Source organism: Colias croceus, chromosome 2, assembly GCF_905220415.1.
Source record: "Colias croceus chromosome 2, ilColCroc2.1".
NCBI lineage: Eukaryota > Metazoa > Arthropoda > Insecta > Lepidoptera > Pieridae > Colias > Colias croceus.
The window spans coordinates 9,422,177-9,551,456 of NC_059538.1; the positions used below are offsets into that span (position 1 = coordinate 9,422,177).

General features: G+C 35.6%; 4 protein-coding genes across 7 annotated transcripts; 3 read left to right on the forward strand and 1 right to left on the reverse strand.

The window, feature by feature from the left end:
• Nucleotides 1-6,929: 6,929 nt before the first annotated feature.
• Nucleotides 6,930-14,481, forward strand: LOC123703386. Its single transcript, XM_045651316.1, has 5 exons — nucleotides 6,930-7,466; nucleotides 8,188-9,072; nucleotides 9,151-9,429; nucleotides 11,473-11,608; nucleotides 14,333-14,481. The coding sequence occupies exons 1-5, from the start codon at nucleotides 6,990-6,992 to the stop codon at nucleotides 14,464-14,466; spliced, it is 1,911 nt and encodes a 636-aa protein (XP_045507272.1). The 5' UTR covers nucleotides 6,930-6,989; the 3' UTR covers nucleotides 14,467-14,481.
• A 1,234-nt stretch (nucleotides 14,482-15,715) lies between these two features.
• On the reverse strand, nucleotides 15,716-17,902 carry LOC123704622 (40S ribosomal protein S8). The gene is made up of 6 exons (XM_045653021.1): nucleotides 17,790-17,902; nucleotides 17,457-17,563; nucleotides 17,273-17,372; nucleotides 16,978-17,153; nucleotides 16,133-16,262; nucleotides 15,716-15,853 (listed from the first exon to the last, which is right to left on the reverse strand). Exons 1-6 carry the CDS (start codon nucleotides 17,791-17,793, stop codon nucleotides 15,744-15,746), a joined length of 627 nt encoding a protein of 208 aa, XP_045508977.1. The 5' UTR covers nucleotides 17,794-17,902; the 3' UTR covers nucleotides 15,716-15,743.
• A 556-nt stretch (nucleotides 17,903-18,458) lies between these two features.
• Nucleotides 18,459-24,801, forward strand: LOC123704457 (protein mago nashi). Its single transcript, XM_045652850.1, has 2 exons — nucleotides 18,459-18,948; nucleotides 24,574-24,801. The coding sequence occupies exons 1-2, from the start codon at nucleotides 18,691-18,693 to the stop codon at nucleotides 24,754-24,756; spliced, it is 441 nt and encodes a 146-aa protein (XP_045508806.1). The 5' UTR covers nucleotides 18,459-18,690; the 3' UTR covers nucleotides 24,757-24,801.
• Nucleotides 24,802-28,325: 3,524 nt separating this feature from the next.
• On the forward strand, nucleotides 28,326-119,317 carry LOC123698483 (maternal protein pumilio). Of its 4 annotated transcripts, none has more exons than XM_045645130.1 (18): nucleotides 28,326-29,174; nucleotides 29,811-30,305; nucleotides 45,430-45,562; nucleotides 46,062-46,208; nucleotides 46,857-47,052; nucleotides 49,419-49,626; nucleotides 49,976-50,048; nucleotides 50,166-50,266; nucleotides 51,520-51,657; nucleotides 108,661-109,180; nucleotides 111,723-111,900; nucleotides 113,604-113,704; nucleotides 115,733-115,922; nucleotides 116,836-117,004; nucleotides 117,373-117,531; nucleotides 117,880-118,074; nucleotides 118,508-118,713; nucleotides 118,955-119,317. In XM_045645130.1, exons 1-18 carry the CDS (start codon nucleotides 28,959-28,961, stop codon nucleotides 119,184-119,186), a joined length of 3,657 nt encoding a protein of 1,218 aa, XP_045501086.1. In that variant the 5' UTR covers nucleotides 28,326-28,958; the 3' UTR covers nucleotides 119,187-119,317. The 4 variants fall into 4 exon arrangements, with proteins under 4 accessions (XP_045501086.1, XP_045501101.1, XP_045501094.1 ...); XM_045645145.1 differs by having other exon boundaries at nucleotides 49,419-49,614; nucleotides 49,973-50,048; XM_045645138.1 differs by having other exon boundaries at nucleotides 46,860-47,052.
• Nucleotides 119,318-129,280: the final 9,963 nt, after the last annotated feature.

Here is a 129,280-nt window from a genome sequence, read left to right on the forward strand (position 1 = left end):
AGAAAATATTGCCCACTAAGAGCAATTAACCTATAGAGTACTTGTATCGAGCGTATACAATTTACATATATTTGTTTCTCTCTATCTAAAGAAAACGTCGTATGAAAGAATGAGACAGCTATAGACAACAAGCTACGTTTCAACATAGTCATGGCACCATTTTTACTATAGGTACGTATTTAGATAGATAGAAGGTGATAGTGATGGGATGTGCTTCAATCGATAAAATCGTGAATGTATTTTGCATTTACGGTTTCGTGAAATAATAAATAATAAAAAAACAAAACTTATAATTAATTTCAGTTGAATACATTATTTGTTTAATCCTACGTATATTATAAATCCGAAATTATGTGAGAAGGGATGTTACTCTTTCACTGCGGAACCGATTACAATGAAATTTTGTACATACACACATAGGTTAGGTTTTATCCCGGAAATCCCACGTGAACGGGAACTGTGCAGGATTTTCTTTAAAAACGCGGGCGGAAAGTTAGTACATTATAAAAGAAATTTTAAAACTTGAAATGTAATTTAAAATAAAGAAGGAAATGATGATAAAGTTAAAGTAATGAGGAGAAAGGCACAGTCAGCATGAAGGAATCATGCAGCATTTTAACAAGTTAATAAAAGGACAGTCTTAATGAAAACATTTTCCTAACATCCTACTAATAAATCGAAAGTTTGTGAGGATGGATGTTTGTTACTCTTTCACGCGAATACTACTAAACCGATTACAATGAAATTTGGAAAAATTACTTTTGATCCCGTAAATCCAACAGGAATGGGAACTATGCGGGTTTTTCTTTGAAAACGCATGTATATTAAGTATGTATTTCAATAGTAGTTTCTCATCTATGAGAACTATCATTTAATCAACCGTTTAATTTTCACATAGTTACACATTTAAAGTAGGTAACTTATGTGTAAAAAATTTCAAAATAAAAATTCACTCTCTTTAATCAAATGTATTTATTATCTACAGGAACAAAAAAAAAACGTAAGCGTAAGATTGCACAATTCTTCTAGAGTATCCATCTTGATAACACGTAGGCTCGAAATGCAGTGAACACAATATTGCAAATTGTGGCGGCGTCCAATCAACTCATGTCTCACGTTTTATACCCATTTTTTATTTAGCTCTGGAAATCTAAAACAAAATGAATTTATTAATAATCTGAAAGAGAAATTAATAAACAACAAACGAAAACTAAAACACATAGGGCAAATAAAACAACCACGTGGTATGTTTTATTTTCCTGCGGTAAAAAATTTACATCTATTATTTGCAACAACAACTACATATAAATCTGATTTATGAAACAAAATAAATAAATCAACGTTAATATGAAATAGATTTTTTGTCATAAATCGATAATATACGCTAGATGTGTTACAACACTACGGTGGTAAACAAAATGCCAAACGTGATATTATTGTGACGTTTTTTAAAAATTATTTCATTATTTTATATTCCACAACCCCATAAAGTGGGTAAATGTTACAGTTACAACATAAAATTACGAAAAAGCGCTTGATAAAACCTTCAAATAGGTTTAAAACATAAATATTTATCAATTTGCTGAAAATCACTTACCGATGGAAAGATATTTTTACATTGTTTTTATCCAAAACTCCCATTCGACTAGTGATAGCCGGTTGCTAAACATACAATAGTTATTTTAGCACACTGACAAATAAAAAGAAACACTGTACACTTTATATTTTCTAAATATTTCGTTAAAAACACTTGACGCACTGAGCCCACCAGCTGGTTGGAAAACAAACTGACTGCCGGCGCGCTACGTTTGAAGACAGTGCAGATACTCTATCGCTATCTCAATCTGGCTTATGCTGTTATTGACTAAGAGTAAGTAGATTAGAAAATATGTATTTTGTTCTGTCTTAATATAAGAACTCTATAGGTTAATTGCTCTTAGATTGCCCAGTTCATGTTTTTTATCACTTTCACACCTAACTTGGTATTGCCACTGTTAATACGAAGTTTTCCCAAGGCTACTATGTATGCTGTAATATTCTGTGCAAAAGGTTAGTTTTTGTACATGAGTTTGTTGATAAATTGCCAACAACGTCATTCAGAAGCATTGTTGGATGAGACAATTATTATTTATGCTAAATAAACTAAGTATCTGAACCAATTATTAAAAAGCGATACTCCCTGATTATGGGTAGTCACCATAATAAAATTGTAGCAATTCTCACTTTGTCAATACGGCATGTGTGTCAAAAAAATTGCGTCGCTTAGAATATTTAAGTTAATATTGTTGCTTATTTAATGAATATTTTCCGAATATAAAGAATGCATTGTATTGTGCAAAATTGCAGAAGTGTTTGGACACCAAATTCTGGCATAGAATTTCACAGGCAAGTGTATATTTACGTTATTTACAATATTCCTCAATACTCCTGCATTTTTACCTGTTTAGAATCATTTCAATGGCAAAAATTGTAAAATTTTGCATCATTTTAGAAAGCATTCATGTTAAATTTGTTATTTTCCTAATACTTTATCATTTTTCAACAAGTTTTCAATAAACAAAATTAACAAGTAAGGTAACCATGATGACGAGTTTTTATGGATAGTGAAGAGAATATATTGTAATAACAATATTATGATGAAATTTAGAACACCATTTTCAAGATTTTTACTAGTAATGAAACAACACTCGACATCGGTATTGCACTCACATGTAGTTATAAGATTGTTCGTTTTTACATTGAAATTTATACTTTTTTAACTTACCTCATATTTTTTGTTTTAGGTATTTCAGCTTTCCAAAAAGTAAAATAAAAAGAAATATATGTGCCCATCAAGGGTAAAATTACTGAGGATTACGACCCAGAAAAAAATACCTTTTGAAAAATAAACTTTGTAAAGAAAATTTGTGCAAGGCTGCTATAAACAGTTTTTCTTTGATGATTCTGGCTTGAAATTGACCCGTCGAAGCAACGCGTTTCAAAAGAAGATCTGAGTAGCTAACAATTTGGTAAACAGCATCTGATGCAAAACACAACTTTCCTCTATTTACAAAGAATGTTAATGCCACAGACATGTATAATAAGTAGACAACGCAAGTACCGCGATCTGTATGAAAACCAAGCGTGTCATATTTTTTGTACTGACCTTGACGCGTTATGACGTCACGAGTGCTTTTTAGTGATGGGAATTTCATTTTACGCTAAATCGATTAGGGACGACACTCGCGCGGCGATTCTAGTATATATCGTTTTCAGTATATCAATTGTCGGATAGGCTGTTTTTGTCAATAGTCGAAGCTTTTTTCCTTCAACAAAGCTGGCTTCATTAAAATGTTTAGAGCAAATTGTGCTATATTTTGTTGGAAACCAATCTTTATGTCCCGTTGCATCGATCCATTTTTCTTTTATGTTCGGGTTACTTGGAAAACTGAAAAAACAAACATAGTCTAAGCAATAAGGAGTTTTCTTAAAAAACTCCCAAGATGACACTTTAACTAATGGCGTCCATGTCCATATTTATTTTTAGTACCTTTGTATTAAAATACTTAAAAGTTCTAGGTCAAGTCGTATTAAATGACAAAAAAAATCTATGCCTTTTTTTCTGAAAAATTGCTCCTTCAAATTATCATTTTTCTGTCCGATTATAAAATCGATTAGAATCGAGAACTGTTGCATCAAATGAACATCACTAACCACAAAATTGGACAGAAAAATGAGAACAGAAAAATGAGAAAACGCTATTCATTGCTTGTTATCATACGACGCGATCTTTACCGTGCCAAGTAAAAGCCGCAATGTATTCCGAATCATTTCGTATGATTTGGTATCCGTGTTTGTCACGATCGTTTTCCACAGATATTCTTTATTTGATTTTAAAATAAATAGTGCATATTCTGATTAGAACATTACTTACCGGTGGAAGGAAACATCTCTGCTAACTCGGCAACTCACAGCTGTGGAGTTTCTACAGTTTATAACGGCGCAATTCGGCATTTTACTTTATTCAGCTTCACGTCTTTCCTTGGCGAACTGCAAGCGCGGACTGAGTGTAGGCCAGCGTCAAGTAAGATTCATAAGCTTAGTTTGGACACGGGAAGTACATACACTCGCTTAGTCTATCTTGATACATGTCTGTGGTTAATGCTATATATCGGTTCATATCCAAGCTTTGTAGCCAAAAGTTATTTATAACTATCATTCTATACCAATTAAAATTGTATGTACCTACCTATAAAGTATGACCATAATATTATAATATAAATACTGTTAAAAATATATGTCGTTATTATTTATAGACCATGATTTTTAGTTTTTTCTATTTTGAAAAATCCTGAATTTACAAACCAGCGTGGTCACTCGACAGAAAGAGACAAAAAACATGACTGACGTCATTGAATGTCATAGTTTCTTGTTTCAAGTTAATGGTCATAGTGCAATCTCCAGTGTATTAGAGGATATAAGCTTCTTGTTGCCTTCATATGCTTCAAGAGGGCTCTCTATGCCCTATATATACATTATACTCTTTGCAATAACCTTTTGAAATTTAAATAGTACTCTATGGTCTATGCACAGACTAGACTCTATGTTTCATACTCTATGCCTTATGGCAAAGTGGCACTTTTTAAAAATTAAAAAATATAATATATATACATATAACTATTTATGAATAAGAATTAACAAACTGTGTAACAAACAAAAACACTTTATTGTGAACCAAGAAATAAAAATTACAAAAGTTATTTACTTTTAGAAATCATAAAAGAAAGAGACACACACAGTTGAGCACAACAGGCGGTCTTATCGCTAAGACAGCGATCTCTTCCAGACAAACTGGTGGTCAAGGAAAAACAGTAGAAGTATAAGTTTATGGGCAAGAGATGCGTGTATAAAGTTTAAAATACGTAAATAAAATTAAGTAGACAGAACCTCCATAATTTATGTGGGTGTGGTGTAGGCATATAGAAAAGTGATTAACTGATTAGTATGGCAGAATAAATAAGAACAATACATGGTTGATCCACAGATATATAAACATTACTTATATTTGGATGTCTGTGGGTTGATCATAGTATTGTGCTCTTGTGCTTAGTAATTTTCAATTAACGCTGGCCTTCTTCAATCTTCAGTCTTCACCCACTTTGTCTAATACCTAATAAATTATACTATAATTAAACTATAACTGTAGTATTATAAAAAAACCGCATAAAAATCCGTTGCATAGTTTTAATATATATAAATACTAGGTTTCCGCTCGCGGCTTCGCCCGCACAGTCAAAGAAAACCCGTGGAATTTCCGGGATTGCGTCATTTTTCCGGGATAAAAAGTAGCCTATGTCCTTTCTCGGGTATCAAAATATCTTCATACTAAATTTCATGAAAATTGGTTCAGTACTTTAGGCGTGATTGAGTAACAGACAGACAGACAGAGTTACTTTCGCATTTATAATATATTTTTTTATAGTATGAAGCGATGTACCTACGATTTGGCGGCCTTATCGCTTAGAATAGATTTTTCCAGGCAACTTTGGGATATAGGGAAAAAATAACGAATTTGAGTTCTCATGAAAAAGTCAAACAGAACTCTCTTAATCTCTATCTACTTTATATAATATTAAGTTTATTGATTGGGCAAATAAACTTCGCACCGTCCTATACAGAGGCCTCAGGTATTTTGCTGACTTTAAAATCTTTTATACTCATTTGCAATATATATTAGATTTATTTTTATGCATAGAGTTATTGTTTCGTAAATTCTTTAACCAAGCTTTCACCAATAGAAAGCTTATAAATTTTTCCTTTTTCACAAGAATTAATGCAGGTGAATTATTTTGCTATAAGTAGTAGTTACCTTATTATATACTAGCGGTTCGCCCCGACTTCGCCCGTGGTACCTTTTATTATGTTTTTTTTTTCATAAAAACTATCCTATCTCTCAAGTTGGATCGGACTGCACATGGTGTGCGAATTTTATTATAAACGGTTAAGTGGTTTAGGAGTCCATTGAGGACAAACATTGTGACACGAGATTTATATATATTAAGATAATGAAAGTGTTTTTTTTTTGGCAAATAAGTTAGGTAGGTAGAGCAGAACAGTGTTGGGGTCGTGGGCTCGGGGGTACTCCGATGATAGAGCGGGAAAAAATCCAACATCAGCGCGTTGGCGTGGGCGGCGTAAGCCCTCGTTCTAGGGTTCTAGTGGTGGGCCTAGAAACGTTTATATCTGCTGGGGCGGGCGGTACACGCGGTCGAGTCGTCTGTTCCCGCAGTTCCGTTCAAAGCAGCGCGATGGAACAGGGGGGGGTTTTAGTCGGTAGGCCGTAGGAAAACGACATAACCACAGTTCTATTCCCGGGAGCCAGTTGTATCTATGTAAGATTTCAATATAAAAAAAGGAAGAGCACAACTACGAAAGCCATCGAGGAAAGAATAGGTCTACGTCTGATTAAACGCAGGCTAGAAAGTTGAGAAAGAATACTTTTATTTTATATACCTATGCTTATTAGTTATTATGTTTGTGTACTTAATTCATTATAATTATACGGGTTCACTGTAACTTTATTATCGTGCCTAATATTAATTGTTTTACTAAAAAAATACACAATACATATATAGTTAAGTCAGCGTCGTTAACGTTTATATAACATACTAGCGGTCCGCCCCGGCTTCGCCCGTGGTACATATTAACGTTTTCTCTACATAAGAACCATCCTCGTACTTCAAGGAATATAATAAAAAAAGAATTATCGAAATCGGTTCAGCCGTTCTCGAGTTATGGAATTACAACGAAAAGTGGCATTGATTTTTATATATTAGATTGTAAAAACGAAGTACCTATTTAGTGTGATATAACTACCTACTACTATGTTGAATACATATTATTATCTTGTTGTTTTAATCGTAAATTTTGCAAAATAGCATTGACCCTCCCTGACGAAAAAGCTTTTACGTAAACCTATATATGACTTACACCTAGAGGGCATTCACCGTATGGCCGCGGAGTTGCTAATTACAGGCAAAGAAGCCTCCAAGTATAGCAGCCTTATTCATCGAAGCGCGGACAGATTTGCGCTCACAATGAACTGGAGCGGACGCATTAGCGTCGCCGCCACTTTTGGCATAATACCGCGATTGTTTTGTGTTTACGCTTATATCGACACTTTCTCTCCCATTGCGGTTTCGGAACATGGAGTACCTATAGAAGTAAAGTTTTGGGACACTAAAAGAACTCCCCTTGCACATATGGTGGACGTTACCAATGAGTTTGGATTAAAAGTTTTAGCTGAACATAATTTTTTAAATGATAATAACATTGCATTTTCGCCCTACGGTCTTATGGGCATTTTAGTAGCTTTATACGAAGGTGTTGATGGTGAATCTTCGTACCAAATTCAACGCAGCATGCAATTACCATGGAATAGAAATATTATGAGGATAGGCTTCAGGGATATACATCGTACTTTGAAGGTTAGTATGTACTAAATACAATTAGAAACTCAAAAATTTTTAGTGTGCAACCCATTTTGATATAAATAAAGGCCTGTCCATTTTTTATAACTTACTAACTGTCTCAGCCACAGAGCAAGTACCTAATATAGCAATATGGTCTCGGCAAACGTTGTTCTGCTGTAGGTACTCTTGTCACTTAGGAGTATGAAAAATGTGGGCCGATTCTCAGAACTATCCAATTGCCATGCAAAATTTCATGAGAATCGGTCCAGCCGTTTCGGAGGAGTAACTATGGTAACTTACATTGTGACACGAGAATTATATAATACTAGTGGTCCGCCCCGGCTTCGCCCGTGGTACATATTTCGCAATAAAAGGTAGCCTATGTCCTTTCTCGGGTATCAAAATATCTCCATACCAAATTTCATGCAAATTGGTTCAGTAGTTTAGGCGTGATTGAGTAACAGACAGACAGACAGACAGAGTTACTTTCGCATTTATAATATTAGTATGGATGTATATTGTATACATCAGATATAGAGAAAGATAGAGAAGAGATAGATTATCTAGGTAGGTATTTAGTCGAAACAATTGAACAGAACTAGCTTAGTACCTTTAAATTGTTTGAGAGCCAAATAACTAATAATTATATTGTTTTGTAACAAAAAATGTACAGATAAGTAGTTATTTGAAAGATAAATATAATTAATTTTTAAAAGCTGTTTGCTAAAATTTTCAGACTTATTTCGTTCCAGAAGAAGGATTTTTAGCTGGTTTAGCACTTAATAACGAGAATGTGACTTTCAGCGACAGCTATCGAAAAATTTTAAGGTTTTATGGTTTTGATTTGCAAAGCGACCCATTGCCAACACCACCAGAAGTTAATACCACGGATAATTTAAACGCAACTACTAGTGCCACAGATTCTCTTGCTTCAAATGGTGTTACTGAAAACGATCCGGAAATAACATCGGAGCAAACTTCTACAGCTCAGCCTACTTTATCTGCCAAGGAAAAAACAACAATAGCCACGAACTTTGAAACAATAAATGGAACAGATGATTCTCAATCGCCTACCACGGCATCAGCAGCAAACTCAGAATCAACTTCGGAAATAACAAGTACTCTGCAAATGGAAACTACTGAAACAACAACACAAGTTTCTTCTTCTGAATTAAATATGAGTACCGTAACGACATCTGCACCGACGACGGATCCTTTAACTACAATGCCAACTATATCTACAACGGACGAAATGTTATTGAATAAGGATGTTGAAATTCTGTCTACTCAAACAACCATCATGTCATCGGATTCAACGACAAGTTTAGATACGAGTTCGACGCTAACAACAGATATGGAAAGCACAGCATCAACCATGACTGAAATACAATCAATGGACGAGATGACGACGCTTGAATCCACCACAGCCACACTCAACAATTCAACATTAGAAACACTTGAGCGTCGGAAAAAATCAATCGTAGACTTCATCTTTACCAGTCCGCCAAACATCGATGACTATGTGGTTTATAGATCCTTTAATATAGGTCCTGATCTCCCTGATACGGAAGGTTATAATACTGATTCTATGTTTATGGTGAACGGGCTTCGAAATATTCAGGTAATAATAGACTGCATTATTAGATCTTAGTTAGTTATTCTTTCAAAATCCATTCATTTTTAAATTATTTTGTCACAGGTTTCATACATGCATTATGATACAGTTTTGGAGCATGCGTATCTACCTCATTTAGAAGCATCTGCACTTCGGTTACCTCTGGACAGTGAAAGATATTATTTATTGGTCGTATTACCAGTTAGAGCAGGCAAAGGGGAGTTGGAAAGACTGTTAGCACGAATGGCTCGAGAATCAGACCTCTCTGATGTGTATGCGGCGCTGAGACCTCGCCGTGTGAGGGCCGTAGTACCTAGCTTTACGGTGAAGGGTCATGTTACCTTAACCACAGATTTGCAAAAAGTAAGAATACACTACATCGTGTTATTATTATATCTTATGCATTTATCAAATTAGGACAAATTATGAAATATGGTCTATTGAACATCTTTAAAAGCATCTCTGAATATTATGAGCGTATTCTTTTTCGCAACTTGTTTAGTACTTATGTCTTTCATTTAAAATTAATTGGAGTTACTTGATTATACGTGTGTCTAAATTCTAAATATCATCATGGCTCTTCAAACTAGTTTGCTTTAATCGTTTCGCCCCGTATACTTAATACTTCCACCTATAAAAAAATCAATCTATAAAGGTTATGCAAAAGAGGATATTGAAGCTACATTATTACCTATATTCGAGCATTCACTTTTTTATTTGGCTACGATGATGATTCATCGCAACCAAATAAATTTCTTGATGTTTGATAGGTAGTTAAGTTATACCTTATTTAATATGGTGTTAGACGTAACTTTTGATTTAATATTTTTGTGGATAAATAGTTGTCAATATAGTTGTCACTGTTTCCTGTCCGAACATGCTTAGCTGTCGAATACTATAAATTGCCGCTTTCCTTTGACTCGTGGCGCATTCGTACGAATCGTGCCTAGGGGCTTGGACGTTGTTTATACGACGTTCGACCCAACTACCTTCACTTTGCTAATAGTCGTTGACTTGCTGCGTTTCGTTATCAACTACCTACATCAATTAGGTAGCTGTGTAGAATCGCAGTACATTCTTATTACATTCAAACCAATATTTAACCCGGCCTCTCGTGTTATTTCTTACATCAGAAGCGGGATAGAATTCAAGCCCATACTTTTTAAATGTGTTTTGAGTTTACGTAGTTTTGTAACGGCATACTGGCGTTTGTGTTTTTTCGTGCGTTGTGTGAAGTAAAAGTTTGTTGCGTGGATTATTGTAACGGGAATGTAGTTCATCGAAGGAATTGTGTGTGCTATCCGGACTGCGCCCTGCGGTCCGGGGTAGTTAAGCCTTCATTTGTGTTATGCGAACGTCGTGCCTATGTCACAAATGAGTAGGCGTTGTTCCCATGATACGCGAACGTAGTGCCTATGTCATGTGGATGTGATTGTTGTTCTGTAAGGTCAGTGTGGCCGAGGCAGGATGGTTGTGTAATCCCGAGATGAACTACCGTTGCGTTGTAATGTAATACGAGAAAAGGCGTACGAGGACGTACGATTGTCAGTATGGCCGTGTTAGACGTAACTTTTGATTTAATATTTTTGTGGATAAATAGTTGTCAATATAGTTGTCACTGTTTCCTGTCCGAACATGCTTAGCTGTCGAATACTATAAATTGCCGCTTTCCTTTGACTCGTGGCGCATTCGTACGAATCGTGCCTAGGGGCTTGGACGTTGTTTATACGACGTTCGACCCAACTACCTTCACTTTGCTAATAGTCGTTGACTTGCTGCGTTTCGTTATCAACTACCTACATCAATTAGGTAGCTGTGTAGAATCGCAGTACATTCTTATTACATTCAAACCAATATTTAACCCGGCCTCTCGTGTTATTTCTTACAATGGATTCTTAAATATGGACTTACATTTGAACCTAGGTTTCTAATTAAAAAATGCAGTTTGAAAATATTTGACCCAATTGTAACTGATGAGGCAATAAAATAATTTATAATCATTCTCCGTGACACTTCCACAAAATCGTAACAAATTGTATGTAATTACCATACAATTAAACGAGATTTATATCTCTACAATGAATGAAATGAGTATTGTAATTTAAGTTATTCGCTCTAATTTGCGTTGATTTATTTAGGGCACGAGTTTATTGTCTCAATACTAGTTAAGTTACTAAGATAAGAAAAAACCCTAAAAATTATGCAGAAAATCAAAAAACCTTAAAAAATTATGCAGAAAATCTTAGGTATAATGTGCTCACGTTAAAATTTAAAGTAGGCATAGAATGAGTTTTAGAAGACAAAACATCATCTTCACGGTTCACCTCACATCATCAATGACTTTTTTATCCAAATTTTAAATATGTGAAAGGCTTTGTTGTAATGCTTTCCTACCGTTCTTTGCAGCTAGGGGTCCGAGATGTGTTCGAGCCACGACAAAGAGACTTCACGCCAATGACGTCCCAGCCGGGTGTGTATGTGCGCAGCATAGAGCAGGCGGTGTCCGTTACCATACGAAAATATCAACCAGATGATGCTAAGAGTAAGCATTCCAATTGTATTAAAGGTATCCTCGACGTAAAATTTGGTTATTTATAACGCTAGATTCTTCTGTTTTAAAATATGCAGAAATTGTTTAGAAAAACCAGTGATGAGTGTTTTGCTGTCAATAATTTAAATCAGACACTGGTAATTTTTCGGCATTTTTTTGCATCGAAATTGTGTAATTCTTATTGTTAACTACTTCGAAACAACTTTTCGTTATTTTGATGTAACTACCTATGTTTGAAAAATAATAAAATAGGTACCTATAGGGCTGAGAATGCACTGTGGTCACGGTGTTGATCCATTTAATTGTAACAGGTGTGGTTGTGGCGAGCTTTGAACAAGACGAAGTCATGCGCTAACGACCGCACATCCTTGAAACCGTACACAGTTCACACGCTCAGCCCTGTGGCGAATCACATATCGATAAAAAACATGATTATACATTGCTAAACAGGAAAATCTAAACCAATATTTAAAAGAGGAAAGGTTTGATTTTTGGTTTGATACGGTTTCACTCAGAAAATGATGCATCTATTAAAAAAGAAAGCTCTTTGTTTACCAAATAACAGGTTATTTTTTATCCCGGGTCAATCAGGGCCGCATAATATTTAATAGTACATTTTTATCCATTTATGTGAATAATCATTTATCATTATTTATTTTTTATAATCGTAATCGAAACAGCCACTTTCGATACATAAATAAAAATATACTAGATAGGGAGGCGAGGTAGCTAAATGGCGTAATTCAACGGCGTCGTCGAGACTTATCAAAATCGAAAGAGAAAATAATTTCTAAAAGAAAAGCTTCTATGGTAAAAACCATTTTAGCGGTGGGTTTGGCGTGTACGGATTTTCAAAAATGTAAAAAAAAACAGTTACTTGGGCATTCTCGAGCGCGTCAGATATTCATACTACGTATGCCCCAAGTGCCTCTGATAACAACGGTATACTAATCTGCCGGTTTGCGTGGTGGGGCTAGGCATATAAATTCGTCAAAAATGCACAAAAAAAAAATTTACTCGAGCGCGTCAGATTTTCGGAAGGGGTGTTAATTAGGCCCCAAGAAAGCTCCCCTTAAAAAAACTGACGATTACGGCATGAGCATGACGATAAGTTACGATGAATTTTTGAAAATGCAGAAAAAAAAAGTCCTTTTGAAATACTCGAGCGCGTCAGATTTTCATAGGGGAGGTTTATCTAGGTATCCTGAAAGCATATTTTCTTAATCTGATAAAAATGTTGGTGGGCTCTCTTAATCTGACCGAAAAAGGTTTGTGGGTTTCTTTTTTTTAATCATCGTTAATTGATATCAATTTTTCTTACCACCCTCAGTTTTCGAGATATACTCAAAAAACCGGGAGTTTGAGTTTTTAGTAAGTTTTAGATTATATTCTTCAAAATAAAAATAAAAAAAATCGCGCTCGAGAATGCCGGGTTAACGTTTTTTTTTTACAAGTTCCCGACCCTATAACTCGGCGGCGTCAAAGACTTATGGTCAGATTAATTAAATTTAGTCTTAAAACACTAAAATCAACCCCCAATATCTTAATCTGACGCGCTCGAGTATTTCAGACTATCGATTTTTTTTTACTAATCTGATCGTCTATCCTAGGCGCGCGTCACTACATATAGAGCTAAATAGTGAAAAAGTTTGTTCTATTAGGTCTAAGGTATCTCTCATATCTTAAACTGCCACGCTCGAGTATTGCAGAAAATTCCCCTCTTCGCCTCCCTATCTATACTACACAAGAATGTGAGTGATATTATCATCACCTACGAGAACGTGCCAATGTCGCAAGTACGGCAATTAGTTCTGTCATATGCATACGCATTACACAGATGAAAATTTTTGCTTCGACCTTATTTTCCGGTGTAGGATTAACTTAATGATTATTATTACCAAAAGAGTGCGAATTTGTGGTGCTAAAGCATGAGAGGACAATTTCCATTGTCTATGAGTAGCGATTTCGCAACACGGCGACACGCGCATTTGAATCTATTGATGCGCCCGCGCCGCGGCCGAGCTGATCTGCGTAGGCATCGACAATTAGGAAAATTGCCTGTTGCACAAACGCCATTACCGGAATTGAATATCTAATCGAGATTGGAATAATGATTCCTCGACACAGCAACTTTTCAATTACATAAATGAGCTAATTGGGGAAAAATTACGATTAATTGTTTCCTGTCACCACAAATAATTCTGCTATTTTGTTTTAATTTTAACGGTCCGGCGCATTTGCATATCAAGGACGCAGTTTTGCTACATAACGTCAATTTAGATTAAAAATGAATTAGTCGCGTAGTTACCTACCTATACATAATTAATTATTTGCTACTTTCATTTTTTATACACAATACATATAATTATTATCTTTCTATAGGTATATAAATATGAATCCCTATTTACGATTTACCTTGCTCACGACATCACGCGTGAACAGCTGGACCGATTTCGATAAATCTTATTTTGTTTCTTATGAAAAAAAATCATAGGAAACTTTCGCCAAAAATTAAGAAAATTTGAAACAAACGGCCATATAAACTTCACGGGTTTGACAATTTGCGCGAAGACGAGTCAACGCTGGTCAACGTCTGTCGGGTCAGCTAGTAATAAATGCTTTTAAGGATTTTTAAGGGTCCAGAGGGCTTTTAACTTTTTTATAGGTTCTCACCATGTATTTAACAATTGTTTTGTAACATATAACTTTTTTCAGGATACGTGTCCAAGAGGAATCCAGTGCTATTCTCGGCTACATATCCCTTTTTATATTTTGTTATGGATTCCAGTATACAAGTGTCCTTGATGGCTGGCAAAATGGTAGATCCACTAAATACTAGAATATTATAAATCGTTTAAGAAAAATTCGGTGGTTTTATTTTATACTCCTGTAATCATAGTTACATAGTAAAGATATACAGGGTGTCCCACTATCGGTATACTAAGCGCGAAGGGACTTGTAGTTTTGCATACACTGATCACGTAAAAAATACAAATAACGTCAAAAATTTTTTGCTAAATTTTTCCTTTTATTCCATGTTTTCTTCTCTAGCTTCGCGCAGCTGGCATATACCGCTTCGCTAATGTGAGCCTCTTGTCTATGAAAACATAATCTCAAACGATAGCTCACGTGCGGGTGGCAAAATTGGGCGGGTTGCTTGTTAGGTGTACACATAGTTTTAAGAATTCATCTATTAAAAAAATGCGTCTGGAATTTTATAAGTATTTTTTCGTACTCGGCGTATGCGAAACTATAACCTCCTTTGAACTTAGTATATACCGACGGCGGGACATCCTATATATCAAAGTTTAGTAAGGATGCCTGCCACTATCTTATAGATATTACTAGCGTAGCCTATGTTCTTTCTCAGTGTCTTAAGATTGTTTGTGTCAAATTTCATCAAAATACGGTTGAGAGGTTTAAGCGAAAAAGCGTTACAGACAGACAGTAATTACTTTCGCATTTATAATATTAGTAGGGATGTCGATTTAGATAAAATATTGTTGTTATACCTACGTAAAATAAGCATAGTTCTTTGTGAATTCAAATCAATCATTTTATTCATTCCTTTTGGTTGTGTGCCTATGTGTACATTACTGCAGATCAGAAAGGACAAATAATTTTATTTACATCCTCTTCTGTATGATTTTTAAAGTTAGTAGTAATGAGAAACTAAGTGTTTCTATAAAAAAAATAATAATATGGATGCATTCACTATTTGCTTATGTCCCTGAAAGCTTTTACACTTTATATATTTTCATTTATTGTTTGTAAATGTATTTATTTATTTCACCGACACATGACATTACAGAACATATCCAGATAAGCGCTGCAACAAATTATAATACATGGGTACTAACATGTGCAATATTTTATTACACATTATTTTCAAAATAAACTACCTCATTTCAATTGCATTATTTGTATGTATAAACTGTGGAATAGTTTATTTTAGCAGCGTATTTACACTACCAATCATCTATCTAAAAAATTTGGCAACATGAAAATTATAGTGTTATGGAAATCAACAATATTTGATTCCAGCCTTATTAAAATAACTAACTACACTATGTATAGAGTTAAATGAAACAAAATAAATTGTTTTTACATTATTTAATTACACTTCTCACTTAGCTCTCTTAGATTTGATCTTTCTCAAGTAGAACTCAAGTTCCTTGCCCTCAAGCACGTAACCATCAGCCCGTCCGCATTGGCCTGGCCGACTCGCTACACACGCTGCAAAACAAACATAACATTTGAGTAAACAGTCAAAACTGCTACATAAAAAAATGTTTGAACAAATTTATCAGAGTAACTATGACAGTAAAAATCATTCAATTGCTGGACAGTTCCCAAAACGGTACCCATCCGTGACGCAATTTCAAAACTTCTCGATTTCATCACTTAATAGAACCTTTATTTTTACTTTTCAGAAGTTAATTTATATTTTTTTCTTAACTTATCAAATATACGACACAGATATTTCTAAATAATTGATTAGCTATATGATCTTACCTAATAAACGTCCAGTGTGGAATTGCTCTTCTAAAGCAGCTTCAACTTTGGAAAGGCGCTGCCTTGACAAGTACTTCTTTGCTGTCTTTTTACTTCTCTTCTTGTTGATGATGGCTTCTTCAGCTTCAGTCTGGAATTTTGTTAAATACAATAAGTTACTAAATTGTATTTATTAAACTTGAATTCACAATAGTAATTGTTAAAAAATGCATGTGTTTCAGGTACCTTTAGTCAAATCACTGAACATCATTTGACACGCAAAATGTTATCATCATGATCATAAATGTTTTTTTAAATGGATTTATTTTTGCTTTTGTAAATTAGACTTTAAACATGTCTAACAAAATTATTATGATATTTAGTTATATTTCATTATTCCAATTGCATAGCCTTAGGAAATGTTCACATCTACATTTTGAATTTTACTTTTTAAAATTATTAAGTAGAAGATGTGAGGACAAATTAAAATATGATTGATGATTATGGTATGTTTAGTACTTTGCAAATAAAGTATGGTTAAAATCAATAGTTATTAGATCTATGCAAAAAGTAAAATGTCCAATAATAAAAAAAAAAAATGTATGAAATAAGATCCAGATAATTCCTAATCTGTAGAAACCATAATAATTTAAAAATAAGTTTTATAGGAAGTGGTCCTAAGTTTTCTACACCCCAAAATTAACTACCCAAATGAATTTCTGTTGTATTTCTTCAAGTCTAAATATATTCACAAAAATGTGTATGTGACAAATTGAAGAATGAAAAACAATTTACAATAAGTTATAAATCCAATAGATTTTAATATTATTAACTTGTTACAAATGACAAATAGAAACACTACTTACCAACTTGGCACCCTTCTTTCTACCAAGAGGGAGAAGGTAGTGGGATTCATACCACTGCCTGAAGGGTGTTGCATCAACCACCACAATTGCGTTCTTGACCAGGGTCTTTGTACGCACCAACTCATTGTTAGATGCATTGTATACTACATCAATGATACGGGTCTTGCGAGTGGCACCTGAAATATACAAAACAACAATCATTATTTGAAAATAAGAAATCCTGATAAATAGTTGTTATTCCTTTCATTTAAAATTTTTATATAAATAAACAAACCCACTTCTAGATATTACTTACATTCGGAACCCCAAGCGAAGTTTCCAGTGTCAAGACGTAAAGCACGATACTTGGTATTTCCACCACGAGAACGCACCAAATGGATACGTTGAGGTCCAAGCTGGAAGTTGAAAATAGATCATAAATTAAACAGAAATAAACAAAGTCAAGTCAATATAAAGAGGTTATAAGTACACGTTCTTACTTTGGTGTTTGCAGCCGGGCGACCTAACTCGTACTTCCTCTTCTTGCGGATTGGGGCGCGTTTACCGCCCGTAGCTCGCCTTTTATGCCAGTGATCGCGGCTGATACCTACACAGTAACAATAATTAAGATCCGATTTCAGCGGTGTCCTAAGTTATGATATACAAATAGACCGAATCACTTCACAATTATGTTTCAATCCTAACACAGAAAATAATAACAAATACAATTTAACCCAAGGGTAATGCACACAATATTCAGTACGATTAAGTAAATGAAATTATCACTGAGAAGATATTATTCGATAAAATTTCACAATAAACATACTACTCACCCATCTTGTCTGGGTCAGAAAGAAAAGGTTGTCAAAAAGAACTTTGAAGTTTAATGTATTGCTGTCTATGGTCACCTCATTGACCCTAGATGAACTAATGCCCCATCCACACACTTTTTGTATTTCTTGACGTTTTGTATGAATTCAAATTTCAATGAGAATGAGAGAAATAAAAGAAATTAGTATTTTTTATACCGTAATTATTCACCAAAAAAATTGTAAACAAACATTTTTTCTTACTAGCTTTATGGCGACAACTATGGAGCACTCAAGCACTCCCAGAGGCGAGAGGTCAATTTAACAATATGTATTACTAGCAGTTCGCCCCGGCTTTGTTCGTGGTATATATTTCGCAATATGTTCTTTCTCAGGGTCTTAAGATTGTCTGTACCAAATTTCATCAAAATCGATTGAGAGGTTTATGCGGGAAAGCGTAACAGACAGACAGACAGAGTTACTTTCGCATTTATAATATTATATAGTAGCGAAGTAGGGATTCTGAACTTGAAACAAAAATAAATGTTCTTACTGTTCTGTGAAAAATAACTACCTGTGTTATTTTTTTTTTTTTTTAATTATGTTTGCCCAAAAAACACTGTATGACTCTGTACCTTTGCCTTCTTTATATGAAGAAAAAAAAATAATGTCATACTGACAGGGTTTTCGTTGTTTAATGTTTACCCGAGTCTCGACTTTTATCTATGGTTTTTCGCTTCGCTTTCCATAATTTGTGCAGTTTATTGGTTACCGCCAAGTATAATATTATTGTAATTGAATTAATGGTATTTTAAATAAATAAGAATATTATTGTAAAGCTTCTTCTAGATTATCAAATTAATATACTTTAGGAACTAGACAAAGAAGAGAGTGAAGGAAACCTCTTGTGCATAGGTTATTGAGAATGTCTACTGATTTTTACATACGTTATTACGTGGGCCACAAAGGCAAGTTTGGTCATGAGTTTTTGGAGTTTGAATTCAGACCTGATGGTAAACTCAGATATGCAAATAATTCTAATTATAAGAATGATACCATGATTCGGAAAGAAGCGTACGTACATCCTTGTGTCATGGAGGAATTGAAACGTATAATAGTGGATTCCGAAATAATGCATGAAGATGATCGACTATGGCCACAACCAGACCGTGTCGGCAGACAGGTAATTAAACCTTTCAGCATTATAAAACTTGTTCTGGAAGACTTATCTTACAATTTATTTTTTTCCTATTACCTTTCTTATATGGACGGTGTACATTATCTAAAAATTACATTAAGAATAAATGAAAAGTTACTGAACTTAATAATAATTAGTTAAGGAAGGACATAAGTTCTTCTATAATGTTTTAGTACCTATGTTGTAATTGGAATATGTAACAAAGTTTAAATTCAAATGCTGTGTTGATGATGAGAGATATTATTCATTCTACAGTGAAAAACTTTCATTGATATAACTTATTATCAAATCACACTATCTAATTATACTCCTTCGACTAATTTTTTTAATGTATAGTATAATAGATGACTACTGAAATTGTATAAGATACCAATGAAAAAGTTCTCAATACTGTTGTGGGGTGCGTGATAATGGATAGGTATTAATTACACTAGGTACAGTACCTTTTGTGATGCACAAATAACCACACACTCACAGTTTTAACGTTTATTACTCCACATAGAAGGAGAGGGACAATTATCATATACAAGCAACACTTTGGACATGAAAATACAAGAACAAAAAGAAACTGACAATGAGCGTATTCAATAGCTAAGATCGAACTGTTAGTTTTAAATTGTTAAGAAACTTGAATGCAAAGTATTACGATCTACCCGCTGGATCCGTGATAATTTAGTCGCGGCACGCATACTACGCAAATACCGCGACTATGTCATGAAATAATAAATATTATAATTATTTTGTATAAGTGTAATGTATGTCTGTATTTCTTGTGTTTTTGTGTAATGAATGTTTGTGTTATACTTAAATACGAATATAAATATGAAATAAAATATTTAAATACTTGTTGTGTGTAATAAATACGTATAATAAAATACATACACTAAAATATTGTGTGTTAGCCACATCACTCCCCTCCAGAGACCGGGTTAAGGGCGATAAAAATCTGGGAAGTGAACTCTCCTCCCAGAGCGAGTGGTATATGCCACAGGAGCACTGGGAAGAGGTAGGGGAGGACTGGGAGGTGGAAGAGCGGGAGAAGGAAGGTTTTCAGGAGAAGACGACAGTAAATAGGCTGGCTTCAGGCGGTCTATGCTTACCGTCGTTGACTTTCCTTTTAATTTAATTTTGAAAAATTTTTGATCTCTTGAAATGACCTCATGTGGTCCTGTATATGCGGGTTGTAAGGAGCCACGCAGTGCGTCTTCCCTAAGGAATACGTGACTACATGTGACTAAATCTTTGTAGATAAATATTTTTTTCTTGCCATGATGCTGAGTTGGTACAGGACGAATATTCCTGGCGAAATTCGTCAACCGAGCTGATAAGTCGGTGATATCGGTAGTGTAAGACGAAGTGTCGTGACCAAAAAATTCACCTGGTAGGCGAAGTGGTTCACCGAAAACCAGCTCAGCTGAGGAAGAGTGCAGATCCTCTTTCACAGCACTTCTTATGCCGAGAAGCACGAGAGGTAGTGTTTCTACCCAGTTTGCGTCAGCGTGACAGGTAATTGCAGCTTTCAATTGTCTGTGGAAGCGCTCCACTAAGCCGTTGCACTGCGGGTGATATGCCGTTGTCTTACGGTGATCGAAGCCGATAGACTTAGCGAGCTGCTGGAATAGGGCCGATTGAAATTGTGCACCGCGGTCAGTAACGACGACGGTTGGACAACCATAGCGGGCTACCCAGCAGGACACAAAAGCTTTTGCGACAGTTTCTGCGGTGATGTCGGTAAGTGGTACAGCTTCCGGCCATCGCGTGAAGCGATCGACGGCTGTAAGGCAATACCGATAATCACCGCAAGGTGGTAAAGGTCCGATTAGGTCTATATGGACATGTTTGAATCGCGCTGAAGGTAAAGCGAGCGTACCAATAGGTGACGCGACATGCCTGTTTACCTTCGAGCGCTGACAGGTCAAACATGCCTTAGACCATTCGCGGCAGTCCTTCCGCATTAAAGGCCAGACAAACCTCTGTGCAACAAGCTTGGCTGAAGAATTTGCGCCTGGGTGGCTTAATGAGTGCAGACAATTGAAAACCTGCTGACGCAGTTGTGTAGGGACGAAAGGTCTGGGAGTCGGTGTACTGACGTCGCAGTACAGTGGAGTACGACTTCCAGGTAAGTTCATCTTTTTAAGGCGAAGAGATGATTCACCTGTGAGATGCGCAGTGAGCTCAGGATCTGAAGCTTGCAACCTTGCCATCTCTTCTAGATCGACCGGCCTCTGCAGTTCACATACGCGCGATAAAGTATCAGCGACGACATTATTTGCACCTGATATGTGCTGTATGTCGGTTGTGAACTGCGAGATGTAGTCGAGGTGTCTATACTGACGCGGCGTGCAGTTACTTTTCCTCTCGTGGAAAGCGTAACATAACGGCTTGTGGTCAGTATAGATCGTGAAGTGATTAGCCTCCAGCATGTGTCGGAAGTACCGTATACTCTCGTAGATGGCAAGGAGCTCTCGATCGTATGGTGAGTATTTTACCTGTGACGGGCTCAGCTTGCGCGAGAAGAATGCGAGCGGCTGCCAATCATCATCCTTAAGCTGTTGTAGGACTCCACCTATCGCTGTATCAGAAGCGTCAGTGACGAGTCCTAATTTAGCTTCACTGGCAGGATGAGCAAGGAGTGCAGCTTCGCAGAGGCTTTTCTTGCAGTCTTGGAATGACTGCAGCGAATTTCCTTCTATGACCACGGGATGAGAACCTTTGACGGAACCTACAAGCAAAGCGTTTAAAGGTGCTTGTATTTGGGCAGCATTAGGCAAGAAACGTCGATAAAAATTGACCATGCCCAAGAATCTTCGAAGCTCTCGAACAGTTCTTGGGACAGGAAAATCGGCGATGGCTTGCACCTTGCTGTCCAAAGGTTTGGTTCCCTTTTCAGAGATTTCGTAGCCTAGAAATGTTACCTTAGGAGCGCCAAAGACACACTTGGCTGTGTTTATAAGAACACCATAATCTCTCATACGGGTAAAGAGTTGGCGCAGGTGGTCTTCGTGCTCTTGTGCTGATCTGCTGAATATCAGGAAGTCGTCGAGATACGGATAACAGAAATCTAGGCCTCGCGTCAATTCATCGACAAATCTCTGAAAAGTTTGACCTGCGTTGCGAAGTCCGAAGGTCATAAAAGGAAATTCGTACAAACCGAAGGGTGTGGTGATCGCTGTTTTCGGGATATCGCTTTCAGAAACAGGAATCTGATTGTACGCCTTAACTAAATCGATGACAGAAAATATAGTACAACCAGACAGACAGTGTGAAAAGTCCTGTATGTGCCTGATTGGATACTTATCTGGTATCGTTCTTGCATTGAGAAGTCTGTAGTCACCGCATGGACGCCATCCATTGTCCTTCTTCGATGCGAGGTGAAGCGGAGACGACCACGGGCTGTCAGATGGACGGGCTGTTCCGTTAGCTATCATAGCCTCGAATTCCTGCTTTGCTATTTTCAGTTTATCAGGAGCCAAACGCCTAGGGGAACAGGAAACAGGAGGGCCAGGGGTTGTGCGAATGTGGTGTGTAGTGTTGTGTTTGACAATACCTGGAGTACCAGCGGGGCGTGTTAGTTCTGGGTATTGTGCTAAAATTTTATGATAGTTAGTATCACCACCAGTTACAACCTTAACACTAGAAATATTACAATTAATCATATTACAATTTATTGCTGAGCTGCTGACATTGGTTAAGCCATCGATCAATTGTTTCTTACTTACGTCAACAATAATTCGGTAGTGTGAGAGAAAATCTACACCAATAATTGCTTTAGTGACGTCAGCTACAACAAAACGCCATGGAAATACGCGACGTAGGCCTAAGTTGAGATTTAACTGAATGTAACCGTAAGTATCGATGACGGAACCATTGGCAGCACACAGTTGGTAATTAGTTTTACATCTTTTTTCAGACACAGCAGTTATAGGGAAAACACAAATATCACTACCGGTATCTATTAAATATTCAATATTTAGAGTGGGGTCTGTTATGAAAAGACGACCAGGGGAAATGGGACAGGCGTTAGTCGCCATCACTGACTGTCGTACGCGTTTCGTGTCGTGCGATGCCTTGAAGTCGCATGGCTTAATGCATCTGTTAGCCTTTGTGCCATGTTTGTTATGATACCAGCAGATAGGATAACGCCGGTAATTAGAGTGGGACCGTCGAGAAGAAGACTGTTGACGACGATGGGGAGAGGGGTCTCTGCGCACACGGGGGCCGGGTCGGGAACTGCTTACTTGGGTGGATAGCGCGCTCGCCTGGCGCGTCAGCTCCACCACTTGGCGTGCCAAGTCGTCTATTGCTGAAGATGATGAAGAAGTCGCCGCATCATGAGTAGTGGGAGCCGCGATTTCATACACGCGGTCAGCCAGCTCAGCCAGGGCGTCCAGGGACAGCGTGGGTTGTGACGCAACGATCGGCTGCAACCCAGCAGGAAGTCGGCTGGTCCAGATCGTTTTCAAAAAATCTTCTGGGATTTCGGGACCAGCCAGGTGCTGCAAATGCCGTAGAAATTGGGACGGCTTGCGTAGTCCCAGCTGCTCGTGCATCAACAGCTGTTTCACTTTATTTTTTCTGGATACGGACAATCTTTTAATTAATTCTGATTTTAATTTATTATAATCAGCGGGGCCGGTAAGGATGTCTCCGACCTCGGCCGCATACTGCCGGTCCAATGTGGCCGATATGTGATAAAATTTTGTAGTGTTGTCAGTTATGTTCATTATAGCGAATTGTCCTTCAACTTGTGCAAACCATATTGCAGGTTTTTCAGGCCAGAAAGGTGGGATCCTTAAATTAACGGATGGTTGCTGGGCGGGCGACACGTGCGACGGTCGTTCCGCCATTTTGACGCACCTTCGCGCTTGAGTATTTACTCGATCAGCGTCGTCGGAATCGCTTGCACTAGACATAGTTTATATAGGTATATAATTATAGTGTTCATCGGGGTCACCAGTTTGTGGGGTGCGTGATAATGGATAGGTATTAATTACACTAGGTACAGTACCTTTTGTGATGCACAAATAACCACACACTCACAGTTTTAACGTTTATTACTCCACATAGAAGGAGAGGGACAATTATCATATACAAGCAACACTTTGGACATGAAAATACAAGAACAAAAAGAAACTGACAATGAGCGTATTCAATAGCTAAGATGGAACTGTTAGTTTTAAATTGTTAAGAAACTTGAATGCAAAGTATTACGATCTACCCGCTGGATCCGTGATAATTTAGTCGCGGCACGCATACTACGCAAATACCGCGACTATGTCATGAAATAATAAATATTATAATTATTTTGTATAAGTGTAATGTATGTCTGTATTTCTTGTGTTTTTGTGTAATGAATGTTTGTGTTATACTTAAATACGAATATAAATATGAAATAAAATATTTAAATACTTGTTGTGTGTAATAAATACGTATAATAAAATACATACACTAAAATATTGTGTGTTAGCCACACTGTCTTGTAAGGGTGATAATATATAACATCTTTGCCAGGCAATCTGGCGTACTATAGCAGTCAATTCAATTTATTGTTATGGCTACATATGTCATAAAGCAGTTAGTATAAATAATATGTTTAAATTATCTTTTCAGGAACTAGAGATAGTGATTGGAGAAGAACACATTTCATTCACAACATCAAAAACAGGATCCTTAGTGGATGTAAATCAATCTCGAGACCCCGAAGGTCTCAGATGCTTCTATTATTTGGTCCAGGATCTAAAGTGTCTTGTATTTTCTTTAATTGGTCTGCACTTCAAGATCAAACCCATATAGAGATGTATTTTTGTATTAAGTTGAATTAAATAATATTTGTACTCATTTGCTTTTTTATTTAAAAATTATTAGAATAAGCATTTACCTAGTTTGTTCTTATTTCCTGATAATTCAGAGTGAATAAAATTTTTTGCTAAATTTTACTGCCAATTCAACAAGTTGTGAAATTATTAATTAGCTGTTGATGTTGTGTAGTAATATAAATATACACATCACTCAGAAATTGGTAACCTATATAATACTAGTGGTTCGCCCCGGCTTCGCCCGTGGTACTTACATGTTTAAACTATCCTATCTCTTAAGTTGGATCGAACTGCACATTGTGTGCGAATTTTATTATAATCGGTTAAGTGGTTTAGGAGTCCATTGAGGACAAACATTGTGACACGAGATTTATATACAGGGTTACAGGAAAAGTCGATGTAGATCCGTTAAGGGCATGTAGTACACATCATTTCTGAATGATTTCACTATGTAACCTCCCATCCTAAACTTAACCGTTTTCGAGATATTCGAGTTTTAATTTTTTTTATGAAAATGCCCAATTTTTCGGCTATTCAATTGAATATTTTGAATTTTTTTGACTCTTATGATTATTTTTTTGGTTTTTTACATGAAGAATGAGATGCTTAATTACCTCAATGACTAAAATTGCACGTAAGTTAACTAAATAGGTCATTGTAGACGATCGAAACTTAAGAAAATAAGTACAAATTATAAAAAAATATTTTTCTTTTCTGGATATCTCAAAAAATTATTATGGCACTTGCTCTGCAGATGTGCTTAAAAACATCTACATTTTATCAGCTATCCAACGAGGTATAACACTCTAGGGTATTTATTAACCTCAAAGGTGAAACTTAGTTTCTAAGGCTACATGGCAGTCAGAATAAATAGCCCTTATTTAATCTAATTAATTTGACTTAAGTTCAGCATCATCATTTCAGCATACTGGCTTCCACTATTGAACATAGGCCTCCCTCGGCTAGGTACAACCTTCATGCATCCATCGATATCCCGCTATCCTGACCTAGGAGATCATTTTTTTTGTTCACATCGTCGATCGTACAAATAATGACCGTACGCCAACTATTACTTGAGCGTAAGTGACTAGTTACTGGCTATTGTTTGGAAAATAACGTAATCGGTGCGTTGTTAACGTTAGTTGGCATACAAAGTCACTCACGCTCAACTCATAGTTGGCGGACAGATCGTCGGTGATTGTAGTAAGCTAAATGAAACAATAAATCAGTTAGTTAGTAAAATAACATTTATTCACCTAATGATTTTGAATAAAATTTTATAGTTCATGTTCTACGTGTCCACATCTTTCGCACACATTTTCTCATTCTTTCACGTAGTCCACTTTTCACTACACCATGTGGTTAATGTTCTTCTTATGTCGTTAGCAGCATTTCAACAGCACACAAGCAGCATCCTTTCTTTGAGAACTTCCACTAACGATATGGGGTTGGGCTCACTGTAAACGAGGCTCTTTATGTGCCCCCATACATAAAAATCAATGGGGGTCAGGTCGGGATACCTGGGTGGCCAGGGTAAAGGCCCACCTCGTCCAATCCATTTGTTAGGATAGTTAGTGTCCAACCATTCCCTAACGCTTCTTCTGAAATGAGCAGGGCAGCCATCATGTTGAAACCACATGTCCCGCAGTAATTGTAATGGGAGATCATTAGTAGGTCACCTAAGTCACACACATAAGTCGTGTGGGAATCCGAAAGCACAATAATTCGCATCTACCATGGACGAATCGCCTGAGCAGACTAAAATGGATGGCAAGCAAACAATCGACCAAATACAAAACAATGGGCATGTTGTATCCCCAAATTTGTTTTTGCACATTATTTTTCTCACTCTCATCTGCATAAATCGTAAGTTGTCTAGCTCACACGCACCAGATTAACTTGAAGGACAATAGCCGAGGGACCCGTTAGACCTACTATCTGAACCTTTTCAACTATGTTTTTTTCTATGATTTTAAATACAACCCTAGAGTGTTATACCTCGTTGGATAGCTGATAAAATGTAGATGTTTTTAAGCACATCTGCAGAGCAAGTGCCATAATAATTTTTTGAGATATCCAGAAAAGAAAAATATTTTTTTATAATTTGTACTTATTTTCTTAATTTTCGATCGTCTACAATGACCTATTTAGTTAACTTACGTGCAATTTTAGTCATTGCGGTAATTAAGCATCTCATTCTTCATGTAAAAAACCAAAAAAATAATCATAAGAGTCAAAAAAATTCAAAATATTCAATTGAATAGCCGAAAATTGGGCATTTTCATAAAAAAAATTAAAACTCGAATATCTCGAAAACGGTTAAGTTTAGGATGGGAGGTTACATAGTGAAATCATTCAGAAATGATGTGTACTACATGCCCTTAACGGATCTACATCGACTTTTCCTGTAACCCTGTATATTAAGATTTATTATTGGTTATTTAATATTGAAATGATTGTAAAAAAAAATGCCTACATGAAACATTTTTGCATGATAAAAAAAGTGGGTAATAAGTCACGAATGCGAATTTCAAAAACGTCAATGTACATGGACTCGCGTTATTAAGGGTTCCTTACCATCCATACTATCCATACTAATATTATAAATGCTAAAGTAACTGTCTGTCTGTCACTCAATCACGCCACGCCTAAACTACTGAACCAATTTTCATGAAATTTGGTATGGAGATATTTTGATACCCGAGAAAGGACATAGGCTACTTTTTATCCCGGGAAAATGACGCAATCCCGGAAATCCCACGGGAAAGGGAACAATGCGGGTTTTTCTTTGACTGCGCGGGCGAAGCCGCGGGCGGAAACCTAGTAAAATATAAGGTAAAGAGGAACTGCATAAAAACGGGTTTATAAGGTAACTGAATCAACAAATATAAAGGTACAAGTCCGAGACGGGCCGCAGACCGCAAACTGCAACAGCAAACTGCAAGCGACACCACTTGTTTCTATGAACATCTATGAATCGCTGCGCGTTGCGTCTGCAGGCAGCAGTGTCGCCGCGCTTGGAATCAATTTCATAGATGTTCATAGAAACAAGTGCTGTCGCTTGCAGTTTGCGGTCTGCGGCCCGTCTCGGACTTGTACCTTTAACATGAACAAATAAAGAAGGGAAATACGAAATACATATTTTCATAAACGTTTTGTTGCCTGCCTATAATAAATAACTATATCAAAAAATAGTAACGCTTTTTTTAAGGACATGTTTAACGACTCTGTCCTTTTGACTCATATGGATAAACTTAATTCAAACAAGGACCGAATACATTACAACAATTTTTAAGCATATTTTTTTAGTTTCCTTTTTAATTATGTATATTTATTATTTATTTATATTGTAGTTAGAAAAGGAATGCAAGTAGGTATAAAAATTATTTAACCATCGCCCATCTACATTTCGTATATAAATTTAGAAAAATTTAGACTATTTATCCTATTTATATATTTTTTCTTATCAGTTGCTCTCGGTATGCATGAAAAGAAACGTATGTTGCTGTATTTATTTATGTTTATAGTATAGCTTTGCGCGTTGCGCGCGCATCGCATCTGCCCGACTATGGCGGACGGACAGTGAAGTATGGTAGAAGTCCTTTTTAAATCGGAAAGTATCGACTTTAGCCAATGGCATAAACCGGGTTTTCTGTAAAAATTGTACATTGTAAATAGTCCTGTGTACATATAGTAATTATATTTGTGGTCGTTTTGTTTAGAAATTGTGTGAATAGTGTATTATTTTGAGTGTTTATTGAATTCAGTTCTCGACGCCGACAAATCCCTAGTCAGTGTGTTAATACATTGGCTCATAGCATAAAACACAAAAATAAGTGATATCACAGCGCTTTTATGCTGTTTACAAGCGTATTTGTCATTTGTCTTTGTTTCTAAGTCGTCGAAACAAGCCATTGCAGTTTCTTGCAATATTTTGGTTTTCTTTAGCGGCTGTCATCGTGCTTCGATAAAACTAGTAGCTGTCATTACAAAGACAAAAAGAATATTGTAGTCTCTAAATGGCTTCAATTTAGTATAACGCTAGCCGCATGTAGTATGTTTGATGATGTAAATCATAAAAAAATAACATAGATCGATTAATATTTACCGCAGTCGTGTAATACAGAGATTGTGATTATTTGTTTACGGTTGTGAGGTATTGAAGCATTGTGAAACTGAATGCTTGAGCCTCACGATAGCCCAATGAAGTGGCCAGGCACAGGCGGTGAAGAAGAGGCTGGAGAAGGGGGATTGCAAACAGCGCGAGTGTCCCAGAACCGCGCTCAGGATGATGCTGGTGTGCACTATGTGTTTCAGCGTGAGAGCCAAGAAGCTGAATTGTCGTCTTTAGCGTCCAAACAGCGGTGGGCTGTTGGTGATGATAATATTGCTGAGGTAAGTGTTTCCACTTGGTTGGAATAACATTACATTTTAATCATTGTCAACTGTCACTGATGTGATATAATAGTGTTTACTGTTTTAAGTATGTACCTATTTCAATTTTTAACTTGAAATCAGAAAGTGTATACAATATATACAATTTACTTTTTGTTTTTATTGTTAAATAATTCAAACATTTTGTGTTGACATTTGTGTAAGTTAGGTTATAATATATAAATATAAAACATACATTCTATTCTTTCTTTATAAATTTAGTTCAGCTAATATCTAGTAAAATAATCTTAGCGTTAAAAACTTTATAACATGAGAATGATTTTTCAATTTAAGTTTTCTAAAATAAATAAAAATTCACTACCAAATATGATGAATGAATTAAAACAAAATGCATTGTTTTTTGATAATGAATTTCCTGTTGGCAAATGTAAGGTTTACTTTATTATATTAGGTAAATTTATTAAATTAAAGTAAATGAATATGTTCATACTTTCCATATCCATTATTATGCATGCAAAATTAAGAAGGTATAAATGTAAGAATATGATTATACTGTAATAATAAAATCATGGCATTCAAAACAAATTGATATTGTGTTTAGCATTATTATACTAATTTATAATTTTTATATTCCAGAATCAGGATAAGTGGAAACACCCTGCCCCAATGGCAATGAATAACATGCAACAAGGTCAGATGGTGCCAATGAAGAACTCGCAGGGCACCCCACAACAATATATTAACCAGAACATTGCATCATCTGTTGGACCTTTGGCTATTAATCCTTCTGTTATTGGAAGTCATCCTCATTTGACAACAAATATGGTTCATACTCAAATGGCACCACTTCAAAATCAAGCATTGGGGAGTAATCTAACAATACCGAATAGTGCTATGATGCTGCCGGCTCTACAAGGCATGCAAAATGCTCCTCAATTGGGACAACAAGGATTGTATGATATGCACCAACATCATGGAAATCCAATGCAAGCCATGAATGGTATTGGCAAGAGTGCTGAACATATGATGTATTTAAGCCAGGCAGGAATGCTTGCACCTGGAACTAATCAATTTCTTCAACAAGGACAAAATCAATTAGGATTAGCACCTATTCCTGCCATCAGAAATCAGGTAAGTCATATATCATTCATACATTATATTAAAATTTAAGATAAATTAAATTAATGCTAGAAATATACATACTATGTAATTCACCTAAGATTAGGATGGATTCTGCGTCATTTTGTGTTTTCATAGGTAAGAATTCAGCTACTGAATAATATATGTATCTGTAATAGGAAATAGTGATGCTATTGAAATATATTGTAATAGTTAGGCAATAATAAATAATATTATGATTTAATTGCATAAACAATATTTTCAAAAAAATAATAAGATCATTGATTTTCCTGTTGTTAGTTGAATACACACACATACTATGTATATTTTAGTTAAAAAGTATACTTTGCATTTATAAAAATTATAAATGTACAATCACCTAACATTTTTAATAGCAGTTAAACTAATATTATGTATGGTACCCCACAACAGTAATATTTGTATTATTTAACATGTTACAAAATTTGACCATTGTTTGATAATTTTTACACCCCATACTGTGTTACAACTTATCATTACAACCATTTTAATGGTTACATAATTTGATAATTAATAAATTAAAAAAATGTTTCCAAATTAAATTACTATAATATAGTATGGCCATTCTATGTATGAATGAACAAGTGAACAAGTAGACAAAAATATATCTTAATAATAAGTGTATAATTTTTGGTATGTAAACACCACATGCATAAATTAATGATATAAAAATAATTTTGAAGTAAAATTATTTTCTATCTAGAATATGAAATTAATTCAAGCTAAGTTCATAAGATACTAATAATAGAGCAATTAAAAAAAGCAGCTATAATTAATATATTTGTTACTAGTAGACCGCCCCGGCTTAGCCCGTGGTACATATTTCGCAATATAAGGTATAGACTACAGGCCCGTGTTGAAAAAATTATGGTTCATTTGACCCACCAGGTGACCTATCTAGAACGATATAAGAGCATAAAATAATAAGATTCAGCACTATGACGTCGCTTGTAAGCTGTCCACCTGAGTGCAGATGAGAATTTGAAAGTTCAGGTAGAGATTTTCTCCCCTTGTCTCCATGATTTTTGTACGGCGTTGCGTTGTAAAATCAAATGACCAAACATATTGTGTACAAGCCGGCGCATTCTTTTTCATAATCAGAGCGCATTCTAAACAATTTCAAAATTAGAATTCTGATTGGTTTTGTTTTTGGTCGATTTACGCTGGCAACTATCGAAAAATAAAAATAAATTCCGACTTTGCGACCACCATTTTTGTACGGCATCTGTGTCATACTATTTATATACTGCTATTAATCCCTTTTAAAGATTTAAGCATACAAAGGGACATAGGGACAGAGAAAGCGACTTTGTTTTATACTATGTAGTGAAGTTATGACTGTGTATATCTGCATACTGACAGGTGTCCCACTGTTGGTATACTAAGCTCAAAGGAGGTTATAGTTTTGCATACGCTGAGTACGTAAAAAATACTTATAAAATTACAGACGCATTTTTTTTTCAAATGACAAAATGCTCTCATTAGAGAAGCGGTATATGCCGGCAGCGCGAAGCTAGAGAAGAAAACATGAATTTTAAGGAAATATTTGGGGTAATTTTGTTTTTTGAGTATTTTTTACGTGATCAGTGTATGCAAAACTACTTGTAGTTTTGCATACGCATAATTATGTGTACCCTTCGCGCTTAGTATACCAATAGTGGGACACCCTGTATAATTTCCCTTGATTTTCGCCTTCATCTTCTACATTATTAGGGACAGTTGGATTTGTTGATTGATTTTCAATGCCTGTAGGAACTAGAAAGGAATAAAATTATAGAAATAATATACATAGAATTTATGTATTGGCATTATTAAATATACTAATTTGTTTACAAAAGAATGTAGTTTGCATAAATACCTTGATTCAAAATAGACTCATTAATTAGTATTGTTAAATTGTACAGAACTGCAAAAGAAATATTTGTGGTCATGATCACGAGGAGAGACCCTCGCATCGTTTCATTGAGAATGCGGAATTTTTGCTTCCACGCCCCAACACAGTGGATAAAACAAACAGAGTAAAAAAATATAAAAATGTGTGCGTGTACTAGTGTAAGAAGTACACACGTAAGAAGTGAAACTTCTTTATGACCTTATTTTTCAAAAAAAAAATTTACTTTATTATATAACTTTACAGAAATACGTCGAATCACGCGTTTTAGGGATAAGAAAAAGATGGCACGTAACGGAAAAATATCACGCGTAACGAAAAAAATGTTACACTAAAGGAGAATGCCCATTTTCGGTACTGGTTTTTCTCATGCATCAAGACAACAATACTATTAAAAAAAATCTCGGCAATTTAGAGGCCTTCTTACCATCGGAAAATATAATTTGAACAGGGAATGTTTTGTAAAATCTAATAAGACATGTAATTGTTTAGATCCGTTATTATAGATTTAGTGTCCATTACCGTTTACATTTTTGGTACAAGTTTTTCTCATGCATAAAGATAAAAATACTTTTAAAAAAAATCTCGGCAATTTAGAGGCCTTCTTACCATCGGAAAATATATTTTGATCAGGGAATGTTTTGTAAAATCTAATAAGACATGTAATTGTTTAGATCCGTTACCATGGATTTATTATCCATTACCGGTTACCACGGTGACCAAGCGGTAACTATTATGACATTTACTATGGTAAATAGCTAAATGTATTAATATCGATTATTGTTTTCATTGAATTACAAAAAAATCAATTAACATAAAATCACTCTGTAAGGTATTGTTTATACACTGTAGGTTGTTTTAACATAGATAGTGAAGTAAAATAATATAAATATTTATAAAAAAAAATATTATTATGACATAGCTTGGTAGGTAACCAGTTATTTCTTATTTGTTTCTTTCTTCGAATATGTAGTGAAAAAATGATTCAAACAACAACAACAATATGTAAACCGAATAAAAACTCTATTGGAATTTTTTAAATATATATTTAGGATTTCTTGAAATCCGTCCCGGAAGATTTCTGGTGCCTACCTACACTAGCCGATGAATAGATAGACTTTGTCTGAAAGCATAAGCTCTACGCATAGATTAAATATGTTAAACGAAAAATAACCTTCAGACGATAAAATACTACCTAAATCACGCATAAACCTAACTAAATCGGGTTTATTTAAGTTTTGAGGTTAATTCACATTTTCTCAATATCTTGAAAACCCCTGTTTTTATCATAAAAAATCAATTGGTAAAAATCTTTTGAATATCGAAGAACCCTCCAAAACCACTCTGGCATTGACGCAACACTATACTGTGGTCCATACTTTCATGGGCATTCTCCTTTTCTTCCAAATCAGATAAAGAAGTTTCACTTCCATAAAGTTAAGATAAATGTGCCGTGTTTGGTATCATTTGAAAGTAGTGTCCGACCGAAACTGGTTTCCAGGCCGAAACCGAAACCGAAACCGAATGTTCGGCCGTGGCTTCAGTTTCGGCCGAAACCAAAACCGAAACCGAAACTCACGTGGTCAAGTATGATATTTCTAAAAATACTGAACTTTGGTGCATTTTACCTATTATTTTGGGCATGAAATGAAAACACAGTTAAATTTGTTGTAATCATTTATTTAAATACAAGTTGTTTACAACGACAATTCTCGAACAGGGCTGACAGCGTCCGTCAAAGCGTTGCCGAGGAAAACGAAGTTAGGCGAGCGTGAACGTGTGTGAACTAAGTTCACTGAACTTGCGAAATAAGTTTCGGTTTCGGCAAAAGTTTCGGTCGATTCTGGCCGAAACCGAAACTGCGGTCGAAACTTGATTTTTGGCCGAAACTCAGCCGAAACCGAAACCGAAATCGAACTTTCGGTCGGACACTATTTGAAAGCGCTTTACTTGTACATTTTGAAAATATATAATATAGATTGCTAGCATTTGTTTGTGACTTTACCTGTATTCATAGGCTGATTGCATATAATTCACAGCTTTTCGTTCATAGCTTCTTTACTCAGAATATGTCTTACTGGCTGTGCCGCGCGGTTTCACCCGCGTGGCTCCGCTCCTTGTTGGTTTTATCGTGATAATATAATATAGCCTATATTACTCGTGGATAATGTAGCTTTGGAATGGTGAAAGAATTTTTAAAATCGGTCCAGTAGTTTATGAGCTATTCATTACAATCAAACAAACAAAGTTTTCCTCTTTATAAATTATATAAAGCAACACATATATATTTATTAATTATAATATTAGTGTAGATGAGCTATAAAGCTTGTCACCAAATTTAGTATTGCGCCCTCTAGCGGACAAAAAGTTCTATGTTAATATAAAAGACGTGTGGCACTCGGGGACTGCCGCGGTAAAGCTTGCATAGCATGCCTTCAAGCCACACCTCCGAGCCCGTCGGAGTGAGGAGCGTGAGGTTTTTTCGTTACGGAATTTCTCGATTCGGTCCCCGCGCTCAAGGCCCGCGATAGAAGCTATGCAATAGCTTTAAAATTAATATAAATATACCGTGTTTGGTATCACTTAAAAGAGCTTCACGAGTATTTTATGCTTGTACATAATTACAAGAATGCTTTAATGATGTGAAATATGAGCGATAAGAGTAAACCGCGGGTCACGAGAACTGTGAATTGTTTTATTAATTCATCAATTTTGTTAATATTATGCCAGGTCCAGACCAGAGGCGGCTCGCCCTAAGGAGCGCTGGTGCAGTGAACTCCCATAAATAATTATAATAAAATCATACTCCTTAATTTCATTATTAATATTAATTATTACTATTTAAAATCAATCGTAATCGTAAAAAAACTACTGGCAATACCAATGAATATATCCATCATTCCATCATTCCATACACCTGTAGGTATAATACTTTATTATAAAACGCGCGTAGCGGAGCGCTCACGATTGCGCTCCAATGAAAAAATATTCAGTACATTTTCTAATACGAAATCCAATAGGAGTGAAAGAGATAGTTTTGTCAGAGTCCTGCGCGTGAAACAGAAGATTTTCTATGAAAAAATAGCAAAATTCGGGGCGCCGCTCCCGCAAACGTTGCCGGTTCGTTTTTACCGCGCGCCCGTACACAAGACAGCAATTGCGCGACGTTGCCACTCAAATATAAACAAACACTAGTCAACTTGCACGCACGCGAATGTACCTATAATCGGGAATTTTCGAATTAAAATCATAAGATACGTGTTGACTGTTGAAATAGCCTGTAGTTATCAGTATTACTTGTGAGTGTTAAAATGGATAATTATAATGTGGCGTTCATTAAAAATTAGAGCAGTGGTGGCTCAGTGGTGAGACCTCGGACTTCGAATCGATAAGTCCGGGGTTCGAGACCAGGCGAGCGCGCAGGAATTAAATTGATTTTTCAATTTATCTGCGCATGTTGTAACATCACCACTGCTCGAACGGTGAAGGAAAACATCGTGAGGAAACCGACATGTCGAAGAATTAAAAAGTTCGACGACATGTGTCATCCGCCAACACGCACTTGGCCAGCGCGGTGGATTATGGCCTGTACCCTCATAGGAGGCCCGTGTCCCAGCAGTGGGAACGTATATGGGCTGATGATAATGATGATGTTCATTAAAAAGTGTGTTAAAACGTTACAAATTCGGCTTGAATTGAAAGCTAAGGGACCGCCACGGCCTGAACTTGACCTTACGCAAAAATGTACGACAAAAACGAAAACATATACGCGTGTGTTTAAATCCGAACAATAGGTATGTGAAAACACCGTGGTTGTGTGGTTGTGATGAACATGAAAGCAACAAAATATTTTGTTTTCCGTGTCTTTTATTTGAAGCGGGCGCGGCCGACGGAGGTGAGAGTGCTTGGACTGAAACGGGCGTTGACGACTTAGCTCATCTTTCAATCAAGATGAAAAAACATTCACAATCTCTGTAGGTACCATTTGTTGAATGAACTGCAATTGGCGTCTATCGAACGACAAGACATTCGTAAAGCATTAGATTCCGCGTACCGAAAGTCAATACGCGAGTTCAATGACCGTGTCGATGAAAACAGACATATTTTACGAAGGTTAATAGATTGTGTCAAGTTATAGATATTTTTGCACACCAAAAAGAAAGACGTATGCATTTCCTTTATAAGTAATTTTTTAATTAAATTGTACTTTCTAGGGTTTGATTTTACGCGAGTATTATACATTTAGAAATTAAAGACTTTTTAACGGATTTTAAACGCGATTTATTCATTCTATTATTTTCCCGACGTTTCGAACACTTTACAGCGAGCGTGGTCACGGGGAGACCTGGTCTTTAATTTCTAAATTGTACTGCTTTACATCATGTATTTTCAGTGTTTTATTTCAAGTGAACACCCATAAAATTTTGTCACGAGCCGCCTCTGGTCCAGACTGGTGAAATGTAACATTCTGCCTTTCATTGCATGTTCACTGCAAGCGTGGGCGCATAGCGCGCTCTTAACGCGCATTCACTACGAACCTCCCGTAGTCGTGTTCCTTGCCCCTTTGTGTTCGTCGAAAAACCGACAAATCACGGATCGCTCCGCGCGCGGCTTGTAATGCTCGTAGCATGCGCGTGTAATGCACAATTCGCGCGCGCAAGACGTCCAAACTATGAGAAATTGTTACAAAGTGTGTTTCGCAAATACACATTAACACCAAAATAGTACAAATAGCAGTCACACGTTGTCAAAATGCTACGGTAGATAGTAGATACTAGACAGGTATATGTAACTACGTGTGACTATGCCTTTCCAAACATGAAAATTTATCTCTACATAGTGTAATATTGAGAATAATATTGTATTAATTTACAACGAAGGCATCTTCATCTTCAGTTCAGTATACTGAAAATCTTGTTTTATACTTTTTCAGCGCCGTTTTTTGTCGTAGTTGGGTTTTACTTTTTTAATTTTTATTGTTAATGTTTCATGTGAAATGAAAAGATCTCTCTGGCAGGCCGAGAGGTCAGAAATGAATTGAATCCTTTAAAAATATATATTTATTTATGAAGCATTTGAAAACTAAAGAAAACTAAATTTCAAATTCAATAAAAACTGCGTTAAAAACAATCGACTTCAAAAACGCAAAATTAAAAAATAAAATAGATTTGATATTATTAATTAAATTAAGGCTTAATACTGAGTGCTTAGTGTTTGGCACCTACTTCAAACCTTTTTAGTAAATAGCACATCTAAATAATATGTAGAAATTAATAATATCAAATCTATTTTATTTTTTAATTTTGCGTTTTTTTAAGTCGGCTGTTTTTAACGCAGTTTTTATTTAAAACTTGTTAGTGTATTTTTCAACACGAATCAAACGAGCCCAAACTCGATAAAGTTGAGTCAATATATATTGCTGAGTTCCTATGGCCACCTTACGATTCCATCATCAAATCAGCTCTATGTCATGATAATGTTTCATAGCTATCCAATTTACATACGTATACGAAATTTCAGCTCAATCGGTTACCGGGAAGTGAATCAAAGTTACTTGCTACATTTCCATTTAGTCATCGAGTACAGACAAAAATGCTCATAAAATAAAAACTACTGGGCCTATCCGAAAAAAATTTTTATGGGACCAATTCGACACCATCCCGCATCGAACAAAAAAGAATCACGTAAATCGGTTCAGAAACCTCGGAGTAATCGGTATACATACATAAAAAAAATAATAATATACCGGCTGAATTGATAACCTCCTCCTTTTTTTTTGAAGTCGGTTAAAAAAGCTCGCGTCGTTTATTGTAAAATAATGATTCATATTGGTTTAGATGATTGTTTAATCATCTTAATAGATGGCGTGGGGTGTCCCTTTCTTCCTCCTCTCCTTGTCCCAAACCGAAAGAATAGAATAAATTCGATTGCTCTGGCGGGATCACGGGTAGGGTGGGCGGTGGCCGACAGGTCAGGGGTCGTTCCCGTACGGCGAAAGACGCGGGTTCGAATCTCGCCACACGATCGGATTTTTTCTATTCTTTAAAAATTTATAATAGTACGGATTATCTAACTGTTTTCTGTATCCTTTTGAAGTTATTATCTATACTAATATTATAAAACTGAAGTGTTTGTTTGTTTGTTTGAACGCACTAATCTCGGGAACTACTGGTCCGATTTGAAAAATTCTTTCGGTGTTAGATGGCCCATTTATCGAGGAAGGTTATAGGCTATATTTCATCACGTTACGGGCAAAAGGAGGGGAGCCACGGGGGTGAAACCGCGCGGAGCAGCTAGTTAAATAATAAGACTGTCATGTCACAGAATCTGTATCTGCAATATTGCTGGTACCTAACATCAGTTCATCATTATAAAAGTGAATGGATTATCATCTTAAACTAAAAAGAAAATGCGATCAAGTAGTAGAAGAAAGAGAGTAGTAGAAAGTCAGCGAGCAAGATATAAATTGTTTTATGCGTAAGAATAAAAGAGCAAGGTTTTCGTTTAAAAATACGACTTTGTTGGTCTAAAAACTGTTTATCCTTTTAATACGTCAATAGCAACACCCATAATATTGGACTAGAATCTAGATATTTTTTTCTGATATTGTTTTCTTCGGATCGATCCATAATCTATCACCATCATATTTATATAGTTGTGGGTGTTGAAGCAAACATTTAATGTGTAGGTAGGAATTAGACTATTTTTTTTTACACTTTACATCTTTTGCAGTATAGTGTATGATCATGATAACGGTAATGTTTTTAAAATAACAAATTTATCAGAAGTTAAATAATACTCAAGCAACATGTAATATGTAGACCTTAAAATCGAAGTTCAAAATGCAAACTGAACACAAAATAACCTCCTGGTGGACACATTTACAAGCTTCGTAAACCTAGATAATATTAGCCAGGTTCTATGAAGCCTTAATTCAAACTAAATCCAAACTAATGAAAACATTCATGACATTAAAACAAGATGAACGATAAGAAGATTGTCTATAATAATAATCATAAAAAATATAAACATGTTAGTATAGATAGGAATATCTCATATTGGTCTATTATTTTCCCTTTACAGCGGATTGCTTCCCATCAGGTGATCCATAAGCTTGTTTGCCAATTCTTATAAAGAAAGGTAGAAAATATGATTCTGTTTACAAACACCTATCTATATTTAAACCATATTATACGAATATATATAAATCCAACAGGAAGAAAAGACTAAATTATTTGCCGAATCCCTTTTTCTCATTTCCATCGTCAATAAAAAATAAATTGGAACACAAATTTAACCAAAACTTTTCACTCAAATCAAAACAACAATCAACAATCAAAGAACACAAGAGCAATAAAAGACATTACCTAAAAATGCACTCCTGAGTCATAGTGACGTCTATTTCTCGGTAGTTATAAGATCGTTTATCTCGGGATTTAAAAATCGGCCCTTAAAGATAATAATAATAAGCTTTATTTATTTCCATCATACAATTAATATATACTAATGCTATTTTAGTTATACATAAAGTTCTTTTTAATTGTTGTTAGGTGGACCCTTATGGGTAAAAGCCTCCTCCATCTTGTACCAAACTTCCCTATAACATACGCCATGCGCATCCAGTTTTTGCCTGCTATGTTCTCTATGTCGTCCACCCACCTCTTCTTCTGTCTACCCACTTTCATTTTGCCGATTGGGCCCTGCCATTTAGTGGTATGGTATGTCCACCTGTCATCTTTATATCTAGACAGGTGTCCTGCCCATTTCCACTTTTGTTTTAAACTAAATTTAAGTGCGTCTGTTAGTTTGGTTTTCTTGCGAATGTCCACGTTCCCTTTGTTTATCTAATCTTCTTAGTTTCAGTATACTCCGTTCCATAGCATGTTGGCATGATAAAATTTTGTTCTTGACTTGTTCTTTAAAGACCCATGTCTGGCTTGCGTAAGTAAGGCTGTAATTGCCTTTTAGAATTTCTTTTTGGGCCCAGTATTTTTTCCAGGCTGTACTTATTCTTCTGTCTACTTCATTTTCGTTGCTTTTTGCATCAAAAGATACCAACTTTCCAAGGTACACATATTCATTTACGTAGTCTATTGAGTTTTCCTCTATTTTAATTGATTTCTTTTGACTATTTGACATCATTTTAGTTTTAGATGCATTCATATGTAGGCCGATTGTTATGCTTTCAGAATTTAATTTTTGTAGCATTGATTCTAGCCCTGTCGCAGACTCACTGAAAAGAACAATGTCATCAGCTAACCTTAGGTGTGTAAGTTTTTTATTTCGTATCCATATGCCATTATTTTCCCACTTAATGTTTTTAAAAATGTCCTCCAGTACGGCTATGAATAGCTTTGGAGACAATGGGTCACCCTGGCGTACTCCTCTTCCAATTGTGAATTCTTCCCCTTGTCTTTCCAGTTTTACTCTGCTTACACTTTTAGCATAAATGTTTTTTATGATATTTATATATGCTTTGTTAACATTGTTGTTTTGTAAGGCTGTCCAGATGTAGGGGTTTATTATGCTGTCGAATGCTTTGGAATAGTCCACGAAGGCTATGTAAAGAAGTTTGTTGAATTGAATTGCCCATATAGATATAAAAACACTAATTAATATGATGAGGTACAGAAAAACAAAAACCCATTAAGTAGTCTGTAGTGGTGGGTAGCACAAATAAACAAAGAAAAGAAGTCTAAATAAGTATAGGTAAACCAGAATCTGATGGCAATTAGGGAAATCAAAATTTTGAGTGTGCAACCCTAGGGAAAATGGACTGAACGATCTTGATACTGCTTATTTTTTAGTTTGTTCTCTATATCATTAGTCACATTACATAAATGGACAATACTGTACTTAATAATGAGATATCCACTTAATATTATGTAGGTACATACTTACATGTATAATATACATATCACTTTTACACAGGTAATATACATATTATTATTTACACATACCTATATTTGTATGTTCATTATAATTATGCCATGTGAAAATATCGATGTTATATCGATAGAAAACTAGACTGCTTATAATTTTTTATAAAATAAAATAAAAGTAAAATAAAACTATGTTTATTTTCGTAAGTATTAACAGATACACACATTATAAAATTGACTTGGACAGCTTGGACTTGACGAATAGCCGTATTGGAAACTCCTGTAATAAGTTTTCATAAAATTATATTCCAATCAACAAACAATATTATAGTTACCTACATATAATATTTTTTAATTAAAAGTATCAAAGCGGGTAAGTCCAATTTACCAATAAAATCTTCTAAATTGAAAATTGTGATGTGTTTGACCCTTCTTCATCAAATATTTTTCTATACACATTATAAACAACACCTCTTGCTTGTGATCACAGCGGCTTTTTCGACATTTTCGAAGATTTTTTAGACAAAATCCTAAAAATTATTTATCAACTGCAAAAAAGACAAATAATTTGACAACCAATTTGATAGTTGTCAAATAAGTTGCCACATGAAAATCTTTTATTTCTTAAATATAAATATGCCATCAGATTCTGGTAGACCTATAAATAGTCAACAAAAAGGAAAAGAAGACTGATTACAATGATGGTTGGACAAAATAACAAAAATAGAAGAGCCACTGACACCAAATGGAACTGGCTACAATGGAGTGGATAAACTTGTAGAAAGGCTTTGTGCTACAAAGACACACTGATACTTAATTAAGTATTTAAAATTATATTTATTATGTGTAAATACAAAATATACTGATGAAAATGTAAGTGATATTTATTAATCAGCTCATGAATCAATTGAACATAAATAAAATAATAACCAAAAAACCATTGACAGGACAGATAGAGAAATTAACTAGTTGAATCATAAGATGTGTGAAATTATAGAAATTACTCTCAGTAAACAATTCCATGATGTTGTTTCTCCATTAAATATTTGCCTCAATTAAATCTCATAAATTAAATTAAATTACTTCACTAATCACTCTATCTATAAAAAAAAAACTTCACATCAAAATCAATTTCATAGTTTTATAGATTTAAGCATACACAGAAAGACAGAAAAAGTGACTTTGTTTTATACTATTAGTAATAATACGATATAATAGAATAAGTTGTTAAAGTTAGTTGATTTGTTAGATATACAAAAAAATAATTTTTCTTTTCAGCATTTTAATGTCTATCTTATAGAAATGTAGGTTAAACGGTTATACCTAGGGTTGCCAACTTTTTGAGAAGAAATACAGTATATCTGATTTTAAAGGAGGTAAATAAAGAGTACGGACATACAAAAATAGTATCATTAATTTCGTACTTTTTTTTTTCTACTTTAAGCAGCACATAACAATTTTTTTGTTTTTAAAGTCGAAATAGGAGTCCGAACACTTTAAATCTAAATTTAAATAATATATAAAGAGCTCATTTTTAATCAAATTAAATGAAGCTCTGTTTCCCTCTTCTCGCCACTTCACATTCATGACAGAAAAGACTTTCGGTAAATGCAAACTGGCACTAGTTAGGCAAGCATTGTGTAAAAAAGTGTATTTTAGCATACTCTATTAGTGTTATAGATTATAGAGTATGCCTACTTGATACAGAGGACAATACTCTATTTTAGAGAACGGTTGGCAACCCTTGTTATACCTTAACACAGTCAATCCCTATGTGAATGTAAATAAATAAAAAAATTAAATGTAGGTAACTAGGTACATATTTCAAGTTAATCTGTATCTATTAATTTAACGAAAATTTCAGCTTGCATAACAGAATAATAAATAATAATTATTGTCTTTTGATGGAGATACTTACTAATTAAAATAAAAGAATTTACACGTGATCTTTTTGGTAATACTTTACATTTTAAGGATTTTTTAAAAGATGATGTTGTTTATTATCTTAACAATATCACATTCATATTATACTTATATAGGTACCTACCATCTATACATTATAAGTACTTACCTATTTCAAAAATATATTTAAATTGTTTAATGTTAAATTTTGTATTTGTAAGAAAAGATTAGTTATTTATTATGCCATGGCTAATTTAAGCATAATGATTAATGACAAAGCTTAGTATGAAATTACCTGAATTGATTCCAATAGGATAAAAGTAAAGAAACTGTAGTGAATACGTACCTATATCAGAATCTAATAAACTACCTATTTTTGAAATGCATAAAAAATAAGAAGCGGAAATTGGGAAATGACAATTACAGACAAAACGGAATAAACCCTGAAAAAAATCAATACCTAGCTCTCTATGGTCCGCAACTTTTGTATTGCGCGCCATCTATTATGGATTCCGCGAAGCCTTTAGTTCGTCCGACGCTCCCGAGAACGGGAAGTTAACGCAGGCGCCGTACTCGGCGTATGTCCTTTGTTCGAAACAAGTCAACATTGTATTTTACTTAAGATTTTTCCAGTTAAAAATTGAAGAAAATAAGCATTTTTGTGTAAGAATTGTGTTGTGTCATTGTTTAAATTAGTACGAATACTATGTAGATAAAAGTATTGATGTGTAGTGTTTCGTTTGCAAGAAGCTTTCGTTGTGGTAAATGATTTGAGCTTTAGGTGGATTGTACGCATGAAACCTTTGAGTGACTTTTTTTTCGAACCTAATGTTAAGGATATGGGCCCCGACATGGTAAGTTATTATACATGATAGTGAAGATATCTGAACCTAGATTATGTTTTAAGTCATGAAGTTGCGAAAATTGCGTTTTTTATCAGCAACAGGTCCGTTTTTGTTTTGTTTACTTGTCACCGGCGTCCGCCATTTCTGGCTCGGAATAATTGTGTTCACCGGCATTTGATCAGAGTTCAGCGAAACAAAATATTTTATGAATATTTAACATACGAAATGATGAATGACTTTGATTGCGTTATACTTACGTTCCTATGAATTTTCAATGCGGTTTTCATATAAATATCAAAACTTATCTTTGAAAATAATTATAAAAATGGTGTAAGAATAAATCCTGATGTTTTAATGTTCAATAATTATTGATATGAGGTAAAAAGAATGCAATAACAGTTAATATCATAAATACACCTTGTTCTTCAATTTCTATCAATACCTAGTAAAAATTAACATAATGAAATTATATTTTATATTGATTGATGATACCACACACAATGTACTTAGGTTTATGTGATAATGTGCAGGTTATTCGCTCTAAAACATTATTATTAATTACATTGCACATTTTAAAATATGAAGTTTAGAATATTTATGTTATAAAGTTTTTAGATATTTTCTACTTTGATTCCTATCATAATATTTTAAGTACAAACAGAGGATATTTGCATCTGTGGGAATGTGTTATATTTAAGGTTATATTATAGTATATACAGAAATGACGAATATAAGTGTGTTGCACAGACATACAAATTCATGATAGTGATAGCAAGGTTACCTTAATTCAATAGGACAGTTCTATGTGTTAGGCGACAGTGGCATCTGTGGACTCTACGGCTAGCAGAACGCAGCTAGATTGCAAAGCAGAATAGAGCACAAGTCCGCTAGGTAATGAATCATTTCAATGTGCTTAAAATGAATGTTCATGTGCTTCTGACAAGTTTTATGACATTCCCCTTTTAGTTTTGCGTAAAACTTTCTGCTCATTGCGTCTGTAGGATATCTGTCTTATTTATTTTTTTACATGAGGTGCACACTATCTCTGACTTTTGGCTGCATTAACTGGAATTATGTAGGCTAAAAGCTTATTAGTGCAACTTAATTGTTCTTCCTTGATTATTATTTTTGTTTCAAGTACTTAGAGTGATATCATTGAATTTTTTTGTTCAGTTTACAATAAAAATGTTTTATTTTTGCATGAATCCATGAATAAATATGAAGCATGATATATATTGATGTTAGTAATGTAAACAATGTTAAGTAAATGTAAAAAAAAAATATGCATTAAACTAAATATGTAAATGTAGCTGCGGGATAGGTATTATAAACATTGCAACTGGATCTGTTGTGGGGACTTAGTATTGATTAAATTTGAAAAAAATATTCTACATAAATTTTCTCATATACCATTAAATAAATATTTCATTTGATTATTTGCAATACATATGTGTGTTTTATAACAGTTATTGTGTGTCATTAATTAATGTTAAATCATAATATATGTCAGAATTTTATACAGATATTTATGCAACTAATATCGTTATTTATACTTAAGCATATGGGGTATTCTTTAGATTGCACCTGCTGCAAAAAAGCTATGGGATAAGGGCCCAGGTGCTGGAGGTGACAGCAAAGGTCCACCACAGTTGCCACCTTTGCAGCTCAACCCTGAACAAATGTGGCGTGATTCTACTTGGTCCGCACAAGGTTAGTGTGAAACAATTTGTATAAAGTGATGTCAAAAATACTTTTTTATTATATTATGTATCGTTAAAATTAGGAATATGTAAGAAGATAAGAAAATTTACTTATGCTTTTACTTAATAACTCAGCCCCCGGAATCACAGACACAATAGAAAATCTATTGTGTTGTGGCCCGATCGGGCCGCTCAGAGCTCTAATTGGTTAAATTAAATAATATATAAAACATTTACATCATAAAATTATTTGAGTAGATACCTTATTGGCTGTTATGAATACAAGAATTTTCTTAATAGTTAATGCATTTTCTTATGGTACATAATTAATATTATACAACTTAATCAAATTATTAAATTCAATGAATTATTTGTTTTATCTCAATATTTGCTAGGTATAACTACGTCGTCATGATTTTAATAATTACTGATGATACTATTTCACAAATTCAAAGATAGACTAAAGGTAAAATTTTATCAAATTCTGAACAATATATTAAATTCGCTAGTGGAACATAATGTGGGTGTACCAATGATGGGCACACGCCGTGGCGTGACTTTCCCTGGTGGAGACGCGGGCAGCATCCTCTCGCCCAGAGACACGGCGGGCCTTGGCGTCAAGATGGTAGAATATGTCCTTGGCGGATCGCCCACAGGTAATGTGTGCCATTTCAAATTTCATGCACTCACTGATTAGTTGTTGTGTTTTTTTCTTTTTAATAATTGAAATCTAGAGAATTATATATAAAGCTACATATAAGTACAATAATAGTTTTGTTTTCCTTTAAACAAAAAACTCATCCAAAATGGAAACAGTTTCATATGGCCTCAGATTTAAAAAGTAATATTTACCCCGCATTTGCTGATTTTGTCTTAAACAAATCTGTGTCACAATAAGTGTCCACAGCGCGGCAACATGAACGTTATGACGCAAATGCGTCTTGCTTCGCTCCGCCGCTCGTATGTTTTGTAATGCAAATTTTTTATTTAAAATTGTGAGAATTATATAGACAATTCATTCATATTATACTTCAAATGTCGATCTTTGGCAACCGATTTTTTAATATTGATTAATTTTTTAACACTGTAATTTCCTGTAAAATATTGGGTTAGGAATTACGAGAAAATTTCAACGTTAATTATCCTATTTTTTTAATTTATCAATACTATATCAGATCATAGATAAAACTTCTTATAAGGCCCAAAAATGGGTCAGTGTCTTTTAACTTATTTAAAGTTAAACATTTATTAATAATGGCAGCATTCCGGAAAACTTGAAAGACTTACAAAATATTTTTGAATAGAAGCTGGTGGGGTTGCTACTGGCGGTGGGAATGAAAAAGTTGGTGGTGTGGTGGCTGGTCTAAGAGGGATGGTTTTAGAAGAACGTAACGAAGAGAAATCCGGCTCACCCTTCGAAAAAGATCTCCATGAGTTGCATGATCATGGACCCCTACCGAATGGTCTTCATAACGGCCAAGAAGACGATAAAGCTTTCAAGTGAGTTATTACTTATATTTAATTCTTATTTTCGCATAAAAAATTATATCAAAAATCCGCGCTTAAAATTGATCGACTTTTAGCAGTGTCGTTAAACCCGGAAGTGTTTTTATGTCTCGGGGATAATAATTAATCATAAAAGTGCAGTTGTTCAAATAAAATTCCTAAGAAATTGATCTAAAACAATACTTTCTCAGTATTTCCACAATATATTATTTAATATTTACAATATCATAAAATGTGAGATGAATGGGGCGAAAAACGTTAAATTAAAGTATTCGGTCGAAATAACGAGGCGAGTGGCATCGTCTCGGGCCTAGTAACTCGACCGGTGTGTCTGTCTGTACGTGCGATCGGGCGCGAGTCGTGAAGGTCGGCCGCGAGCGGTGCGCAGTGGCCGGCAGTCGGCACCGGGCGGCGAGGCGCGGGCAATAACCGCGAGCGTTCGATCATGGCCTCTGTCAATGCCAAACGCCCCACTCCGTCCTCATTTTTGCCGTCTGCGTCCGCGCAACTCCGAGCCTTCCCCGCCGCGCCCCGCCTCCCCGCGACCAGCGCATGCGTAATACTTTATCACGTCGCTATAAAACATAATTATGATTCACAGAGTAAACAGATTTCCTTAGATAGCGAGATTCGGGCTCGACCGATATGACTAATTAAATAAGTGTATAATCAACAATTTTATCGAAGATGTTTTTTGTTGGTATGAAAAATGTATAATTAATTTAAATTCTGTAAGTACCAGTTATGTCGATATATTTAATGATTGCTTTGAATACAATATATTTAAAAAAATTGATCAATTTTTTAGTTATACTCATATGGAAAAATTAATTATAGGTCTACCAGAATCTGATGGCATATTTATATTTAAGAAATAAAAGATTTTTATGTGGCAACTTATTTGACAACTATCAAATTGGTTGTCAAATTATTTGTCTTTTTTGCAGTTGATGAATAATTTTTAGGATTTTGTCTAAAAAATCTTCGAAAATGTCGAAAAAACCGCTGAGATCACAAGCAAGAGGTGTTGTTTATAATGTGTATAGAAAAACATTCGATGAAGAAGGGTCAAACACATCACAATTTTCAATTTTGAAGATTTTATTGGTATATTGGACTTACCCGTTTTGATACTTTAAATTAAAAAATATTATATGTAGGTAACTATAATATTGTTTGTTGATTAGAATATAATTTTATGAAAACTTATTACAGGAGTTTCCAATACAATACTTATTACAGAAGTTTCCAATTCGTCAAATCCAAGCTGTCCAAGTCAAATTTATAATGTGTGTATCTGTTAATACTTACGAAAATAAACATAATTTTATTTTATTTATATTTTATTTTATAAAAAATTATAAGCAGTTTTGATCTACATTATCATTATATCGATATTTTCACATGGCATACTGGTAATGAATATACAAATATAGGTATGTGTAAATAATAATATGTATTAGGTACCTGTATAAAAGTAATATGTATAATTGTATATTATACATGTATGTACATTGTACCTACATAATATTAAGTGGATATCTCATTATTAAGTACAGTATTGTCCACGTAATGTGACTAATGATATTGAGGACAAAATAAAAAATAAGCAGTATCAAGATCGTTCAGTCCATTTTCCCTAGGGTTGCACACTCAAAATTTTGATCTCCCTAATTGCCATCAGATTCTGGTTTACCTATAAATTAAACGTATTTTAAATCTATCGTCGCGTTCACTTATTTATTACATAGAACGGAATACAGTTTTATAATACAAAAAGATTAAATAAAAAAATTCAAACAATGTAGGGTCAATATGGGTGATTGTGAACAGGGGTGATTAGAAACAATTCCATTTACACTTTTAATACCTATTCTATGTAAGTCTTCTTTTACAACTGTAAATGATATTTCATTCTATAGATCCGTTTTTCAAACGTTAAATCCTATATAACAAATAAGCTCAATAAATAAATATGTAAACACAAAAAAAATTACCCTTCTGACTTGTAATGCCATTTTCTTAAAATTATAATTATAATTTCTTGCTTTTATTCTTATTTGTTAATGCTTGTATAAAAAACGGTTTCAATTAATGTTTCAAATTAAAAATAATAAAATATTGAAGAGACAGAAGACTTATTTCATTAAACAAATTGAATTTTTTTGCATTGATCTTATATCAGTACAGGTCATTGACATTCCTATTCTTAATTGAATCGCATTGTAATCGTTGCGTTACTTAGGTATATAAATTCGATTGATGAACAAATACGGAGCACTTGATTCCGAATTCCGGTTTCCAATATAATAACTCAAGTCGAGCCTTTGTTCCGATAATAACGTGTCTCCTTGTTGCAGCCGCACGCCCGGCTCGCGGCAGCCGTCGCCCGCGGAGGAGGAGGGCGGCGTGGGCGTGGGGCCGGCGGGCGTGCAGCACGTGGGCGTGCGCAACGGCGACGCGGGCGCCTTCCCGCTGCTGCCGCCGCACGCGCTGCCCGCGCACCAGCCGCAGCCGCTGCACCACCTGCCGCACCTGCAGCACCCGCAGCACCCGCAGCACCCGCAGGTATGCGCGCACACACACAGACAAGTACACGCAGACGCACGCACACACAATTTGGACTGAATGTAAAATTAAAACCTTGCACAAAAATCTAACTATTAATATATACTCTCAATTATAACTCAGAATTATTATATAGTATATTCATTTTTGCCTTTATCAATCAAATCATAATTAATTTGCTTAAAATATGCTGATCAGTACAGTTAAATATTCCTTAAAAGTGTAAAAAAGGGTTGGCAGAATTTATTATAAAGTAGTATGTACTTAGTATCAACAATTCAATATGACTATATGTTTGCTATGATAGTTTATTTGTAAAATTAACTAAATTGTTGGGTTTTTCTTCCAGCACCACCCGGGAATGTTGGGAGTAGCTCCACTACAAGGACTGCCACATCCACAGCATCCGCAAATACATCCAGGTATGCTACAACGAAAATTGAATTAGTTATTATTACATTACTTCAGAATATCATCTATGGGAAGATATGTGTTTTAAACTTGATTGGTTGCTAAAAATATCAATAATATTATTTCAGGCATGACATTGAACGATTCCATGAATCAACACATCGAACTGGTTCTTCAAATGGAGCAACATCCTCAATTCGACAACAACAGCTTTGCCAACACGCAGCAGGTGAGTGTTTCCAATTAGTCATTTTATTTATTAAATGTTTTTATAATTTTATGGGATAATGGTACATATAACTTGTCAGCAATTATATGTTTTTACTAACATGGACCTTAGTCTTCAATGAAAAGAAGTAAAGCCGTAAATTAATCTAAAAGTTTTCAGACCGTAACGTAAACACGCTAAGTCGCAAATTATGTGTAATTTAAATTACTATTGATATAGGAGGTTATAGCATTTCTTCGTGTTTTAGTTAGGAGTGTGTATTAAAACAAAATAAATTAGTGTATTACATCATTCTCAATCTACTTGCACAATACTTGCAATGTATAGTGCTAAATGTGATTTCAATATTTCAAAATAAATATTTTTAAAATAGGTACTTTAATCCTTAAAAAACAATAACTAATATGCAGAAGTTTTTCTTGGTATGAATACAATTAATTTATTTTGAAATATATATGTATTTTTTATATAATAACTGACTATAGAGTTACAGACTGCTTAGGTATCTGCTGCTTCTGCTTTTAACAAAAAAACTAGACCATGTTCAACAGAATTAGTTAAAAAATTAAAATGAGAAATCGAAAGGTAAAGTAACAATCTTACAAAAAAATACAGTTGAACTGAGAACCCCCTCTTTTTTGAATTCGATCGAAAAATCACTTTAAAGACTCAGAATCGAGTTTTCGAGTTTCTACTAATGAGTTTCTGAACCTATCAAACTAATTAATATTACCATTGAACAATTTACTCTAAATTGTAAACATAATATAATCTAATATCTAATATATATAATAAAGGCGAAAGTTTGTAAGTATGGATGTATGGATGTTTGTTACTCTTTCACGTAAAAACTACTGAACCGATTACAATGAAATTTAGCACACATATAGAGGGTAACTTGGATTAACACATAGGATAGTTTTTATCCCGGAACGAAAAAGTTTTAAAGAATAACAAACATACACATTACACATACATCCATCCTCACAAACTTTCGCATTTATAATATTACTAGCTGTCCTGGCAAACGTTGTTCTACCTTACTCTTCATCACTTAGGGGTATGAAAAATAGATGTTAGCCGATTCTCAAACCTACCCGATATGCATACAAAATTTCATGAGAATCGGTCGAGCCGTTTTGGAGGAGTATGGTAACTAAAATTGTGACAGGGGAATTTTATATTTTAGAAGAAGTAAGATAAGATAGGGGTATCTGGCAATGTGTAAGTGTAACACATTGCGTATTTCGCAGTACGCGGGCGGCGTGGGCGCAGTGGGCGGCGTGGGCGCGGTGGGCGGCGGCAGCGGCGCCGGCGCGCTCGTCAACGGCGCCGCCGTCGGCCCGCCCGCGCCCGACTCGGCGCAGCACCACCAGCCCTTCGACGTGCAGGTGCGTGCCACACTTGATCTTGTGCGGTAGGCAATAAAGCTCACAGTCGCGTGTAGGACTTTCTCCCGTGTACGGTACCACCAGCCCTTCGAGGTGCAGGGGCGTGCGACACTTGATCTTAGACTGTAGGCAGTAAGACTCACAGTCGCGTGTAGGACTTCGTTCAACGTATGGTGAAGCTTTGGAACGATTTACCACCTGCGATGTTCCCGAACAACTATAATATTAGGGCCTTCATGAAAAGAAGATTCATGGTAAATGTTAAAAATATGTTATGATGATTCAGAAGTGCTTCTAGAAGAAGTCTCATTTAATCAAATGTTTGAGTTTGAATTTCAAGAGCTTATCCTTAAATTTTGTCCTTAAAAGGCTGGCATAGCACCAGTGAAACTAACAGTGTTAATGGGTGATGGTGAACACTTAACATCAGGTGGCTAACGTGCCCCTTGCTTGCTCTGACATAAAAAAGGACAATGACGCTTCATCGGCCTTGCGCCGTTGTACTGACACGCATCTAGACACACGGCAGCGTGTCAAGCCGAGTTCAAGCGAAGAGAACTGGCGAGCAGCAGCCGTGTGTATATTTACACGAACCATTTCGAGCCACTTTTCACCCCCTTATAACTCGAAAACTATTTAAGTTAAATAAACCAAATTTGGTACATATCAAGAGGACCTCAAGATAAACAAGAGCCTTAAATTTCATAAATACAGATTAAACAGTTACGTAGATATTAATATCCAAAAATCGCAATTTTTAAGACTGACTGACTTATAGATATATACAAAACCTAACCGACCTAGAAAGTTCAAATTTTGTAATCAACTAGGTAATAGTGAGTGTACAAAGGAAAAAATCAGAAAATACTGAATTTATTTGTATTTAATTTTTTATTCAATGACATTAATTTTGTTTGTATGGAAAAATGGAAAAGTTTAAAAAAATAGAAAATAGTATATTCACCTTACTAGTCTTAAAAAATAGGTCAAAACTATACAGTGGCCGAAAAAAATTTTGAAATCCATCAATAAATGACTGAGATATAGATTATTGAAGTTTATATATTTTAGGACGAAACATCTGTAGATTCGATGCGCCTCTGACATCACACTCACTCGCGCTAGTATCGCTAGGGCGGATTACTTCGATTGCATGATTTCTTTATTCAAAACTGTTATTAAACGTAAAATAAAAGAAAATTGTAATAAAAATATTGCTCATACAGTAATATATAATTTTATATATTCACATTTATTTATTTTTTATTTATGAGTGTTTAGTTTAGTTTTAATTTCAGTGTAAATAAATAAATAAAATCTTTATTTTGCTTTAAACATGGTATTCAATGGTGATACAATTATATTAATAAAGCACAAACATGTTCAGCCAATACAAGCATGCAAAAATAATTACCATAAATGGTGTAATGGAAGAAGGCTTCGTCGAAGGTCGAAATGATTTAATTTGCGTAATATTAATATGAGTGAAACATCTTTAGGCGCGTTTAGAGTAAAATTTCAAGATCGCGTCATGGCAATACCGTAACGTCATGGAGTAAGGCGACGATTCTTCTAGGTACAACGATCTTTGTAATAGTGTGTGTACAAATTCACGCTGGATGTTTAGAAAATCATGTAATCTTTTAAACAGAAAACTAGTTTAAAAAATTGCAGATAATGACGGGGCAATGTGCGCTGACATTCATAACATATAAGAAAATATAGAAAATAATACTAAACAAACCATACAGAGAAACCGCAAGAAAAAATAAAAAAATCGTATATAAAGAGTATTATAAAGTAAATCAAATTTGCAGAGTAATTTTCTGTACAAAAAGTAATGATATCCCACCAAAAACATAAATGTAAAATTTGGAGCCGAGTTCAATCGTTGACTTAATTTGCCAAAAAAAGAAATGAGATCTAAATGTGCGCCAAGTTCTGCAGACAGTCCAGAAATTTATTTACAAAGATGTATTAAGTTATTAGGTTGACTGAAAACTCAATTGTTTTATTTTCCCTTAGAGAACAATGTTTATTCCAAAATATAACTTTTTTAATTTGAATAATATAATTATTTTCACAAAGCAAACAACTAATGACCTATTGAACCCCATAATTTGATGAGGCTAGTTTTACATACTGTTTATATTTTGTGAGGTACTAAAGCAAACTCTTTTTTGGCAAATTAAGTCAACGATTGAACTCGGCTCCAAATTTTACATTTATGTTTTTGGTGGGATTCAAATTTACACCTTATAGTGTGATAGTAATGATTAAAGCCTTTTGTTTTGCTCATTAGTTGCAAACACTGCCCTTAGTTGCAGTGATGAGCGTGATTGTGAGTCTTGTTGTTTATTTGTATGTCAATGGCGTATATTGGTTTGTTTTTGATGTGATAGCGGGCTATTATTTAACCTAAATAAGTTATATGTCAAACATTTTTTATATGAACATAATAGATCAAAAACCAGGTCCAGACGTCGCGTATTTTCTGATAAACGAAATGTGGACGATTGAAAAGTGGTAGTACATATTACGATCGAATGCCCAATTGCTACCTTGGTCAAAGAACAGATGATAATGTTGCATAAAAACATTCACGTAAATTTTCATGGTTGGTTTTCACTCATGTTTTAGACAATATAGTTAAAAACAAGTCTTCAACACTTCAAGACATCGTTCGTTGAAGTCAGACGGTTCAAGCGATTGTGTACTGTAATTGTGCACTCGGTCACAGTGTGCAAGGTGCTGACTTCGCAGCAGATAGCTACTGTACTCGTATACTTCGTCCAATGTATCATGTCTTTTTCAATGCTGTCCCGAAATCAGAGGACATAGCGTAAGAGATGTGTACCTATTGCAATGTCGCAAAATCATGTTAGTTGACGTTCGAGCTTATGCTCGTGGCGTGGTACGGGCAGGCGAGTGGCGAGTAAAAAAACAGTTGTAGTACCTCGTCAGGTCAAGAAAAACATCGCTAGGAAACCAAATGTCGAAGAATCAAAAGTACGACGACATACGTGATATCTACCTACCCGCACTTGGCCAAGTAAATTAAGTGGGAACGTATATTGGCTGATGGTGATATAGTAACTTCGACGCGATTACATATTACATTTGTATTATTTACTAGCGGTCCGCCCCGGCTTCGCCCGTGGTACATATTTATGTTTTCTCTACATAAGAACCATCCTCGTACTTCAAGGGATATAATAAAAAAATAATTATAGAAATCCGTCCACCCGTTCACACGTGATGCCGTGACAACGCGAAGCGGGTTTCATATTTATTTATTACTAGCGGTCCGCCCCGGCTTCGCCCGTGGTACATATTCACGTTTTCTCTACATAAGAACCATCCTCGAACTTCAAGGAATATATAAAAAAAAGAATTCACGAAATCGGTTCAGTCGTTCTCGAGTTTTACGCTTACCAACTCATTTTGGGATTCATTTTTATATTATAGATAAGATTTGGTAATTCATCATTAGTGCCAAGGTTTAAACTTTCCCTTATCTATTGTCCTTGTCTTAACGCTGAAACATGTATTTCAAATAATGCTACATACTATGCTGCAAATACATACCTATTACATCAGATTAATATAAAAAATACTTTTTTATAAAATCACGTAATTGGTAATTGACTTTGTCACAATGAAGCGACGTTTTCCCCATCTTTTCTACTCATTTCATACATATATATTGTATAAAAACCGGCCAAGTGCGAGTCGGACTCGCGCACGAGCGGTTCCGTACCTATGGGGTCCGTACCTATCCCTTAATATTTCTATTTTTTTTTATTTTTAGTATTTGTTGTCATATCGGCAACGGAAATAGGTACATCATTTGTGAAAATTTCAGCTTTCTAGCTATTATGGCTCCTCTTCACGATCGGCCATGATGGGCGATTACACGCGAGCACGATCGTGTAGAGGGGCTACTCGCCTGTAGTCGCCCATCATCGTCGTTGATCGTCGTCGTGATCGTGGCGAATGGTAACTTTGCGGTTTTTCGGGCACACATCAAAGGGAATCGCTTGTAATTGCGAGCGTGTGCCCACACGATCGCCGATCATTCATTCTCCAGAGGACAGCGCGCCGTGCGTACGTCACGTCATTTTTAAGTTTTTAAATAAAAGTGAGTGCGAGTGCGAAACAATGACTAGTATGTGGTCAAATACACCTATTAAGTTGTATAGGTATATTTACATTGATAAAAGGTATATTTGTATAGGTATATTTACTTTAGGTATATTTACATTGATAAAATGATTGCATACTGAAATTAAATTAATGGTAACTGCAGCTATAACCTCCACGTCCATCTTGAATGCTTGCCGCTTAATTAATGATCACCGACGATCGTGTGGATGCCTGCACGATGATGGTGGCGATTACCTTGCCGATTATAGACGATCAACGAGTGTCGATCATGGCCGGTGGTGAAGAGAGGAGCCATTACTGTTTATGAGATACAGCCTGGAGACAGACAGACAACGAAGTCTCAGTAACAGGGTCCCGTTTTACCGTTTCGGTAAGAAACCCTAAAAATGGATCTCTCGATGCGGCGTACCACAGGCTCGTTGAGAAAACGGTCTCACTATTGATGTGATGATTTGACCTTGCCTAAGATATTCGGTTCCGCAAAATGTTTGTTTTTTTGGTCTCCTCAATTCTCGAGGTCTATTAAATACGATAAAATAACTTATTTCTAGTCTTATATACTACGCAATTTATTTTACGTTATATTTAAATTAATGTGAACTACTAAAACATTGTAAACAATTATATTTATGTTAATGTAGGAGTCTTTTTCATAATAAATGAAATTATACCTATTCGCCTCCGACGTAACCTTCACTGCCTTCAATTACTCTACCGTATCCTCTTTGATCCTTCCTCTCCTTCCTACCTTAAAAACTACTTCATTTTTCAACACTGCGAAAACTACTCTCTTCGATCAGTGGATAGACGTATTCTGTGTATCCCCTCTCAACGCACTCATTTCTACGCGGGTTCGTTCGCTGTCTCTGCAGTCAAGTTATGGAACTCTTTACCATTAAAAATTAGATTTGCTCCTTCCCTATCTTCTTTTAAATACCAAGTTCGTAACCATTGTCTCTCAACTGCCTTTAATTCGGATTAGTATATATTTATGTAGTATAAGTATATTTATATATATTTTTATGTTATATAGTTACTACTATTTAGTATGTATTTGTATGTTTATATATTATGTATGTATGTATGTGTGTCTTTAGTTGTATTAATATGATTAGTTTATTGTAATGTAGTATGTTGTGTGTATTTTGTATATGCATTTTATTGTATTATATAATTACTTATTAATTACTTCTACTTAATCTAATAATTGTTTTTTTTCTTCTGTTTCTCAATTTATTATCTCGCTTCTTTGCCTTCTCCCCGTGGTTGCCTGGCAGAAATCACTGCATAGTGATAAGGCCGCCCTTTGTGCTTTTGTTTATTGTAAATTGTTATTTCATGTACCTGATTTATTGCACAATAAAGTGTTAAATAAATAAATAAATAAATGGTTTATGCACTAATGTTTGTTGTTACACAATGTTACACATTTGGATTAATAATACATTGAAATATATTTTATGCCCTTTGCTCTATTTTACTTGGTAATAAGTGTAACTTTGTCTATAATATGTTTATGTATTGTATAGGTTTGTTAATTTTTGATCGGAAATTGTGATATGCGATGTAATTATTATTAATTTTCCATACAATAAGGCTACAGTTGTCTACTTCAAACATAGGTTCTTGACATACCAAACAAAAAAATATATATATATATACATATATGATATAAGTATTATTTTACTACAATTTATTTTTTATTAGTGATTTCTCGAACAAACAACATATTAATTATAAAATTAAATTTATATTAGGTATTATTATTCATATTTTTACGTGTGATAATTAAGTTTTTATTGTATTTATATTGAGTAGGACATGGAAGGTGAGCGCTTGTGTAAAGATAAATGCAAAGTATTTATGTATATTCATCGGTAACGCCTAGCTTTTCGACGATTGAAAAAACCTTTACCTTATTGAACCTTCTCAATTCACGAGAATGACACAAACACATGAATTCAAATCCATTGAGGGTTCCTAGCCTAGAAGTGCAATAGACATAATATTATAGACAAATATTTCTTCCAGTATGCTCGTGATGTGGTGTGGGTCTGTGGCATGCCCTTATATCAAACCATTATTTCAAAACAATCTGCAGTAATATGTTTGCGAATTCTGATGTATGTATATTGTATATCTATTATATTGTTTGTATAAAAGGTAAACTTATTAGTATCATATTGGTCCGGAAGCCTGGTGCAAATTTCGTTAATCAATTTTTACGGACTGATAATTACTATGATAGCAATGGATGTGATTGCATCGTGAAAGGGAGGATCAACGACAACCAGTACAAAGCCTTGTTTGATGATGTTGAAAAGCAATAACCTTTTCTTATCCTTTCCACACACGAATTCTGTGTAGTGGCACACATGTTCACAAGAAAACATTGCATCATATCCAAACTCATTGTTCATTTATAACTCTTTGTTTTTGTTACAATTCCATTGATAACAATGACACTTATTATTACTTCTTTCTATTGAGTGATCAATATTTCCTTGTATAATGTAAGTCCGCCCCTGCATAGTGCATTTGGTATGTCGTTGCATCCACAATCTTTATAAGTCATTTTAGTAAGGAACTTTTGACTCTTAGAAGTGTCAATCCACCCGACCCATCAACTCTGATTTGACCTAGCCTTGGTACTCCAAGCTAAATATTAAATAGGAACCAGCTACGTATTTATGGAAAATGCAGCATATACTTATACAGGTTACGTTGTGCAAAAAAATAAGCAAAATTTAATGATGATTAATATCCTTAAAGTAACATTCGAATACATCTGTAACCACTAATGCAAATTAAGCACAAGAAGATATAACTATGTACGAGAACAACATAAATAGTAACTAATACTTATTTCGTGTTCATTATCAGAATTTGGTTTTATAACCTACTCACTGTTACAATAAATAACCTTTGTGTCTATATATTTGCGAACTGAATGATCACTTAAAACTTGTAATTTATCACCTAATTTAGATATGTAAAGGATAATAATAATTATATCAACAATATAAATAGGGATTGGCAGTGTAACAAAAATTGTACAACAGTTTCCAATAGTATGTCATCTTAAGGACACCTGTTTTCTAGATCTTCGTGTACAAGTAACAGTGCTTTACACTTTACATGTGTTTAACATTAATATCACGTCCAGTCGTTGCCCAACCTAATTGCAGATGCAAAACGTAAGCTTTTAATCTTATGTGCAATTCTATGAAGCAGCGGTACTATGTAAATAGGTTAAAATAAGATAAAATTTGCTCCCCCGTCTCTGTTGGTGTCTAGTAGCAATGTTACTGCTGTTTATGAGCGGTGGTAACCACCTTATATCAGGGAACCCTTTGCTTACTCTATCATTAAAATAAAATAAAATAATGTAAATTTCAAAAAATTGAAAAACGCATAAATAGCGCAAAGTGACGATATGATATGATGATGACGAGTGATACCCGAATTGTTTATATCTGTTATAAATTTAAGATATACAAACAATTCGGGTATCTGTAGCTAATATGTATTGATGATAGAGATATGGAAGTGATTTCCGTAATTGTCACTTTCGTATATGGATTATGGAAGATACAATTACGGAAATCTTCTACGTATACGTATGTATATATCGCCGTCGTCTGGTTCAATCTGCTATTTGATTGAATGACTAGCGCGTTTATTGAATGACGACAATTAATTGCATGACGGTGACCTATACATACATGTATATTGAAACGGTCATTAATTTTTCAGTCGTTTTAGAAATTGTAAAATATTTAGTTATAAGAATATACATACAGAGTGTTCTGTCAATCTTCGCTGAATGGTTAATGAGAATGAACATTATTTTAATAGTACTGAAATTAATGCAATCTAAATTTATGAAAACACATGGGATTGGGATAACCCCGGATTTTGTTTGCTGCCATCGCTCTGACAAAGTGTCGTTAACATTTGCTTTTCGTGGTCACGCATAGAAACCTCAATAATTATTAAGTAGCTTGAAACTAGGTAGAGGTTGTTATATTTACGTAACGCGTAATATAACTCGTCGAGGCGCTGAACTCGTAGCCACTTTACTCGGGTACATTTATTCATGCATGTAGGTGATGTTACCGTTAGTGTTATGTAGGAACCGACGCGTGCTTTTAACGAGTGACTATCTCCGGCGCTGTTCTCATGGCGCGTCGACTAGGAAGCAATAAGCGTACGCCCTAACTGCACACACCATTACCGATTGTACCGCGCAAATATGCGATACAATCTGCCCGGATCGAGGCGGCGAGGCGGCTATAAAGCCTTATCGAATCGTCGTCTTGAAACTGCCGAACCAATGCTTTCGCAACGCTTTTGTACCGATTTGATTGATTTTGTACGATGTCAACAATTTTTTTGCAATAAAACGAATTTGTTACCCAATTTTATTTTTCTTTACAACAAGTCGAAATATTTGACATTTTCGTTTGTTCCCATGGAGTTGTGCGAGATATTGTTTACGCAAATTTTTAAAATATCATAACAGTTTTATTTTAATACAAAAAATATAAATTAATGAACTCTATTGAGCTACATTTAGATAAAATTAATTTATTAAGAGTGGGCATAAAGGCAGAGAATTTCTAAAGTTATGGGCCCCGCCCTAGCGCGCCATGCCGCGCGCAATCATTCTTCCATCATACACGGCTCACCGTACTTACGTAAAGTTCATCGGACGCTAAATTAAACACAATATTCTTCGCGCGTTCAACGCGTATTTTCGGTAGTTAGTATACAGTGAAGTTGAAATCATGGCAAATTATGTAATATGATAATTTATTATTATTTTTTAATTTTTATTTATAATTATTGATGATAATCTATACATATATAATAAAACCACATAAAACAGTAAAAAAAGTGTATACGTATGTAATATATTCAAAAAAACGATATTAGGGAAACAGTATAGAGCACGAATCCGTAAAAAATTCTGTCTGTTTGTTTATGTCTGTTTGTTTGTATGATTTGAATGAATGTTAAATTGTTGTGTTTATACTTTATATTATATTTATTATATACTAGCTTTCCGCCCGCGGCATCGCCCGCGCAGTCAAAGAAAAACCCGCATAATTCCCGTTCCCGTGGGATTTCCGGGATAAAACCTATCCTATGTCCTTTCTCGGGTATCAAAATATCTCTATACCAAATTTTATGCAAATTGGTTCAGTAGGCGTGATTGAGAGTTACTTTCACATTTACAATATAAGTACAATATTAGTATAATATTAGTACAAGGTAAATTAGCTTGGAGAAATATTTGCATATCTAGTGGTGTGTATATTACTCAGATCTTAGAGCGCGTTTCCACTATAACGTTCAGGCCTATACAAAAATGTTTCGATATCCTTACATTACTATTTAATTTTATACTTATTCCTAGCAACACTCTGATTTTTGTTTTCAATAAAAACAAGTTTTTATTTGAAAGAAAATGGTTTTGACTTTATAAAAAAAAATAATTATCATTCAATTTCACGTTCTTGAGCAAACGACAAAACGACTACCGTGAAACAATAAAATATCGTGTCCATAATAATTTGTTTCGTTATTAATATTTGACCATAATAATTACGAAACAAAACAAATAAATAAATCGTCACTTGATAATTGAAAGTGGAAACACGCACAAAACCAGAATAAACCAGTTTACGCTGTCCGCAGGTACCACGTGCAGTCCGTGAGTCGCTTGGTACCGTTAGAACATAAAGCACACATTTCATTCAAAAGTTATAATTATTACGTAATTGTTAAATTTTGTATTTGTTGATTGTTGTTATTATTTGTTATTATTGTTATAATATTTGTTGAAGTGTTTAATTTGTGTGTAAGTGTTGTAACTTTATATTGTTAATTGTTAATGTAAAAGTTATACGTATGTTAAATGTGCAAATATTAAAATAAAGTTTCATCTTTTTCAGAGGAGAAACACATATAGTATAATTTAAAATCCCATATACAGGGTTATTTGTAAAACACCGGCAACCTCGCAGGACAAGATAGCTAACATCATAAGTAACATTTGTTCTACGACTTTTGGCTGTTGGCATAACGAAATAAATTATTTTTAAATGATTTTTTAAGCTTTTATTGTACTCTCCTAACGTTTGTAAGTCTATGTTCTACTCATCATCAAAAGGACAACCGCGACGCGACGCCCCCTTTCCCCTCCCGTTCGCTTCTTGTTTACGTAATTTTTGTGATGCGCGTAGAGTTTATAATATTCAAACGGAAAATGAAATGAACATTTATTTTTTTATGAAAATAAAATCTAACAAAATATCAAAAGTCGTAGAACAATTATTAATGTTGTTACTTATGATGTAAGGTATCTTGTCCTGCGAGGTTGCTGGTGTTTTACAAGTAACCCTGTATATATAATAAAAACTAAAAATAAAATGTTGTTTTTTTTATTTGCTGACCATACACTACTACAAACGCAAAAATTTAGCAAAATTAGAAAATCCCCGAATTTGCATTCGCGAGTGTATTCATACTTAGGGTTGCCAAACAGTATTCTACTGTTTTTCACTAAATTATACTTTTTACTGTTTAACAAATAAAAAGTATTTATACAAAAGACTGTTTTCAGCATCAAAGTGCAGACACATAATATAGACAGATATAATGTGTTACATTTAGACGCTCACAATTTTTTTTTATTTAGTCAGAGGGCACACACTACAATAAATACTGTTTAATATTTTTTTTTACACGGTCGTAAGAGACGCCATGGACAGAGACCGGTGGAGGCAAATCATCCGCTCCAGATGCAACCCTGATGCTGACCACGATCCTCAGACATGAGGGACCGACAAGAGAGAGAGAGAGACCTGAATAATGAATATACGTACTTTATTTCTTGTAAAAAAAGTTGGCAACCCTATTCATAGTGTTTGTTTATAATATAGGAGTGGCAAGGTCGCCGTCGCGTCGCGCGCAAATGCTGCTATCACCGTCGCTTGAAACCGGCGCGCGCTCCAAAAATGGCTATTCCATCTTTTGATTCACGCGCAGGACTGTCGCGAAATTTCTCTTATTGGATTTCGTATGTAGGCATTGTACTGAATGTTGTTTTTTCATATGAGCGCAATCGAGAGCGCTCCGTTTCGCGTGTTACTTATGAATGATATATGTATTTTATTTGTAACTAGCGGTCCGCCCCGGCTTCGCCCGTACATATTTACGTTTTCTCTACATGAGAACCATCCTTCATCCTTCAAGGGATACAAAAAAAAAGAATTATCGAAATCGGTTCAGCCGTTCACACGTGATACCGTGACAACGCGAAACGGGTTTCATTTTTATATAGGTATACAAATATTTAGACGAGTAAAGTTACTTATTTTATTTAATTTTACGATAGATTTCAAATAATGAGCAGGTATAACTTTATAATTTACTAGAGGTCCGCCCCGGCTTCGCCCGTGGTACATATGTATTTCGCAATAAAAGGTAGCCTATGTCCTTTCTCGGGTATCAAAATATCTCCATACCAAATTTCATGCAAATTGGTTCAGTAGTTTAGGCGTGATTGAGTAACAGACAGACAGACAGAGTTACTTTCGCATTTATAATATTATAGTATGGATTATAATTATTTATGGGAGTTCATTGCACCAGTGATTATTATAATACAGATTGTGAATATATTATATTATATATATATTATCTACTATTCACAACCTATTTACGTTATTTACTGGAACAACCATAGGAATCTACAAATAGGTAGTAGGTAATCATAGTAGTAATGGTAATAAGTAATTAATAAAAAAATATACTAGGTACATATAAATCTTTCTTGATTTTATTGATGTAACACTATGAATGAAATATTTGTATCCATATAATATATACCTATATATATGTTTTTATACCTAAGATCGTCGCGTCAATACTCAGCCCACGGAAACGAATTTATACATTTGCATAAATTCGTGTGAGTGTGATTAGATATTACATATTTATGTAATATCTAAACTCACCTGCATAAAGTTTCTGAAATGAATCGAAAGTCGTATTTTTTATTAATACATATTAATAAATAATAATTATTATTATTTATTATAAATAATAATTAGGTATTTATTAATATGATTACAATACTATACTTATCTTCGAAAATTAGTTAGATATCATTTAAATATGAATCTCTTTTAGTTCTCGTTTCTGAAGTTTCAATGTTCTTTTGTTGTTTACCATTTTCAAAAAAACAATATTGAAACAATATTATTAAAAAATCGGCGCGCGGCACAGCAATTTAAGCATGGTCTACTCGTCTCAACGGAGCGATAGCGTCTGATGTATGAAATAGAATTATGTTTGAAGCTCCTAGAACGTGCGATGCAAGATGATTTCTTGCGTAATTAAAAATATAGTAAGCGCCAAAAGTGTTTTATCGTGATTAAATCAAAACTAAAAGTAATTAGACAAAAGTGGTATAACAAAGTTCTCACAAATGTTTCAATATAATTGTTTATGAAAAAAATAACATAATAGGCATAACCATGTCAAGTAAAAAACGTCAAAGTGTGAAATTTAGAGGTAACTTCGTGAATTATTTCTATCGAGTCAATTTCAATATTTTATGTTTTTGATCAAACAGGATAATCGAAAATATCATCAAGTTTTACATATATTTTATTTTTTATATTTGGTCTTGAATATTACACGTATCAACTAAATGTTGATTGGTGATTTGACTTTAGTCGCGTTCTTAATTAGGGAAATCATTTAACGATATCAAAGAAAAGGGAAAGAGATATTATTAAAATGGTTGAACTAGATAATTTAATAGGTAAATTGTTTACTAGATATGATTAAAGTTCGTGCTAAACTTCACCCGAGTACGCTCTACCTCGTATTGTTTTTGTTTAGTAAAGTAGTACGTAAAGCGCATCAAAAATATATGAATATCTTAAAAATTCGTTTCGTTCCAAAGCTGAAATACCTAATATTGTAACAAAAAATCTCGTTTCGTTTGGAAGACGAACTTATATGCCCAAAAGAAGGAGTTGTTTGAAACTGTTTTATTCTGTTTCATACGCAGCGTTCGCATACCTAAACAAGTAAGTAGCGCATGCATAAAAGGTGAACGAACCTATGACAATGTCATGTTGTAACTTGGGACATGCTCCGATTTGCGATTCGTGTGAAACTTACATTATGCGATTATCTAGCTAATGTTAATATCATTAAAACAATGGGCTATTTAGTTTACCTAAATAATTATTATATTCTTAGATAATTGATATTATGTTTTTTATCTTTTTACATTATATTATGACCTCCTTGGTACAGTGGTTGACGCTTGAGTGTAGAACCGAGGGGTCCTGGGTTCGATTCCCGGTGGAGAAGAAGAAAAAAAAATGTCTCGGTCTGTCAGGACACAGAGACTGATCACCTACTTGTCCCTAAAGAAAATCGATCAGTGAAATAGATGTACACATAATGCATCTGCCCTTTACCCCACCAAGGGACATGAGACTTCACATTATAGTTTTGCGCCCTCGCCTCGTACCACTCTCACGTACAAGTGTAAACATATCCCTATAAACCAGAATTACCTGGTAGACGCCTTTTGGGCACGTATCTTATATACATACTTTTGAATTAAATTTCTCTGCCTCTGCTTGTACCATTAACAAAAATAAATACTGAAAAACGTTTTTTGGGTAGAAGAATGTCATATCGCGATATTTTAATACATATTTATTTGTCTAATTTTAATATTCATATGCCTTTACTTATGGATAATTTGTTTGCCTAGCTCGATAACTACCTACAAGGACATAATAATTTTTTTGGATACGAAAGGTCGTGTAATTTCTTAATTCGTGTACATCTATACATAATTAACGGATGTTCACTTGACTATTCATTACTGGCAATTAATTCCCGCGGGCTGTGCGCGCGGCGCCGAGATCGACCTCGTGGGAAATTAAACTGTGCTCGGCCCGTCTTGCGCCGCCTCCGTCTCTCGCCTCTCGCCCTCCCTCTACTTGCACACATATGAAACACTTTCTCTCGAGCATTTTCACATTTTTCTCCAAGTGCACTCGCAATAGCAAAACAAGACTGTTTAATTTGCGAGCCACAAAGATACATTTATAAGGGAAAAAGCCATTGTCTCTAGAGTTAATTGCAGCTCTCTTTTGTTATACTGTGCGTAACGCATGCCACACTTTATTAAATAATCAAGAGGGTATTGAAATTAGTCTGCCCCCGCTGCGAGCCAACTGTGAGTGGCTCATCAAATATGGAGCCGTAATCAGTATGGTGTTGTGTGCTCACAAAGTTCTCTACGCTTTGGTATCAAACAAACAACAAAGGACATTCAGTTTTCGTGAATATGTCGTAGGACAATGACTAACACCGTAATGGTTGGATTTAGTACTATTGATTAACTGGACTGATTTTTGTCGGACGACTAATATTTCGTTTTAGAATAAATACTACTTAATTGTACCTATTTGAGCAATTGTAAAACTAGAATTACGTTATCATGCCGCTTTCTTTTTCTTTGGCGGAAGGAGCACACAGAATAATGTTGCAATCGAAGTTACCGCGAATCGGATCGGAATCGCTCAGCCGCGCCCGATTGCGCCGATACGCATGGATGATCTCGGAGAAATTCAGGTATAGCGGCAAACTGTTCTTAACGGCTTGCAAAATTTTACGTGAGTTAATTGCCTTAACCCAACGATTTATTTTCGACGCGATTATTATAAACTCTTAAGATGCTGAAACTCTATAAAACTTAAGCATAACCAATTATTTATCTGATAAGTATCAACTACGTGTACAACAGAAAAATCCTCATTTTTAAATAGGTAGGTAATGTAAGTTCATACTTTTGTGACGGTTTGTGTTGGTAAAACTAGGGTTGAATAATTACCCATTTTATGAGTACGAGAACAATAAAATTGTACGTTAATGGATACGAGAACGGAGCGACGTTGGCTTCGTGCAGTGGTGTTTGCTCAAAGAAAATCTCACTAAGCCCGAGGGCGCTCAGCTTAAGCTGTCCGCGTCGTCCGGACCGCGGTTATGAGATTATTCTCGCTTTGACGAACCAACGCGGCTGCATACACCACGGCGCACTTTAAGGTTCACTACTCTTTTGAAATAACTAATTTGCTGTTTAACTTTTCTTTTCATTTAGAGATAAAAAAGCAGTCATACATTTTTGTAACGTTTGAAGTAAACGTCACTATTGCATAACTGCACTGTTACGAAACACTATCGACAGCTGTAGAGCGACCGTAGTGCGGTTATCGAAGTCGATCATTCACGGCCTAATTGATACAATGATCGCGTTAGTGAATGTGTTGGATGAGTTATAACGTGTCGGGAGATTCGAGATGGGCGAGAGAGACGTGAGAGCGGCAATTTGTACGCACCAGCCGTGGTCGTACCGGAGCGGAGATAACAGTCGCCTTATTGCCAGCGCCGCGCCTCCAACCCGCTAACTAACGCTTATTAAACTTCAACAAGGCTCCCGCTGATCACTTCACCTTCTTGTTAGCTCTCTAAACTTAGATTAATCGTTCGTTCGTCGCCGTCTGCTCTACTATTTATTTTTATTATCAAGAGCAATTTTTCGATGTCAATTATTTTTATTGATCGCAATGAGTTTGTACTTCAGTTTCCATTTCGAAGTTATATGAAAGAAATATTGGTTATTAGAAAATATTTATTACTTGAATACTTAATACTTCATGTTACATTCATATAGACATGAAAAATGAATTCACGCGAAATTAAATAAAAAAGCATACTGATTACATAAATAAAGTAGTTATAATACTGATTATTATGTGTGCGTGATCAAAACCAGCCTGTTATCAGTACAGGGCTACCGATTTTAAGATCTTAAATTAATAAATCTAATTAATACATAAACAAATACCCTCTAATGTAGTCCAAAATAATTATATCTTAATAAACTCATTTTAACATAATACCGTATAAAATTGACCGAGGCTGTTCTGTGGTTGAGTGTATGAACATATACATGTACCTCAAATTTGTAAGCATTATTTAATTTTATCCACACGCTAAATTTGTAATTATATTACCTACTAACATTTATTTATTTTTATAAACATAATGGAGCTTCCTTTAATAATGTTTAATTATGAAATCAGAGCGTCTTATAGGTTCTTATGCGTTTCATTAAACTGTGAGGTACGTAGTAAGAATCAATTTTATGTGTTGTTTGATATACATATAGGCCGTACTTCGGCGACACATAGCTATGATTAAATTGCACCGTTACCGGCAATGGCGACAATGACGAACGAGTTGTACGTTACAAGGTATTTTCTATCACGTGTAATTTAAAGCGACTATTTTTTATTCCTTATACCCTAGCTTTAGTTCTTAGTTCTTACCATCATAACACAAAACACTTTTCATTGATATATTTATATTATAGTTTATACGATCTTGATACCTAGACCGTAGTTTTATTTAATTTTAATATAAAAAGAACAATGTTGACATTTGAAAAATTTATTAATTTAAATTAGAAGATAATGAAGTGATTTAGGTACTTATTTGTTTTACGTTAGTTATTTCAATTTTCAAATTTCAGCAAATATACTATCTGTACAAACAATTGGTTTATTATCGATACTCGAGTTGAATTACTTTACTAAGTAGGCGTGATAAAACACCACGCGACACAATCTACGCGAAGAAACAAAGGAAGTCATCCAAATGTTCCGCAAAGCAGTCACGCAACCCACCATACGTTCGTTTGCCTCTTTCACCGGAAGGCCCTTCTTTCAAGAATTTTATTATCCGCTATGCGAACTAAATGACTCTTTGTTATGCTTTTCTTAAATGTTTTATAAGGAGATGAGTGGTTAATACACTACTAACCACTCAACGCCAATGTATGCGATTTTATTTCCAAATTGTATATATGTATTTACTTTTTATATAGGTATGTAGTTATAGCTTGCGACACCATGAAAGCTCTCCCACACGCACAATAGCAGCTACTATTGGTATTCTCTTGTTGTGTACTGTTATGTTATTGTATCGTTTCGCATCTACAATTGTGAGAAATTGTTATTAGTTATCGTGGTCCAGAAACTTGATTAAATTTCAAACCACAAGTTTGTTCACCGCTTGTTTCTAATATAATACTTTTAATAGAGTGGGCAACTATTCAAGTCATGATTTAATATATTACATCGAAATACAAAAATTGGTTTATAATTTATCCTTCTAGCAAATAATAATTTTCAAGCAATATAAAGATAAAAATCAGTGCTACATATATATAATTTTTGCATACGGATTGTCCGTAGAATTCTCTTGGTGACACATTTCATAAAGGATTTGTTTCAAGCGACCCCGGACAACCTTTAGGGTCTTGCAATGTCACCATCGGCAAATTTCGGCTTAGTATCGAAACCTAGATTAATGGGATGGAATCCTTTGAAATGCTTCCAATTTAGCTCATTTTATTACATGCGCCTTTTTTATAATTATTATCGTCGCTGTGTGAATTTTATGATGTACGTTGTGTATTGTACATTGTTTACATTAAACGTTTACTTAATGAAAATGTATTGTTACCTAATAGCTCTCGTATTGGGAAACCTATCCCTTTCTTCACTATTGTGTAGTCGGAAAACCTTTGATTGTTAACACAATTGGGGGACAAAGTTTACAATAGGGCACGTGGAAATGTAAAACGTTTAGCTTTTATGTGTCGAATTAAGTCGAGAGCTTGAACAATAGCGTTAAAGGTACACAAAATAGTAAACAAACGGAACAATTCGATTTAATTCTAGAATAAACGCCTATGATAAACATTTAATACATAAAAGTTTGTACATATTTATTTATCCAAATTATTTTTTGTCCGCATAGTTTACAAGTCTATATTTATGTAAAGAAAAAAAAAAACGTTTTAATGTTTTTTGTATGATTATGTATTTGAAAATTTTATTAAATTAGGAAAGATTACATTTCTAATACGTTAAATGCTTGCGTTAAATACACATAGGATTAAAGTACTTTCTATTTTGGAAATTTATTTTACCATGGGAATTTATTTCACCAGAAGAAAATTACTATACTAGGTATATATTTATTAAGTTTTACCACGGTTTTACCCGAGCATGTAGTCCAGGCTAGGGGCTAGTTGTATATAAAGAAACGCCAACCTGCTCTGGTATTTTGCCAAAACATTCATCAAGGGATACGAGTCATTAATGCTGACTTTTAAAGTTCACATTGACATTTTCAGGAACGAAAATTCTTTTGTCCTAAATCCTAATATGGATCATAGCAGTTCTAACGAGGTCAACGTAGCACTAAAAAAATGTCGTTTATAGGAGTTGAATTTTTGGGGATTTTAATAAATCATATGTCAAAACTTAGTGGAGGCACTAGTGTAGAGTTAAAGCATTAACTCCACTGCGGTTTCAGATCAACGCTGGCTAATTAGCTCTGCGTTTGTATCGGTCTGGGAGCAACTGGTCAAAGGATTTTCAGCTCATTACTGTTGTCGCGCTATACGTACGCATCATCATCCTTAGTTTTTGAACAATGCGATATATTTTTGCTGGATTGAAATACTAAATAATATGTACTTACTATTCATATTGTCTAAACTCGTGGTTAGGTACTCCTTTTTCTCTTATCTTTTATGATTTGTTATAGCTATCGTATCACTTTAACCGGAATATAGACCATTGATAAATATTAAATACGATATACCAAAAATTGCAACGTATATTATAATTTGTTAAATGGTAAAGCCTCTACGTATTTACTATTTACCTTTTTATTACGTAGTATGCTTATTATTGAGAAGTTATTACAGCATAGTGTAAGAATTTTTACTATTCGCTTAAATATGTGAACTATGTGGCTAATATAGAGAAAGTCATATAAAAAAATTCATAGAATAGACGAGAGCGGGCAGTGGCGATGCCATGTTCGCGGAAGGCACGATAAGATCGCGTGAGGCGGGCACGGGCTAGCAAACGGACAAACTCAGGGTTGTCAATGAATCATTTTCGCCTTTTGTATCTACCGTTTTAAAATACTCTTGTAGTAAATACATTTAATTTAACCAAATTATTAAAAAATAATTGAAGAAACTATGATAAGATTTATGTAAAGATAAAACCTATACTATTGATTGAATGAATGCCCTTGCTTTTTAATTTTTATCCTAAAATTAAATTTGACCCTAAAATTCTTATAGGAGGATTTTTGTTTTTGAATTTTTTAATTATTGTCCGCTAAGATACGAATGTCACCCCTAAGCACGCTCCACCGCGCCCCATACCGATGAACCCCGGATGATTCGTCACGCTGCGTTAATGGCAGCATAACACGCTACACTTGACTATCGTGTATCTGCTGCGATATCCACACGACTTATTGACGTAACCTCTTACAAAATAGCTTTTCGGTTCAAGCATTGAAATTTGTTATTAATAGCTTGAATCTTTTAATGACTTTCAATAACTTTTAGGATTGTATGGCATTTTCCGCTTGATCTGTTTGTTTCTCTTGATTGAATGAAATGTTTTAAGAAGTTAACTATATATGTTTTTGAAATGCCAACTGACAAACATAAACCAATTTACACATATTGCATTAAATCAAGAAAAAATAAATATTAATACAAATAATAAATGTATGGTATTTTCGATACATTTGAACGGTTTACTGGTAAATGTGATGAGGTTTTACAATTTATTCATCCAAATTAACTAAGTACATACCTACATATTAAAAAAATATTATGATATGATTATTAAATACTAGTGGCCGCCCCGGCTTCGCCCGTGGTACATATTTCGCAATAAAAGGTAGCCTATGTCCTTTCTCGGGTATCAAAATATCTCCATACCAAATTTCATGCAAATTGGTTCAGTAGTTTAGGGTTTAGGCGTGATTGAGTAACAGACAGACAGACAGAGTTACTTATTAATAGTATGGATTAAGGTAAGAGAGGTTATTGTTCTTTTTATTTATTTAAATAAAATTGATCCGGTTCAAAATAGTGAATTTTATTTACACGAATAATATAATGACATCAATAATTACTAATATAATTAATAGTGCAAATATTTAAAATCGAGGATGAATAGTAAATCTTAAATACTTGTAGTTTGTTTGTCTTCAACATTCGCTTAAGTGCTAAAATGCTTAAAAATGAGTGATCGTCCCCGACATAAATAGATATAATAATATGTTAATTTTTTTCTCAAATAATAGCTAGTTGCACTATTTCTGGATATGTTTCTTAAAATTAAGTTATGTACGAAAATACATGTAATATAAACAGTTAGAAATAGGCTATATCTTAGTGTTTCCTTGAGTCTTGAAATTGACCCTCAAAAATGAAAAAATTTAAACAACCAAGTATACTTTACGTTTGCGGATATTTTTGCTACCACAAATTATGAAATATAACATATAACGCAAGCCTTACTTACAAGTGCACTATTTTTTTAACAACGATTATTTCATAGTCGCGTTGCAATGCTAAATGAATAGATGTGTTGATTGTTACATTGGTATTGGTATACTATAAAGTATATATATAAAGACAGGAGCCATTAAACTTAGTAATATAGCTGTTGAAGAAAAATAATTGTATAAAACCTCGCCTGTTATTTTAAAAATCTATATGAAAACATTTGTTGAGCAACAGTGGATCAATTAATAATGTTTCTGGAATATGTTTAAATGTTGACTCTCCTGAACGCGTTCTCTGAGGCGAGATCAGCATGCGTTATTCAATTCTGCATCACGCAGTGCTGCTAGCAAAATGTTGACGGCACCTCCGCAACATGTTTATTCAACTTTGTTGCCCAACAAATCAACAACAAAAATAATGTTTAGTGTAAAGACCGGGCCTAAGCATTAATTGAATAAGGTTCATCACTTCACGAAAGCTATTTTGAATATCATAATATGTTGAGACGCATACAAATGTAGAAGCAGTATTAATTTACAATTAATTAAAAGTATATTTCTGTCCATTAGTAAAATCCCAAAAAAAGAAACAAGCTAGTAAACCAAATATAATATTTTAGTTCAGGATACATCGCCTATTTTTGCAAGTGACTACTATCAAGCTAATTTTCCGTTTGTAGCTTTATTTTGATGAGACGCCCAATAATTTCGTGTACGAAAGTCTCGATTGTGGTAGCTAACAGAGATAACAAGGATAAAAATTTTTGATTTGATGGTTGAGAACCATATTTATTACTAACTGAATTTTTTTTTGTTCAATATCAAGATAATTACCTAAATTATTCGAAAAAATATTTGTCCTACAAAATCTATGGTTGGTTCAAAGAGTCCCCCTTTCCAAAGTGTATCGCTAACGAGGTCATCATAAATGATTACTAACAAGCTGATTTTTTTGTTTTCACTTAGTTAATGTTTATATAATTCAACAGACATATTGTCCTACAAATTGCGTAATAAATATTTGAGAACCATCAAATCAAAAAATTTTATCCTTGTTATCTCTGTTAGCTACCACAATCGAGAGTTTCGTACACGAAATTATTCGGTGTCTCATCAAAATAAAGCTACAAACGGAAAATCAGCTTGATAGTAGTCACTTGCAAAAATGGGCGATGTATCCTGAACTATTTGCTATAAATAAATAAAACAGATACTTAAAATAGATGCTTAAAAATAGAACAGTAAAAAATGATTTTGTAATTCCTATGTGTTAAAGTTTTTCCACGAAATCTCTTAAAAGTACCTACATTAGAACATCGGCTTAAAATGTTATATGTAATAGTCGCTGGCTCGGTGTAGGGTTTCAGCGATAAACTAACACGGCCTGGAACACGGACCATACGCGGCGCTGTAACAGAATATTATGAGGGCGTAACCCGCGTGGCAGATGGTCGTGGCTCTGATTAAACTTAATTAACTGAAGCCATTTACAGGCGACGGGGACAGGCGCGGCCCAGCGTCGTGCGTGATGCGCCGTCGCACCCCTATATGTGGCCACCAGCCACGGTCACCGACATTACATTATAAAGTAGATTAGCCTGTAATATTCTTTTTATAACTAATTGAATTGACTCAATGTATTCAACGTTTTAAAGTATTGATCCAGAAATACGTCTACTTACATTCAAATTTTAACTATTTGTTGCATTTTAGACGGACGTATGAAGTTTCTTTTGGAACTACATATATAAATGTACTATAATAGGCAGCATTATGTTTTTGTACTCTATAGATTCAATCGGGCCATCCGCAAGATTTATTGTGCGGCCTCACGCAGCTGGCGTAGTGAGGTCTATCGCCCTTGTTCCTTTTATCACCAGCTAAAACACGCCCGTCCTGTTAATTTGTTTGCTTTGACGCGGCTAAACTAATGAATCGCCTCGGGTCTGACCCATGTCCGCGACCCAGCAGAGAATTAAACGTTACGCCCCTTAAATTGTTACGAGCCAACAAATAAATCGTAAATCAACTATAAAAATACAAGGTAAATTGTGGAAGATATTAGATATATCGAATCTTTCGTCTCTGTAAAGCAGCTTACCAGTTAACCCTAGTTTAATATTTACACGATTCCGACAGAATAACAACACAAAATTGAGCGATGAATGGTGTGGCGAAATGTGTATCTCTAAGAATGATGTCGAGCGCACTGATTTAGCTCGAATGAATCAGAAGCGCTCAGGTGAGGTCGCATTCCGCGCACTACGCTACCTGCTCGCTCAAAATATCCTCTCGTGCGCTCTTCGCCTCACACACGTATATACGTGCGGATTGTTTATTTTTGTCATACATGCGTTTAACGATATTTCCTTGAATCAAAGTGGCACTCCACAATAAATTCTAATATCATACACATTTTTCGCATTCAATACGTGGTACGCTCGATATTGGCAAGGATGGTTGTTATTCAAATTTTCATAGCAGATCTCGGTTTGATTTCGAACTTTTGGATTGAATTATTGTGCTAGTGAAAGGACTAGGATAACAACTGATTAAATTTTTTAATATTTTCGAAGTGTCTACCGAGGCGGTCAGCTAGTTCTAGAAAAATAGGCTTGATTTAAATTATACAGGGTGTAATCGTTAAGTATGCATAGGCGATTATTCCGTAATGGTCTAAAATCCGAATATAGGCAATGACCTATTATACTAGTAGACGCGGCATACGCCAACATCATTGCACTAAAAAACAGCGTAATTAATACATACCTACTTACTAACGCATTATCACCAATACAGTTGTTCTCTCTTTCACTCTCACGCACGAGACATAATACATGTCTCAGTCATATACTTCGTAATAACAACTGCCGATTAAAATACAAAAAGAACGTCCAGCCACGACGCTGAATGGTGCGTGACTAAGTGAAACTCAGGCACTTAGCTGAGTTTTTTCTTGCCAAAATAGAGAGCGGGTAACGTATCTAGCTCTTTTATATATCATAGAATATAGGTCGAAATGCAACGGCGTGATAATAGAATGAGACCAATTTTATAATAAATTTAGTGTGTTTTTTTAGTAACAAGTGATAACTGCGTTAAAAACAACCGACTTAAAACTTGCACTTGCAAAATTTACAAATACCTACAGACAAAAATGCTCATAAAATAAAAACTACTGGGCCTATCCGAATAAAATTTTTATGGGACCAATTCGACACCATCCCGCATCGAACAAAAAAAGAATCACGTAAATCGGTTCAGAAACCTCGGAGTAATCGGTGTACATACATAAAAAAAAAATATACCGGCCGAATTGATAACCTCCTCCTTTTTTTTTGAAGTCGGTTAAAAATGGGTTGACTGGGAAAATTCTGGACAGGATATTTTTTTTTAATTTTTAAAAAAACCTTTTATTTTCATTTTTTACTAATTGCAGTTTCGAGATAATAAAACAATTTTGTAATAAAACAGCGCTGACATATTTTTTTTCATCATCCTATCAAGTGAAAGTAACTGGTACCGACATACCTGCCAACCTAGCCGTTTGTCCCGGTAAATATTAGAAAACGACTATGACTGTACATTCTGTAGGTTTCATACTTTAAGTCTATTATATATTTTTTTATTGTGTTAATACTGCAATTAATTAAAAAAAAAAATGTTTTTTTTTAATTCATTAAAAATGTCTTGTCCAGGATTTTCCCAGTCAACCCATTTTTAATACATTTTTTAATACACTCTCATTCTAATATCACGCCGTTGTATTTCGACTAATATTCGGATCTTAGACCATAAGTATAGCAGATATCAAAAAACTTTAAACTGACATCGAAAGCCCTTTACCTAATGAACAAAATGACAATAATAACTTTTTTTAAATAAAACGGGAAATATCCAAAAAATTTACATCATACACGCCAATACATTTAATTTCCCATACATTTTGTATTCGAAGCAAATTTTCGAAGTGACACCCTCGTTTTGGAATACCATTGTATTCCACATCGAGCTCTATTTACAGTCTCTAAATGAAGTTTCATTTAAATTTGTGAAGTAATTTAAGCACAAAACCAAAAACAGAATAATCGCTTGTGCACATGCACATTAACGATTACACCCTGTCTTAGATTACAAAATAAAGTACAGATGGAGCATGACAACCGTCCGTCGCCCTTGTCAAAGAAAATACGAAATCAAAAGCAAATACGTCGCTGCACCAGTGCTATAGCGCATATAGTGTCATGCAATACGTCAAAAAGGGTTTGCAATTTTAGTAAAAAAATGCTGTCTTGTGATAATAAAACGCTGTAAAATTTGTTCCCGAAAACAAAAAAAAAGATGAAACATCGTTTCACAGGTTTTCTGTAGATTATTTGGCTGATTTATTTCTTTATACGAATAATAATTTTACAGATATGAGGGAATACAAAACTTCAACGTATATTGCCAGTATTTTGAAAATGAATTTGCCATTTTTATTGGTAAAACGGTAAAATGGTTAAAAGATCTACAGGGTAATGCTGTTGGATTTTTCGATCGTGAATGTGATTATTTGTATAGTGCACTAAAGGTTCATGATCATTATTAGATGATTTTAATAAGCATAATACATTATTTTGTTACTCATAGTCATTTTCGCTAGCGATTTAATTTATGTGAACTCCATGATGAAAATAAAATGTCCCGTATTCTCGACTAAAAACTACCGCTATTCGCATTCATATATTTGAAAAATAAAAAATAATTTAATTATTATAGTTAATATTGAAACTTTTTTTTATGTGATTTATTTAATTAAAAATTGAATATAAGTAATTATTATTTTGCCCATATATAACTTTAGTAGGCAGGTACTTTATATAATAAAAATTTTTACAATACATTCAGTCAACAAAGTATCGGGAATGAATGATTTGTTTATGGTTCCAAATTCAAATTTTTGTTTTTTTTGTTGTTGTAAGGTTGGTACAACTGTTTTCTATTTTGGCGCGGAGTTTGAGTAGCATCCGTCATTTAAATTAAAAACAGTGCTGTTTTTAGTATCTAGCGTGTATTGCGAATTTCATAATGGACAAAAACATCGAACAAAGAGTTCGTCTTAAATTTTACATCGCCAATGGAATTTCGTGTTCGGAGACACTGAAAATGTTACAGAAGGCATATGGTGAATCGACTTTTTAAAAACACGTGCTTATAAGTGGTACAAAGCGTTCAAAAATGGTCGAGATGTGATGGAAGATTTGCAAAGCTCTGGTAGGCCATCAACGTCTGCAACTGAAGTTAACATTGCAAAAGTGAAGGAAATAGTGACTGAAAATCCTCATGCAAGTTTGAGAAAGATGGCCGCCTATCTTTCTGTATCTCACGAGTCGGATCCGTACCATTTTAAGTAATCATTTGGGTATGAAACGTGTTGCCGCCCGGCTAGTCCCAAAAGACCTGAATTTTCTTCAAAAACTCAATCGCATCAGAGTCGCTGATGACATGCTAGAACGAGTCAATACCGACCCAACATTCATGAAACGCATTGTTACTGGTGACGAGACGTGGGTTTACGAGTTTGACATGCAAACTAGTCAACGAGCTTCGGAATGGCGTCTTCCAACTGAACCAAAACCAAAAAAAAAACACGTCAAAGTCGATCACAAGTCAAGGTCATGTTGACTGTTTTCTTTGACTATCGCGGTGTTGTGCACTCGGAATTCTTGCCAGAAGGTCAAACGGTAAATAAAGTATATTATTTGAGCGTTATGCGGCGTTTAAGAGAACAAATTCGACGAAAAAGGCCAGTTTTGTGGAAAGAAAATTCTTGGATATTGCATCACGACGATGCGCCTTCGCACAAGGCCATCATTGTGAACGAATTTTTGTCCAAACACTCAACAAATACCATCGAGCAACCACCGTATTCACCAGATATGGCTCCAGCCGACTATTTTATTTTTCCTAAATTCAAATAACAACTTCGTGGCACCCGTTTTCAATCGGTAGAAGACATAAAGGAGAATTCGCGGCGAGAACTGAACTCCATTTCGGAAACAGCGTTTAAAAAATGTTTTGATGATTGGATTATTCGTTGGCGTATGTGTATAGTTTCTGAAGGAGCATACTTTGAAGGCGATAAAATAAATTTGGATGAATAACAAAATTTTTGTGTATTATTGATATTTTTCCGGTACTTTCTTGACAGAGTAGTATTATAAAAAAAATTCATAAACCCGAAATTATATTATTAAAATAAAAATTAAAACTTGACTGCTAATTTATGTATATAGCCTACGTCACTACCGCCACTAACATAATAATTCAGATGATTGCAATGAAACCTCACATTTTTTTTTTTTTTTTTATTCAACAACTGTTCAGACATTTGACCGCGATCTCGCCTGATGTTAAGCTCGATGCGGTCCACTTGGTTGGCATGCCTGATCAGAGAGGTATAGCCTATTCACTCTTTTCTTGAATAGATCCAGATTGTACTCATTTGGAAATACAGTAGGAGGAAGGGAATTCCACTCCTTCGCAGTTCTAATCAGAAAAGTGTTTTGATAACGCTTGGTGCGCACTCGAGGGATGTCAAATCCGGTTGTTCGTCGCGACGTTCTGAAGTGGAAAGGAGAAGGTGGTACAAGGCTGTGTAACTCGGATCCACATTCGCCGAAGTGAAGCCTATAGAAGACCGATAGGCAAGCTATTTTTCTTCGGTGCTCAAGAGTAAGCAGCTTCTTGCTTAGCAGACTTGGATCTCCTATAAGTTTTTACGCGCGCTTTTCCATCGAAACAAGGGCCCCTAGATGAGTTTTGGCAGCACCTGCCCATATATGACTGCAGTACTCGACACACGACCGAACTTGGGCTTGGTATAATCTGAGAAGTTGGTCTGGTGTGAAATATCGCCTTACTTTAGCCAAAATGCCGAGCTTTTTTGCAGCCAATTGAGCCCTTGATTCGATGAACTGCTTGAAGTTGAGGTCCGATGAAACTGTGACACCAAGCAACTGCAGACTATCGGACACTTCAATCGGCATACCGCGAAAAGTTGGAGTTAGATGGAACGAACTCTTTTTCGCTGTGAATAAGCAAGCTTGTGTTTTGGACGCATTGAATTTTACTAGATTAGCATCACCCCACTCTGATATAACCTGTAATGTGTTGTTTAAGCGCTGAATCATTGCACTTCTTTCAGTCGTTATCGAATCCTTCGTCGCTGCTGCACTGGATAGGTATCTTTCAACAACGGTACTGTCGTCAGCGTACCCAAAGATGTTAGGCCCAAGCATATCATTAATATGTAGCAAGAAAAGCGTTGCCGAAAGAACAGACCCCTGAGGAACACCCGCGTTTATATCCAGGGGATCAGACATGCATCCGTCGATAACCACTTGGATATATCGCTCACTCAGGAAGTCGGCTATCCAAGTGCAGAGGGCGGGGGGTATTCCGTATGAAGGAAGCTTACTTAAGAGGCCAGCGTGCCAGACTTTATCGAAAGCCTTCGATATATCAAGGGAGACAGCAAGTGCCTCCCCGTGATTTTCGATGGCTTCTCCCCAAATATGTGTAGCGTGAACCAAGAGATCGCCGGTCGACCTGTTCCTTCGAAAACCGTATTGCCGGTCATTAAGAACGTCATTGATCTCAAGGTACGCGAGGAGCCGATAATTCAATACACGCTCCATAATCTTGCAAAGTATGGAGGTTATTGAGATCGGTCGATAGTTAGTGGGGTCTGCACGGCTGCCTTTTTTAGGCACAGGCTGCACGTTTGCAAGCTTCCAGGACTTAGGAACTTTTCCTGACTCAAGAGACAGCCGAAATAAGCGCGTTAAAATAGGAGATAATTCAGGTGCGCATGCCCTTAGGACCACTGCTGGAATACCATCCGGTCCGCTTGCTTTATTCACGTCAAGGCAACGCATAACATTCAAAACATCCCTTTGCCTAATTCGTATAGCAGGCATATCTGAGCCACAGTGAGGTATTGAGGGAGGTATCATATTCGAGGAATCAAGACGTGAGTTATCAGCAAAGAGCGTAGCAAATGTGTCAGCTTTCTCTTTAGCAGTATGAGCAAGCGATCCATCTGGTCTCAACAGTGGTGGGAGTGAGGAACGGGAAAAGTTTGACTCAACTACTTTCGCAAGCGACCAAAAAGCCTTACTACCAGCAGGATAAGATGAGAGTTTGTTTCCAATACGGCGAATGTGTTGGAACCTTGCCTTTCTGAGTGATTTTTTGCATAACTTGGCGGCTTTGTTAAATGCTTTCTTTTTTTCTCCTAAATCTGAGGCTTTATGAATTCGAGCATCGACCCAGGCACGATATGCAGTTTGCTTAGGGTCCGTTCACACAGACAGGCTCGGAGAGCATCGGCGCGCATTTTTCTTTTCACACAGACCGAATCGTATACGCTTGGAGTTGGTCGGAGCGGAGCCGTCAACTATTTCACATAGACCAGCTGGAAGCTATCTGAAAGCGATCTGAAAGCGGATGCGAATGTAATCGGAGCTGAACGGCTGCGCGAACGAGAAAAAGTACGCGATCGGAGCCGGTCAGCTCCTCTTATTATTTCACACCAAGCGCGTTCAAGCATTCTTAATGTCAAAAGCAGTGCACACGCAAAAATAAACCTTAAGTTACAAATACTAAAAACTCTGTTTTCATCGTGATAAGAATCTGCTCTCCTCTCAGAGCCGGTCTGTGTGAACGGACCCTTACTCTTTTCAGCTGCGGCACATTCAGCGTTGAACCAGGGTCGAGCTTTGGCATCGATGTTAACGTCATAAAAGGGAATAAAAAGCTCCATACCTTGACGAATAACATCAGTGATACTATCCGCACAGTTAGAGGGATCATTGGAAGTAAAACAAACCTGCCGCCAAGGATAGGAAGAGAAAAAGTTACTCATCTCATCCCAGTCCGCTAATTTGTATCTCCAAACTCGTCTCTTTCCCTTAGTTGTGAAATCTGGAGGAGAGTAAGTTGAGACAGTTTTACTACACAGTGGTCGGAGGTACCGAGTGGAGCGGAAACCTCAACCGTATAGCGGTCTGGGTCAGTAGTTAGTAACAAATCCAAGCAGTTAGCTGTATGGCCTACAATGTCCGGCATACGAGTAGCTTCTTTAACCAACTGGGAGAGGTTATAAGAAGTTGCGAAGTTAAAGGCCTCTCTCCCAGCGTGATCTGTCTTCAGGTAAGGGAATAACCATTCGCTATGGCAGGCATTAAAGTCCCCTAAGACGACGATTTGAGCGCTAGGAAACCGGAATTGGGCCTCGTCTATCGACTCACTCAGGTAGTTGAAGAGCCTAGTAGTCTCCACATCACCGCTGTGCGACCGGTAAACACTTGCGTAAATAATCTTTTCCAATTTAGTTTCCACTATAATAAAAATCTCAAAATTGGTCCAACGGTTTATACTGCAGGGCGTGTCAAAGAAATATTATACATACATACATAGACTCGAAAAACATAACCCTCTTTTTTCCGTAGTCGGGGAAAAATTTGGGAAATTTTTCAATATCCGCTAACATTACACGCACACAGAAGCACCGTGTAACACCGTGCACATAGCTTTCTTGAAAATGACGATAAATCATTCGGTTTAGTTCGGCAACGCTCCATCTGTCTTTTATTTTGTAATCTAAGCACCCTGTATACTGCGGCGCATAATAAAAAAAAACATAGTTCTTTTTAAAATTTTAATTCGTCCAACACGTGCTCTTCATCAAATATCAGACAACTGATTTGAATGAATTACAAATTTTTATTGTGACGTTGTAAAATTTATAGGAAAGATCCTACTATACATATACTTAGACTGGGTACGTTTTATTTTGGTGAACTGCCATCTTGCTTTTGTAGTACCTCCTTATTTAAATGAAAATGGTCTATCTCTTAATATGTTCTATACTCATAAAAAAATATTTAGAGCGATCAATGCTGGCATCTAGTATAAGTATCAAATAATGTAATAGCGCTGGTTGAATTAAACGAGAGATTTTATTTATTCATGTACGGATTCATAAGAAGTAGATAGGATTGCAGTTAATATGTTGCTGTTTGTATAACGTTTGTTAAAGAGTACTTCAACTTATTTCTACATAAACGGTTTCTTGGTTTTGTTTGGTTCACCACTTAATTAGGTACTGCTCGTAAAACTGTCTTCCTCATCTTATATTTACCGCGTTTGCCCTTTTTATTATCCGATTACATGGGCCGCGCGGTTTGCAAAGCATTCTGTTGCGCGAGGGGGAGCCGTTTCATTTGTTTCTTAAGAAATTACTCCAAACGTTCTCCGGCCTTCTCGTAACTCCCTTTATGCCTTGTAAAATAATTTATCGGGAAGAATAAACAGTATCATACAATTAGCACAAGCTTTTGTGCTGTTCATTTGTTCTGACATTTCCAATAATTAATGTTTCGACCGATATCATTATGGATGCTCGTAGCAGGGTAGCTTATCAGTGCAGTCCTTTGGGTAAAATTTGTCGCGCAGTGTAGAGATATTTACTTTGATGCGAGAAATTATATTTTTAATATTCGCTAAAATCTATTCGTGCGAAGTGAGAATGTGAATACGTCATTTTATGATCGAGCGTAGTTCTACTGAGAGTAGAGTCGGTTGAGGATAACGTGGCGTTGCAATTAGCAGGGCACTCGACGCGTCGCCGCCCGCAAACCAAAGCACGGACTGCACTCACATGTCGCCGCGCAAATTAAAACGCGACACTCGACCCGATCACACTCAAACACAGATTTGTTCTATCGAGTGAATCATTTAACAAACATTTTTTATCCATCATTTAATCCTTGGTAAATATAACGTTGCCGCAGCGTAGCTCAAACTATTTCTGCTCGGGTGTAATACTATATTCATAGTAGAGCAGAGTAGAGCAATATTATTGCACATTAACTAATTAGTAAAATTTATACAGAACAATGTACTTATGCTTATGATTACAGGATTGAATATGAATAAAACTCAAAGTAATATAAAATATTACCATTAACTTGGCAGCGAATTGTTACCATTGCAAACAACACAATACGTAAACACATGTTTTGTTTAAAAAAAAGTTCTGCAGCGTTATTTTAAAATAAAAACTTCTATCATATAGCATGAAAAGCAGGCAGCATAATATATGGCTTGGTGTAAAATACACATTTAAAAGTGAAGCTTGTTATTTAGTCATATATAAACACAGAAGCTTTTCAGTCATGTCACTAAAGACAAAAGTATATCACGTTTCAAATTATTAACGAATATGATTATTTTTTAAGAAAATAAGTTCAATTAATAATAGATAATTCAAATTGCATACATCAGTGATCTATAAACTATTTCATACATAATGAACAATTGAGCAGAGGTTGCTTCGTTATGTAATCGCGAGGAAGATTAGTAGTGAATCCCGCAGACCCTATACGCTGAAGGTGCAATCCCACGGGCGCGCCTCTTTGTAATTGAGAGCGCCAGCGGGCCGATAATTGTGGCTGCTCGCGAAACCAACCGGCGCGGCCGCGCTCCCGACCACCGCGCCGCGTAAATCATGCCCGTTACTCTCCATTACTTCATAATGCCAAATTGACTTGCGAGGATTTTCAGACTCGCCCCTGCTTTTCTAGCCTTTAGCGGACCATTTTTTGTTCTATTTATATTCACGGCTTAGCACGCGAATAGTGTTTCAAAATAAACAACACGAGAATAAATGTATAACAATTTTAGTTTTCTGATCTGAAACACTCGCGTTTAAAGTTTGTTATGTATGCAAAGATTCTTTCCACCGATACTGGTTGAAGCATTTGGTGTATTTACTGTATAGTAATAAAACGTGTGGCAGTTTCAAAGGGTTTTTGTGAAATATAGTTATATCGAGAGTTTACACCACTCGTCACGACAAGGACGTCTATTTAGTAAAGACATGCGAGCTTTTTAAACAAAGTTTATCTGTTCTATAAAAGAGAAAGAAGGTGCGCGATAAAACGATCGCGTGACTTAGCCACGAACCGTTGCTTCGGTGAATGCCTTGATTAGGAGAGAGTTATATCGTCTAAACCGAAAAATAACGTTATTTAAAAGCGTTTTCATATAACTGTAAGGCGCCGAATATTAAATTGCAACAACTGTAAGAGTGCTGTACATTAACTGCAGATAAATTTGCGGAGAGGTACGGCGGTACCAAAGGATCGCTGGCACTATACGCTTATCGGCAGTGACGTAATTCCATGGGCGGTGCCGACGTAGAAGCATGTAGATCGCGAAATTGATTGCATGTTATCAGATAGGGCACGGGTTCTTCGCTAGCGTTTAATACTGGCGTCGGACTAGGCACGCGATCCTTGACAGGAGATCGCCCGCGCCCCCATCGAGCGTGGTAATTACGAAGGGCCGTGTGCTCCGGCGACGTCGCCGCTGCTGACTTCGGAACACAGCCCCGTAATTACCCAACACACCTAATACTTGTCTGTTTACCCTAATGTATATTGCAACGTTTACTTTGTATTCTAACGTCCATTTAACTTTCAGTCATGCCAGATGATTTTTATTCACGTGAAAGTTTTCCTTTTTACGTAGTCATGAACACAATCAATGTTATACTTAGTTATGTTTTGGTTATTCTTTCCGTGTGTTTAATTCGTTGAATTTGTATGGAAAATATATGAAAACAAATATAAACATATTAACCGTAAAGTTCTTGTATGTTATTTGTTTTGTATTATAATTATTAAAAGCTTAATAATATAAATGAATAAGCTAAACATTGACAAATATTCCTTAAAAAATTGTTACGTTAGAAAAATTGACCGGTAAGGTTGACGCTATTATACAATATACTTATTAAATTTATGCGCATAATTAAAAGGTAGGCGCGACCTGGAAATCAAAATTGACGAGAAACTCGTTTCTTTTGTCTATTAGTTGGAGTGTTGATGTTGCGACATGAATTGGAAAAGGTTTGTTTAATGGTTCGGTGGGGTGCAGTGGTGTTTCTCCCGCGAAGCCCCGTAATTTGATTGGGGCCGTGGATGGACCGAGAGCCGCTAAGAATCGCGCCTCGCCCGACTTGCACTAATTGCCTCGCGCAATATAGAAAACAATGACAAAACTTGGAGCCGCTCCGGTCGGTCTCGGCCTTCGACCTCCCGCTTTTTATTTAAAATTCGTTTACCCGCCTCGCAGATTGTAATTCAACCGAGTTAGAGTTAGACGTCTGACGTTATGAAAACAAGAGTAAACTTAATTTCGTTCTCATTTTCAACTGAAATCTTATATCAATTATGATCTTTTTAACTTATTTTTTACCATAAATTCGAAATACAGTGAAACTTGGTTAAGTGGAACCTGGATAAGTGAGAAACCTCCATAAGTGAAACTCATGCTGAGGTCCCAACACTTTGGCACTGAATTACCTCTATTAGTGGGACGATGTAAACCTCTATATCTGGTATTTGTTCTTTCGATTTATCATCATAGTTACCTCTATAACTGAGACAGCGAGTAAATTTTATATGCATAAACCTCTGTAACTGAGATAACGTTCAACATTGTTCTACCCACAAATTCCACACGTAATTCCAAGTACGTAAGTACAAATTTTGAGCTTCAAGTACCTTATTTAATTATTTATTGCACACACAAAAGAAATAGAGACAGATAAAGTACAGTTAAAAGGAAAATAATGTGTAGAAACGGTGGCCTTATCGCTAGGTAGCGATCTCTTCCAGGCCACCGTATGTAATATGTAGGGAGAGACGTTAAAAGGAGGTTCAGTTTTAGTGCCTTCAGTTTTAGTTTCGCTTTACTATCATACAGATGTTTTTTTTAATGATCGCACCTGTATAACTGAAATAACCTGTATTCTCTCCTCTATTAATGGAACCCTCTGTAAATGAAACAGATATTTATTTATACCTGTATATCTGAGACACTGGGTAAGTGGAATACCTCTATAAGTGAAACGAAATTGCAGGTCCCTTGATGTCTCACTTAACCAGGTTTCACTGTAATTCGTTTGGATCACACAAATCTATTGGTTTTTAAAGCTCATAATGTGTAGTATGAGAAATTGACAGTTTAATTATGTTGGTAAGTGAGGTGGCGGACGCGGACGCAACTCGGGGCCGTGCCAGTAATTGATAGTGACGTGTGATGGACGGGCAGCAAGTGTATATTGCACCACCGGGGACCTTACACTGGCGCACTAAACTTAAACCGACAATCATTATATTTGTAACAATCAACAAATTTACAGATTTCTTTTTAATTTTAACAAATGCTCACTCATCTTGATAAACTTTGCTAAAACACTATTGCAAATAATGTAACATGTTCGTGTCGTGCATTTAAAGCCCGCTTCTCTTGTATTATAAATTAGAGTCAGTCTAAAAGATTCAAAATATACCTTTGTATTTGTTACACGTTCCTCGATTATTTAGTTGTGGCCCACACTTGTGTCCATACTGTGTGGACATTGCAAACTAAATAAAGTCACCTTTGCAACCCCTAGTTTAAACCTCTGCAAACCAAGGCCGCTGTGAAAGTTTTAAGGTCTGCTTAATAACGCAAGCAATTTGAGGGTCTCCCCTTTGTTTGCTTTCTTGTTTTACTAAGGTGATTTGATGATTTCGACTTATTCAACTTGTGGATTTTGCTGCCCGCTTTGAAAATATTTCATGGCGCTCGTATTGCCTCATTCCATTATAATAATAATTATTATATAATTGTCAAAATGCAAAAAAATATCTTATTTTGAATATATGTAATTAAAATTATAATAATTTTCTACTGAAAATTTTAAGAAATTGTAAAAAAAAAAATTAACAAATATTTTGAATTAATTTTTGGCATAGGTTTTCCCTGTATAAGCGTTAAAGATATAAGATAATTTGTATCATGAATCTTTAAATAATTTTAGGTGTATATTCATTCATGGCTTTTCTAAGTTTCACTATCATACGCTGAGAGAAACTATTGGCGTTTCTCTGGAGAAAGCAACGTTACTAGTCTGCTAGAAATTACAGAAATAATCAATTTAGTTTTTACCATAGAGTAGGTATTATGTAGTTTGTTTTTTTGTTATTCCTCAATTATGTGTGTGTTTGCTCGTACAAAATTTTATGCGCTATCTCAAGTAGTCATTACTCGGTGGCACAAGACATAAAATTGAGATAACGGTCACACATGAGAGACGACGTTATTGCTAAGTAATATTGATTGGTTGAGGCAGGTACGAGGTGGGGCACGCGAGGTGCGATGTTTTTATTCGCGCAACACGTCCTCGGCTGCCGTCTGCCACGATATGTCGTCCTCCCGCGGGACACTAGCCGCACTTCCGAACGGAGATATTTATAGCCGCCCCAGAAGACGCCGTTACCTAATGTTACGTTTTATGGTAGCCCTTATTACGGTTCTCCTTCAGACTTCTTATATTACTATTTTTCTTTCGGCGCGGAAATTGGTCCTTTTCAATATTAACCAAACTAAAGCGTCTACCGATATTTTGCTGCAGTCCTTTCGACGGTCACTAGTGGCTCGCAAAAACGACACATGGAAGATATTCTTTGCGGCAATCGTAAATTGAGCAAGTCCCGGGGGTGTGGCGGATAAGGTCGCTACCGGCTGACTTCCACCGTATACACTAATCGCTCTAGCCGAGCTCCTTACGCTCCTCGCACCCGGTGTTTCGTTCGTGCATCCCGTCCTAATGGCCGCGAAAAGCCTCTTTTGTTGCGTTACCTATTTGTTATATCTCGACACGATTTACTTAGATACCTTCTTTGACTCGGGTAATTGTTCTTTAAAATTGACGGTTTTGTTGTGCACAAAATGCTTTGTCACATGAAGCTTTCAGGAAGCTCTGTTAATCCTGATTTATTTGTGTAAATAAGTCAGGATTTAATGGTGCTCGTTCATTCTGAAATAGGATATAGTATGTTTAGTATTTACTTCTCTATTATATAATAATTAATAATACAATATGTATTTTTTTTAAAGCGTTAGTCATAACAGACGCACATAATTTGTTCAATTATGTGCGTCTGTGACTAAGGCTTTAACTTCTTTCATTTAAAATGGCCAGTTTATACAATTAAATTGGAAGAAGCATTTTGTAAATCACAAAATCATAGTGCAAAGTATAAGCGAAGCCGTATACCGCATCGCTCTTGCCACGCTTTGATGCTCCCACGGCCGTTCAACTCGAGATCTTTTTACTGATTTCTGGTTAAGACTCCGTTGCTTCCTGTATTTTTATTTCAAAATTAAACTTAAAGAAGTCATGGCCTGACTATTCCGAACTTATTTGTTGGTGCATCATATTTTGACTTAATGATTAACTTTGATAAGCATAGAAGAATTAATAATCGAATTAAGAACTTGATCGAAAATACGTATTTAATAACGTCAATGTTGAAAGCTTGGAAGAGAAACAGGTTTCCGTATCAGTTGGGGCGCAGTTGAGGGTCATTCAGCTTAACATTTTAGAAGGTCGAAAGGTTGTTTCAAACTATTCAAAAAATCAAGTAGTGTCCAAAAACAACGGTTTATTTTTATAATCTATAAATTGCATTGCTTAATGAAAATATCTCAATCCGAAACTTTATACCAGCACAATAGGATATCTGAGATATTGTTATATAATATATATACATGCACATACGTAATACATAATGATTATGATCAGTGTACAACGAGGCTCAGACGTCACCTTCCTTGTGTACGTGTCAAAATAATGATACAACGTGTGACATACTTTGCTTTTGTGACAATTTTCGCCGTAAGGGGCTACTCTTGCAACCCCATGATGACTGCGGTCCCTCGTTACTGTTTCAGTACCACCTACAGCTAAACACACACGGCCTTTGTCGCTAATGATCTCGCTTAGATATTATCATAACAATCGAGCAAACAAGTATATTGAGCTTTATCAAACTTTCTTATTTTTTTTTATCTCGTAAATACTGTGTAATTCACATTTTTCTATTGTTGTAGAAAATATGCACATGAAGTAAATAGACTTTTCACTTTGCGCCACCATTCATCCAGATTCATTGTTCTTCGAAATTGCTCCGCGCTGGTAGTAGCGCTATGGGTCTCGGTATTTTGCATCTATTATTGTTGCTAACAGCAGGCAGGCCTTGCCTATCTGGAAGGATTTTTACGATATTTGGACAGCTACAATAGCATGTTAGACGAAGCACAAGTAAAATCTAACAACAACGTTAATTAATCGATACTCAATGTATATTGATTATTCCTTTTTTTCATATACAAGCAGCGGTCAGTCTGGCAATATTATCCGTATTGGCAAATAGATAGCCGATAAAATGATAGTATGTTTAGCTGTAGTTGTTTACTCGACAGCGGTAAAAGGTTTGCGAGTCCCTCGCGGCGCGGGCGCGTTTGTTTTCATTTCGTTATTTACTTTTAATTTGGCAGCAAGCGGATGATGCGGCCGATGTACAGGGGCGTGCCGTGTGAATAATTGAGCCGGTACTTTGCCATTTATCAGTCGTCATAATTACACTGTCACGATTTCACGAATATATATTTTCATAATTACATAAGTTTATGTAACGCCAATAGACGCACTGAATAGTTTTAGGTCAGTCTAGTAGTGTGGAGGCAATTTTCTTCAGACTAGTTTAATTATATAAAAAATCAACAAGTTATAATTGAAGTTTTAAATTTAAATCCCTGATGAACAAAACATCACACTTTGTGTATAAAAAATAGAACTGTTTATATGAATAACAAGGTCAGTCATAATAAAAAAGTGGTAAAATATTGAAGTTAGTAGTTTTGTTTATAACTTGTAATGTGATTTCCTGGTGTTAAATTAATCAGTTTTATAATATAGGGTAAAAGCCGGATAGTTGCGCCAGTGGGATACTTGCCGCAGTTTCAAATACACTATCACCCGTATTCACAAATAGTACTTCCCTAAGTAAAGCATCAACACTGTGCAAAGGGTAACACTTCTCAGTGCGTTCCATTCATCGAGCCTTTCTATTCATAGACAAAACTTAAGTAATGCTTGGCAAAGCAAACGCACTGCGTAAAATGGCGACATGTGATTGGTCCATTTGTATTGCTAAGTTCATGGTAGAGTTTGACAGAAGTAAATGACAATCAATTAACCTCAAACCGTTTGTTTAGAAACATTGTTCATTTGATTTGTCGTGGTAATTTTCATATATGTAATAAGCTTACACTTAAAATGTCGCAGCACCACGTGACTTGAAATAAAAAAAATAACGTTACGGACGCAATGTGGTCAGAGAAATTTTGTTTTACTATCTTCACAAATTACCTAAGTTTAAACATTGTTATGTTATTACTTTGCTATTATGTATGTAATTATAACTTGGTTTGAAATGGCATATTGACTGGCAAACTAAGGAAAACTTAAACGAAAATTTTGAGTGACGTATAAAACGAGTACATAATTGTATTCCAGTTCTAAGAAAATACCATTCACCACGTCGGAAAGGGAACTAATCGTGGCTCTAGTACGAGACCGACCCATTATTGAAGACAAGCGAACTAATTCAAAAAATATTGAATTAAAAAAGCAAGCTTGGGAGGACTTGACTGTTGCCTTCAACTCACAGCCATATATAAACAACATCTTTCGAAAATCTATAACGTTTTCTAAACTCTTCCGAACTATAGTAATCAAAAGGATCTTGAAAGTCCCGTACCACTTTTCTTGTTATTATTGTCCTTTGTTCAAATATCCTATCGTTAATATAATTACGAATTCTTCATCACTGCTATAATCCATTTTGAGGTCGAAAGTAACAACAAATTAAGACGACAAAAAAATATAACTTGACACGTTTTGTACACGTGGCCTGTTTTTGGTCTACTATGCGTTGTCTAAAGTAGCTAACGAAGTTGCTTAGCTGTGCGTTCAGTTTATCGAGCGCATAGTGCGCTTCACCACTTAAGTATTGTTTGTGAAATGATTTTGCTACCCCTATGCGTCCATGCCTACAATGAGACCTCACAGTAACGTTTGTGAATACGGGTGTAAGTTACGGACATTAGTGGCAATAACGCCTTACTATTATTGTAAGTACCCTTCCTGCAGACCTTAGTGCCAAAACTTGTGCTTGCCCCGAGAGCAACTATCCGCAACTATAAATTCTTTCACTAGCAAAGGCAGATATTTTCTGTTTGTGTTGTTTTTACTCATTGTGGCTATAACTTAGCTTGAATAAAATAAGTATTCTGATTATAGGTCCAAGGCTCATCCATGTAAAATCAAATAAATTGTAAACGGTTTTAGGTGAGCTAAATTCCTCGCAAATATCAACGTAAAGCAAATTATTGCATACGATGTGGAAAGATGAAATCCCTCGCTTCTGATGATTAATGCCAAAGTTGATTGCCAGATTTGATTATTCTTCTTCTATCTTTAAGATAAATATCAAAAATTTTACTAATATGTGATTATAACTAATTTAGATGCTATTTTTGTTATATTGTTATAGTTTTATAGCAAAAAAATGTATAATGTTGAGTAGTTCTTAATTAAAAAGCAAAACAAATAATAAAGACTGATTAAGTGAATTGATATAAATTTGTTTTTATTTAAAAAAATATTGTGAGGCGTATATCCCCTCACGAGGCAAGTATCCTCTGAAGTATTATTTACGATAGGCAACTATCCGCTAGGTTAGGCAACTATCCTTTATTTGAGAGGTCTAATAAAACAGGATTTACTCAAAACCTTTAATAATAATTATGTTTAATAAAATAGGCTAATATGATGGTTCAAAGACCTATGTTTTGATATACATGTTGCATTATTCTTGTTAAGTACATAATTTTTCATAATATAGCTTTTTTGAAAAGTGGCGCAACTATCCGGCTTTTACCCTACCTACTAGGTCTTCGTAGACTTGGACCGTTTTGGCTAAAACTTTATAAATTATATACTTACCTTCCACTTGAATCACTTTCTATTAAACAAGACGTGATAACTGCGTTAAAAACAACCGACTTCAAACTTGCACTTGCAACATTTACAAATACAGACAAAAATGCTCATTAAATAAAAACTACTGGGCCTATCCGAATGAAATTTTTATGGGACCAATTCGACACAATCCCGCGTCGAACAAAAAAAGAATCACGTAAATCGGTTCAGAAACCTCGGAGTAATCGGTGTACATACATAAAAAAAAAACTTACCGGCCGAATTGATAACCTCCTCTTTTTTTTGAAGTCGGTTAAAAACAAAACCGCATCAAAATCCGTTGCGTATTTTTAAAGATAAAAGCATACATAGGGACAGAGAAAGCGACTTTCTTGAAATACTGGATATTGACAAAGTTAGATACTAATCCTTGTGTTTAGTTAAAAAATCATAGAACTGTCACGTTCTACGAAGAATATGTACGATTACAACAACGTACACTGCATAAGGGTATGTTTGTACGATTGGTTAGTAAGTGGTAAGTGTCTCTGTCTATGGACAGTTAATCCCTACTTCTCTACTAATATTATAAATGCGAAACTCTGTCTATCTGTCTGTTACGCTTTCCCGCTTAGACATCTCAACCGATTTTGATGAAATTTGGCACAATCTTTAGACCCTGAGAAAGAACATAGGCTACCTTACCTTTAATTGCGAAATATGTACCTACCACGGGCGAAGCCAGGGCGGACCGCTAGTTATTATATAGATGAAGTAAATGTATTCCGGTAGAAAAATAAAACATAGTAGTACCATTTTATCGAACTTTTAGTTAATATTCAGGGGTATGAATTCAGACTAAGATTTGTATAATGAACGAATGAAAGCTTTATTGCAGGAAAATTTACAAGTCAATACACAAATAAAGCTTACATAAGTTTTACTATTATATTTAGAATACAAATACACTTTTATTGTTTTATAACTACCGTCCCCGATAATGTTATTGTGAAAATAGGATCTCCCACAAAATTCATATTATTGAACTTAATTTTTTTTCTATGAATGCCTACTTAAAAGACATACTATTTTAAGTTAAATTATTAAAGTTGTTTTATGAGAGAAGAGGGATTACAGCAATGTTTGTGAAAAAATTCTATAACAGTTATACATATTTCTAAAGCTTTTTCAGAACTTATATCATCACTCCCATACGTCTCTCAAGGGGACATTCTTATAAATTGGATTTAACTTAGAATAACTTTTTTCTTTTTCAAAACCACTGTTGTTTTGTTTGCTTTCTTAGTATTAAAATTAGGAACATCGGTACATATTATTAGCGCTATTTATTTCGTGACAAGTTCACTAATTGTTTAAATTTGTTTTTAAATATTTGATTTATTAAACGCCAACTTTTACCCAAGTTATCTCGAAACTTGGCCCAGAAGAACTTTCTTTGAAATACTGTACATTATTAATGTGATGTTGTTTAATGATTAAATAATACCATAGCGTCTAATAGCTCGTTTCACAATACATACGAATATCGGATATCGGTATACCTAGTAGTTGAACTTGCAACACCACAGTCATGACGGTTTGGGAAAGTGGGACGAAAGTAGAGCTAGGTGCAGGGCTTGTGGCTCGCGGCCGCTGCAACAACGGTGTTTGTTGACGAGCCGGTGGGCGGCGCGAGCGGGGCGCGGGTCGCGAGCAGCGCGCCGGCCGCAGGTGAGCGCCGCGGCAGTTCCGCGACCAGAGCCTCGCGCGACCCACGTGCCGCCCGCCAGACATGTAGCTCCCGTCGTGTGCGCACTTAGTGATGTGTCTAGTGTTGTGTTTGTAAATAAACTGTGACTGGATACTCGGACGATATGGTGGTTCTCGAGGGTGGCGGCGCTCTGCTCGAGCCGGCTCTGGCCCTCGACGGGGCCGCTGCAGCCTGCCTCGAACGAGCTTACGCTCAGGCGGATGTTTCCCTTAAACTTTTACCAAAACGTTATATTAATTTGCACCAGTGGTTGTCGCCCGTGACCACTTCAGTGACCGCTGCTTCGGCTGCTGGAAAAGATCTCAAATTACAAATTGTAAGATATGTTTGATGATTATTATTTTACTGTTTAAATAAGTTCGCTTGTATTTTTAAATCCAAATACCGCGAGTGTAATATACAACAAGTATTTATAATAATTGACATGAATATTGGTAAATCAACAATTTTATAAACACGAATATGATAGTATACTGTAGGTTTTCATTTATCGTGCATTCAAATTCTTATTAAGAGTTTTAAACTTTTAACAAATATGCACAAAATGATCGCCACCAAATTCCACTACTGGGTCAGATAACCTGTTTTAAACGATGTTGATGATACTGTTATTTCATTATTTTCAACAACAAGTAGACAATATCAAATCGTCAAATACAGTTCCAAATTTTATTTATAAAATAAAATAACTTTGTGTTCCTATTCTAAATGAGAATAATATATAATATTTCTATGCTACTTTCACTGTGATGAAATTAAAATTAATCAATGTTAAAAAATAGGTTTTTTTAATTAATGATCTTGTGTAGTGTTACATGAATAATGTTGACTTACTACTTAGTATTGTTTACAAAGAAATTACGTTTCTTTAGGTACATAGGTACTTAAAAGAATATGTATGTTGTAAAAATAAAAGACACTAATTTACTGTGATATAGGTAAATAAACGTACAATCAGATAAACTGGAATGATATAGATGAAAGAATCGTAATCTATTACCATACCATTTAAATAATTGTTTTAAATAGCCGAATAATAATTACAATTTCATTTGCGATTCTAACTTAGTGTTATCGGATCATCGGTTTTAGTTGTGCTTCGCTTTGGTTGATTTCTAATAAAAAATGTTTAAGTAGGTAAATTGTATGTTCAATTTTTCAACACACAACTGTTCAAATTCAACCAAATTTAAAATGTCTATTACGTGAAAGCTGTATATATTCATATCCATCCATCTAAACTTGCTTATGTGTTTTAAATTCATAAAAGAAACAAAAAATCTATGTTCTATTGAAAAAAAAACGATGATATAATATTTATTAACTCTTTACTGACTTGAAGCCGTCTTTCTACTCATGTGCTTGAAGGAACAAAAAATATACATAGTAGAGGATAAAACGTTGTAAATAAGAACATGTTTATGCAGAACTTATAGTTCGGAACAAATATCTAAATTATTTGAAAACAAACGGAATATGCATTAGGGTTTTGTACTCTAGATACATATTGTTGCTAAGTAAGAACTTAACAATTTTTGTTTGTGTTTCGTAGAAATCAAAATAATCAAGGCAGAATAAAAATTTAGAAGAAAATCTCTCTTCAGATATGAGTTGTGAGAAATTAACGATCTGATTGCCTAAAATATATTTTGCTCGTAAAATTGAAGGATTTCAATGAATGCCGCAGGGTTAATAGCATATGTATAAGTATGATTGGAAAGCGTTGCCTTTTGCGCGTGGTGAATCCGCCGCACCGGCCACGCCGTGGACCGTCCGCAGTATCGTAGCGTCCGATCTTGCCCGCCATTCATAGCGTATCCCTGAAAACAAGCTAAATGAAAAGATTTGGTTTTATAAACCGACTCACCTACGGCTTTTGAAAGTTCGTGCACGGTCTAAAAGTTTCATTATACAGATTGAGTTCGCCTTTTGTAGTGCATTTTGCAGCGGATTTCCATAAAATTTTGTAATTTTTGACGGTCGTAGACGCTGAGCTTACGAGATAGAGATTAAAGTTGTATTAGGTACCGGTACCGCGCTCCATTTTATGAATAAAATTCAAGTTACAGACAATAGCGTGATTAAAATGTTTCCTGTTAACACAACTTTAAATATTCATTAAATAGTATTATGTTGAATAATCAGCGAATGATATAAATAACGTACTCAATAATATGAATTTATCTTAATAGATTATATATATGCATAATGTGTGTTTTATGTTTCTTTTTATACTAACAGTTTGAGGCTTAGGTATTAGGATGAGGGAACTGCAGAAAGTAGCGCTCGTTTATTTGCGCCTTTCCAGCTCTTTTGTTATGTGCTGTCGCGTGAACCCGCTCTGAAAAATTGTACTTGTTGGGGCTTGTAGATGCGACTTGCTGCGATTGTGCTAGCTATTCTTACGAGCCAATGTTAAGTTCTCGAGATTATTAACCCGACTATTTATGTCACCTCAGGCGTATACTCTACATATTTGATCCGGTATTTATGAGATAAAAAAAAAAACATTAATACTAATCTCTAGTTTATTACTATTCTCTAGTTAATATTCATTATATTTTTATTCATTTGATCTAGCTATTGACAATCTTATATTAATTAAATCGTATCACACATGTACCTACCGAATCTAAAAATCTAATCTAATATTTTTTAAGGAGCCCCTAAGGATTTTGTCGCATTGCTTATGCTTAATTTACATGTAACGAGGTATATTAATAACATGTGTATAATACGCGCGTTGCGGCGAATGGGTACTTTGTATGTGAAAACACAACACAAAGACGAAGGGTAAGGTGGAACATACGAGTCGTGGAATACATTAGCCGCCACTAGCGGTGTTAGCGGTAGAATACAGTAATATATTTCACTAGCGGTCATTTTCGACAATTAACCACATAAAATAAGTGAAATTATGCATGCGGTCGACGACGGCGTATATCACGTCCAGTTACGGGGCACAATACCTACCCACCTGTATATTCATTATTCAAAGAAATGTTTCGCTCGACCATGCCGCGTCCGGAAGTGCTGCCTCTGTTCGAGTGATTGATGGAGAGCTCTTTATATTTATTGTTCTTTTTCACTTAATGCCATCTCGAATTTTTCATTCCATCTGCTAAATACTGGAACTTTTATAACCCTTTAAAAAAAAATAATTGACTAATTTCAATTTCTAAATTATTTCTTACAATATATTAATTATCCTTACATATTATGCAGTAATTGTTGTTCAGTACATATAATAAATAGCTCCATACATAACCAGTTCCCGTAATGAGAATTTTTAATGGTTTTTAAATACATACCTATGTGAAAGTCTCTTCTAAGCCTGTTTGAAACGGACCTCACAAACCGGGCGGCGGATTCATTTTCTGTTGCAATTTCCTACAATTTCCGGGCAACGTTTAGTATACTGACGTGTTGGAAAATTATTTTCATGTAGATAGCATGTTTTACGATACAGTTACCATTTCACATTAATATTTAATTGCCTGCTACATATACTTAAAGTATAATTAATATTACTTAAAGTTAGAACTGGTTTATTATAGAAACATGCGCTAGATTCGAATCGTGAATGAAGTTGTTGAAGGCAACGTAAGCCAAAAGAAGGCAATGTCAAGCGCGAGATCAACGTCCTCATTGAGCAGTTGTGTGTTACGCAAGGCGCAAGAGTTGACCATACAACCTACGAATTACGAGTGGTGTCGTGCTGAGCCTACCTCACTTGTACCAATAACAAAATTCATCGTTGCGTACTTGCTGCTTATTGCGCATTAATCATTTTCCTGCAATTGTACACTTATACTAATATTTAAAGATGCAAAACTATTATTAAATTGTAATATGTGGACATTCGTGGCCATTTTATAAACTACGATGCGTGTCAATTAATAAAGGATTACATTTACTTTAAGATGAAGTTAATTAGTAAAGCCAGAAGTAGCATGAGTAAGGGTTAGATAATAATGGATTGGGCGAAATGAGACGTGTGCTCATTCCCAATCGACATCACCTTGAGGTGTGCGTGAATCAGCAGACGGCTCACGGCGTGCTCACCGGTGCGGTGTGACGGCGGTAGTTCAAGAATAGCATGCGGTCTATTTAGGATTCCTCTCTGTTTGTTTGCCAGCAATATGTGTCATTGTTAACTAATTTAAGTAACATCCTCTGCCAGCTGTTACAACATAGCAACCTGTGAGATCATTTCACAAGGGAACTCCGATACGCTTATTAATTTTTATGACTTTTTACCGAGAGCTCTGTCTTTACTTAATTATTCTTAATTTAGTGGGTAGTATACGTGAAAATAGCCACACAGAAAATTGTTATTGGGTTGATTCACGATGCCTAAAAGCAGTAAATTTGTCTCATACGTTTTATTGCAACCTCGTATAATCTCTCTGTATACGCACTTTTTACGACCATTAGAATTCTGAATGAAATTGTCTATTTCCTGTATCTTTTTGAGTAAAGTTTACGCTCTGTCGTAGTCAATTCTAAGTCATAGTCTCCGTAATATTTAGGATTACGACTATGTTTTGTTTACTAAATACATAAAATTAACTATTTATGTGCTCTTGTGTTTGTAATCAAGAACCACCGACATAATAATGAGAATTTTAATTTTTTAGTGAGGTCGGCCGCATTAATAAATACTTTATTAATTAATGTGAAACCCTGGGTTGCAACATCCGATAGCCGGGGACATTATCGGTGGAGAGTTGCGTAAACATCACAATGTAAAACACGATACCGTTTAGCCAGTTAATTAATTGCCGTGACTGAGACCGGGAACGAGGAGCGAGCGACGGTTGTCGTGGGCTCGTTATGGAAATAATGAATTCCAGCCGTGCACTACCAACAACCGATGCACAAGTTGTTACTTGCCGGTTAGCTACCTACAACTGCAATCTACGGCGCTCGCTTCCATTTTTATTGTTAGCAACAAACTTCTACGACTCCAACGGTCTTTTAATTGATATTCGATTCATTTTTATGTATAAACTGTCTGGAATATCTAAACTGCATTTAATGCAATTTTATAGCGATGATGTGTCACATAGGTAGCCAACGGGACGTGTATGCGAATAGTCTGATCCTAATTAGAGTAAATATGTAAAATATGCACTTGAAACACCCACAAAGAAACATCTATATGCAACATGTGCAGATAGTAAACTACGTTGTAGAATGTTATTAACATTTTGTATAATATAAATGCTACAATCGATATAAGACTTTACGATAAATTCTATAGATATTGTATTATTATGTACGCTGTGATGTTCATTATCCATTAATAACATAAGAATTTAGAGATAGTGATTATCGATATCATTGTAACTCCCCCGCCTTTTCTTTGTCTTTTTTTACAAGTATGAACATTTCCGTATTTATTACTGTATGGGAAGTTTTCAAAATGTGTTTTTTTTTTAAGTAAGCAATAAGATTTATTTCTATTCTAAGGCCTAAGCAACATGAATTGTACTCGTATCGAAATAACAATAGGTTCTGCCAAACCTCATTTTAATTATTACAAATTGAAGTGATGCGACGAGAAAGAGCAAAGCACAGTTCGGTATACGAGCTTATAGGGGTCGTGTGATTGAAGCTACGAACGAGACGTGTCACTTGATTTAATTAAGAGTCGCTATACCTCCCGCACCGCCGTGCTAACACCACCTTAGGTACCTGCAGGTTAATTTCCAACCGACTCATTTCGTGCCAGATTTATTTCAATATTAAACCCATCTTAAACCTTCCACACATCGCGTTTTCACCTCTTTAATTTGTTAAAGGAGTGCCGTAGCGTGGACTCGCCTTGTTTGTCACGGTGTTACTCTATTTTGTTGCAGAGCAGTGAGCACAATTAAACCGAAATTTTATTTAGGTTTTATTATATGAATTTATGATTTGTTATTTTTATTTTCTCGGTTCCGCCCGAGTTGACCCGGGACAAAAACAAAACAGCCACTCAGGAATACTGTAGCTTTCCGCCGGTGAAAGTATTTTTGAAATGGTTTCAGTAATTTTGAGTTTAATCGTTACGGATATTCAACGAAACTTATGTGTTTACATAGATTGTTGAAATTTGATCGATGAAATAAAGGGCACAATTTAAAAAGGGTCTGATCCTTAAATCCGCTAGTGAATTGCATCATTTAGAGAAAATAGCCGTCATTTCTCACAGTTAGCTCGCAGAGTTGAAATATAACGAGTGATCTTATTTGTTATCCGGCTGGATAACAAATGATCATGAGAATTATCTATGGTTAAGTAGGTAGGTCCAGCAGATTTGTTTCTTTGAATTTATCTTAACATTTATTTGTTCTTTTAAAAATTACATAATATATGGATATTCAATAAGAAATGACGACCAAGTCGTTTTTAAATGTTATGTAAATTTTGTGCCTTGTATATATTATATTGCAATCGAGTTACTTTATTCTTTTTGTCGGTAATAAATCTTGTAGACTTATGTAAGCGTAACTTAACTTATTTATACCGCATTTGAATAAAAATTTCCAAGGAAAGAATAACATCGGATAATTAGAAAGAGATTTTGCGAATTTTCAGTGTCGGCGTAATGGGCTACTCTTGTCGGCCGTCATCACGCGTCGCGGGAGAAGTTTGTTATTAATTCATCGTTTCTCAACTCGCCCGCTTTCCCCGTGTTACCCACTTACCATTGCAGCTCGATTATTAACTACTACTTTTAGAACGGCTTTATACGAAATTTCTCCATATAAAAACCAGATGCAGATAATTTTTTAAAGATAGAAAACGTCGACATTGTTTTTTAAACTGCAATGTATGCAAGATTTTTGCAGTCTTAATTTAGTTTCGGCGAACATCCCCAGCCGGTTGCAACTAGAAATGAAATCTTTGTAACAATTATGGCGAACCACAATCGGCAATCATATGATGGCCAAAAAGCGTCCACGCGATGTTGATTGTGACATTGTCTGATAAAAGCGAAGCCCGGGCTCCGTGGTCGGGTGAAGGGCGCGCGGGGTGCAGCACGACCGCCACCCGCATTTGTGATGCAAATTGTTGCGCCGCCGCGACGCAGAGCGCCGATGCGCTTCACGCCTTACCTGCTTTGCTCGACATAATTATTGTGAAAAATATTCATTTGTCCGCATTTACCACGTCGCCTACATAAAGAAACTACAGTTAACTTTGTAAAGCAGACTATTTCACCTTTGCGTTTCGTTCTTTTTTACTTCACTTTACGTTTTCTTTTGCCGAGTAAGTCGACACCGTTGTCGATCCGCCAATTGTAATAGCGGAATTCAATAGCTAACTGACTGCAAGAAGCCCGTGTGAAGTTTCGTGAGAACTTACGATTCTCGGCACTCGATTGAACGTTATCATATTTCAAACGATTTCGCAAAACGAGTAAGAAACGGAGGCAAGAAGCGTGCGGTGAAACCGAGTCAAAGCGTGGGTATTAGAAACGCTCCGATTACCACGGCACCGAGAGATGTTTCTTTTGTTTCTGAACTTAAACTTTGTCAAGTCACTGTTTCATGTTGATCTCTCTTCGAATGCACTGATGACGCGATAATCGACTGTAGAGTTGACATGGGCCGTTTATTCACGAGATTCACGGACAGCTCTACCACCGGTGGCATGACCGCGTCCCACTAACGGTATCCACTCCGAAGTATTTCTCTGGCGCGTGGCACACTTCGTGCGTACATTCACCTCGACGGTCTCGCTGGCTCCAATCTGCTTTCCACTGCCCTTTCTCTATCAAAACATTAATTACTACGTTATTTTGCCAAATAATGTGTTTTAAATAATACGCGTCACGTATGAAAAGTAATAGCACGTATATAGCTATCTATCTACTCTGAACCGTATTAAATGAGATCAAAATACCGTTAGATATAGAGTTCGACGCACTGGCGGTCGCACTTAAGTTAAAGCTAACAGTTTTATAAATTACTGTTATTTGTTAATGTTTTCATAAGAACGAGGAATATCTATGCATTATAAAATCTATTTTCTACGCTTACGATACGGAAATATGTAAATTATAATATTATACACATTTAACTTAGAAATCTCGCGTTTATCTTTAAATTAAGTATTCAATAGATATAGTTTAAAAATACACCTGGATGGTAAACCTCTCGTTAATTCTATCACAGACTAGTCTCACAAAAGAGTCACAATCTGGTAATGAGGTTCAGACTTCAGAGTTTCTTTTAATTTTTAACGATTTATTTTGCTTCTTATGATATTTAAATAGATCTTGAGTTTATATGAATGAAAATACATAGTAGGTGTTGTTATGAACCTTAATTTCTTGAAAAAATATTTTAATTGGGCTTTATTGCGATTTAATGTCCATTAACATTCATTGTAAATTATAACTTAAAGAAATAATAGCGAAAATCCTTTAATAATTTTTAAATATATGAAACAACTAGCTAGTTGTTGTCATCTATCTGGTCTAAGATACGAAAATTAGTCGAAATGCAACGGCGTGATAATAGAATCAGACCAATTTTATAATAAATTTAGTGTATTAAAAAATGTATTAAAAATGGGTTGACTGGGAAAATCCTGGACAGGATAAAGTATTAATACATTTTTTAATACACTAAATTTATTATAAAATTGGTCTCATTCTATTATCCACGCCGTTGCATTTCGACTTATATTCGGATCTTAGACCAATCGGTCATCTATTGGTATTTATAAAATTTGGAGTGATTCAAATGCGGCATTATATACCTTTCAATGGTCATGAAATTAAAAGTAGCCTATGTCACTCTATATCTATCTATATTAGGGATAATTATCTCCAGACACGAAAATCAATTCATTTAAATTTTAATCCCCCTTCATTGCTACGTTAAAGAAGAACAAACAACACATACTTTCACATTTATAATATTCAAATAAAGAGAAGATGATTTTTTTTATTAAAAACAAGTGTATACACTTTACCTTATTAGTGCATTAATATTTACTTACCTATTTAATGTAGAAAGTAACATTTATATTTTATTTCATAATCAAGCGAAAGCTTGCAATATCTCTATATAACTATGAAAATTGTTATTATCAAGTTTCGAACTTTTTAAAGGCTCTTCCACAAACGGGCTATAAGGAAGCTATTTCGCTATCCTTCTAACATTTCGAGCGGCATAATTACATCGCTTTGCTTATTTTCCTTTGACTTATTCTATGAAAATTAATTTTAGGCTCAAACATAAACGGTTAGTAAATCATTTTAGAAGTATGCAATATATAAATACAGTACATAATAGATTGGCAGTATATATAACGGCAAAATAGCGAGGGCCGGAGGGTTGTTGTGTTATGAGTCCAGTTAGCACGAAATTGGAGCGAGGGCGACCCAAGGCGTAACGTGCCACTTCATTACCGAAAGCGTCTTATGGACTTGTCTCGTTAACACCTCTCGCTTCCAGATCGCGCTTGTAGAAAACCCCCCCATACCGTCTACCATTTCTTAACACAAACACACACAATGTCAAGAATGCCCGTGAATATTGTAATATCTCATCGTTAATCTTGAAATGCTATATTTTAGCCTCGCATTATATTCTTTTCTAAATAGCTCGAAATTAAAGTGTACGTAGGTGAATTATTGGTTTTACAAATAACATTTTGTACGTGTGCAAGGCGTAGAGCTCGGTTTCTTGCGTGCGTATGATTACTTGGCCCGTTTTACTGTGTAATATATTCATATTTTCACCACCTTCGCATCCTTAATGTTTCGTTTCCTTCTGTGTTCTTTATGCGAGGTAAAGCTTATGCGAATATATTATTTATTTGATACCAATTGTTTTTGTTTAAATACTTACGCAAATATTATTATGCCCAAGAAAAAATAAACTACCTATTAGCAGACTTTTACATGTAACTTGTAATAATTACAAGTACTTTTTTATTATTATGTAATAGGTACAACCTAAAATTGGATTTTTATGAGTCTCCTGTTTAATATATTAATCATGTAATATTTGCGTATATTTTTTAACTTAGCTTATAATTGATACTATGTCGAGTATAAATCATTCGGGGTACAAATTTTCATTTATGTGTTTTGTTACATCGTGTCACTGCAACTAATATATAAACATGCTCCTCATAGTGCAATCTGATGCAACGCACTCAATAAAATTGTAAAACTTAGAGGGCTTAAACATAAAATTATCACAATTTATCTGTATGCGTCTATTTTATTGACATGAAAATTTGATTTTGATGAAAATTAATTTATGCATACAATAATAAAAAAAATATCCAAAAAGCAACTTTATTTGCTTTTTAAAATACTGAATGGTCATACAAATAATAAATATAAAAAAGCTAAAATGAATTTGACATATTTTATGGTAGGAATATTTAGGATAGTCTTAGATGGTGATGCTTTGTGTGTCATTTGCAAAGATTATAGTTTTCGATAAGCAGCCTGCATACAGATAGCAGCTTAATTGACCTGCTCTACACAGCAGTGTCCTTACAGCCCGACCAATTGGTCATGTCGTAAACTGATTTACAACGATTACCATTCTATGCGTTTGTAAAACAAATGGAATCAGTTTTATATTGCAAAATAAACCATTGAACTAAATTTATTTTAACTTTCTCGAAATACTATGGCGTTAGGTAGGTATTATTTTTTATCAAGTATAATTTCAAAGCATCCGCTATATGTAAATAATGCCGGCGTTGATACCCAAATACCACCAGCGTTAGAAATCTGATCCATATAATCCATGCGCTTCGCGCTATATCCGAACATGCCTTTTTACTATTCCAAGCTGTCTTTCGAAATACCACTTAAGTCTCATCGGACCGTGTTTATCCCTATAACGTCCGTTTAGGACTATGGAGTCAAACAATGAAAGATGTTTGATACAAAATATACAAGTTAATTTATTATAAATATTGATTTTATGAAGGGTGAAATATAAGGGTGTGATAGCGAGGTGCGGCTCTGGAGTCGTTGAAGCGGTGACGGCCGTAGTCTTTTACGATAGGGGTGTGCCGCGGCTGGGCGCGCCGCTAATTTTGATAAAAGCATCGTCCGACCGCACCCGTACTACCTCAGAAACAACTTTTCTCCCAAATACCAATACGCTCCATGAAAATATTTATTCACATCTACCTTTCTATAACTATGTTATTTCTTTTTAATTCATCGATACATTTTATTCTTCAATAGCGTAGCAACCTAAATCAAATGTTTATTTTTATACAATACCTCAATTTAATAAAATGAATCCTCACCTTTTATTTTTTATTTTTATTGAACATGTAGGTAATGGAATTCGAATGCTATCTCATTTTAATTTATAAAATTTATAGAGTTATTATATTTTGTGATTAGGAGTATATAAGTACCCTCTTGTGTTATTTGTTATGTATTTTTATAAACTCCTCTTTTACAAAAAACTAATATATACAATAGTGCTAGGTATATTGTTTTAGTTTAATGATTATTCTTATAGGTACTTACCTTAATTAAGATTAGCTTACTTATGCAAAAGCTGAAAACGTCCCTGAAAGCTTTTTAATGTTTGTGTAAATATACTGTATGAACCTCCATGGGATTCAAATAAATATGAAGTTTTGATAGACAGTATATCGAGTATTTTGATCATCCATATTAAATGTGAAAAATGTTTGTAGGTAGTAGGCACACGTTTTATGTAAGTAATAATAACTTACGTTCATAATTTCGTTTATACTTTATAGTTTTGACTAGAAAATATAGTTAATAGTTTCAAAAAATGATAGTGTGTCAATCTCCCAACTTTAGCTTTATTTCATTATGGGAAAACAAACAGGATACAGTTATGATGTAACTTCATCGTAAGGTTTAAATAGTACCTATTGGTAAGGAAAGTAGTAGAGTAATTGTGAACTATTGTAATTAAAATATACATTATTAGTAGATTCGTCAATTTTAATATTAAGTTTTAATTCTGGCAGGGCGTGGGCGACGAAGGCGTGGCTTTGCTCCGCCCAACTTGTGCCCGCCCTCGCCCTTTGCCACCTTTTCGCGAAAATCTAGAGGCTTTCTAAAGTGAAGGTAGCAGGAGGTATCCAATCAAATGCCGTAATTAGAACTTCTTTTCATTTGAAATGTTAAAAAATAGTTACCTTTCTTATTTCTAAAATTGGTTGCGTTATAAAGGGGAAGGCAGAAGCGTGATGAAATTACCACTTTATTGTTTTACTCGCGAATGTAAAAAAAAATGTTTTTTGTGAAAATTGATTACATTTGGGCTTAGATGACAAAAGAGATGAGCAGCCTGCGGGGCAGATAAACTTGTTACGGCAAGATACACGACAACCACGGTCGAAGACGCCGGAACACGAAAATGTTGGATATCCCTCTAATCTTATTTTGACTTCCGTCGTCCCCGTCGACATCAATTTACTCAACAAAGCTAATTTTGTACGAAATCGTTTTTAAAATATCCCTTAATACAACACATTTAAACAAAATTTTAATTTCAACAGAGTAAAATTGTTTTTTTTAAGAAAGTTAATAGTGAAACGTCCGATTCGCACGTAGCAGGAGCATTTCTTCTACCGCTAAAAGGTTCTTGTTGACGGAGCGTTCGATTCAAGAGGCACGGCGACATTCTCGTTCTTGTAATTGATTGCTTTGTCACGTAATTTGTTTGCCGACGCCTGGAAAGTGCTATTCTCGCGGGAACACAGAGTAGCGCGTCCTCTCGTCATCAGCCTTGTAAATAATAAATGCCATCCAACGCGAACGATGCTCGTACAATGTAGCACTCCTCACCTTCTCGTTTCGTGACTCGACAAATACACATTTAATTACTGTGCTAATTAATGGTCCTCTATACGACTATGCGCTATCATGAAATTGCTTCATTATTGATAATCCAAGATACCCTTTTTCGGTTGTTTGATTTTTCGTGTTTAATATCTTTATCAAATCGTTTAATGAATAAAAAAACAATTATATAAAAGAAATTTTGTAGTATACATCGCAAAAAGTTTTGCTAATCGATTATAAATAAGGCTATTCTTAATTTTTCCCAAAGCATGGCATATCGCGGATATTTGTAGCTTTGTTCAGGTTAACTGAGCAGATCCGAGCACGTGTTTTCTCACTAATAACCCTGTAATTGGTATTGGAGCTCGCCGCAGCCGTAGCCGGATTACTGAACGTCTAATTGAATGCGAGGCGCTTCCTTGCTTCCTTGCTGCGACAGAAACGACTTAATTTTGTTGCGGTCAAGTTGCTCTGTGCACGTGCTAGCTTCGCACCCGCACGCCTCTTAATTACAACATCCCGATGAATTAAATTGCTATGGAATCCGGAGCCGAAGCTAGAGATCAAAGGCGACACCCCGACCGAATGAGACTTTGGATTTACCCGCCGCAAAGTTACGACGTTAGATAATCATTCCGTGTCAATTAGCTAATGAAAAATAAAATAGGCACCCGGAATGTAGTAGCTTCGTAATTAAAATTACGACGGTCGTGCCTGGCGTCTGTTTGAAAATTTTAATGTATTCAACTTTTTGACGAGTGTAATAATGTTTTAATATTATGAATTTAATCGAAATATAAATCACCAAAACGCTGAGCGTTAAATTTACTAATAATTGTACCTTGTTTATTCTCTAGGGAAATTTTAAAAACTACTTTTCGTGTTGGAAGTAGTTTATGATTTCCGTACAAAAATAAACACATTGATACGTTGCAGAAAGAGGATTAAATTAGCTACGTTAAACAAATATTATCGGCAAGTGTAATTTTGTGAATTCATCGATACAAGATGGCGCCCAGGTGGTAGGCAATAGAAGCAATGGCACGAACGATGTTTGTATGGCCAATGTTTCATAGTGTTTACTAGATCGCGCAGAGCTGGAACCGAGCCAACTAATCTCTTCCCAACAGGTAAACCAAACTCACTCGTTCTAGATGACATCACACTTGCATTCACTACTTCAACGCATCGTGATTCGTGAATCATCTCGCTCAAACTTCACACAGAAAATAATTGTATTGCAATGTAATTAATTTATTAACTGTTCTCTTGAATACCAATATCCACAAAATCTCATTATTTTAAGAATATTGAGAAACCACGGCGTGCATGTATTTCCTACATTGCATCGACTTATATCACCGTTATTTACGCTTACAATTTTTCATCCCATCTTATGCACAAACTTGTGTAGAGATAACCTTTTTTATTTGCGGAAAGCCAGACAAGATAATACCGTAAGCCGGTAGAGGCATATGCGTCGGACAGCAGCGTGCCTTGTTATTAAGTTTTTAAACGATTGTGTTAATTAGCGCGTTTCACGGCGGCCGGCCCTCGAGCAAAATATGCTGTATTGAATAAAAAGTAATAAATGATACGTTTCTTTATTAATTAAATTAAACGCTTACCGCTAGTTTTAAACGGTACGCTTATTAGAAACCTTTATTTATATCTTTAATATAGTTCGGTCTATAAAACATAAGTATTTTCTGCAAAATGTTGGCACGAACTTAACGAGTATAAAAGTTATCACACGTAAACGCTTATATAGGAGATATTACTAGTAAGCATAAAAAAATGTAATTTCGTTTGTTGCAGCAATTATTCCGATCGCAACAAGCGGCGGCGGCCGGCGGGCAGGCGGCGGCGGCGCAGCTGCAGCTGCTCCAGCAGCAGCAGCAGCAACAGTTCCAACTGCAGCAGCAGCTCGCCGCGCAGCAGGCGTTCACGCAGGCGCCGTACGTGATCAACGCCGGGCAAGAGGGCGCGCCGTACGTGAGCGCGCTGATCGCCGGCGTGCCGCCGTACTACGGCGTGGCGGCGCCGTGGGGCGTGTACCCCGGGCTGGTCGCGCAGCCGGCGCAGCAGCAGGCGCAACAGCCGCGCCGGCCGCTCACGCCGGCGGGCGGCGAGCAGCAGGTGAACGGGCAGGGCCAGTACGTGATCCCGTACTACGACCCCGGCTCGCTGGTGATGGGCGCGCGCAACGGCACGCCGCTGCGGCTCGTGTCGCCGGGCGGCGTGCTGGCGCCGCGCCAGTACCCCGCGCACCCCGCGCACCCCGCCGCCACGCCCGCGCCGCACCAGCCGCCGCAGCCGCAGCCGCAGCCGCAGCCCGGTCAGTACTCCACTACCCGCGTTCAATTATACTCTCGACCTCCACTTATGGTAACATTTTTATATTTCATGAAGTCATTAATCAATTTATTGCGGTTACGTATACTCATGATAATAAATGTTTATCGTAAGTGAATAAATTAGTGAACGAGCGTTGTTTGAATCACGGTCTTTATTTCTTGTATTATTAACAACTTTTAAATTTTAAATTACAAATATTGCGGATTTTACCATTGCCCTTGTACAATATAATAAATACTAATTGAACAATATAACAATAGTACTAGATAGGGAGGCGAGGTAGCTAAATGGCGTAATTCAACGGCGTCGTCGAGACTTATCAAAATCGAAAGATAAAATAATTTCGAAAAGAAAAGCTTCTATGCTAAAAACCATTTTAGCGGTGGGTTGGTACACGCCATGTACGGATTTTCAAAAATGTAAAAAAAACCAGTTACTTGGGCATTCTCTACTACGTATGCCCCAAGTGCCTCTGATAACAACGGTATACTAATCTGCCGGTTTGCGTGGTGGGGCTAGGCATATAAATTAGTCAAAAATGCACAAAAAAAAATTTACTCGAGCGCGTCAGATTTTCGGAAGGGGTGTTAAGTAGGCCCCAAAAAAGCTCCCCTTAAAAAAACTGACGATTACGGCATGACGATAAGTTACGATGAATTTTTGAAAATGCAGAAAAAAAAAGTCCTTTTGAAATACTCGAGCGCGTCAGATTTTCATAGTGGAAGTTTATCTCGGTATCCTGAAAGCATATTTTCTTAATCTGACAAAAATGTTGGTGGGTTCTCTTAACCTGACCGAAAAAGGTTTGTGGGTTTCTTTTTTTTAATCATCGTTATTTCATATCAATTTTTCTTAACACCCTCAGTTTTCGAGATATACTCAAAAAACCGGGAGTTTGAGTTTCTTGATGCTTCAAGTAAAAAAAGTTTTAACCTTGGACAAAAATTAAAAGAGACCTTTTTTGTAAAATAAAATTATCTTTTTTGTTTATTTAAACTATTTTTTTTTTGGAAAAAGTAAAGTTCGCGACTCATATGCTACAACGCGTTTTTCAGAAGACGAAATGGCTCCTCCAGACTTCCGGTCATGCGGAAACCGGCAGATTTTGTATTTTTAGTAATTTTTAGATTATATTCTTCAAAATAGAAATAAAAAAAATCGCGCTCGAGAATGCCGGATTAACGTTTTTTTTTACAAGTTCGCGACCCTATAACTCGGCGGCGTCAAGGACTTATGGTCAGATTAGTTAAAATTAGCCTTAAAACACTAAAATCAACCCCCAATATCTTAATCTGACGCGCTCGAGTATTTCAGACTATCGTTTTTTTTTACTAATCTGATCGTCTATCCTAGGCGCGCGTCACTACATATAGAGCTAAATAGTTAACAAGGTTGTTCTATTAGGTCTAAGGTATCTCTCATATCTTAAACTGCCACGCTCGAGTATTACAGAAAATTACCCTCTTCGCCTCCCTATCTATACATTAGTACAATATGATGTCATATTTATTTTATTAAATTTAAATCCATGGTTTCGGTCTGATAATTGACATTGACTCATTTAATATCGTTTATTAATAGAGGTAAATTAACAATGCATCAATCATTAATATACCGAAGTTCATTAAAATTAAATTAACCGATTCACTAAATTTATTTAAATAACACACCTTATCACAAGCCTATAATTCTTGTAAATTTTAAGTTTTTTTTTTTAATAAAAGTGTAACTTTTGTATATAAAAGCACACACATTTCGGGAACATAAAAATAGTAAAATGATAAAATAATATCCTTACACAAAATAGTTTGATTAAACTTCTGTGAATTATTGTACATAAAAAAAATTTTCTCCATTTACATATGTAGATTAGTATTTTAGTATTCGTATGTATAACGTAATGATTCTTTGTCACGCTTTATTTTAGAATGCGATGAAATTTACACAAAAAATATGCATAATATTTATAAATATATATAGACTTGCAAAAAATATAAACAAATTAACACTTATGGTATAATTTTTTCTAACAATGATTTTAATTTGTTATTTGAGTGGTTTGTTTATATTTTCGGGCAGTGTTTAGAATTACAATTGTGTTTAAACATTAATTTACATTAAAGTAGAGACTCTTTCTATGTGCATCGATGTTTTTGCTATATCCTATTGTATATAAACATCGTCATTAGGAATTTGTATATAAAGATGTAGTTATGGGCGAGAACGGGGTGATTGTTGAAAATTGCCGCATGCAACATCATGAATTTTTATTCGATATTACTAATGCAGTATACTTATGGCGGTAGTTCGACACTTTCGCATATTGAACAGGAATAGTTGTACATTTTCGCTGCGGAATTTAACGCGGGGTCCCGGCTTAAACGGGACCAAACGTGCCGGCCGCTAGCACCCCGGTAATTCTCGAAACGCGTAGCTGCCACGTAAAGACCCGCGACGGTTGGTCTGTGGGGGCGCGCGGGCGGCAGGCGGCAGGCGAGTGCAGCGCGCAGGTGTGGTTGCAGGCGGCGTGGCGGCGCGGCGCGACTCGCTGGAGTTCGGCGCCGGGCCCGCGGCCGCGCTGCAGGACTACGCGCGCAAGTGGGGGCCCTCGCCGCTCTCCCCGCCGCTCGCCGCCGCGCTCGGGCCCGTCGGCCTGCGCCCCGTCTCCGCCGCGCCCGGCGCCGAGACCGCCAAGTACAGGTACGCGACCGCCGCACACCGCACCACTACACACCACACACTCGCACTCATACATGCACATCAAGTACTCGATGTGATCTTATCACACTCACACGCATAACACACATCTACACATGACTTCACACACACACACACACACACACACATGACTTCACACACACACACACACACACACACACACACACACACACACACACACACACACATTGACACTGCTCCCATATAATCGGCCAGTCGGGATAGAGTTGGATAGGGTCAGGGTTAGGAGAAAGACTTGTTCAACTTGGGTTATATGATCCTCTACCCATGTTCCAACTGCATTTATCGCGATGAAAGATACTTTCGCCAGCTCTGCATTGTACCACGAAAATAGCAATATATCAGCTGTCATCACGATTCACACGTTGAGGAAACAATTTAATATTTATTTCAGAAGCTAACACACAATTATTTAGATTCATATTGGTTTTCATTGTCACACTACTGATAAAAGACCTGTCTTTCTTTAGTCCAGTCTATTTTTCATAACATTGGTCTAGTTCTCTAAATAGAAAACTGGTTCCATATTTCAATGTGACATCACCTCCCCCTAGCTCTATTCCGAAGCCCAATGTAATAGTCGGGTATCTATGTACTTCTACTTTATGCCCACAAATTCTCAATAGCTAAAACATGGCCGACTAAATTATATTTCAGCTGATCAACATTTTAGTCTACATTGATTATTTGAGTTTTGGAACCATTATATTAAGAATAAACTAAAGAAAACTAACATGAATCATCGCGAAGGGTTTTATTCCACACGCGTTAAACTTGAAAACCACGGCAAGCATTTTTGGTCATACCGGATGAAGTTTTATGTATTACTAGCTTCCGCATACGACTTTGTACGTGCATCCCCGTTTTTCCCCGTTCCCGCAAGAATTTCGGGAAATCCTTTCTTAGGGGACGCCTACGGTATGACATCTACCTGCATGCCAAATTTCAGCCCGATACGTCCAGTGGTTTGGGCTGTGCGTTGATAGATCACTATATCAGTCACCTTTGAGTTTTATATATATAGATTTTCTTGTGTCTTATCTAATTTGTATGATGAATGTTAACAAATATCAGCGTGATGGGCCAAAATTTAAGACATTAGCGATGCCACGAAATGTAGCATGATAAAAACCAATTTTATACGAAGTGAAATCTAACGTTAATTAAAAATTTGTGCTGGCACTTGATTTGTGGAAATGAATGCCAATTTCACATTCAAAATTTTGTAAATTTCTTTTCTTTCCGAAGTTTTATTTTGTTACAGTTTCATTTCCGCTATAGTTAGTTAAGTTTTACTTTTCCACGAACTCTAGATGATCTCATCTTAAGTTTTAATATTGCATGTACATATTTCATTAAATTCTATTACACCTCTCATAATGGATTAAATTATAAGCATAATTCACGATGAGATTTGTAAGCGCGCGATAATCAACCAAAATTACATAAGACGGTGTGGTGCGGTGTCGGCTTCCGCCACTGTTTATACATTGTATATAGCTTTGTATATTTTGTCTGTGTTCTAGCTCGGCTGCAGCGGCATGTAAAAATGTACCGATATCATTTTTAGCATGCTCATCCTGTATCTTTAAATCGATAGAAACGTGCTTTGTTTCCGATACGTGATGTAGATTGATTTTAAAATTGTATTATTTACATTGCAGAGCCGTCAGCAGTTTAGCACAAGGTTTAACGTCAAATGGCGGAATGTTCGGATCATCATCTTCGCTATTGAGCAAACTGAGCGGCGTCGGCACCATCTCAGGTTGGTACGGGCCAGGCGAGCCTCACATGCCTGTTGACACTTTGTCACAGACATTACGTCGACAGAAGTAGTTCACGCCTACCTCTAAACGTTTATAATATTGTATTTTCCCCACCGTGTGAAATAGGTATTTTCCATATACATAAATATATTTTTCACAAGTAATGTGAGTCATTACGCGCCACTAGATCTAAACTTGCAGTTCAATACTTGCATCACATTAAGGCTGACTTACGTAAACACGATAGATTTGTATCAATCATAATTTTATGCGCCACATAGCAATGGGTGCAAGCGGTTTACTTTTCTTTTAATAATGTGTACTTACTTGTTAGTATGTATGGAAGACTATAAGATAAACATTAGATTTATAAATATTTTCAATTTGCATTATTCTCGGTAAAATACGGATACACCATTGGTAATAACCAATTAATATAAGGTATTTATTCTGAGTAACTTAATTACTATGGATTAGCCTATTATTTTTATAATAATACTAGCTGTGCCACGCGGTTTCACCCGCATTGCTCCGCTTCTGTTGTTCTTAGGATACTGATATATAGCCTAACCTTCCTCGATAAATGGGCTTTAAAACACCGAAATAATTTTTCTAATTGGACCAGTATTTCTTGAGATTAGCGCGTTCAAATAAACAAACTCTTCGCTTTATACTATTAGTATAGATTGATATACACTTCTAATGATTCAACTTTAATCGAAACTTACGTACATACTATATTTTATGACGTTTTGAAAATAAAATTATTCTTACACTTATTTACACAATTACATAAAATCAGCGACACAATATGTTCTCTGTTATATAATAATATTTAAATAACAAATTTAGTTTCTTATAATAAATAATTCATAATATAAAAATGCACACAAATTATAAATTAATATCAATTTTTATAGTTAACTAACAATACATTTACTGATAATTTTGTTAACGTTTGCACGCTCATAACAAAGAAATAAAATTGTATCCAAAATGATCTGTTGAAAAGGTAACCAGACCAATTAGCACAAGAAATTGTGAGTTTGGATAACAATGAAGCATAATCTTTTGATTAAAAATGCTTTCTTGCACTTTCCAACAATTTATTGAAGCTAAAAATTTGTTCTATTCTTAAAAATTCTATTGTGATAACTCTGTTATTAAATATTATTTATTTGATAAACCAGGACCCGTATTCAACAGTACATTTTACAGTGCTTAAGCTTAGTAGTTGCAATTAGTGATAATGATAAATGTGAAGCAGTTAATCACAGATAAGTTTAGATCAAAAAACTTTATAAATAATCGGTCAATTAATCAATTTTAAAATTTAAATGATCTTCCAAATTGCTTAGTACGAGTCTGATGTGATATAAAAAAAATAATTTGAATTCTGTTTCTAAAAACACGATTTTATTGTTCAGCTTACAGTTTCAAGTATAACTCAAATTTATCTTTCATTCTATGTTTATAAATAAAACCTATGACACCAATTTTTTATGGGTCAAATGCTTATTGGCTTCTTTTTCCACTGTAATCTACACCTGAATCGGTTTAACAGCAGACCGACGAGTGCATAATAAAGTTAGGATTAAAGAGTGATTATTGGCGCAGCGATAAGTAACAGGTTAGATTCAGATAAAACCCACACCGGGTTTTTCTTGTCATAATTATTATATATGTATGTATTCACAAAACAACAGTTATTTTTATTGGATGTCTAGTTTCCATATGACAAGCTATGCTCAGTTTTTCTCTATTGTCAGTAGAGAATAATGAAAAAATCGGACTATGCATTAAAAATGTAATCTATATGTCGCCGTCATCGGATTGAATGTACAATTTGATTGAATGAATAAGCCGAAGGTTGAAGCGTCAGTCAACGTCTATCTATTTAGTGGATTGTAACAGCCTTTTGAACAGTGTACATGACTGAAAATTATTTTTTTCCAAACGTCCATAACAAGACGGTTGCGAGTCGTGTGAAATGTGCGGCGACATTGACGGCGTGGCGTGCGTTTCAGAGCTGGTGGGCGGCGGCGTGGGCGTGGGGTCGGTGGGCGTGGGCTCGGTGGGCGCGCTGGTGGGCGACAAGCCGGCCGCGGGCCGCTCGCGCCTGCTCGAGGACTTCCGCAACAACCGCATCCCCAACCTGCAGCTGCGCGAGCTCGCCAACCACATCGTCGAGTTCTCGCAGGACCAGCACGGATCCAGGTAACTTATTATAATAGTAACATGTAGGAAATGTTACATTTTAACAATTCATGTCCACAGCAGGCGGTCTTATCGCTCGAATGTACTTAACTTATAAACTACTTACTAACATAGCCACTTGCGTATCAACTGAATATCCTTTACGCATATTTTATATGTGTAAAATTGTACAATATTTATTGCTATCAATTTTTTAATAAAAGCTTAAATTTTTTCGTTCATTAAATAATCTCTGATGTCATGTAATATTTTTTGTCCTATTAAAAATTCTGCACCTCTGCAGGGGCCTTAACTTAGAGAAAGTTGAGAATAAATATACTCAATTCCGCACGTAAAATGTAAAAGATGAGATATACAGGTTGACCCGCATGTGGTGTACTATGCTCAATAGAACTTGAGATTGTGGTATGTGCTGGCTACGCGAAGCTAAGAATGTAAACACACAAATCAAATCAACAAGGTTTTACCACGTTTTTTTAGTTTACGTTTATTTTTTAACGTTATCAGCATATGGAGAACTATACGTTCTTTTATAAATCTGTGACAGCCAGTATAATTATTAATTGTATAATATATTATATTTATTTATTTATCTTTCGAGGCATTGTAGAAGAATAATTTATACATATTTTTTATTTCCTTTGCGAGTATATTGAATGAGCATATATTTATATAAGAGCCTAGGAATTACTTGTGAATTATAAACAGTCATCAGGATTACGATTATTATTTAATGACTTATTAAAAAAGCCTATTAATTATGATAAACAAATGACTTTGTATTTATTTGGGCAAAGCACAATTCCAAATGACTGTTCAAATATTTGAAATGCAAATTATCAAAAAATTTGCGAAAATGACTATTCATTATTCATACCTTCTTTACTCAGCAACAAAATATTGATAATTCCAGATTTATACAACAAAAGTTGGAGCGTGCCACAAATCAGGAAAAGCAAATGGTGTTCAATGAGATAATTAACGCGGCGTACAGTCTAATGACGGACGTGTTTGGAAATTATGTGATACAAAAGTTCTTTGAGTTTGGCACGCCCGAACAGAAGACGACGTTGGCGCAAAAGGTATGTATATCGGCCATACTAGTATGTACTAAGAGCATGACACCTATAATTAATACAATCTCAAACAATAAGTTCATGGACATTTAAATTCTTTGTTTGTTTTTTTTTTACTCATAAATATTCTTAAAAAATGCTTATATGCATATTCATAAGGTTATGAATTATTTTTTAAACAAATAATAAAAAATTCATAATTATTTTAAGATTTTCTGGATAGCTATTCGTTCATGCTTTTTCAAGTAAATGGTTATGCACAAAAATATCACGCACAATGACAGTGAATTAATTCACGTTTGATTGATGTACATACATTATACAACATAGGTGGGTAATTATTGACCCATAAATGAATGTCGTTGGTTGTCCAGGTGCGAGGGCACGTGCTGGCGCTGGCGCTGCAGATGTACGGGTGCCGCGTGATACAGAAGGCGCTGGAGTCGATCCCGCCCGAGCAGCAGCAGGAGGTGGTGCGCGAGCTCGACGGACACGTGCTCAAGTGCGTCAAGGACCAGAACGGGAACCACGTGGTGAGTGTGTACGACACAATATGAAATCATTCTACATATTAATGTTTCTTTTTTTTACAATTGATTGTATGATACTTATGGTAGATCAGATAGATAGATTCTATCTATCAACAAAACAGAGTTTATTTATAACTAGTTTTCCGCCCGCTGCTTCATCGGCTTTGTCTAAAACCTAATAAATTATATACTAAAAGTCTAAAACCTTCCTGTAGAATCACGCTATCTATTAAAAAAACGTTGCGTAGTTTTAAAGATTTAAGCATAAATAGGGACAGAAAAAGCGACTTTGTTTTATACTTTGTAGTAATAAAAAGAGATGATTAAAAATAAGTAATGATCGATTCGCAGGTCCAAAAGTGCATCGAATGCGTGGAGCCGGGCGCGCTGCAGTTCATAATAAACGCGTTCGCGGGGCAAGTGTACGCGCTGTCGACGCACCCGTACGGCTGCCGCGTGATCCAGCGCATCCTCGAGCACTGCACGCCCGAGCAGACCGCGCCCGTGCTGGCCGAGCTGCACGCGCACACCGACCAGCTCATACAGGTACATACATATCTTGCAAATAATTAAGCGGGATCCACCTAGTGAAGTCTCGTCTAGCAAATGCATTGCTTTATTGCTCGCTCTGTGTGGACTCGTCTAATAAAAATATTGTTAACCGCAATTCCAGTATAAACCTGTGTAGATAGAAGGTCAATACAGAATACCTAATAGATGACCTAATAAGGCTTCTTATATTAACTCAAACATTTACTTACTCAGTTGGACTTTTTAGATACACTATTGAATCGTCATAACGTAGATTAAAATTTACCATAAACAACCGATTCGAAAATCTGATTTTATTCGAATCTCTTTAGCTATATTGTTTTTAACACATTTAATTAGCTTCACCAGTATGTTTGTTTGTAACCGACTCCATTGGATTCGCTTCAGATCCACTTTAAATTTATAAATGTATTGTTTGTGTGCGCAGGACCAGTACGGCAACTACGTGGTGCAGCACGTGCTGGAGCACGGCGCGGCGGAGGACCGCGCGCGGCTGGTGGCGGGGGTGCGCGGCAAGGTGCTGCAGCTGTCGCAGCACAAGTTCGCCTCCAACGTGGTCGAGAAGTGCGTCTCGCACGCCACGCGCAACGAGCGCGCGCTGCTCATCGACGAGCTGTGCGGCTTCAACGACAAGTGAGCGCTGCACCGTTGTTTGTCTTTATTGAGCATTTGTTATTGATATCTATGATACCTTGCATATACATAATGAGAGACTTTATTATTAAAGTTTTATTAGTCTAAAATCATAAAGTAGTATATTCCATTCTGGACTCAATAACAATACTTTTGTAAATAAATAGTAATTTATTTAATTTACATATTTCTTTAATGAAATAATGTTCAACATGATTAAAAACGTGAACGTTTATTGCAGCGCTCTCCACGTTATGATGAAAGATCAGTACGCGAACTACGTGGTGCAGAAAATGATAGACGTGGCGGAGCCGACGCAGCGCAAGGTGTTGATGCACAAGATCCGGCCGCACATCGGGTCGCTGCGCAAGTACACGTACGGCAAGCACATCATCGCCAAGCTGGAGAAGTTCTTCATGAAGGCGCCCGAGCTGGGCCCCATCGGCCCGCCGCCGCCCAACCCGGTCCTGTAGGGGCCCGCCCGCCCCCGCGCCCGCACCGCCCGCCCGCCCCGCGCCGCGCCCTACACCCGAGCGAACTAGTCGCTCTTAGTGTATCCTACTTGAGATTATTTATTACCTGTACATTCGAAACCAACACTTGCGTCGCTAGTGTTAATGAAATTTAATGTGATTCATGAAGCGCGTTCACGGAGAGTTGCACGGTAGCCCTCGTTATGACATTAGGATTAAATGAAACGAAGCTGTTCAATAAAATATATGTAATAGAAAAGTTAAGAGAAACGGCCCCACTGCACAAAACTGCTAGTGATCAGCCTATCGGTATTATTGGTGGAGCATAGTGAGTAGGGAGCCGAAGCGACGGCGCGGGTTCCCGCCTATTATAAATTTGTGAATATTGCGATTGTACATTTGTAACTATATAGGTCGTGGCGCGGGCCCCCGCCCGGCGCCTGTACATAGTAGCCAGACTGATGTACAGAACGATACGATTACTGTTACTGTTATGCCTAGTTGTACAGCGCGGAGCCGACCGGCGCTCGGCCGTCGCCTCGCCGCGCCGCACCGACTTAGCCTCTAAGTGTTCTAGTATTATTCCTTGTTCGTATGAATCTATGTATAAATATTTTGAACGTCTCTCATTCTCGTGTAATTTATGAATCGAAGGAAAGCAGAAGTCCGATGACTCCGTGCGTTTCCGTAATTTTAGCTCGTCGTAGATTTACTATTAGCTGGGCTAGGGGACCTTGAATCTTAAAGCGACGAACGGATGCCGCAGGCAGTTCTGGACAATCGGCACTATAGTCGTGATTTATTATTATCGTTTTTTAATGTTCGAGTCGAGCTCTCGTTTGAGTTGAATGAAACCGGCTTTAATCGTACATAGCTTATCGAATATTTTTTAGCGCCGGTGTGTATAGTTTGTCGATTATGATTTGTGAAAATGATATTTTTGTATATTTTTATGTAAGGTAACTTTAAGTTATTTAGTGGAAGCGCGTACCGACGTCGCTCGCGTCTGCGCGCAGTAGGTTATAGTGATGATTGTAAAGTCCTGTACTGATATTTGTAGTCCGAGGTCTGCCTTGCCGGTCGCACGTCACGAGCGTAGCGTAGCCTCATTCCCCCTTTGTAATTATTTTTTATAGGAAGCGTAGTTTCCTACGTCACCTCAGATTTTCTACGTCTAGATGTAATTGAAAATAAAATTATTGTATATGGCTGTACAAAAAGTTAACAAAATGATTTGTAAAACCTGTAATGTGATGGTCGGGGCGGGGCGCGCGGCGCCGGCCGCGGCCTCGCGCGCCTCGCCCTCTAGGTTGTACTAGATAACGTTTATATGATGATCCATCTGTTTAGACATTAATTAATAAAGCATTTCTGTAATAATATTACAAATTACGTGTAGTTTCATTCCTTCCGACACCCTCGACCAATGTAAATATGTTGTAACATGCATGATAACGTGCAATAACAATATTCATGATAATTATTGAACAACGTTACTTTGATATCCAATTCTGTGGATTTTTTTTGTAAACATAATATAACAAAGAAGAAAGGATAAAGTGAGATACACTTATCCATACTAATATTATAAATGCGAAAGTAACTCTGTCTGTCTGTTACTCAATCACGCCCAAACTACTGACCCAATTTGCATAAAATTTGGTATGGAGATATTTTGATACCCAAGAAAGGACATAGGCTACCTTTTATTGCGAAATATGTACCACGGGCGAAGCCGGGGCGGACCACTAGTATTATATAAATTGATCGCATATACCATATTTAGACAAAAAAAAACCGACCCGTTGAACATGAACAAGAATGCTCTCAGATCTACTGAATACCAAAATTTTCAAAAAAAAGTGTCAACGGTTACATACATAGGAGTTTAATTAGAAACACTGACATGAGTTTTAGTTACAGAGAGCAAAAACGCTTAAGTATTGGGCAAAAAAAATAGTACTTAGTGTAAAATCCGAATTAAGATCGACCTAATAGATAGGGAGGCGAAGAGGGGAATTTTCTGTAATACTCGAGCGTGGCAGTTTAAGATATGAGAGATACCTTAGACCTAATAGAACAACCTTGTTAACTATTTAGCTCTATATGTAGTGACGCGCGCCTAGGATAGACGATCAGATTAGTAAAAAAAAATCGATAATCTGAAATACTCGAGCGCGTCAGATTAAGATATTGGGGGTTGATTTTAGTGTTTTAAGACTAAATTTAACTAATCTGACCATAAGTCCTTGACGCCGCCGAGTTATAGGGTCGCGAACTTGTAAAAAAAAACGTTAATCCGGCATTCTCGAGCGCGATTGTTTTTATTTTTATTTTGAAGAATATAATCTAAAACTTACTAAAAATACAAAATCTGCCGGTTTCCGCATGACCGGAAGTCTGGAGGAGCCATTTCATCTTCCGAAAAACGCGTTGCAGCGTATAAGTCGCGAACTTTACTTTTCCCAAAAAAAAAGTTTAAATAAACAAAAAAGGTAATTTTATTTTACAAAAAAAGGTCTCTTTTCATTTTTGTCCAAAGTTAAAACTTTTTTTACTTGAAGCATCGTAAAAAGTCAAAGTCCCGGTTTTTTGTGTATATCTCGAAAACTGAGGGAGTTAAGAAAAATTGATATGAAATAACGATGATTAAAAAAAAGAAACCCACAAACCTTTTTCGGTCAGATTAAGAGAACCCACCAACATTTTTGTCAGATTAAGAAAATATGCTTTCAGGATACCGAGATAAACCTCCCCTATGAAAATCTGACGCGCTCGAGTATTTCAAAAGGACTCTTTTTTTCTGCATTTTCAAAAATTCATCATAACTTATCGTCATGTCGTAATCGTCAGTTTTTTTAAGGGGAGCTTCCTTGGGGCCTACTTAACACCCCTTCCGAAAATCTGACGCGCTCGAGTAAATTTTTTTTTTGTGCATTTTTGACGAATTTATATATGCCTAGCCCCACCACGCAAACTGGCAGATTAGTATACCGTTGTTATCAGAGGGACTTGGGGCATACGTAGTATGAATATCTGACGCGCTCGAGAATGCCCAAGTAACTGTTTTTTTTTTACATTTTTGAAAATCCGTACACGCCAAACCCACCGCTAAAATGGTTTGTACCATAGAAGCTTTTATTTTCGAAATTATTTTCTCTTTCGATTTTGATAAGTCTCGACGACGCCGTTGAATTACGCCATTTAGCTACCTCGCCTCCCTATCTATAAGTGTGTTGGTTTACAATAACACGACGGACAAGCATTCATTTTTTGAAATAATTTTCAATTTTCATAAGTACATACATATAAAAGTTCTTAGTATCTGTTTTAGGTGGATAATTTTCGTTTTCGAAATAGGTTGCGGGCGAAAATTGTTGATTGAATCACTGCACGAGCCGAGCGAACGAAGCGAGCGTTCGACTGTAACTGCTAGCGATTGCCATAATCGACTTTTTGTATGAATTTAAAATTATTGTTTGAAGTATGTAGTAAACTCGTTCAAATAAAACATTAAGATCGCAACGCATTGAGAGCTCTTTTTTCGCTCAATGAGCGTTTTCGAGCGTAACATACCTACCTTTATATTACACTAGCTTCCGTCCGCGCGGATGTCGGTCTTCGCGTGGATGGTTTATTTCTCCATTTTGAGTAACTCTGACAATGACATCTTATCTATTGGACCCAAATACGGCTAGGCCTATAATAATACGCAACGTGTGTTCGCGGTTCTACAGAACAACGTCTATGGATAAAACTGAAAAATTAAGATTAATTTTTTTCTACGTATTTTTCCAGGATAAAAAGTATCCTATTTTACGCCCAGGATAATAATTAATAAGGTATAATTATACCAAGTTTCATCGAAATCGAACCGTTAGTTTTCACGTGATGCCTTCACATACAGACAGACAGACAGACAGACAAAATTTTTTTTAATCACATATTTGGGTTTGGTATCGATCCAGTAACACCCCCTGCTATTTATTTTTTCAATACCTATTTTCAATGTACAGAATTGACCCTTCTACAGATTTATTATATGTATAGATTAGGATATACATTATACAAGTCGAATAAATTACACAGTTGCTGTCCATAATTCACAAAATCTTTTGAATTATGTTCTATATATACCCTTGAAGTAATTCCATTGATTGACTGCATATTGACCGCATCTACACTACTATCATAGGCTAATAATAATATACTACGTAATACGTATACAACTACTATCGTAATGAGGTTTTTGTTTTCTTAGGTACCTACCTTGGTACCTACCTAACAAATAAACTCAAAAACGACTAACTTGTTTTCAAATTATTTTTATGTCATTAGAAAGCTACCTCTTTTCCGAATAACATAGCATAGATTTCGTTTTAGGGTTCCGAACCTCAAAAGGAAAAAACGTGTCTGTCTGTCTGTCAAGCTGAAATTTATATCGAATACTCAAGACTGCGGTGCCTTGATGCTGTGAAATAATCAAATCAAGACAACGCTATCCAAAGATACAGCCGTAAAAACTGAAAATTTTCGCAAATTTCGACATTCGCATGGAAATCAAAACCTACAGGGTAGGTACTTGCTATGAACACACGAGTCTTGAAATTCGGTACGAAGCAACATCTTATTTATTAGCACAGATATAGGAATAATTGCGAAAAACATGAATTTTTAATAACATCACAAAAAAATATCTTTAATAATTTTAAACTTACAACAAGTACAATACAACCCCCTATACTCACGAACGAATGTATGCAAAAACTTAGGTCAATACCTTTATCTATACATGTAATAAATCTGTAGAAGGGTCAATTCTGTATGTACATTGAAAATATTGAAAAAATAAATACCAGGGGGTGTTACTGGATCGATACCAAACCCAAATATGTGATTAAAAAATTTTTTGTCTGTCTGTCTGTCTGTATGTGAAGGCATCACGTGAAAACTAACGGTTCACTTATATAATTGGTTCATTTACATGAAACTTGGTATAATTATACCTTATTAATTATTATCCTGGGCGTAAAATAGGATACTTTTTATCCTGGAAAAATACGTAGAAAAAAATTAATCTTAATTTTTCAGTTTTATCCATAGACGTTGTTCTGTAGAACCGCGAACACACGTTGCGTATTATTATAGGCCTAGCCGTATTTGGGTCCAATAGATATTTATAAGATATCATTGTTAGAGTTACTCAAAATGGAGAAATAAACCATCCACGCGAAGACCGACATCCGCGCGGACGGAGTCGCGGGCGGAAGCTAGTCCTTTAATAAAATTCATCTTCTATAACGACGCAATTAGAAGAAATAGCAATTTTTATAAAGCCGCATATTCTGAAATTCGCAACTACCTACAGGAGGCTCCCTTCCAGTGAACGCAGTCTTGAAATTTGGTTAAAAGCAATGTCTTACAGATACAGCACAGCTGAATCCACGACCAACTCCCGCATTCTGTTCCAATGCGAACTGCCGAAGCGGCGCCGGCCTTCGCGGCGTAGTCAGCCAGTTTACTGTACACGTTTGAAAACAATTTAAAATACTGTAGAGGTGAAGGAATGTTCAAACGCAACATTATATTATTTTTTTCCTGGCCTTTTACAATTTGTTGATATTGTTTTGTAATAAAGTAAATAAAAATAAATTCCGACTTTGTGGACCACCATTTTTCTAAGTCATCTGTGTCATACTATTTCAATACTGCTTTTAATCCATTATTCCGCATGAGGAGGTCTCCATGAGGAGACAAGGGGAAAAAATATCTACCTGTACTTTCGAATTCTCATCTGCACTCAGGTGGACAGCTTACAAGTGACAGCATAGTGCTGAATCTTATTATTTTATGCTCTTATATCGTTCTAGATAGGTCACCTGGTGGTTCAAATGACCCATAAATTTTTCAACATGGGCCTGTAGTCTAAAACATTCATGCACCCATCTTCGCAAATCTTCGTATATTATATTAATTATAATATAAGTAGGTAATAAGTAAAGAGCTAAATATTTGTCTAGACTCTAGTCTAGATGTACGAGCAGCGATTGTAACATCGCGCATTTGCGCGTGCATGTTCATGGACAGGACTTAGCCTTATTTTCATTGATCGTATGCAATAAATTTCTGAATATAAAATTCCCTTAAAATTCCAAAATCCATACCTACCCAAATTGTCCACAAAATACATAACTAATTAACAAATGAATTGAAACTTAAAAGTTATATATGCTGATCCAACATTAATTGATACCTATTATGCGTTAGATATATGTTAGGTACCTGTTTACAAATATTAGGTTTTAGGCAATGACCTAGATACGTTTCCCGATCTCTATTTTGGCAAGAAAAAACTCAGCTAAGTGCCCGAGTTTCACTTAGTCACGCACCATTCAGCGTCGTGGCTGGTCGTTCTTTTTATATGTATGTGGGGATGGTGTAAATGAAAAGCCAAATTCGCCCAATCGATTTATTTCCCAGACACCGGTTACATATCAAAAATACATTTCAACAATCCTCCATTACATCGTACCCAAAAAACACAAAGTCAAGTCATAGACAACCAAAAATCTACAGTCTACAGATAACATGTCCACAGATTAAATAATAGAAAAACACAGACTAAAAATAAAACTAGTAATCATGAAATACATCTTAATATTTTATCCTATTCCCACACGGTCATCCTGCAGAATCATCTGTCCCAGATGAGTCAACAGTCGTAGATGATCAATATGGTAAGTAGACAATGGTAAATCACCTTTATCTATTACATGTAGAAATCCTTCCTTCTTTCCTCTTTTATTTGAATTAAGTATACATTCCACGCAATTATCAATGTTTGTTTTAATCTTTTCTTTTAAATTCTCCATATAATAATTTCTATTTATTAATTCCTCAGTCTTAACACAACCAAAATGTCCGTTTTCATGATGTTTTCTTATAATTTCATTTTGCATTTTCTTAGGTACAACCATTAATTTATTTCCATCCTTAATCTTCCATAACATTCCATTCTCTAAAACATAGTCATCATAAGATTCCTTTTCTAATACTTTCTTTATTAGTTTTATTTGCAGATCATCATCTTGAGCTCTTCGCAGGCGTGCTGCGGTATCGGTAAGTACAATTATATTCTTTATAGGCTGTCGGCTGAGAGCATCTGCATGTTTCATCCTTGCTGCAGGCCGATGTTCAATCGTGTAGTCATATTCTTCAAGTAAGAGCGCCCAGCAAGCTACTCTCGGAGGTAAGTCTTTTTTCTGCAATGTCATAGTCAAGGCGGAGCAGTCTGTAACAATTTTAAATTTAATACCTAGCAAGTATACTCTAAACTTTTTAACAGCTTCAACAATAGCTAATATTTCTAAATAATAACTGTGATACTTTTTTTCAGTAGCGGATGTCTTCTTGCTCATGTAGTAAACGGGATGCATCTTATTATCTGTTAAACTCCTTTGCAATAATACAGCACCATATCCTTCAGCACTTGCATCTGTGTGTAGTTCTGTTTCTAAATTCGGATCATAAATCTTCAAAACTGGAGATTGACATAAAATAAACTTTAATTTCTGAAATGCTTTTTCACAGTCTAAGTTAAAATTAAAAACAGTACCTTTCTTTAGTAAATCAGTCAGAGGTTTTGCTATTAAAGAATAATCCTTTATAAACTTTCTAAAATAACCTGTTAGTCCGAGGAAACTTTGAAGTGACTTTATATTGTGAGGAGTCTGAAAATGTTCTACAGCGGCAATTTTCTCCACTGAAGGTTTAATTTCACCTTCTGAAACAATATAACCCAAGTAATTAATACTTTTTTGCATAAAATAACATTTATCCCAGTTAAATAATAAACCATACTCTTCAGCTCTGTCAAATACTTTTTGTAAATTAACAAATCCTTCCTCTGCAGATTGAAATGGTAAAATGAGATCGTCAAGATATGATAGAACAATACCATCCATAATAAGATCCTGAAAAATATCATTAATAAATCTCTGAAAAACAGAAGGAGCAGTGCATAAGCCAAAAGGCATCTTAATGAATTCATATTGACCTCGTGGTGTTACAAATGATGTATACTTCTGACTATTAATATGAACATTCACATGTAAAAATCCATTTTTTAAATCAAGCGAGGTAAACATTTTTGCATAAGTTAATCTGTCTAATTGATCTTCAATGAGTGGTAGTGGATATCTTTCTTTAATAATCTTCTTATTCAATTTCCTGTAATCAACACACAATCTATAGTTTCCATTCTTCTTTTTTGCAAGCACAATTGGACTAGCATAATCAGACTTACTTGTTTTTATTATTCCTTCATCAAGCCATTCTTTAATCTGTTTGTCGACAATGTTAAGCTCCAAAGGTGACAATCGTCGTGGATTCTGATAAACTGGTACATCATCGGTTAATAATATTTTAAGTTTTACATTTGATTCTTTAGTACATCTTTTGGGGTTATATTCTTTTATAATATTCTGTATTTTATTCTTATATTCTTTGTTTTCAATATTTGTGATATCTTCATTTTCATTCTCTAGCATTGTAAGGTGTAATATTCTTGTTGCATTGATAGTTCCAGATTTAAAATTGATTTCTACTTCTTTCAGTACAGGATTTCCTAATATAATGTTGACAGGGATAGCGCCATCATCAACAACATAAAATAAAGTTTCAAAATAACAATCATCAATTTCAGTTTTTGCTGTGAAAGATCCTTTTGTATAAATTTCCTTTTCAGCTATTCCAGTTAAAGTTTCTGTTGTTCCTGAACTATAAGATAACAATTTTTCACCTTGAATCTTCCTAAAATAAGACATAATTATTAAATTAGCATCGCTTCCGGTATCAATCAGGGCTTCTACATCAATATTATTTATTTTCAGCTTCTTGAAAGGTCTCACATCAATATTATTTTTAGTTGACATAATTTCCAAACTCTTTTTTATACTTTTAGAACATTCAGTTGATTTATGGCCAAACAAGTTGCATTTAAAACATTTAATGCCTTTAGTACAATTAGGCGACTCATGATCTAAATCTCCACAATTGAAACATCTCTTTACTCGTAGTGTTTTTTGAATTTTCATGCCAATGGACTTTGATACTGAATTACTTTGAATCTTATTAGGTGAATATGATTTTTTCTTAATTTCTGAATAAATGTCTAATTTCTTTCTGAATTCTTTAATGTTACAAGCGCCATATAAAATATTTTTGTTGGACTCACTGTCTTTAATACCGTCGATGACATATTCCATCAGGGCTTCATCTTCAACATTCCCAAGTACTGCAAGTTCCTTCATATGTAAAAAATATTGCTGATGAGTCTCATTCATCTTCATCCGGCGAGTTGAAAGTCTCTTGTGAACAGTTGCACTGTTCAACTTCTTACCAAATTCCTCACGGAGCTCAGACTTAAGTGTATCCCACGTGGTGGTCCCACTTAATGAACGTAAAAATAGCTTGGCGGTTCCCGCGAGAAGCCGCTTCGAAAATATGAGTTTTTCTATTTCGCCCCATTGCATTAAAGAGGAAATATCTTCAAAATCTTTTACGAATGTTTCGATGCCATAGGCATCATCACCCGAAAATTGCGTCATTGATTTCTCTAAGTCATTGAAGGAAATACGCGGCGATGGTTCACCACAATCATCATCATCTTTTACTCGTTTCGGCGGCATGTTGAATAATGTAAATAAAAAGTTTTATAGTCTTCAAGTCGTAATCGTATAATCATAAGCTTCTTTAATCTTAGTCTTCGTTCGTAATTCGTAAATTCTTAATCAGGTTAAATCACCGGCATCATAGTCTTCGTCTGTTTTTTCTTTATTCCACCATCCCGTATCCCGGACGAGCCCCCAAATTATGTGGGGATGGTGTAAATGAAAAGCCAAATTCGCCCAATCGATTTATTTCCCAGACACCGGTTACATATCAAAAATACATTTCAACAATCCTCCATTACATCGTACCCAAAAAACACAAAGTCTTTGACACAAAGTCAAGTCATAGACAACCAAAAATCTACAGTCTACAGATAACATGTCCACAGATTAAATAATAGAAAAACACAGACTAAAAATAAA

Excerpts from the sequence above, each read along its gene's own strand:
- LOC123698483 (XM_045645130.1), top strand. The coding sequence starts at position 28,959 with ATGCTTGAGCCTCACGATAGCCCAATGAAGTGGCCAGGCACAGGCGGT. Across the intron at positions 50,267-51,519 it reads GCTTTGCCAACACGCAGCAG|TACGCGGGCGGCGTGGGCGC; the intron begins GTGAGTGTTTCC and ends CGTATTTCGCAG. Across the intron at positions 117,005-117,372 it reads AGACGACGTTGGCGCAAAAG|GTGCGAGGGCACGTGCTGGC; the intron begins GTATGTATATCG and ends TTGGTTGTCCAG.
- LOC123704622 (XM_045653021.1), bottom strand. Across the intron at positions 17,373-17,456 it reads GCCCGGCTGCAAACACCAAA|CTTGGACCTCAACGTATCCA; the intron begins GTAAGAACGTGT and ends TTCAACTTCCAG. Across the intron at positions 16,263-16,977 it reads GAAAGAAGGGTGCCAAGTTG|ACTGAAGCTGAAGAAGCCAT; the intron begins GTAAGTAGTGTT and ends ACAAAATTCCAG.
- LOC123704457 (XM_045652850.1), top strand. The coding sequence starts at position 18,691 with ATGTCTACTGATTTTTACATACGTTATTACGTGGGCCACAAAGGCAAG. Across the intron at positions 18,949-24,573 it reads CAGACCGTGTCGGCAGACAG|GAACTAGAGATAGTGATTGG; the intron begins GTAATTAAACCT and ends TTATCTTTTCAG.
- LOC123703386 (XM_045651316.1), top strand. The coding sequence starts at position 6,990 with ATGGCCGCGGAGTTGCTAATTACAGGCAAAGAAGCCTCCAAGTATAGC. Across the intron at positions 7,467-8,187 it reads ATATACATCGTACTTTGAAG|ACTTATTTCGTTCCAGAAGA; the intron begins GTTAGTATGTAC and ends TAAAATTTTCAG. Across the intron at positions 9,073-9,150 it reads ACGGGCTTCGAAATATTCAG|GTTTCATACATGCATTATGA; the intron begins GTAATAATAGAC and ends ATTTTGTCACAG.